Raw genomic sequence first — 130,802 nt, forward strand, 5'->3', positions numbered from 1 at the left:
TGGTTTTTCTTTTGTATTATTACATATATTTTGGTTTTCTTTTCCCTTTCCCTAATAAATTGTATTTCTGACTTGAAGCCTCTCATTGGTTTTGCTTTCAAACCAGAACAGGAGCCATCTACTCATGCTCATAGCAGAGACTCTGTCTGGAACAGAGAAAGAGCTAGGGTGTGTTGGATGTGGCCAGGAGCTGCTGAGCTGTGTCTCTCTGTATATCTGGACACAGCTGCCACACCAGTAGGTGTGGCCTCAGGAAGGCATAAAAACCAGAGCTGTGAGACAAAGAGTGGAACTTTTCACAGCTTCGTGGACAGGTTAAATGGTAGCAGCATAAGCAGGGCTGCTCCTGTTCTTACTTGGAGGGCACACTGTAGGATTCCAGTGTGTGCATGGTTCTCATTAAGCTCTGTAACTTTTCATAGATGATTTTTATGACAGCACCGTGAGTTATTTATTAAGTAGTTTGTATTTGTGGACTATGGGATTTTTACTTGTGCTTTAATGTTACGATTTTTTAAAAAACCAAGTTGGCAACTATGCTTTTATAAAAATTTCATTATCAAATGATGCTGTGGGTAAATGTGGGTTATTTTGTGACTGAATCATGGATTACCTCACAGTGAAGCTCAGAGATGTGGGCTGTGCTGTCATTTCAGAGGACTTATTTCACCCTGTATATCTTGCTCATGCTTTTTAACCTTGAAAAACTTGCCAAGTATATCAAATGTATGAATCTTGTCAACAGTCTTTGCAAAGGTGTGAACAAGCAGGCTAGTTAGATTTTGTAGGAAACAAAGACCAGGAATGAGGTGAAATGAGTAGAACAAAAAATTGTGATTTCAAATCAATGTGACAATGGAAGGTGGACAGCAGGAAGTTACCACTGCACGAAGCTTTTTGCCCTGGCTTTTTCTGTCCAGTCCTAGTTCTATTTTCTGGAGAGGAGTGAAAGCCTCCCGTGCTTTCAGCTGAAGGGCTCACAAGTCAGCCATGAACTTTAGTTTTCAATAGCCTGCAGGGAGAAAGGCTGACTGGACAGCCTTGGAGATAAACCACTGTCCACAAAATGAAGGAGCTTGGGGGATCTTGGCAGACCAGGATTATCACTCCTTGTTTGTTGGTGGTTAGGGCTCTTGGAGTTTTATTCTCTTGGGGTGGGGTGGTGATGATGATGATGATGTTTTCCTAGCCAGTTGCTGGTACTGGTTCCTCAGAGCTCAGAGTCTGTTCAGAATTGTTTGCCCTGGTGGTTTTCTGGGAGGTTTTATGGAGCTCTGCTGGTTTGCATATGCCTGTGGTGGGCTGGCAAGCGGGGCTCTGAGGCTCACGGGGTGAAGCTAATCCGTGCTTCTGCACTCTTGGCAGAAATCCTGGCAGGACTTTAGGCCATGAGGGAAGTTGGATGGAGGACAAGGGTCGGGGGGAGGTTGGAAATTGCATTTAAGACTCTGCTGGGAGTCTTAATACTGGTAATGTGTTCACTGAGATAAAGTAGGAAAAGTGCTGGTTGGGAAAGCTGACAAGAGCCCAGCCAGATCCATTTTGGAGCTAGGGATCAGAAGGCTCCTTCCTGACACTTTGCTTGGCTGGACAGGCTTAGTTTACTATTTTAGAGCAAACAACAAAGCAGCTCTGCATTGTGGTGCCAGAGTAGTAATAGAGCACTTCCTGGACTTGAAATTCAATTTTACATTCCCTGCAGAAATACACATGGTTTTCACTGAACTAAATAGAGTTTAGCATGTTTGGTATTAATATTACTGGCTCCTTGCTGTTTGTATGCATTTTTGTGCCAGAATGCTTTTATATGAGAAAAATATGTCCTGAAAGCTTTTGTAGGGATGAAACACCATACTTTGTACTTGGAAAATGCCTCCAGAAGGTCTCATGTGGTGTTGTGTATTAATCTGTAATAGGATGGAGTGATTTGAACTGACCTTCACAAAGTGTTTAGCTGAGTGAACACTTTCTGTGGCAGGGTTTTCATTTGTAAATCCAGGATGCTGGAGGGAATAAGGGATGAGAAAAAGAACTTCCAGAGTAGCAAACTCTGAAGCAGAACCAATATGAAGGAATGAGATAAGGGAGTTGTTGAGTAAAAGGTACAAGTGAATTAAGTGGGTTTTTCTGCCAGGCCTTCACTGCTCGCCACAGAATATATGAGTGAGGAGCTGTGACACTAAGGGCAGGGAGCTTGGAAAGAGAAGGTGACAGTTCCTGACAGGCTGAGTGATGCTTGGGTTGGTCAGGAGCAGCTGACTGGAGATACACAGGGCAAGCGTTATTTTTTTCAGGTGCACCGTGAGTGAAGTGTAAAGCTGATGGTGTACAGCCACAAGATCTCAATTGCAGGTCTGCATCTTTGGCTGTGCACAGGAGTTGAGCGCTGGCAGATAAAAGGGCTGAGAGATTTGTTATCAGGACCCACTCCAGCACTTGCTGCCCCTCAGGGCTCAGCCATCCCTTGCATAAGGCTCTTTGAGTCTAATGCCACTCCTGTGAGCACAAAGGACATCGAGGCTCCAAGGGACACAGCAGATCCCAGAGCAAGGGCTGCTGAGGAGGCAGGCTGGGTGGCAAAGCACCAGGAGGAGTGCAAAGCACAGCTCTGTGGCACGGCTATCGAAGGCAGTGCCAGCTCACTGCCCCTCAAACGCCACTTTGTACAGAGCAGCTGTGTGACATCGTGCCACTCACTGCCTGCATCCTACGGCTTCACATCGTTTCGATCTGCAGGAACCGAGCTCAGTACAATTCATTTGTTCCATTCCCCTATGTGGGCACACCCTGGAACAGAAGCAACTCTTTGATTTTTCAAATCAGCAGTTCTCTTATGAGATTTTATACATTACACTTTCAGAATTTCTCATATGCTGTTCCTCTTATACTTTTTCAGTGTCAGGGAAATTTTATTTTAATGTGCTTTTGCCTTTTCTGCTCATAATGTGGCATGTCATAAAAAATCTTGTTTATTTCTGAAACCCTTCTTTACCTGCAATTATTTCTGAGGATTTTTTCCCCATTTTCATCCTTTGAATCAAAGCCTTTTTATGTTGGTCTTTACTGCAAACCAGCAGTGTTATTTTTGGTAAGATTTGGTAGACTTTTTTATTGCTTTGAGGAGGTGGGCATTTCAATTACGTAGTCTTAGGATTAGCCAAAATTACAGAGAGGTTTGGAAGGAGCAAGGCCTCTTTGGATCCACATCAGCCTAATAAAAAAAATCTGTAGAAATACCATTTCCAACTTTCTGGGCCTCATTTGTAGGAAAAAGTACTAAGTTTAATTCCTAATTTTAATTTTAGTCACTCTCAAGCTGTCTACTGCTATGCATACATTTATATATAAAAATCCTCACGGGGGCACTCTTGGTTTAAGCACAATGTAGAGGAGGTGCAGTTTCATCTTGATTTTCCTTTGTAGTAGACTGACAAAAAAAAGCTTAAGGAGCTCCTAGGATGACTTTCAAGTCACTGTTAAAAATAAGCTAAAATAAATGTTACATAAGGCAAAGGAGCTTCAATTCTGTAATTCTGGTATAAAGCAAATCTAGTTATATAATCTCTACTGCCAGAATTTTGACTTTCACTTAAAATAGGGTCACAGTAGGAATGAAAGGTCATTATTTAGAAATTTGGGATTTTGTTGACTTACCTGTCTCATTGTTTTTCTTATTTCTTTTGCAACCATTACTTTTTTTTTTTTTTTTTTTGTATGTAAAAGAAGGGGGGAAATAAACTGTCCCTGTATGTGATGTTGTGGCTTTCCTGCTGTTACAGGTTATGATTGGTTCATATATTTTAATATAATGTATAACCCACAGTGACAGGGAAATCCAAGATATCTATGGGAAGAACTTATTTGGTCATTTGGAGGAAGCTTCCTGCTTGTGTCCATTTCTCAAGCCCACAATAATTGAACTGAAATTATTTCTGAATTTGTATACTGTTAAGCTTCTTGACCAGCTGGAGTTCTCTTTGTTATCATTATTAATAAGCAAAATTATTAGTTGTTCAAAGAGGAGATGGATCAATATATTATTGATCATAACAATGCCCTCACCAAACAGCCCAAGAAAAATCAGGGGAAAGGGAAGAAAATGACATTAAACACCTATTTTTGCTTTTTTTGTCTTGCTGCAAGAACATTGAGTAGGTACAACTGAACTGTGTCATGGGCTCTTGAGTGAGGAATTCCTTGGAAGAAACAAGCCTTGTGTTCTTCACAAGAAGGATTAGCAGTCCCTAAATGCCTGACTAATTTCTTAAACACAGTCCCATGTCTGCTGGTACAAAGGGAACTCCCAATACTTCACTGCTCCCCGCTTCCACTTAACTGCATCGGGACAGAAGCAGGAAAAGGAAGAACTAGACAGGGCAGAAGATCTGGGCTCAGAGCAGTCATGCAGTCAAGTCAGTCTGAATCATTTGCAATGTGTATTTCCACTCAGTGCAAGGGGATCAGCTCTGAAACGTTACAAAAAAGCCTCACAAGCTGGAAGCATGTCAGTCATCTTTGTAAAGGAAGTGTGGATGAGCTGGGGAAGTCTGCAGGGAGCAGAGAGGGATCATCTGAGTCAGAGGTTACTGGTGGGCTGTTCCACTGTTAGTACACAGACCCTCTGCAGCAGCCTCTGCTTTCCTGCAGCAGCTCCTGCAGGGAGCTCAGCAGAGGCAGGAGACCTCTCTGTGCTTTGGGATAATCATTATTATTATTATTACTGCCAACACCCCTTTTGGGTGACTGTCAGCTTCAGCTAGAGCACAAAATTGGCTGTCCTCGTTCGTTAATGAATTTTGTTTGTAAAATACTCCTCGGAGGGAGAGGGAATAAATGTTACCATTAAGGACTTAAATAGGCTTTCAGATGAAATGCCATAACCAGCTGCAGGTCAGCAACAAACCATTCTTTGTTAAGGTGTTTTCCTTTTGCAGAGATACAGCCTGAATAAGCTGAATAATCTCATCCTTTTAAGGCAGACTGTTAAGGTGGACTAATTCTATGATGAAAAATATTCTATAGATCATTATAGCAGGAAGAAATAAATTTAAAACTATTCATTATTTTAGTAGAGCGTTTTCTGTGTGAAAACAGCTACAATCTTCTGCTTTGTGTATTAAATATATCTATTATATTTTAATACTTTATATATTTTTGACCTGGTACTAATATCTAAAAGTAATAAACTTAAGAGGAATTAAACCTTTTCTGGCCCACACAAGAATTATCAAGCGCTGAAATCAAGACTGGTATATATAAAAATCAGAATTCTAATCTCACCCAGGTTATTTTAAAAAAAAATCAAACACATCATAGACTCTTTTAGATTGAAAAAGGTCTTTGAGTCCAACCATTCCCCCAGCTCTGCCAATGCCACCACTACACCACATCCTCAAGTGCCACATCTGCAGGGCTTAAATCCCTCCAGGGATGGGGACTCCACCACTCCCCCAGGCACCCTCTTTCAGTAACAATTTTAGGTAACTGCTTATTAATTTTAGCATTAAAAATAAGAAGTGTGTTCAATTGCTTCATAATAGATTTTAGAAGGCCCAGACAACTGACATCTCAGGATAAGCCTGATATTAGAAGGAAATTTAGTATTTTGCTGAACCATCCTTTGACCTTTCAGCCACTGCATACTGTACCCTTAATTCAGAAGTTGTTTTACAGAAGGAAATATAAAAATCAGAAAGAACTTCAATATTGTATGACCACCTTAGGGAAAAATAGAGCATTCTGTAGAGACATAAAGCTGGCAAGAAGAATCCACAGAGGGAGATATTTAGGCATTGGACAGGGATAGGCAGGAAATAGCTGTTGATGACAGTATTTTGCAGAAGCCTAAATAAAATGATCAAATGTATCACTGTGGGTTTTTGCAGAAGAAATTAGCTGTTGTAGAAAAATGCTTCAATAAGAAATTTTAAAGGGTGGTAGATTTGGATTTAAAAATGGCATATGAGATGAACATAGGTAAGAATTCCAATTTTGTGTTCATCTTGGTTGTCATCTACTCTAATTAAATTCACAGTTCAGCTGGTGTCACAGTGAACTGAACCCTCTAGATTCATGCAAACAAAGGCGTCATGCAGTTAACAGTGGTGTCTGAAAGAGGTGTGTGTGAGAAGGCTGTTCCCAGTTCCAGGTAACCCAGGAATCCACCCTCTTTCAAGAAGCTTCATCAGGAATGCTATCTACTAAGTCTAATTACTATTTTTTTAATCCAGCATCAATTACTATTTAATGACCTATAGTTTTTTCTGTTAATTAGTTCATATATTTTAATATCCATCTTTTTAATGCTGTAAATAACTTGTGTTTTCTTGTTCTATAAGCTTGTCAAATTCTTTTCCCAAAGGCAAAATAGGGATATCTTAAAAGCTTTTAATTGTTTCACCAGTATATCATGGAGAGAAAAGCTGTTTTCAGACGTAAATAATTGGACAAATAACCAGGGGTAAAATCAGCCATGAAAATGAACAGGGTAATCCTGAGGGAGGGAGCTCAGAAGAGCAGAGGCTTGGACAGCAGTGACTCTACTATAGCTGCATTCTTTGTGCTGTGCATTTTTTCACAACTAAGTCCACTTACACAAATGGAAATGTCAAGGACAGAAATGTTCTCCACCCTATTCATTATCTCCTGACCTTGGGGAGAGCCACCTCCAGCTGGTGAGGAATGCCTCTCTAATGAGACATGCTAACATCAAAGGTGATGCAGGGCTCTGGAACTTAACAACCTCTCCTGAGCTCAGAAATCTGGGTCTGATGGCAGCACTGCCCAAGCTCCTGGCGTCAAGTGACATCCAGAGTGCAAAACGTGGGTGAAAGTAGGGAGGCACCAGTCCATGGCAAAGGACAGGGAGCCAATCACCTGGAATGTGGTGTTGTGTGAAGGAAAGTAAACTTAATGCCATAAGACAGCAAAACTGGGGCAAATGGAGTTTTAAGAGGTACAAAAGTCTTTCCCAGGCATAAAAAACCTCTTCTGTTTGTGAAGCTGAATGGGGAGAGGGAGGAAAACACCAGAGAAGAAATCCAGCTCAACATCTCTGTCCATCAGGGATCTGAGATGATGACCACAGGCCTAGTGCTGTAGCTACAGTTCCAGGGTCTTGCTTTCCCCAGGCACAGATCCACGGGCAGCTGTGTCTGCTACAATGAGCAGCCTGGGCTGCACTTTGCTCCTCAGCAGAGGAAATGCAGAGCGTGCTCTGTAATTCATCTTTCTGACCCAGTTCATACGAAACGCTGCTCGCGTTGGCAGGGTCTCCTCTGACAGAAGGCATGTCAGCAAGAGCTTTTGCTCAGTCTCACTCCACTGGCCACAGCAGAAGTGAGTACCAAAGCTATTGTCCTGGTGACTGCTGCTCTTGCTGTAATGCTCAACGCTTGCTTTTAGGAAAAGAACAATCTATTTCCGTTATGTGCAGCAAATAACAAGGGGGAATTCACAAACAGCGTTATTAGACAGTCTTGTAGTTCACAGATGACAGCTGGAAACAGATAAATGTTTTGTTAGCTAAACAGGAAAAGGAGCTGAATTGTAATACTAAGTTCAAATTTTCTTTGAAAGGGAGTACTGCACTGACACCCTTTTAAGAGTTTAAACATATGGAAAATCTTAGGAATGGCTATTAAATGTAAAAATCAAGATAAATACTTGGTTTATTTCTGATCACATCAGTTGGCCTGCCACAGTAACATTCTTCCTGCCTGTCCTACTGATTGAAGAGTAACAAGAAGCTGTAGGCTAGTCCCTCCTCAGGTGGATCCCAGTATTAAATGGGACACTTTCACCAAATGTTTCACCTTTTAAGTACTGTCTATGCAGTCCTTGAAGGGAAGTGTTTGGTAGGCATGGCTAGAAATGGTCAATAGCTGTTCTTGCAATGAACATTGTGCCTGACAGGAAATTCTGATGCATTTGACACTGGTACCCATACAGGATATTCTTTGTCTGCTGTCTCTGTACTAATTTCTTGCTATTTGCCACAATGTCTGGGATCTGTAAAAATATCTTAAATGGACAACACCAACTTTCCCCAAGTTCCTACTGTTTTCTTCTTAATTTTTCACTCAAAATACCCTAATTTTGAGGTTACTTACCATTTTCTCAGGAAGTTCCCTTAAAGTTGATGGGGAATTTTGGTCATGTCAGAGCAGACACTGTAGCAGGGAAGAAATCTTGAGAATTGTTGTGGAATTTTCAGTTCTTTATTAATGTTACAGAGGGATTTCCCCTTCTTTCCACTCTTGTGGAACAAAAAGTAACTTTTAGTCCGCTGTATTAGTGGCACCTTTAGGAATTCATAGCCATACTTAAAAAGGCTCAGTGCCCTTTCTCTTTATTGCCCCATCTTGATAGGGAATAGGGTTTGATAGGGAAATGGGATCCTCTGGGAGCAAACAGGACAAGGAAGGTGGCTGTCCTTGTCATGGGCTTGCAGTTTCCACCAGACATTGTCCTGTCAAGCCAGCCCATAATCAGAGCATTCCAGTTTTGGCTGTGGTTTCATAACCCTGCTGTGGATCCCAAGCATCCACGCTTGGTCCCTGTTTTTCCCTGTTCTGAGGTCCCATCAGGCAAAGGCTGTTAACCCAGCAGTGCTGCCTGGGAGGCAGAGCCAGCTGCGTCACCTCTTCCTCTGCTCGTGGGTGAGAGGAAGAGAAAACCACTGTGTCTTGCATCAGCCAGAAAGGGAAGCTTGGTTGTCATCTACTCCCCAAACTGTCCCCTCCCTTGGCTCGCTGCGGGCAGGGCTGACCAGAAATGATTTGACAAACCCTGACAAGGTAAGTGGGGCTCTACATGGTCACACTGTCCTGCTGTCTGCAGATTCAAGGCATCAGGCTTTTTCTGGCCGTTCTTTTTCAATTTTTATTTTGCAATAGCAGGTACAGGAAATGATGCCACGAGCAAAAAAAAGTTCACGGAGAAGATGAAGTAACTCTGTAATTTGTGGATCTGGGATCTAGGCACAGATCATTTATAATTTCCATGTATTCTGTGTAGAGTCTTTGTGGCACATGGAAGATGCTAAAGAAAGGAGATGGGGGTGCTTTACCTGTACAAGAACAAACATGGCTCTTCTAACAACAAGGTAATCTCTAAATCTGTTTGTCCAGAAGCAGTAGGTCACACCCTGTATTAAATACTGACAGTGCTCTTCCAGAAAATGAGATGTGAAGGAGCATTATTGTCCTCTATGCATTTTTTCAAATTATAAAAAGAATATTTTTTTAGTTCCAAAATATTCCTGAATGTACATTCTTAGAATAGTTAGAATTCAGTTTTATAATAATGTTTCTTATCTGTTTCTGGGTCAGCTAACTTCAGTTCTCAACTTCTTCAGCTTCTGGGATTGACCACTGTAAGTGCAGTCATCAAACTTTCTTTTAGGAGCCTTCCCAGGTAAGAAGTGCTAAAACAATGCAGCCAAATATATGGCTACAGGTTACAGTAATGCAGTCCTGTAGAGCTGTGACTTCTAAGTGTTTCCTAGAACAATACTCCTGGGACTCCTGACAGCTATGCTGAAAATGAAAGCCTTCCGTATTCAGTTCAGGATCAGAGAAATAACTCGGAAGACAAACATTTAAATTCATTTTAAGGATTGTCTGTCAAACAAGGGCTGAGCAATCAAAGGCTGACAGTTTCCTGTCCTAGGGCGAGCTGTCTCACCTCGCTGAGGTGGCTGCAGTCCAGGTTCTTCTGGCTCTGACTCCAGTGCAAACATCTGCCCTGGCAGCGGTTCATCCTGCCCGGTGTCTGTGTGTACCTGAACAGAGGTAAATGTTCTCACACTGGGTGCAACAAAGTGGGAGCTGCTTGGAAGAAGCTTCAGAGTTTCTTCACAGGTTTTCAGGGTTCTTAGTCTTGGGAGGGGAAAAAAAAAAGAAAACAAAACCCAACCCAAACCAAAACCGAAAACAAAACTCCTCTGACTGCGTCTGGATACCGTCTCTGAAATTTTATCTTGTACCAATCTCCAGTTCAAATAGGGAACTGTAAATCATTTGATGTAAACCAGCTGACAGTACATTTCATAGCTAAAATGTAGCACTCTTTGTGCAGGAGCAGTGATCAACAGCAATGCTGAGCACACAAGCCAACTGCATGATGTGGATGGAAGCAAAAACATCTAAAACCATTTAATTCAATTTTTAATGCTAGGGAATCTCAGTATAAAATGGTTTCTGTGAGCCAGCTGCTGTTACTACTACATGGGCTATCAACTTCTACTGGCTGGGCTCTAATTCCTAGAAATTGCTTGATGCCAAAGTCATTACTGCCTAATTAGAGCCCAGGAGAAACAAGGGGATGAGCCAGGGAAGTTCCGTGGCACTGTGGGCACAGTCGCATGTTTACAGACTGCTGCCAGCCCGGGGAGCGCAGCGGTTGGCTGGGCAGGCTTGTACAAAAATGCTTTTGTGGCTGCCTTTAAGGGCTGGGAATTTATTGGCAGTTATTTCACCCATGGATCACCAGGTTCTTATTCAGAACCAAGACTGCAGAGTTTTCCTTTGCCCTTCCTTATTTCTTTTGTTTCACAGGAGGGCTGAGTTCACTCTAGGGATCTGTGAGAAGCAAAGTCATTTAACTATGCAATACTGTCTAAATTTAAAAAAAAATCCTTAGAATGCAAAAGACAGACTAATATTACAAGGTCCATAATTTATATTTTTCTAATCTGTTACTTAGGCATTCTGGGAAACAAGTCATGATGGGAATTGGGGTTTTTCCCAATGTTGGACATTAGGGAAAATGTATATCTGGTATTGGGGTTAAGGAAAACCTTATCTGTTTAGCTGTTACTTGATTTTTTTTTTCAAAAGCACTTAATTTCAGTCACTTCTATTGCAATGTTTTGCAGGATTTGTTTTTTGTTTTGTTTTGGTTTTTTAATTAGGTATGCAAAATGAAAGATATGCTGCTGCAATTTAATTTCTACCACACAGAAGAGAAGCTGGATTTAGTTTGAGATTTTGTAAAATGCTTTGCCAATGAAGCACATAATGTATTAAGCAGATATATCCATGCTTATTAATGCAGGACTGAATACTGAAAGCACAAGAAGCAGGAGAAGGCTCAGGGAAGGGACAATGATCAGGCCAGCACCCTGCTTGTCATCCTCTGATTCCCCACAAAACCTTTCCAGAAAGTTGGATTTTACCTTAACATGGCTGTGTCTGGATTCCACCTTCTGAGGAGAGAACCTGCCCTGCTTCTGGATTCCACTTCCTGAGGGTAAGTTTTTCTCCTCACAGGCACCTTTATTCTTAAAAAGGGAAATGGAAGAACATCTCAGTCCTGCACTGAGTTTTTCTCTCATGGGCCCCTTTTTTTTCCCCAAAGGAGAATGAAAGAGCATCTTTTCCTCCCACACTTTTCCCCTCATGGATACCTTTACTCCCTAAACGGGCAATGGAAAGTCATCTCTCTCCCACACCGAGCTTTTCCCTCACGGCTTTATTCCCTGAGAGGGGAATGGAAGAGCATCTCCTTCCCACCCTTCTCCCCTCATGGGCATCTTTATTCCACATGAAGGGAATGCAAGAGGATCTTCCTCCCTCCCGTGCTGAGTTTTCCCCTTATGGGCACCTTTATTCCCCCAGGGGGAATGGAAGAGCCTCTCCCTTTCTCCCTCTCTCCCTCCAGTGCTTTTTTCCTCACGGGCACCTTTATTCTCCTAAAGGAAATGGAGAATATCCCTCCCGTGCCAAATTTTTTCCCTCACCGGCACCTTTATTCCCTAAGGGGGGAATGGAAGAGCATTTCCCTCCCTCACACGCTTTGCCCTCACGGGTACCTTCATTTCCTAAAGGGGAAAGGAAGAGCATCTCCTTCCTGCCCTTCTCCCCTCATGGGCACCTTCATTCCCCAAGAGGTGACTGGAAGAGTCTCTCCCTCCCGTGCTTTTTCCTTCCCTCACGCGCACCTTTATTGCCCCAAAAGGGTAATGGGAGAGCATCTCCCTCTCTCCCTCCTTCACGTGCTTTTTCCCTTTACGGGCCAGTTTATTCTCCTAAGGGAAAAGGAGAATATCCCTCCTGCGCTGAATTTTCCCCTCACGGGCAGCTTTATTCCCTAGGGGAGGAATGGAAGAGTATCTGCCTCCCTCACACGCTTTTCCCCTCACAGGCACCCTCACCACAGGGAAGAGCATCTCGTTCCCGCCCTTTTCCCCTCACAGGCACCTTCAGTGATTGGAAGAGCCTCTCTCTCCCTCTCTCACGCGCTTTTTCCCTTACGGGCACTTTTATTCTTCTGGGCTGAGATTTCCCCTCGCGGGCATCTTTATTCCTCAAAGGAGAATGAAAGAGCATCTTTCCCTCCTACACTTTTTGCCTCACGGGCACCTTTATTCTCCTAAGGGAAATGGAGAATATCCCTCCCGCGCTGAGTTTTCCCCTCACAGGCATCTTTATTCCACAAGAGGGGAATGGAAGAGCATCTCTCTCACGGGCACCTCTATTTCCCCAAAAGGGGGAATGAAAGAGCATTATCATGCCTCAGGGGCACCTTTATTCCCGGAGCAGGGAAGGGACGAGGCTCTCTCCCCCTCGCCGCACCGAAGGCTGAGCGGAGCCCGCAGCCGCATCGCGCGCGCGCACGCCGGGCGCGAGTCCTGCAGCGGTTTGGCCGCGGCCCCGCCCCTTTCTAATCGCGCCGCCATCCCCGAGCGGCGGCGGAGGGATATACCCCGGCTCAGGGCGGAGGGATCCGCACGCCGGGGCCGGCGGCCGAGCAGGGAGGGCGGGAGGCAGGCAGGGAGGGAAGGAGGACGAGGCGAGCGATGCGGCGCGGCCGCGCTGGCTGAGGCGAGGTGGCCCCGCAGTTCGGGAGGACGGGGGGTGGGGAGCGGAGCGCAGCTGGTGCCGCGGGAGAGGTGGCGGAGCGGCCGGAGAACAGCTGGGGAGGGGTCGGGGGGCGCTCCCGGAGCGGCGAGGGAAGAGCAGAGCCTGAGGGGAGCGGCCAGCGCGGGGGAAGGGCGAGGCTGCGGGGCCGGGCGGCGTGTGCCGGTCCTGCCGCTCTCTGGCGCCGTAGTTGAGTGGAAAAGGGAAGGGATAGAAAAGGGAACTGATTTAAAATAGCCCCCGATCCCTCCGGGGGCCGGTTCCCTGTCGGTGCCATTGCGGGGGGGCAGCGGGGCTCTGGTGCAGCCGCAGCCCGGGGGGCTTGGCTGCGAGAGGGGCGGGGGTCGCTGCCCTCGCTGCTCCGCTCGCCCGGGCTCGGGGCTTTTTTTGTGGGGAAGGGGCAGGATGAGCTCGCGGAGTTTCGTTGGAATTTCTCCTTCCTTTCTGAGGCGCTGCCGCTGCTGAAGCAGATTTTTCCTTCCTCTCTTTTTTTTGTCTGATGCAGAATCCCAGTAGCTAGGCAGCCTCCCTCTTTTCTTTCCTTCCTTCCTTCCACCTCTTCGCTATGTAGGAAGGGAGAGGCATCAATGGAAAGGCTGAAATACGCGTAGATGGACTTTCGGATGCATTTTTTCTTGAAAGAAGAAGATAAATCCCTCTTGCCAGTGCACTGACTTTTGTTGGTGTTGCATCGCTTGGTAAAAATGGGGTTCACTCACTCCAGCTGAATGCTTGGAGCATTCCAGAGAGTTGCTGCAGTGAAGGACTTATCTTGATTTTTTGCATCGGAGGAGCTGCATTGATGTTAACCATTTTTTGGTAAAATGGAGAACGAGATCTTCACACCCCTTCTGGAGCAGTTCATGTCGAGCCCTCTTGTCACCTGGGTAAGCGTTCATTTTCCCCTCGCACGTTCCTGGTTTGATTTGCTCATTGTTTGAGAAGAGCCTTGCGGCAGGGGAGCGAGGTGGACTCGGTGTCACGGTGCTGCTTCTGTTCCAGGTGAAGACGTTCGGACCGCTGGCTGGAGGAAATGGGACCAACCTGGAGGAATATGTGGCGCTGGTGGATGGAGTGTATCTGAACGAAGTCATGCTGCAAATGTGAGTGTGGGCAAGCGCTGCCTTGGGGTAATTTTTTGCTGGTTTGTTTCTCTTGTATTTTTTTGCCGCCTCATGAAAAATCCTTTCCCCCTCTCCCCTTATTGACCTTGGTAAATTACTTTCATTTGTGCTTGACCCGGTCATGTGGTGAGTTAAGAGGAGACTTGGGATCGTGGCAGATCCCAGCTCCACACCGCTGAATGTCCGAGCAATGGATTTGCAGGATGTATAGTGTGATACAGGCTGAATCATCATTGTAGAACTTACTGGAAAATGGGATGACTGTAAATAGTTTCCCAGATTTCCACTGAGAGGCATAAAAAAGGTTCATCCTGCTGTAAGTCAGGCTCATAAAGAAGATTTTGAATAAATTTGCTTGGCTAATAAGGTCCTAATCCATATCTTGGTGCACGTGACATGCAACTTAAGGATGGCATGCAACTCACACAGGGCTGTTCACGAGCAAAAGGACTGCCCTTAAACTCCTTCATTTTCCACGCTTCCTAATTAGACTAGATCACAGTTGAGCAGTAAAGCTGATGCTTTAATTGTGAGTGTAGAGTGTTTTCTGGCTACAGCCAACAGAAGAAATGTTTTTACTTGGGGTTGTAAGCTGTTTATTGAAAACTCTGCTTGTCAGAAAAAATCCTTTACAGTGGCTCTCTGTTAATCATAATTTTGACTGGAATGTTGCCCACTACTGTCATGCTGGAGAGTAACACTTGTCAGGTGTCTAGTGATATAATCATAAAAGTGTTACTAGTGCAAAAATTTCTGCATACTTTTTTTTTTTTTTTTTGATATTTCGAGTCTCTGCAGAGAAATCCATCCATTTTCTGTATAGGTATGAAAAGCTGTGGGTTATGGCCGGCTGGGTACATCCATCAGTGTGTGAGCAGCTTGTGTTGGCAGCTGTTCCTCAGGAACACTGCTCAGGGATGGGTATCCTCCTGCTCTGTTCATAGCTTTTATTCATGTTTAGTGCTTTAAAAGTTATTCCCCTTGGCGTTCAGCTTGTGTAACTAGTCTGTGTCAAAAGAGCAACACTTTACCACATTTAAGTGTGAATTCACAGCCTTTTGAAACCATTATTTCCTTTGTCACCTACTTCTGTACAACTAAGACACCCCAGTATTCACTTCTAGTATTCACTCTAATGTTGAAAAACATGGAAGACTTGGTGGAATGGAACTCTTTGAGAAAAAAAATAAATCTTGAGTGCAATCTGGCACACTTTAATAAGGATTTTAAGTGCTGCATTTCACTGAAGAACAGTATTTTTATTTTATGACTACTTTATTTTTTTCCTTGGGTTGCATAAAGTAAGTAGATTGTCAGCTGTGGCCATACATTTGATATGTAGAACTTGTATGGGATAAAAAAGTTTGGCAGCTGGAAGGCAAATTTAGCACTGGAACAATGTGATTTTGAAGAATATAGTCTTAAACTTTTTCCATTCAGTTTTTTAATACTGAGTATAAATCAATGCATGTATGTAAAATGGAAAACTGGAGAAGGAACATTCCCATGCCTAAGGCACTGTGTGTTGGATTTGGCTGTGACTTTGTGCATCCTTCACCCCATGCCATGATTACTGTGCTTAGGGAGCATTGGGTGTGTATGTGTAAAAAATACACATTGGAGATGTAAATTAAAAAAACAAAACATTAGTTTGCTATTGAGGACAGTGAAAACAGTGACATGTGGAAAAGCATTGATGTACAAATGAAATTAATTTTAGAAATATGTCACGACACTGGAAGGTCTTGTGGGAGCTGAGATGTAGTATGGCTGGTTACTGCTTAGAATTGCCTCTTAGAACTCTGCTCATATTTTGGGAAAGTTCAGTTTGTTTTGGGTTTTCTGCCAGGATTGAAATAGGGGAAAAACTGTTTCATGTTTTGCACTGTGGTCCTGTCTGTGGTGAAGTCACTGTGGAAACCAGTGTTAACTTTTAGCCCTGTTCATTTTGAATATCCACCTATTAAGCAAACGTCTTCATTTGCAAAAACACTTCCAAGATGCAGCTCTAACTAATCATCAATACAGATTATTAACAGTGTTTTCTGGTTTTATTTCTCTTTTATTTTCCTTTTATTCTTTACTAACATATATTGAGGAAATGTGGCAGAAAAATTTGTGTCATGTGACTTCAAAAGAAGGGTGGTTTTCGTCAGAATGTTGGGCTTGGGGAAGTTTTTTTGGTTGTTTGGTTTGTTGTTTTTTTTTTTTTTTAAAGCTCAGTGACTTCACTTGAGAACTAAAGGTCTGTGGTTAGGAACTATGGCAGTGGGGGCTGTTAGAGGTCCTGTGGTCCTGCTGTATATATACTTTAATTCTTACTTTTTTCTTGCCAGATGTTGAAAAAACAAATTCTGTGACCATAAAAGTGAGTGTTAATATTGGATTAGGCATGGATTGTAAACAGTTACACAGTTAAAAAAAAAAAGTGGCTTTGTTAGTTAGAGAATGTTTTGTGTTCAGTTAGAAAAGAGTTAATCCTGCCCTTCATCATCTGCAAGTGAGGGTCCAGCATTTGGTTCTGCTTGTGCTTGTCTGGATCAACTTTATTTTCAACAATTGAAATGATTCCGACAGGGGAGAGAGGTGTCAGTGTTGGAATCATTGCAGGATGCTGATGGTGCTGAGATTTATCAGCACTGAGTTTATTAATACCTCATCCACGAGAGAATTCACTGCATTCCTTGTATGATTTTTACCTTGGGGTGTTTTGGGACATGGGAAGAATCGCCCAGATTCTGTTTAGTGACCAGTTACATCTGAAGGGCTCTTCCTTGCTGGAGATGCTACAGACCAATTGATATTATTTTTTTTGAATTTTGTTTTTAATTAAGGAGATTGCCAGTGTTTATAATATTAGCTCCTAACTTGAGAGAATGTCTCTAATTTCCTGTTTAAATTTAGGTCCCGTGCTTCAGAAGTATCGGGTTACTTACCTTCTGCTGGGATCACTCAGTATCTGATTCCTGTGCATAGAAACCCATCTGTCTTTCTAAATCTGAGCCTTTATCTTTGTGCTCTTTGATACAAAAAAGGGGGTCATGCATCTTGGAAATAAATCAGAGCACCAGAGATCGCTGCACTGGTGTCCTGCCATGGCAGGGAGGTGGAGGAGCATGCCAGGAATGCTTCATACCTTCACTGTACCTCTGTCCTAGTGCTTCTAATTTATATTTATGAAGTGCTCCTAGGCTGGAGGGGAGTCTGTTGTGTGTGGTACCGAAATCAGGGAACCAGTATCGTTCAGTGGATTAGTCACCTGTTGCACACCCAATTACAATTGCAGTAAAATAATCCTCAGTTGTCCTGGAGATATTTTTCCAGATCCTGATTAACATCACCTCAGGTTTTTTTTAATAGTCTTAGCTCTGTACTGTTTATAAACTCCTCTGTTCCAACAAACCCCACAGTATTTTTACAGAAACACTCATTTTCTGTGTGGTGTTTATTTCCATTTTTGATAGCTCTTGTTCTCTGATACTTGCTCACTGAATTCCAATAGGATTGGGTAAGAAACGATGAAAGTCTTTGAGTATGAGCTGTGGTTCCCCAACTGACAAGAGTCTTGCTGGGTCCTTTGAATAAAAAGAGACAGCTGCAAGTACTTAGAAGATTGGGGCTTTCATTACATTTACCACCACCATTAATATTTGGTCAAGCAACAAAGGCTTGAAGCAGGCTTTTAGCTTTAATTGTTTTATATTACTGTGCTTTGTATTTGTGGAAATAAATCTGGTTTAGAGGAAGTATTGGACCCAGACTGTATGCAGGGTTGGTAATGTACAGAACCAAACTCTGGAACTGAGTTAATTTAATCCTCTGTCTGGAAAACCTGACAGCTTTCATCCCAGTGTGCCTTTTGTAACTTTGGTCTTCATTACATAAATTAAGTGATACTTTCCATATCAGTCTTTGCTTCCAGACGTGCTGAAAACTACTTCAAAGATGCAGTCTTTCATTCTTCTCCTGGATTTTTCCCCTTTTACCATTCTCCCACTGTTTTTTGGTGACTAAATCCACTTGCAGGCCTTTCACACCATCAGATTTTCCAGGTGGACTGGCTGCCTGGTGGTGTGTGCCTAGAATGTGGACAGCTTCCTTGGCTGCTGTTTGCAGCTCTCAGCCCTCACTTGTGTGCTTTTTTCCAAGCACTTCAGCTTGCCAGCCCATGCTCCTGGCTTGCCTATATCTTCCCCTGAAAACTGGACTCTGTCTCCAGTGCTGGAGCCAGCTGCCAGGCTCTGTGAAAGAGTGCAGCCACTCAATCCATTAACTCCTTCTTGGGAAAGAGCAGCTTCAGCCAGGCCCTGCCTGGCTGGGGGAATGGAAAAGAGCTTTGAGGAAAAGGAAATCAGTGACTTTGGCAGAAGAAGTAGGAGTGTGTATTTTAGAAAAAGGTCAGATATTATTTACAGATAATATTATTATCCACACCTTTATCACTTCATGGTGTAGATTCACGCTTCCCAGATGTGCTCTGTCAGGTTTTCCACAGGTGCAAGGTGTCCCTTGGACTTTGTCAGAGTTGTTGCTCCCAAGGGTAGTTCTGCAGCAGCAGGGCTGAGATTTTTCTTCAGGAAAGCTGAATTTGTAACAGTCCCTTTTTTTGTACAGAAGCAAATTCTTTAATAAGTGGTGCAGCACAATGTGCACCAGGACTGTTGAAATTAAACCCTTTTGGTTAGAAAAGGGGAAATGCAGTTCTTAGTGTAATGATGAATAATTTCAGATGGGACCATCAGCCTGCAGTGAGCTCTGAATTGGGCAGGTGAGGTGGGCACAGGCTGATCCCTGCACCTGTGGGGTGCTTGGGTTTTTGATAGATAGAGGGGAAAATGCATGGCTTGAACATGGCATGCTTGAAGTGCTTGATCTTGGCCTGTCTCTGTTTTACTAATTTTTGTTATGCTTTTGTACCCTCTTCCACAGCTGATGTCCACTTTCCTTCATCCTGGCTACCCTGATTTATTTCTGAGCAGGAAACTACTCTGTGGTTTGCTCTTGTGCTGTGCAAAGTTTTCAATATTAGGAATTAAATCATCTTACTTTCCTTTACACATCCACTTCTGTCCTCTCCCTTCATGTGCCATCTTGGTTATCTTTCTTGGACTCTGTCTCCTTATTTCTTTTGGTAGCCTGCTACTGACCCCATCCTTACTCCAGCCTAGTACCTTGGGCAGGGAATAAAAACTGAATTTAAAACTATTTTTTAATACATACAGAGAATTCTGTTAAGCCTGTCAACCTATTCCATAAATAGCCATCTTAGATGTAATATCAAAATAACTTGTCTCAGCATTGAAAGCATTCTGGCAAGGAAAGAACATACATTCACTATGGCTTTGCAGTTCCTTTTTCAGAGAATTTTGCATTTTGCATTCTACACGCTGTTTCAGAGCACTCCATGACAATAAGAGCAGCAGTAAAATCCAGTTTTAAGCTAGCTACAGCCACATGATCAGCTTGTACCCTTTGGTGGCCAGGCTGTGCTGCTTCAGCTTTCATGGGGATGCTGGTTTCATGCTCTGGGGATCTCTCCACCACCACAAACCTTTGCCAAGTATTGCTCTGCTCTGATCTTCCTTTTGAAAACAAACCTAGTTAACTGAATTTGGGTGCTAAATCAAGCTCATCTTATCTTCCACCAAATTTGAGATTTACTTCTAGATTTTCCTCATTTGTTTCTTCTGTTAAGAAGGGACTTTTGAGTTTTGTGTTTGTTCAAATGCTCTTATTTTTGTTTCCTCCTTTTTCCCTAAGCTAAATAGCAATTTGTTGCCTTCCTTGTCTTTTGTAATGCACCACTTTTCCCTAGGTAGTAATTATTTAGGGATCAAGACATTTTTCCAAGATGCTGCTTTGTTAGAGCACGTGACTCCAGTGGTCAAAGATTATTTGGGAATGACTGTGGGAGAGTGTCTGTGTTTGTTTGCTTTGTTTGAGAGTCCAGCCTTTATCCTGAAGATGCTGCAGAGGCAGTTGTTGTTGAGCACTGTTTGCAATATGCCTCCCTTTTGTTTAATGGGGTTCGTTGAAGCAAGGCTACTGCTTTGACAAAAATGGCTTGATGTTGTATTTTGGGATGGGAAAGTGTAAGGGATGAACCCATAAATGGTGTCTGTTGTATTGCTGGCCACTGGGTGAATCTCTGTGTTGCACATTTAGAGACACTCCACTACTTGCTTTCTCTCCTACAGTGACAGAAGACAGTCCACTTGGGTTTATTACAGAATTTTATCTTGGTTTAAGCTTCAGGGAAATATTTGCTCTAGTTTTTCTCTGTGTGGTATCTTTGTTTTTCTTAAATAAGCCCCTAAGCAAAAAGTGTCTGCTGGAATTTTCTGGTAGCTTGGGAATACACTTGCTGTACATTTGGAGTATTGTGTGTGCTGGGCAAAACCAGGATACAGAGACTGGGAGATGCATGAGAGAATGCAGGCAAATGGCACATTGTCACTAGTCTAACAGTGGGTGTAGAGAAAGATGAAAATATGTATTTTATTATTAATCAAAATCTGTGTTTTATTATGAACCAGTTACTTACAGAGGGTTTATTTCCCTTCATAAGAAAGGAAGTTATCTACAGTCATGGCGTTCCAACAAAAAGTATTTCATGGAAATCTGTGTGGTGCTGTTTTTACAACTGGAGATCTTTCTAGTCCCTAAAACTGCAATATTTGTGTAGCTTTGGTGCCATCAGTACACATCAGTATTTCCTGTAGTTGTTAATGCTGAGTACTGAGGTGTTTACCTGTGGTCAGACTATTTGTGACACTGAAGTGAGAACTAATTTTTTTGAGATTTTGTAGCTTCAGCCAAGTTTAAAGTCAAGAGCAAAGTGAGTGAACATTTTTCCAAGTCTTTCAAAGGAGAAATAATTTTTGCTAGTGCTGTGATTATCAAATAAAGCAAAGTACATACTGCTGTGCTGCTGTTAGTTAGGATACAAGAAAATAAACTTGTCCTTACAAACTCTTCTTAAAAGTTTTTTTTCAGCTTAAATAAAAAAAAAAAACCTGCATAAATGTGTATTGCTTTTAAATCCTACATAGGAATTTTCCCTAATGTTAACATTTTAAATGTGGCAGTGGCTGTGTGTGAAGCTGGGGGTGGCCATGTTTGGATGTTCGCACAGTGCCCGTGGTCAGTTGCTTTGAGGTGTTAATCACAAAGCCAAGCAGTTCTCATCTGCTCTGGTTTTTGGTACTGAACTGAATAGGTCTTGTAAATTTGGACTCATTTCAGAAGTAAAAAAATGTTGGCTCTGAGAGGGAAAATAACAGGCAGTGCTTGAAGCAGAAGTCAGAACTTCAGACTTCAATATCCTCAGTATTTTGCTTCTGGGGCATGTCAGTCTTGTTGCCTGCCTGACCTTTGTGTGGTGCAAGTACTACAGCAGTTTAATTCTCCCTTTTCAAATGATATTTCCTGCTAAACCTTCTGTAGTTAAAAAAAAAACCTTCAAAACCAACCAAGCAAACCAACAAAGATGTTCCTTGAAAGATATTTAGATTTGTGGGGTAGAGCGTGTTTGTCAGACTTTCTGACAAAGTATGTTTTTCCTCACTAAAAATATTTTGTTTGTTGATGTTTCTTCTGGGAATTCTCCAATTTTTAATACCTAGGTGTGTTTATTTTGTGTTAAGTGCTCTGTGCTGCTCTGAATCCTGTGGATTTTCCTTCCTGTGAGTGACACTTGTTAATTTGGTGGCAGCCAGATTACCTTTTGCCAGCTGTGTCATTCATTGATTTGTTGTGAGGAGCTCACCCAGGTTACTTGGTGTGGTCAGCAGTGACTCACTAGGTTCAACTTCTGGCAGAAAGTTTATTTTTACATACTACCTTTTAGTGTGATAGGAAAAGAATAGTCAAGGTGAAACAATGGTAATGGAGTTATTTCATACTATTTGATGAAATATCTCATAAAAGGAGCAGTTCAGAGCATGGATGGCCTTAAAGACAGTGGTTGCTGTATGAAGTTGGAACTGAGGGTCTGTCACAGACATCTTTTATGAAAAATCCTTTCCTTAAAATTTTTCCTCCTGAGAAGCTGGGAAGCCTCAAAAACAAACTGTAAGCAATGGTTATCTGCTGCTGTGGAATGCAACAGGTGCATCTGGGATTGGTCTCATGTGGTTGTTTCTAATTAATGGCAAATCACAGCCCAGCTGGCTCAGACAGAGTCCCAGCCACAAACCTTTGTTATCATTCTTTCTTTTTCTGTTCTTAGGATTTCATCAGAAGGCTGGCTTTCTTCTATTCTTTTAGTATAGTTTTAATATAATATATTATCATAAAAAAATAAATCAGCCTTCTGAAACATGGAGTCAGATCCTCATCTCTTCCCTCATCCCAGACTCCTGTGAACACGGTCACAAGGGTCCAAGGTTTTGGTCTTTTCCACAAGAGTTTGTTTAGTCACAGATGTGTTTAGTCAATGCCAGGTGAACTGTTCTACCTCCTTCCTTGTTTTCTCACACATTTTAGTCACCTGCATACATCATCTTCACTGCAGTTAGGGAAAAGAGAACAAAAATAAATCTGGGCTGTGCTGGCCTTTGTTTAAACCCTGGGAAGAAGAAATGAAAGCTCAGTCAGCAGACCTGTTGAATGCCCTGTGGTACAGCCTGGCTGTTGGCACATTGCCATGTCCCTGGCAGTGTGGGGCTGTCAGGGGATGTCCCCTCACGCTGATGGGGACCAGGCAGTGGCTGTGATGTGCAGCAGGTGCCCATCCCTGGGGCAGGGAGACACAGGCAGGACACAGCTGCAGCTTTCCCAGCACCCTGCAGCCTTGAGGAGCCGTACAGCTTGAGCAGTTGAGCTGCTCAGAGGCTGAGGCTGGCAGAGGGAAGCTGTGTGCATGTGCTCAGCATGCACAGATATGTTCTTGGCAGCGCTCCCTGTGATCCCACCAGCCACTCTGTTTGGCTCAGGCCAGTTGGTCATGGTTTGGTTGGTTTTTATTTTTCAGTAGGCACAGGGCTTCAGCCTCCTACCAGTCTATGATGTTGGACATAATCCTAGGAAGTGGGGTTTTGTGCAAGGGCCAAAAGACGTTTGATGTTAGGCCTGCTTCCCAAAGCTCACAGGATCATGAGGCAGAAAACGTTGGATACAGCTGTTGGACTTCTGGCACTCAGTCCTTGCTAAGTGCAGAGTTAGCACAGAGCCCTTGAATGGAGGTATTAATGCTGATCCTGTGGCAAAGTGCATCTCAGTGTTTGGGGTATCTTCAGATGTTGGGGCAGGTGACCATTTCAACACTGCACTGGTTGCTGCTCTAGCAGTATCGTCTCAAGGATAGAAATGCAGTGTTTTATAACTAAAAGGTAGATTGTAAAATGTGAAGCAATTTGAAGATTATCCATTATTCTCTAGTGAAAGCCCCATGGTTATTTTTACTTTTTTATTGTTTTGTCAGTAAAAAGCCACTTCTGTATTAAGTCTCTTTGTAAAACACGTTTTGAGCGTGCTTATTATTTTTGTGCCAGTAGTAAATAATGAAGATGCTGCTTTATTAGTTGAAGGCTATCCCAAAATAACTGAAATATTTGACAGATACCTCAGCATTCCAGTTAAAAGGACTTTGCAGAAAACAAACACTATTAGGCGTGCAGCGTTTATTTGCACAAGTGAATGCTGTGCTGCTGTAAGCTGAACCACAGGGTAGCATTTCACTGAACTCACCCAATACATTCAAACAATGGTATATTTCAAATTAGGGAGCGTTATGATACCAGACTTAATCATTAAGTACCATCAAGGAACAGATGGCAAGGGAGGACACAACTGGTTTGCAGTCTGCATAGATTTAAGCATGAGGCCATTAAGCTATCACATTGCCATTTCTGATAGATTTTGGTCAATGAAAAATTAAAGACACATAATCCCCGATTATATGAAGTCTCAATCTGTGATTCATGACACTGGTAGTATTTCAAAAATCACTGAAGTTCCCTGTGTAATCAGGAGTTTTAAACTAATGCATGATTGGGATAGATGCTCCTGTCTGCTTTTATTGCTATTGAAATTAATGTATCTTGTCATAAGTAGGTTGCTCTTAAATGTAAAATTGCTTCAGGGCATCTTTTACCGCTCTGCTTCCTATCGACTTCTAGACAGATTTGCCCTATTTTGCTGGGCTGTTTGCCACTGAAGCAGCTCAGTATCCCCACCTCATAAAAGGAGCAGTTCAGAGCAGGGATGGCCTTAAAAATGTTTCTGGTAGCCACCAGAATCTGAGGGTTTTAAAAACACAGTTTTAAGACACTGCTTTTTAAAGCTGTGTCTTAAACTGGCAATTTGGATCTTTTGATCTTCAAAATTATTTAATTTGCATCCTGTATTTCCATCAGTTTATTTCAGTGTCACTGGACCTATTTACTAATATATGCTATACCATTACTGTTATATACTATACTATATACTAATATACTATTATATACTATTCTAGTAAACAGAATTGTTTTGCACTAATAAAAATAGAAACATTATACTGGTTATAGAAATTCAACAGTTCAACTGATAGGTATAAGTAAAGTACTTCATTAAAATCTTTAATAAATAATAATCTTAAATAAATAAATTCGTTTTCCAGAAGTGTAAATAAGTTTAGAGTGGCTCTTAGAAGGTTCTGGCAGTTCATGTTTAGAATTTCATCTTCCTGTATGAAAAATAGTTGCACATAGAGACTTCATGCTTAGTAAAAAGTATTAGTATGCCATGACTTGGGCTAGCCTGAAAAAATTTCTATGAACCACATAAAATGGAAATATAGCATCCTGCTATATTATTTCCTCTTCAAGAGGGACAAATTAAGATATCAATACTTGAGATGATGAACTATATTGGCTAAATAAATAATATTTAAAATGCTGTTTAATGGATTAATGAGCATTCAGGTTGGAGTCTTTGAGAAAATGAGACCTGGTTATCAGTATTGGAAGGGAAGGTGGGTTTAGTTGTTTAGGTTTTTTTTTAAATAAGGAATTTCCTGTTCAAAGACCTAATCATGGTCCTTTCATAGCACTGGTGTGAGGAGGGACCTGTCAGGTCTGTGCTTGGCTGTTCCATACACAAACCTGACAGTTCTAACACAATGTGAAAGGTAGAAATAAATCAGTGCCTGAAGATTGGGGAGCTCTGCTGAACACCAGCACAGAGGCTGCTTGGTGGGAATCCCTCACTTTTCAACATTGACTTTTCAGCACAGGGCCATTTTAGTAGGTAGCCTAGAAACAGTCTGTGTTTATCATCATTTCATGGCATAATGTGGTTAGAAAAACCTCAATCACTGCAGCACAGAGGTGAAGTCCTGTTTGCACTGGAAGGTGCTGAGAGCAGGATTGCACTCTGGCAAGCATGGGAAACAATTTCTTGTCCAAGTCACTCATCCTAGTCATGTACTAATTGAGAGTGTCAAAAACAACTGAGCTCCCGTGGTTGAAGAATAATGAGCCAAGAGGACAGAAGTTACCAGAAAACCAGAAAAAGAAATCTACTACCAATAGTGAGTTATTGAGGGTACATGTTTAATGAAATGTAAAATGATTGGTAGAGAGTAGTACTGATATCTCACTACCTTGCTTTTATTGAACCTTAAAACCAGTGGGTTAAACTTCTTGTTCCCACTATCTACTTTTAAGTTCTGCTGAAAAATGTTAAGGGAACTTGGAGTTTAGGGTTTCTGTTGGACCCTTTGCCATAATCATCTTTTGGAAAAGTTTAAAATTACTAAAGTAATGTTTTTCTGTGCATCAGGTTGTCCCAAGGCTGACATTCTGATTTTAGCTGCTGGTCATTTGCACTAGCAGAGCATCTTGAAACTGGAGTTTTTCCCAGTGGTAAAAATCCAGCTCCAGAGCACATCTGCAGCCCAAGTTTTCCCAGCAAAAATTCACAATCTCGGTAAACTGCTTCCTGCAATTTAAGCCAACAACAAAAAGCCAAACCAAAACAAAAACCCCTCCAAATTCTGTTTTAAGCTACAGGAATGAATCATTTTGGCACTAAGCTTGTCGTGGAGGGAGGTGAGGTTGTTAGAGCAGCTCTTCCCTGCTGGCTGGGCTGATCCTGTGGTGTCATGAAGATCCAGTGCTATGCAAATATTGAAGTTTTTGTTCATCCAGGATCAATCTCAATATCCTAATGCAGCTTTGGAAATGAGAAAATGGAAAGCCTGAGCTTTTATGACGTTTGTGTTTTGAGTTCTTGTGGTTGCACACTAATTTTGGTGTTGATGCTAAAATAAGAGCTGGCACAACATCCTGGCACAACAGGAAACCCCTGTGCCCTGCTCTAAAGGGACAGGCATCTGAAATGTGTGGCTGTAGAAATGCTGCTGAAGATGATGAAAAAGCCCAGAGATAATCCCGTGGTCATTAAGATTAAAGATGAAGATTAAGGGCCCAAATCGGCCTTTTGGAGATATGCGTGTAGAAATAGGAGACTTCAGCTGATCTCTGGAGGTCAGCAGGATTTATTGTGGATTTTCTCTTCTGATTTTAACAAATTTGCATGAATTCAGTGTGGAAAGGAGTCCAGTTCTGTCCATCTGCAAAGCATAATTATTTTTAGCCCATTTAGTTGCTTTTACAGCTACAGGTTGGCTGATCTAATAATAATAAACCCAAGGTCACATCTTAGTCACATGGTTTGGCTAATATGTTCTAAAATTTATTTTAATTGTTTCAAATATTTTTAGGAACATGCTGATGAGGCAATTACCCATGTCCTAATTTTCCTAGATTTATAATAATAAATACAGAAAAAAGATCCTTGGTCTGCTGCTTTTCTTTTAGAAATATCTATGTGTTGGAGGTGCATTTTTTATATGACCTGACTTCCTTTCCCAGCAGTGGTTTTTCTATTATTTCTATTTGTGTTTATAAGCCAGGAAATGCTGATAGCAATAAACTGAAGAAAAGACATAAATATTTATTTTTTAAAAAAATCTAATATTCTAAATTTAAGCTAGCTGTAAAAGGCAAATAAAGTTTGTGTAGGTAACTTATATATAAATGAAAAATATGTAATTTTTGTGCAGAGAGTATGTGAAACTACCAATCAAAGGAATAAATTGCATCAGAGTACGTCATGATACCATAATATTCAGGTCATTTTTGTTTTATAGCAAATAACTCCTCTTTCTGCATTTGGTTCTGACTCTAATCCTCTGCCTGTGACTGAGTTATTGAATTCCATTACTTTTGCACATTACCAGGATCATTCTCCATTGCCATAGTATTTTTTGAAGGCTGTTCTTTGGGATTTTTTTTCTCCTAAAGTTTGCCAGTGGCTGTTCTGGAAAGTGTATTCTATATTCCATTGTTTAAATCATTAATGACAATGTTGAATAAAACCAGAGCCAGCAGACACACATTCCTGCTGGGAGCCCTGGTTTGACAAGGAGAAATTGGTAGTTTGTTTTTGAGTGCAGCATCCCAGCCAGCTCTCATTTATCTGACAATAATAATATCATCAAACAATACAATAATGCCATTAAATAGCAAAAGTTGCATCATCAAGAATCTGTAAAAGTGAGAAACTTCACACTGGCCATCCCTTAGGAATTCTTTAAACATTTCAGGGAGTGTTATGGGGTGTGCTTCGATTCTGCATGGTTTTCCATGGGAAATCCCAGTGAATGGTTGTCCTGCTGTCCTCTGTGTGTTACAAGGTATTGGAAAGGGGTGACTCATCTGCCTTTCCTCAGATCCTTTCTGCTTTGTGGAGGAAAAAGTGATTGATTTCCTCCCTGCAGCCAAGACAGACCAGAGAAAAATCTGGTAGTATACGATAGTACATGACAAAAACTCCAATTAATAATCCCTTTGTTGTCACATTCCAGCAACCTGTAAATACATCTAAAACAGCTTAGTGTGTGTGTAGCACGATGTGTTTCATATCCATCATCATGCTGCAAGTTAAAATTACGTTTTGTTCCTAGTGAATAGCATCATACAGCCACAGAAACTTTCCTGTCAGAGCCATTCCCTGGGAGTTGTGGTGGCTGCTCCCGGTTTCAGGCTGCGTTGGCAGCAAACAGCAATGTGAGGCTGGCTGGCTGTGTCAGAGACACATTTCAGGCTCTTTGCATCTTCCACAAGTCCTTATTGATTTGTGGAGGGAGAAACAAGGCATGGTTATCAAGACAAGGAATGGCTGTGCTGGCACATGAACTATACCATTTGTTTTATAGACAAAGCTTTAAAGATTAATGTTCAGTGTGTTTAATGTGTTCTTTTTTTCTGTTCTTTTTGCAGCAATCCAAAGTCTGCTAATCAGAGGATAAACAAAAAAGTAAACAATGATGCATCATTAAGGATTCAAAATTTGTCTATTTTGGTGAAACAAATAAAAACTTACTATCAGGTCAGTAATTGTTTGTTGTGCTATGTTTTGCCTGGAATTATTTCTAAATTTTCTTCTGTAGTTGTGGCTTGAAGGGTAACAGGAGTAAGATGAATAAGATTGTTTAGATATCTGGTCAAATTTCTTATCACTGTTTACAGGTATAAAGGTGGTGTTAATGCACTTTTGTATGAATAATGATCTGTTTACAGAATAGATACTCTATGTGTGCAGTTACTCCTGTGGTTGGTATTTACTGAGTTGGACCAAGTTTTGTGCCAGTGAGAGACATTATTACACGTGCGTTTAGTCTTGTAAATGGAATTTTTGTTAGAAGAACATGATGAAATTTACTGCAGTGAGGATTCCCAGCAGTCACTGCTTCCCAAAATTCTGAGTGCAGTGAGGATCCCAGCTGTCACTGCTTCCCAAATTTCTGAGTGCAGTGAGGATTCCCAGCTGTCACTGCTTCCCAAAATTCTGAGTGCAGTGAGGATCCCAGCTGTCACTGCTTCCCAAAATTCTGAGTGCAGTGAGGATTCCCAGCAGTCACTGCTTCCCAAAATTCTGAGTGCAGTGAGGATCCCAGCTGTCACTGCTTCCCAAAATTCTGAGTGCAGTGAGGATTCCCAGCTGTCACTGCCCTGACCAGCCATGGACCATCTTCCCAGCACTTCCCACCCTTTTCTCCTGCACATGGATTTATGTGCTGCCTGCTAAGGCCCATATGCTTTTCCTTTTCCCAAAGGAAGTCATTTTTCCACCAGGCATTAGTGTTCCACAACTGGTGCAACAGGAGGCACAAACACTGACAGGATTGATCTTTTTTGGAACACAAAGCATTCCCTATCCTGCTCTGGCCTCATGGTATCACCAGTCCAGGTGCTCCAGGACCAGGCAGAATTGCTGGCATTTAGGTACCTTTGGATGGTTCAGGATTGCAAACCTTTGTGATGGAAACAGGTTTATTAGAGCTTTTTTAAAATAAAAAAATATTCTTTTTTAAGAAATGGTAAAACCAGTCACCATGTCTTTAGTGGTCCAAGCTATATTGAGCTGCCCTTTTTTAACTGTTTTATACACTTTTCCCCTCTTTCCCTCCCCAGTCTTTCAGGGTTTTGGTCACCATGCAAACATGTGCTGGTGTTTCTGGCAGGAGTGAAGGCTGGAGAGCTCCTTGGAGTCTAAAATTGCTTTTTGCATGTGTAGATATTCACTCCCTACAGTGCCTGCAGGGAGGTTTGTGCTCTGTGGTAGCTGAAGAGTTAAAGGATGGGCTGTTTCACAGAGGGGTCACTTGAGTTCCTGTCACCTGTGAAATCCCCCAAGGCAGGAAAGCTGAGGCTTGATGGATGCCTTGGAATCAAACTGAGAGGCCTCCCTTAGCCTGGGCTGGGGCAGGAGCCTCACAGCCCAGTGCTCCTGAAAGCTGAGAGTGCAGGAGCCTGCCTGGGGCTGTTCCTGGGGGTGTTCCTGGGAGCCCAGGCAGGGGACAGGACACCATTCCCTGCACTGACACAGGATCTTCCTGAGGGTTGGCATCACACACTGATGAATGTGGGAATTGGGGATTTTTAGCACTATGTTAACCTAACTCTTAACGCTTCTCATTCGGAGCTTGTCCATGCTGGTTCGTTCCATGTGGTTTTATAACATGTGTGGAAAACCTTCCCTCAGTGCAGTGAAAAATTACATCAGTGCTGTGGAGGTATTGTCAAAAAACTTGTGGATGTGCTTGTCAAAAAAACCTGCACTGGTAAAATGTAACATTCAAAATTAAGGTGTTATGTTAGATTAGTCAATTTGTTATGTTAGATTAGTCAATTTGTTATGTTAGATTAGTCAATTTTTTTTTTTTTTGTCCCTATATAATCTTTGTTATTCTCTGGAATTGCAGTTCTGCTCCTGAAGCAGTAATTGGAGTGTGTACATTTCTTGGCAGTGTGAGAGCACGGAACTGTTCTCAGCAGTTAGTTCAAGGCAAATGATTCTAAATTTTTTGGTGGGCTCCAGAGGTTTAATTCAGTGATTGTCCATGACTCTCAGCAGATTTGAGTGAGGAGGTGAAAATCTTCAGTAAAATAAATGCTAGTGAGCTGTGAAAGTTTGTACAAGCAAAGCCAGTGCTGAGGGTAACACCGAGAGACAGAAAAGGCGTCAGACATCTCTGGGGCAAGGCAGAGGTGTTGTAAGGAAACAGGTGATCGTGTCTGTTCAGGACACAGGTTTTGGTTACTCTGCTGTGATACAGCTTCATGATAGCACCATGGAATTATTTGAGATACAACCAAAAAAACCACCCCTAGAAAACAACAAAAGCAAACAACAAAAAGCCACTTTAAAAATATGTGATTTTCTTTCATAGTAGCTGTCAACACTCCTTAAATTCACTATTTTTTATCTGTTTTATATTGATTTAAAACATCCTATGGTGCACTTAATGTCTTATTTTTATTTGAAAATAGTCTTTATCAAGGTCTTGAGAAGTACAGGTGTCACAGTTGGTTAAATTTCATGATATTGGAGGAGGTCAAAGCTGTTTTCTGCCTCCTTATAATTTGTCTTAGGCTTGTCCAGAGGAAATGTATATTTTGCAGTCTGCTATTCATCAATTCAGGTATATGCTGATGTTGTATATGAACTGGTGGGAACTTTCAAGTAGAGCTGTAGCTAATAATTTCTACTGATGTTTTTCAAGAAATATTGGGGTTTTTTTTCAATTTGACCTAAGACAAGTGGACCTGTGTTAGCTTGTTGCTTGCAGTGACACCTGATGTGTGCCTTGGGCTCTTCTGGAATGTGTTGCTTTAGAGCAGGAACATTTTATATAATAATGGATCTGTCATTGTGGAAAAACAAAAAGCCTGACTATAGGATGGCATCTGCTGGGCATAAATATCTGGGAACAGGAGAAAGACTCTTCTGCTTCAGGAGAATTAGGCTCTGTCTAGACTGGGGATTTGACCCGATTACAGCCATTACAGGAGCTCCATTGATGGAATCCATGGCACAGATAGGCAGAGCTGCTGCCTGCTGTGTGGCACTTCCAGCTAAAACTCCATGGGATTGTGCACACAGGGGTCTGTACCTTTATATTCACAGCTGGCCCAGTGTCACTGCAGCAAAAACCCCTGGGATTTTCACATCCACCTTTTGGTGAGGCCAAAGAAACCGTGAAATAAAGGAAATAGAGTTTTTTGCAGTAGAAATGCACCTTAGAGCCAATAAAACAAATATGTATCAATAGGTTAGTCAGGGAAACGTGAACATAATAAATTTAAAGGGTTTTGCTGCATTCTGAGACTGGGGATCTCGTTGGCTTAAGATCCCTAAGCCAGCTCATTGCCACGAGAGGATTTTGCTGTGTGAGATGATTGTGCAAACCAGTAAAACAAAGCTTCTGTACAAGTAACTCATATTTGTTAGTAGTTGTTTTTTTAATTAGAATGCAAATAATTAAGTATTGTATGAATTGTATGCATGAAGTCCTGAAAAATATTAAAACTGTTTAATAAATACTGATTTCTCTTTAATGGCTGTTGGCATTTGATGTTTGTGTTCATTCAGTACATATGATGTAAATAATGTTTTAATTAACTTTTATAGGAGACTTTGCAGCAGTTGATCATGATGTCTTTGCCAAATGTGCTAATAATTGGCAAAAATCCTTTTTCTGGTAAGTTTATTTTTTGACTAAGATAAAAATGTATACTGGTGTGATCATTTATATTCTTTCACTGGAAATAAAATTCCTGTAGGGTTGAGCTTCTCAACAGAAGATTGTTGAAATACTTTATCAACTAAGTGGTTTAACAATGATGAGTAATGATTTAATAATGATTTTCTTTGTCCACACAAAGGGTCCACACTCTAAAAAATGTGTTCTGTCACAGCCTCAGCCCTGGCTTTCACTAGGATTTATACTGAGCCCAGTGCATTTCCCTGCAACCAGTGAACCACTGATGGCACAGAGCTAAAGTTCCGTGTACTCCCAGCTACTGCACCTTCAACTTTCTTTACCTGTGTCACTGCTGAGGGAATTGGCAGTTCAGTGCATCTCACTTGATCCAGCTCCTGATCCTTGTTTCTCCTTCCCCCAAACTCTCCTGCTTCTCTTGCATCCATACCTGAAAAATATTGCAATTACCTTCTTGTTTTCTCCCTGAACTGACACTGTCTTCTCCATGCTCCCACCTTCTCTGCTTCCAGCTCTGAGAGTTGCAATTTTCAGACCAAGAAAATTAGCCAGTGTGGATCCAGCTGACTGTCCACAGCCACTTGGGGATCTCTGCACCATGCTCTCAATTCCAGCAGCACGGAGCAGACCCACCTGGCCTGCATGGAGCCACTGTGGATTGGGCAGAATTTATTTCCCTAGGTGTAATGTGCCCCAGGTGTTGTCCTGCTGACGTTCTGCCACCTCAGCAGAGAGGTCAGGAACTGCTCTACCAGGCTGTGTGGCTTCCCCTGGCTGCTTTGATTTCTTTGGGATGTCTTCTCTGCTGCTGTGTCTGTGGGCCAGGGGGTTCCTCATGAGCCAGAAGAACCATCTGTGTTTCCTCACTTCCCAGTCCCAGGGCTCATAACATTGGTATTTTCCATATCCCATCTGCACTATCCCATCTCTGTAGGTATCTTGCTTTAATTCTTTTGGGTTTTACTTTCTGCTTTTGAGCATTGCTGCTTTTGCTTCCGAGGTCACAGCTTTTTCAGTTTTTATATGTGCAGCTGCTGTCATATGCACCAAGAAGTGTGAATGTGGTCCCTTCCTTTCCAAAAGAACAGAATGCATCATGCTTTTATAATTTTGATTCCAGACTTTTTTAAGGTTTTTGAAAGACTCCATGGATTTGCCTAGAAAGCAGATTTACTGGAAAAACAGATTTAAAAAACCCCAGCTCCTAGTATTGTTTTGTAGTGACATTTTTTATTCTGTTCAAGATACTGAGAGAAAATGTTTTAATAACATTGTGTAGTGTAAGATGACATTTCATTGAAAATGCACTATCAAACCCCACAGAGATAAATAATACTGCATTCAGCTGTATACATTCAGTTTTATGGTTTGGTCATTTTTAAGGAGTTGTCTTTGTGTTTTGGGATCTGTGGTTTGGCAGCTCTGCTGGTGTGTGCTTTGCTCTTCTGTGGGGATTTTGTTGGATTTGTGAGAAAATTTGGACTTTTCTGTCGTGTAGCACTCACATTTTTAAAAAATGGTTATGCTTGGACAACATTCTTGAAGGTGTTTCAGCTCCCTGCTGGAGTTCTGCCACAGAGTTTGGTCTGAACTAAAATACAGACCTGTTCTTCTGGGTTCTGCCCAGAACCTTTCCCCTTTGAAAGTTAGGGCTGCTCTTGCTGTGTCACTTGCAAGAGGATCTCATCACTACATGGATTTTTTAAGGTTGTTTGGGCAGGTGTAGGGAAATGAACCCTCAGAGATCTTTGGAGACACTTGCTGTGTCAATCTGGTTCCATTGAGGCAAGCCTGAGAGTAAAAGTCAATTCCCTGATAACAACTTGGATTTGGTCCACTAAAACTTAGGCTGGAGAGGTGATTTTTCTCAGGGATGTTGCCCAGTTTTTCCCCTTTGCACTTAGGGAATTATTTATCAGTAGAGAAATCCCAGGAGATGCCAAAGTGCAGATGGCAGGAGCAGCTACCAGAGGCAGTTGGCTCGTGGAGGAAAATGCAGGGAGAAGGCTGGAGTTGAGGTTGGGTAAAACAGGTCAGCAGGGATTTTATCAGGAAATATTTCCTGAGCTGATTGGCAGGGAGGCACTTGGAGGAGAAAACTGGAGGAGAGCTACAGCCTGGGACTGTAAATGTTAAATTAAATTAGAGGGATAATGATGAGGCCAAGGGGAAGGGGAAAGATGAAAGTTCATATTCCTGAGGGGGCAGGGGAGGATGGAAGCCTGCAGAGGGTGTGAAAGTCAGGAATTCCTTAGGGTGAGCACAGGGAAGATCAAACAGTGACACAGGGTAAGGACAAAGTTCAGCAGCAGGTTGAAGAGAGTAAGACAGAATCATGTATTTCTGTGTTTCTGATGGAGGAAAAGGAAGAAAAACAGAAGATGAGGGAAGCTGAGATGGTTCAGTATTTTGCTCTGTTCCTTCAGGGAATGTGGGGGAGAGACAAGGAATCAATATTCAGGCAGGTGTTTGAAAGGCAGTCAGGAGATGAAGAGTGAAGAGGAGCTTAGGGATTGCTTAAAAATTAAGAAAATAGGATTAATTTATTGGGGTAAGTGAATGCAGGCTTTGAGCTGTTGGATTCTCCTGTTGCACTGTTCCTGTTAACCTTTATTGATAAGACAGAAAGCCAGGTTGAATTCCCCTTCTTCCCCTGAAGCAGCTTCTGGTGAAACACTTTCCTTGATGGTTTTTCTATTTCTCCATAAAAGACTTCACAGCTTGAGCCTTTGGGATACAAGAAGCCTGAATAAATGACTGAAATAGCCCATCTGAGTCTATGTTTTTTGTAATGTATTTATCTACCTGAGAAACCTCTTGAAAAATTGCAATATTTCATGATCATTGGGATTATGCACATTATGTAGCTCCCTCCAAAAGCAGCAGCTTGAGTCAATGCCTAAACTATTTTGTCATCCTTGTAGCATTTGCTTCATGGCATTTATGTTCTAGATTTAGAATATATTTCTATATTTAGTAGCAAGATGAGGACATTGTCAACGTAAAAAGTAAGAAACATTTTTATTAATCTGTAAACAGAGTTCTTTAAGCTTCTTTAGGAGATTAAGATGCTTAAGGCCAGATTTGGAAATACATTTTGATTTTTTGGATGTGCAGATGAATATCTAATACAGCTTTGTAAGGAATTTAAAGGAACTTGTCACCTAAACTCTTCCAATTTGGGAGTGACAGATAATTTAAGCACTTTTGTAACTATCTTGAGAGACCTGAGATTACCTTTGAAAACTTGATTGTAGGTCTCCAAAGCACTTCTAAAAATGTCACTCTGAAGTTTTGCTTTTTGAAGGGCTGAATTATTTTTCCATTTGAAATTGTTATGGGTGTTCAGGTGTTTGGTTACTCTGGAAGTCAGCAGTTAAATGGCAAAAAGGACTGAGCTGAAAGCTCCTCTGGTTCTTCTCTAAACTAGGTTAACATAAATTCTATGGAAATAACAAGAAAACCTCCTGTTTTCTGAGGGATAGGGGAGTAAGCTCTAATTACAATTTTACAGTTACCATTTTTTCTTGTTTTCTTCTCAGAGCCAGGTACTGAAGAAGTAAAAAAGCTCCTCCTGCTTTTGCTTGGTTGTGCAGTTCAGGTGAGTTTAATTGTGTTTGTCCCTGTGAAACTTTTGAATTACTGATCTCTTTTCTTACTATTTCAATACTTGGGGTGGTGTAAAACTTCTTCCTTTGGTGGTACAACTGCATTCCTTGGAAAATGGGAATATTCAGATTTTTGATTAAATGACTACAACTCTACACCTGTTATTGTACAAATACCTCTGATACCACCATCATGGGTTATTAATTTCAGTAGTGTTAATTTACCTGATACTGTAAAGAAAGGGTGGAAATGGTAAAGTGCTGAAAATTAACTCACTGTACTACTGTTTCATGTTTTTAATGAACTATCACAGAATTTGAATAAGTAGCAATTTTAAGAAACCTCTTTCTTGTACCATTTCAATTTGATTTTCCTTGTATCATTTAATTAGTGTTGAAAGTTATAATTACTGTAAAATGGCATGAACTAGGGATTTAATGGTCACCAGAATTATTGGATAATAATTTAGTCATGTGGCCATTGCAATGTCAGCTTTAGAAGTTTTAGCTCTTAAGAAATGCAAAAGAGGAATGAAAATACTTGCAATTATACATATAAATGTGTATAAAATAGATGTCTCTATTTTTAGTGTCAGAAAAAAGAAGAATTTATTGAAAGAATCCAAAGTCTGGATTTTGATACCAGAGCAGCTGTTGCAGCCCATATTCAGGAGGTATTTTGGGGGGTTTTTGCTTTTAATTTTGGGGATCTTTTGAGATGGAATATTGCATTGCAGGAGGGGGAGTTGCACGTGTTCAATGGCAAGTAAATCACATATGTGATTTGCATATTGAGTGGTTGTAGTAAGCAAAAAGGCTTTATTTTTTCACTTGATTCACAAAAAGATTTAATGATTGAGCATTTTTGGGTTTTATTTTTAGAGCAGTACCAGAAAGCAAATTTGTTGCTTCAAGGATTTCTTAGTTACATACAGCAAATTTAGTTTAGTGAAATCTTTATATGCAGATTTCTTTATAAAATATAATTCCAATCAAATGTATGTGGTAGGTAATTTATAATGTTACTGTCACCAGAAGGACAAGGTGCTGCTTCCAGGCAGACAAAAAATTCTTTCTTTACATACAATTAAATATATTTAAAATGTTTTTTCATACCTTATCCAGAAAACTTAACCTGTAGAGTTGCAGCTTTATTTTTCCTTTCTACTCTTAAAATTCCAAGAGGATGTTTTTTCCCTTTCATTTCACCCCATGTAGGTAACTCATAATCAGGAAAATGTGTTTGACCTGCAGTGGATGGATGTCATTGTGCTGACACAAGAGTATGTTGAGCCTCTCCTGAAAAATATGGCCTTGCATTTAAAAAGGCTTATAGATGAAAGAGATGAGCACTCAGAGGTATGCATGTGGCTTAAGAGAAATACAAGAAATCTTCTTTTTCTGAGATAATTCAGCTCAGGATTTTTATAACTAACAGTTTAATTTTCTGCTGACATGTTAAAGCAAGGATTCCTGGCTGCCAGAACTTTGTTTCAGGGAGTTCTTCTGTGCATATTTGTTTAATAATGTAGGAAAGATAAAGTAGGAATGATAAGAGGTGATCTTTTCCACATAGCCAGAGTGGGAAACAACTTCAGCATTGATCAGCAGCTGAAAGCAGAGACTCCAAAGCTGTATCAGCTGCATTCACCAGGAATCAATAACCCATCAATTTGCAAGGCAGTCACTGAAAGCTGTTCTGTTCCCATGTCCTGTTGTCCAGGTTTGAGGGGGATAAAGCAGATCCATACCAGCAGAGGAGGTTTTGCAGGCTTATCTTGAGGCACAGTTGTTGTACCATGTTAGAATCAAGGAACAGAACTATATTTACTACAAAGTTGTGAATCATCTTGGTGGTCCCAGATTTGCCCCTCAGTAGAGTGGGTGTGTCAATGGTGCAATTATTCCAGATATTCCTTTGACAGTTCTTCCAGATCACAGCCTTGGTAGGAATGAAACAGAGGGGAGAGGATGGGGGTGATGCCTTTGTGCAAAGCAAAGGAAAAATACTTCAAACGGTGAGAGATGCTCATATTTGGCCAACACCTTTATTTGTAGGGGGAAATAGGAATATTCCTGTAGGGAATAGGGAAATAGGAATATTCCTGGTGCTTTATTCAGTTGTCAAGGATGAAGAACACAACTTTGTTTAGAGATACATGTTTATCTTTATTTTTAAGAGGTGGTGGTTTTCAAGGAATTTGCACCTTTGATTACCCAGTCCGTTCTGAGCACTGGTCATTTTGTGGGCTTAAAAGTGTGAAGTGAAAAATAAAATTTAAAATAGCAGAAAAATAAAATCTAAACCAGTGGAAGGTCCTCTACAAAAGCTGTGGGTCTTTGCTTTAGGCGTAGAGCTGCAGACAGCGCTTTGGACTTCCTCGATGGCCAAAACCTTTCCATGGTTGTGGTGCCATTGCAGTGTTTGCTATGAACGACACCCAGGTGTCTCTGTGAGGGCCCCTCTGGACTCTTCCCTGTTCTCTGCCCCTCAGACCATCATTGAGCTGTCGGAGGAGCGGGACTGCCTGCGCTTCCTGCCGCACGCCTCGGCCGCGCAGTCCCCGTGCGGCTCCCCCGGCATGAAGCGCACCGAGAGCCGGCAGCACCTGAGCGTGGAGCTCGCCGACGCCAAGGCCAAGATCAGGAGGCTCCGGCAGGAGCTGTGAGTACAATTCCCACTCAGACCCTTTCCACACATCCAGTCCTCTTCAGAGCAGTTCACAGAATCACAGAATGATGAGGCTGGAAGAGACCTCTGAGATCACTGAGTCCAACCTTTGCCCTAACACCTCAACCAGACTATAGCACCAGCTGCCATGTCCAGTCTTTTTTTAAACACATCCAGAGATGGTGATTCTACCACCTCCCTGGGAAGAGCATTCCAGTACTTTGTTATTCTTTTGGTAGAAGTTTTTTTCCTAATATCCAACCTGTACCTTCCCTGACATAGCTTGAGACTGTGTCCTCTTCTTGTGTCAGAGACTGACCCCCACCTGCCTACAACCTCCCTTCAGGAAGGTGTAGAGAGCAATAAGGTCACCTCTAAGCCTCCTCTTCTCCGGGCTAAACAGCCCCAGCTGCCCAGCTCTCATAGGGTTTGTGTTCCAAGCCCCTCACCAGCCTCGTTGCCCTCCTCATCCTGCAACCCACAGGGAATTTCCCCAGGATCTGGAACAAGTTGTTCCTGGCTTCAGCATTCACAAGACACAGTTGTTTCTGTTTATTGGTATGGCCTGACAGTGCAGACCTTCAAAAAGCTTTTGAAAGTTTGAAGTTTTGAAAGTCTACATGGGACATGCTCAATCATGTCACCATCCTTCCCAAACTGAGGGCCCAGAACTGGACACAGCACTCAAGGTGTGGCCTCACCAGCACCGAGTACAGGGGCAGAATGACCTCCCTGCTCCTGCTGGCCACACAATTCCTAAAGCAGGAAGCCATTGGCCTTCCAGGAGCCACTGGCCTTCTTGGCCACCAAGGCACTTTACTGGCTCATATTCAACCAGCTGTCAACCAGCACCCCCAGGTCCCTTTCTGCCTGGACACTGTCCAGCCACACTGTCCCCAGCCTGTAATTCTTGTCCTTTCAAATGGTTTTTTTTAGTTACTGCTCCCCAGGAGGGGTATTTTTGTAATGCAAGATCTGTGGACCCATGGGACAAATACAGCATTTCATCTGTGTTTGTCTCTGTTTGTATTCATAATGATGTTTTGACCTAAATTTTATTCTCTGATGTCCCTGAAATCATGGATTAAAGGTGGAAGCCTCACAAATCTCAGCATTTTGTTCTCAAACCAGGTGATCATTAAAAGGAGATGAGGCAGGAGGGATTCCTTCTCAGCAGCATGATTTGATGACCTGTTTCCAACAAGAAATACTCACCTATGGTTAATTCCTGGTTCAAAATCATTGCAGATAGGACAAAACAATTTCCATTAGAATGCTTTCCTATCTCCCACCTCTTTGTTCCTGTGTAAAAGATTTCTTGTCTGCACAACACTTGCTTCCTCCTGAAAACTGCTCCTGATTCTGTAGGTTTCTGTGGGCTCTTTGTCTTCATAGTCAAGGAGCAGGTCTGAGCAGAGTGAGGAGTTATTTAAAGAGAAGATCAATAACAGACCTGTGGAGAATCTAGCAGTGTGTCAGTTGTTTTAGCAGAGTGAAGTGTGTGTGTGTGTTCTGAATTAAAATGCTCCATCTGAAGAGATTCAATATGTGTAGAAACAGCATAAATAAAGATTTATTTTATTTTTTTTAATTCAGCACTGGGGAGAGGAGACAGGTAAACTAAATCACAAGCTGAAGGTAGCATAAGTCACAATTCAGAGTTTGTTGATCAGATGATTTCTAGCTGGCTGGATTAAGGATCTTGTTGATTTACTCTGAGGATCCCCTTCCCCCACTACAGCATGGTCTTCATGAGGAACAGAGGACAAAAGCTGGGGCTCTTTTCCCCTGATGTCTGTATTATTATGTGTCTCCTGCAATGAGCCCGCCCAGGATATTCTATAAACAGCTGCACCAAGAAAATTAGTGAAAAAATTGCTGTTATTAGTTTGATTGACAGTTAATAGATAGCCTAAACAGTGAACACTGGTATGTTCTGTATAATTTAGTCCAATCCTCTCCAGTCTGGAGCTGAAGCGTGCAATTAGGGCAACACTGATGGCTCAGAACAGTCCACATTTTGCACTCTTATTTGAATTCAGTTGGTAAATAATTTCCCTTTACATGTAGCAGCATCTTAAAATACCAGACTTGGATGAATTAACTTCTGTCTGCAGCATTTAGTGTTAAATGCTGCATCTATTTGATAAATTTTAAATTACATTAATTCCAGACTTGGAAATACTCAGCATAAAATTTATTTATAATCTGGTTTTGGCAGTGAACCTTCATACCTGGTTTAATATGCAGTGTAGCTGATGTAATTTCCTATAAAAGGTCTTGTAAAGATTATTTTTCAGTTGGATAGAAACCAGGGAATACAGAAACTCCAAAGAAGGAATTTGCACACCTCATTTTCTGAGGGTTGAGTTCTGTGTGTTCCCATGTAGAACAATTACAGGAATATGGATGCTGATGGAAAAGTTAGAGAAATCAGGAATAAATTTGTGTTTGTGCCTGGGTTCTGAGCACCTCTGGAGGGGGAGAGCTGTGACAGGGATGTTGCACTGAGCTGTGCAGAGCTGAGCCTCCTGTGCTTGTAGGCTCAGTGACCTTTTCCAAACAATCCTTTTCCAAAGGGATCATTCATGGTGAAATTGGCTCATTTTTAAAAACAACTGCTCTAGTTTTGTTTAAAACATACCTGATTTTTGTTGGTATGATTGCTTTGAGATAGCATTATACATTTCAGTGCATTACATTTTCTTATTCCCCCCTTTTCTGCTTTAGTTTCTTACTTCCATTCCAGAATGTGGAATAATACAGTAACACATTTGAATATGCAATAAATTTTTTAAGAATATTCAATATTGGCAGGGTTTCTCCAGCAAATACTGGAGTTTGTTCTGAGGTGCAGTTGAATTTTTAACATCAGGTGTTCTTTGTCTGTCAGAGAATTAAATATTTCCTTTGCACTTAGTCATGGTTTAAGAAACTCATTTTTAAGGATTGGGAAATGAGTTGGAAGTTAAGAATGAATCATGTAAGAACTGTAGCATTCTATGTCAAATTGTTTTTATCACAGATTTTTGAGTAGACTAAAACAGACACTGTGTTGTCTCCATAGAGTTGAAATTCATTGTGTGTTTCATGAAATTGCTGAGTTCACTAAGCAGTATCTTCTTCAGTTGAGTCAAGACACCTAAAACCCTTAATTCTGCTCTGCAAGAAAAGGAAAAATTACAGAGCTGTAAAAGTGCTCTTAAAATCTGCTTTACTTGATTGTGACAAGGGGTCAGTGTCTGGTTCTCCTGGAAAGAATTTGGACCTTTTGAATGTGTAATTAGAAATTATTCTGAGTTGATTTTTGGATGTGGATCTCCTGGTACACACTCATGTGTGATATCTGTGGTTTCTTACACAAAATCCCTTATTGCAAAAATTCCTTCTTACACCCTGTTTTCTGCCCTGTGTGAGTAGGAAACAACAATTTAAAGCACTATGAAAAGCCCAACAAATTTAAAATATTAGATAAAGACTAAAGCCAAAAAAATAACGAAATCTTAATGGCAGCCCTAAATTTTACACTCTGCTGTCCCTGAAATTGTGGGTTAAAGGTGGAAGCCTTACAAATCTCAGCATTTTATTCTCAAACCTGGTGATCATTAGCAGGTTTTGTGGCCATGTTTAACTGGTTTGTGTTTTCCTCTTCAAGTGAGGAAAAGACTGAGCAGCTGCTTGACTGTAAACAAGAGCTGGAACAGATGGAAGCTGAACTGAAGAGACTTCAGCAAGAGGTGTGGATTTAATAATTTTATTATTTTTAGGAAAGTTGCAACCACCATAACAATTCACCACTCTTTTTTGATATTAAGTATGTTTTCATGTTTATTTTTTTGTTTTGCGTTCTGAACCCGACCTTGTGTAATTATTCCTTTATTTGGTGTATTATGATGGAAAAAAATGCCCTGACTTAGAGATTTCTTCTCTAATTTCTTTTGTTTCTTCATTCAAGCAATTTGCCACCAGTGCATCCTCTGAAAGGACCTTCTTAAAGTTGAAAGTGCTCCAATTCTGTCTGGTTTTTCTTAATACTTTCTGTGGTGATAATGAGGGGAAAAACCTTAAATGCATCATAAATATACAATATATGTTGTGGTGTTGTGAGGGTCCCCAGGACAAGGTGAGAGATGAGAATTTGACTCCAAGCTCTCAGAAGGCTAATTTATTATTTTATGATCTTACATTACATTAAAAGAAAAAAATTATATTAAACTAAAAACTAAAACTATACGATACTAAAGAAAGAGAAAGGAGACATCAGAAGGCTACACAAGAATGATAATAAAAACCTGTGACAGACCAGAGAGTCTGGCACAGCTGGACTGGGATTAGTCACTAAGCAAAAACAATTCACATGCTGGGATAAACAATTCTCCAAATCACATTGCAAAGCAGCAAAACAGCTTCTCAGGAGGAAAAATCCTAGCAAAGAGATTTTTCAGAAAATAAAATGGTGACACTATATATATATTTATATATTTATAGTGAATCCTTGAGAAAGCCCAGTACAGTTTCCTGGGAAATACAATCCCCTACAATCCTGTACAATATATTGGATTTTTCTTTGAATTTCTCAGAGTTACCAATACCCTTGCTGCATTTGTGTCTCTCCCTGTGTCCCAGAACATGAACCTGCTGTCGGACGCGCGCTCTGCCCGGGTGTACCGGGACGAGCTGGACGCGCTGCGGGAGAAGGCGATCCGTGTGGACAAGCTGGAGAGCGAAGTCAGCCGCTACAAAGAGAGGCTCCATGACATTGAGTTCTACAAAGCCAGGGTGGAGGTGAATAAATCCAGGGGGAAAATCACCCACAGCCACTGTAGGAGCACCGGGGGGTGGAACAGATGGAGACGAGAGATCTCTGAAGCCAGGTCGTGGAACTTGGGGTTTATTGCCGAGGGCCTGGGTGCAGGGGCCTTTGGGAACTTGGGGTTTATTGCCAAGGCCTGGGTGCAGGGGCCTTTGGGAACTTGGGGTTTATTGCAGAGGGCCTGGGTGCAGGGGCCTGCTGGGAGCTGCCAGCCACAGCTGAGAGCAGGCCCGAGAGAAGAGAGGGGTAGAGAGGATGAGAGGGTAAGAGAGTAAAAGGGTAAGAGAGTGTAAGGGAAAAAAAAAGGTGAGAGCATAAAAGGGCAAGAGAGTGAGGTTCCTGTTACAATACAATAAATCTTCTTCTGTGTTGAATGTTCTGATTCTCAGTAACCAATCTAATACAATATACAAATCCTATAGCATTTCCGTACAGCCTATAGGAATCACTACATTACCATACAGTGTTCCATTTTAAACCCTAAAAACTCCTCTTTGGACCCCTTTTGCCAAGCTAGTGGGGTCTGCTCTGACCCTTGGGCCTGTCTGCAAGCAGAGGGAATTGTTTCATCAAAAGGGGATCACCTTCAGCCAGCCACACCATTGTTTTCCTGTTGTTCAGTAACTGAGGGATCTCAAAGCTTGCTTTCATTTCAATCTCGCTTATAGTTTCTATATTCTCAAAATCTTTTGTCAGACAATCATATTTATAAGGCTTTCCTGTTTCATCTTCCCCAACAAGCCACCATTCTTTAATGTAGCCTCTGCTGGGTATTGAGGTGTCCCCAGTGAGCTGCAGTGGGACTGAATAGCGCAGTCATGCTCAGCACAGCCTGTCTGAGCTCCCAAGCATTCCCATGTCAGAATTCAGGACATCCCTCTGCCTGTCCTGGATGGCTGGAACCCCTGCCAGAGGGCACAGAGCCCAAGATGCCTGTGATTTTGATTATGACCCATAGAGCAAATTACCAACCTTATATGAAGATCTGCAAGCCACGAAAGTCTAAGTAGAATAATAATCACTTTGTCATGGGGTGAAAAGTAGATTTTTTGGGGTTTTTAGAATGGGGGTTCAGAGGGCAAGATGGAGGAATCTGGGCATGTCCAGCTTTTCTCCTTCTTCTTCTTCTTCTTGGCCTCCATGTGCTGCTGTGATGTTGGCACTTTTGGATTGGTTTAGAGTAGAAGCTCACTGTCTAACATAGGTGATAGGTATTGGGAAGTAATTGTAAATAAAGTACACGTAGTTTTTAGTATAAAAAGATAACACCACCCCAAGGCAGTCACAAGATAACACACCCCAAGTGTGCCTCTGCCTGTCCTGCTGAGCAGACCTCAGCTGGCCAGAGAAAGAATTTTATAGATAAGAAACAATAAACAACCTTGAGACCGAGAACTGAAGAGTTCTGACTCCTCCTTCAACCACCAGGCTGGGAAAAGAGACTTTCTGATGTATCTTGGGGTCACTTTGAGCAGCTAAAGCCCCCAGACCCCCAGCCACAGGCCACCCTAGCAAGCTTAGGTGATATCAGCTCTAGTGATTATCAGGTTATCATTTTGTGATTTCAGCTCTTTGCTTGCTGGGTGCCTTAGGCAGTCCCAGGAGAAGGATGTGGGAGGTTCCACAGGGGTACAATTATTGAATCTTCTGTGAAGGTTGTCAGGGACAGCTCTTCTGCCAAGCTGGGACAACAGTAGGGGGTTTTATAGGGTACAGAGGTTTTAGGAATTGTCCAATAGTAAGGGTTGAAGGAAGGTGACCTATAGTCATACAAAGAGATGAGCCCTTTCCAAAGGTGGAAAAAGGGGCTTCTAAGGCCCAGTGTTCATGACTGGGCATTTCCTATCCTAGGCTGCTGAACATGGGGGCATTGCAGCTCCTGGGCCTGCTCTTCTGTTCTTCTCTTGGCTGGGGCTTTTCCAAATGGCATTTGGAGATTAAAGCATTGGGATGTGAGAAGGGCTTGCAGCATCTTGCTCTGTGAGATGGCAGTCATGTTTTTGTGACAAATTCCGTTGTTTTGGGGAATTGTTTCCATGTCTAATGGCATGGAAGTCAGCAGTGTTCACCAGAGCTCTAAGCTAGCAAGGCCAGTGGAAACCTCTGTGAAGGATGGATTGAGAAACTCACAGAGGAATTAATTCCAAAAATGCTATAAATTTAATCATTCCTTTCTCCTCTGTAGGTCTCCTAAGGGAAAGCAATTTTCTAAGTCAAGTGTTGAGGAAAGGAGGGCTGTTCACATGAGTACAGGACAATGGCACAAAATACACTAAAAAAAGATGTACCAACACCAGGCAAGGGAACTTTGAGTTCTGGCATGAATTAGTAATTTAGGAGGCAAATCAACATGCAGGAATTTTTTATCAGGCCATCATTCTAAATGACAAATTTGATGGGCAAGTGCCATATGGTATAAAAATCAGTAAGGGAAAACAGATTAGTAAACAGGATTTGACAACAGTGGAAGTTTCATTTTCATAGAATGTTTAAACTAATGAACCCCCTAAAAATTGTTTATGTGTTTTCATAGCTTGTAAACTATTGGATATTTCAAGCATTCTTCAATAAAGATTAATATTAATTAGTTGGGTTTGTGTCATAATAATTATGAGTTAACTTAATATTTGTGTAGGCAGGAGTATGAAGGATATTTATGTGATCCTTTTTCAGATTTTGCAGCTCTGTGCTAAAGTTTGAAAAGTTTTGTCTTTATATGACGAGGAAAACTGCCCATTATGTGTTTTACACATTACTTTCATCAGATGCTATTAAAAAAATCCTCCATGTACCAAAATCAAAGCTGCTCAGGCCCTTTGAGAGTGGCTGGCTGTATTTTAAGATTGTGGGTGCATTTTCAGCATCATGGCCTGACTTTGGGCCCAGTGGCCTATAAACCTATTTTTGGGCTGTGCATGCAGTACATCGTTCCAGATCACAGCCCAAATCACAGAGATCCTGATGGTTTGATTATAATTTGATTATTTGTTTAATGGCTTAGGGAGTATTTCATTTATGTCAAATTCTATTTTCACAGAAATTCTTAAGTTGCATTTATGTGGAATTGCTGTAAAGGTGCTTTTTATAAAAAGTCTGTTACAGCTCCCAGTTTTAGTTTCAGTTTCTGAAACTGGTTGTGATGTGTATCAAAGTTTGCATGAGCAGGGGAATGCTTCTGGTTTGGGATTTATTTGTTGTTGTTCCATTTTTGCAGGAGTTAAAGGAAGACAATCAGGTGTTGCTAGAAACCAAGACAATGCTGGAAGATCAGTTAGAGGGGACCCGAGCTCGATCAGATAAACTGCACGAGTTAGAAAAGGAGAATTTACAGCTGAAAGCTAAACTGCATGACATGGAGATGGTGAGTGGCAGGGGAGGGTGGCAAAGGCAGCTCATACACACTGAATTTAATTCCTGTTTTTAATAAAATACTTGAAAATAGCAGGGAAGGAAGAGAAAGATTGTGATGATAAATGCAGAGATTCAAGAGCAATAGGTTTGATTTTTTTGATGTGAATCAATTGTCACTTAAATATTGAGTTTACCCCATGCACTTGGCTTCCTAATATTCAGAAAGAAGTAAACTTTGGAAGAGTAGGGAGTGATTGCTGTAGGTTATGAGGAGAAGAGGTTCTTTGAAATCTTCTTTTTATTGTCCCCTTCAAAGTTCTCCCAACTTCTCCCAGTTCCTCCCCATCTCAGTGTCTAGGCAGACCAGAAAAAGCACTTTGCCCTTCCCTGTGACAACATAATAAAGATAATATAATATAGCTATCAATAGAGTATAGATAATGAAATGCTTTGCACATATTGAGACTTCTCTTTTAACCTGTGAATCATTTTCAAGGAGCGTGATATGGACAGAAAGAAGATTGAGGAGCTCATGGAGGAAAATATGACCCTGGAAATGGCTCAGAAACAGAGTATGGATGAGTCTTTGCATCTTGGCTGGGAGCTGGAGCAGATAAACAGGACTACTGAACTTTCTGAAGGTAAACATAAGTGATTGAAATTGAAATCTCAGAGACTGGGTAGCATTAGGAAATGAAATGTCCTTATTTCTGAAGTACAGAGTGTGGTGTCCTCTGGAGAAATGCTGATTCCCATGTGTCCATTGAGATACAGCCTACATGAGAAGCCTGTTCTTGTGGTACTTGTCCAGTTAAATAGTTGTGTCAGCCCCATAAATACCTGGAAATTACATTATTTGCCATTCACACTTGTGTGCTCTGCAGCGCAGATCATGAATCTTCTGGCTCTGCTGTCCTCCAAGTTAAGGAGAAGAGCTGTGGTACAAATTTGGATTCTTCTGTATAACATGCTGGGATCCAAACTGGATTCTGTGCAAAGCACTTGTGGAATTTGGAGGCACATCCTGAGCTGTGGGAAACAAATCTGTGCTGTGAATAGGAACATCAGGAGAGTAGAGCATATTTTAATTTCTAATATTTCTAATCCTAATCAGCTCTGGTCATCAAGAGGGCATTGGAAGGACCTTCAAAGGCTGTTAAATCCTCTAAAAATGCAGAATCTGAACAATTCTGGCTAATAAGTCAGCTTTTATTTGAATAATGGTGTTTTTCTCCTGCAGTGCCACAGAAATCACTGGGCCATGAGGTGAATGAGCTGACATCCAGCAGGCTGCTGAAGCTGGAAATGGAAAACCAAAGTTTGCTGAAGACTGTGGAAGAGCTGCAAAGTGCAGTGGGCTCTGTGGAAGGCAGCAGCTCAAGGATTCTGAAAATGGAAAAAGAAAACCAAAGACTTAGCAAGAAGGTAAAGGTCAGAGTGTGCCTGGATGGTGTGAGAGCTGCCTCATGTTCTCTGCTATTTTCTTCCTAAAGGGTCATTTTATGAATTGCTGTTATTTTGGGTAAGGCATTACAAGGGTCTAAGTGGAGTTACAGTGTGTGTGAGTTTATGGTAAAAAAGAAAACCACCTCCAAGAAGTTTTGCTCTTTTTATTATGTGAGAGTGTGACCAGTTGATTCAGAAAGGTCTTAGACCAGTGAGGGAAAAAATAATAATATATTGGGGATATGATGAGTAAGGAAAGTGGTTTAGATTACTGGAGAGCATTAATTTTGGTAATTATGAAGCAGAAGAAAGTGTGTGTGCAGTGGTGGAGAGTGAGTGATGAGCCTGAGCTGAAGACTTGGTCCTGTGTCCTCATTTTAGCTGAGGGAGGGAGAAGGTGGGTCAGGGAATTGATAAACAGCTCAGGAGGGGAGTTTGTCAGGTTTAACTGTGCTCAGCTGCAACACTTTCCTCCTCAAATTATGTGTATCAAATAGAATAATTTAGTCAGTGGTATTTATAGAGAATAAAAATTAGAAAAAAAATAAGCTGGGGCTAATTACAGTGGAGTGAAAATGTCTGAAGTTCCTGAAATAGCTTTGACTTCAGCAGCTATTTCAGGTGAAAGACTATCCTTAGAGTGGCTAAGAGATAATTTAAAAAAGAAAATTAAAGAAATCCCTACTGTATTCCAAGCTTCCATAAGTTTTCTGATTCCTAAGAAGCTGCTGTTTTTTGGAGCAGCCTCTGTGCTGTGCCCAAAGGAAAGCTGGGAGAGGTACAAAAGAAAGGAATAGAAACACACAAATATCATTCAGGTCAACTTGTTACCACTTAAATGTGGCAGAGAAATCATGCTTGGGTATTTTAAATTTTAAATAGCTTTGCTCTCTGCAAGTTGGAAACACTTGACAAAACAAACTCATCTATTTAATACCCAAGGAATCATCTTAATTATCTCTTGAAACAGTTAAGTAAAATCAAACAACCTTCAACCTTCCTAAGTTAAAAGGGTCTTGGAGGAGCAGTGTAAATCTCACTGAAATGGAATTTTAAGAGAAAAAAAAGGTGCTTGAGGAAATATCCAGAGCCTGAGAAAATCTGACCCTTTTTTTTTTTTTTTTTTTACACTAAAGTACTTTATAGATACAGTGTTCTGAACCCAGGAGAAAATTCTGGCAGGAGTAAACGTATTCCCAAAAGAAATTAATGTTTCAATTAAGGATTAGAAAATTCTGTTTAATTCTTTCCCTTAAGCTTCTTTATTCATTTCTATACGGGTGCCTTCAACCCAGCTAAGACTGTCATTTTTAAGTACATTTTAAAACTTTTGTTTCTCTTCCCAGCTTGAAGAGCTGGAGAATGAAATTAGCCAAGAGAAACAAAGTCTTCAGAACAGTCAAAACCAGAGTAAAGATTTGCTGAAAGAAAAAGCCCAGCTTGAAAAGACACTTGAAGCCCTTCGAGAGAACTCCGAGCGACAAGTGAGTAGCACAACCAAAAGTTTTACTGCTGCTTTGTGCTCTGCTGGTCTCCTTTTGGAGGATTTTACAGACAGAAAGGGATTGTAAATGCAGTGCATTTGCCAAAAGGAGGTTCCTGCAGGAAAACAGCTTTGCTGGGAGCTGCAGGCAGTGAGAGACATGACTCATTTCTGGCTGGGGCTTTCCTGGTGGGTGCAGAGCTTTGTTACACTCCCACGGCTTCGTGGGCATCTGCTGGAGCTGCTTGGAGGGTGTAGCTCAGCCAGGAGAGAAAATTGGGAGCTTTGGAGGGAGGCCAGACTCCTCCCAGAGGAGGAGAGCAGGTCCCAGGAGCTGGCAGTGCTTGGAGTAATGGTGGAGTATTATTGATGGGAATTCCAGCAGCCTCAGGTCCAGCTCCATCATTCTGCCCTGCCCTGGGAGGGGTTCCTGCTCTGAGCACCTGGATTGATTTGTGGCTGCCAAAAACTGACATCTGAATCTCTGTGAAAGATGTGCCTGATGGACACTGGCACCTCCTGAGGTGTCTGCAGAGCAGCCACCAGGAAAAAGAGTTCTGGAATGCCCAGATTTAGGAATTGAGTCCTTCAGAATTAGAACTGTGTGATGGTGTTCACAGGGGTCTGAGGATGAGGGAAGAGACAAGAGTGTTGACTCCATGTTTCAGAAGGCTGATTTATTATTGTATGATATTTTATATTAAAACTATACTAAAAGAATAGGAGAAAGGATTTCAGCAGAAGGCTGGCTAAGAATAGAAAAAGAAAGAATGATAACAAAGGTTTGTGTCTGACTGAGACAGTCCGAGCCAGCTGACTGTGATTGGCCATGAATTAGAAACAACCACATGAGCCCAATCCCAGATGCACCTGTTGCATTCCACAGCAGCAGATAACCATTGCTTACAGTTTGTTCCTGAGGCCTCTCAGCTTCTCAGGATGAAAAATCCTAAAGAAAAGATTTTTCAAAAAATATTGTAACTACAGAACTGCTGTTAGCTTTTATAAATTCTGTTTCTACCTCCTGATGACATGGCCATTTAGTTTAGTTTCTGGGCTCTGGAAGCTCCTGGAATTCCCAGATTTAGGAATTGAGTCCTTCAGAATTAGAACTGCCAGTAGCTTTTATAAATTCTATTTATATCTCCTGATGACATGGCCATTTAGTTTAATTTAAAGTACAGTATTCTGAAATGCAGAATATTGTATTTCAGAAAATACTGAATGTTTTTAAAGGCCATTAATCAGTAAATGGAATTCCAAAAACTGACATCTGAATCTTTGTAAAGATGCACCTGATGGACACTGGCACTTCCTGAGGTGTCTGCAGAGCAGCCACCAGGAAGAAGAGTTCTGGAATTCCCAGATTTAGGAATTGAGTCCTTCAGAATTAGAACTGCCAGTAGCTTTTATAAATTCTATTTATATCTCCTAATGACATGGTCATGTGGCTTAATTTAAAGTACAGCACTCTGAAATGCAGAATATTATACTTTCAAAAATGCTGAATATTTTTAAAGGCCATTAATCAGTAAATGGAATTCCAAAAACTGACATCTGAATCTTTGTAAAGATGCACCTGATGGACACTGGCACCTCCTGAGGTGTCTGCAGAGCAGCCACCAGGAAGAAGAGTTCTGGAATTCCCAGATTTAGGAATTGAGTCCTTCAGAATTAGAACTGCCAGTAGCTTTTATAAATTCTATTTATATCTCCTAATGACATGGTCATGTGGCTTAATTTAAAGTACAGCACTCTGAAATGCAGAATATTATACTTTCAAAAATGCTGAATATTTTTAAAGGCCATTAATCAGTAAATGGAATTCCAGAAGGAAGAAAAGAGGGAGGTGGAAAAAAAAAGCTTGGCATGGAAGGTTTACTTTCATTTAAAGATACACATCTTGTTTTAGGACTGATATTTCAGTGGGACTATTTCTGCTTAAAAATAATTTCCTTAGGGGCTGATGGGTCAACAGCAACTTCCATATTTCTTCCAAAAGCCTGTGCTGACACTTACTGGAGTTGACTGTAGGAGTTATTTGGATGAGATCAGATTGATTTGATCTCATCCAAAATCCTGGGGGCGTTTGTCAGGATTTTTTGTAGAATTGGGATTCCAGAAGCAGAATTCATGGGCAGTAATTCAGTGCCATGGCAGGTGCTCCAGAGCTGTGTTTGTAGGCCCCTGTTAAGGAGTTTCTGGTGAATATTCCAGAGCAGTTTGTCACTGCTGGGAGCAGAGCAGTGGATCTGTAATTAATAGTTCTATTCAGATTTCACTAGGGAAGAACAGCCTGTAATTTTCTCAGTCTGTTTTTCATTGCAAGCAGCACTTTTGCTTTTCTCCCAAACAATTTATTGTTGAAACATCCCTTACACTGGGTTATTAGTGTACATTTAAATATTGATCCAAACAGTTTTGCTGGATTTTGCTGTCTGGTGTTACATGCCCAAAGAATTCCAAATGATTTGGAGCAAACTAAAAAGTCAATACTGAAAATTAAGGTGTAGGTTCTGCCTTTATCCTTGATCTGGTAGATCTGGGAAAATGTTTCCTAGGAAAATAATTCCAGTATGACTTACTTTCTCTGGAGCTGGTTTGGAACAGAATATCCAAAGATTCTTTTTAACTTAAAAATCAGTGTAACTTTGGTGTGTTTCTTCTCAAATTGTTGAGTGTGATCAGGGTTCCCTCATCTCCCACCCATCACCTCTCCTTTTTCCAAGGGAAATAAAGAGAATTTTGTGGCTCCCACACCTCCCTCCATCTCAGGTGTGGCTCAGAACTTGCTGCAGTCCTGTTCTTTGTGGACACACAGCTCTGGAAATCACGGAGTGTGAGAAAAAATAATTTAACACGGGTAAACACAAATAAAAGTTAAATTTGCTAGGAAGTAGGTAAAGCTTTCTTTTGATTTGTGCTTTATTAGTTTTGGGTTTATGTTCGTCTATTAATATTCAAGAGGAAGAGATTTGAAGATTTACTTTGTTGTCAAACTTGAAATAATGATTGTGATTCTTCACATAAAAAATAGCAGAGGAAGAGATTTTCTTTGCCTTAAAATAAAAGGTGAATATGATATGATGAGTATCTTTTAGTTTATATAGGAAAGCAATTCCTTGTTGGCAAGTTGTTTATCACTTTACCATTTTTCTGCCCAAATTAGATTAAACTCTTAGAACAAGAAAATGAACACTTGAATCAAACTGTGGCTTCTCTAAGGCAGCGCTCACAAATCAGTGCTGAGGCAAGAATGAAAGAAATTGAGAAGGAAAATAAAATCCTCCACGAGTCTATCAAAGAAACCAGCAGTAAGTTAAACAAAATGGAATTTGAAAAAAAACAAGTCAGGAAAGAACTGGAACACTACAAAGAGAAAGGGGAGAGAGCAGAAGAATTAGAGAACGAGCTGCATCGTCTGGAGAAGGAAAATGAGTTATTACAGAAGAAAATCACCAACCTAAAAATCACTTGTGAGAAGATTGAGGCCTTAGAACAAGAGAACTCTGACCTGGAGACAGAGAACAGAAAGCTGAAAAAAACCTTGGATAGCCTGAAAAATCTCACTTTTCAATTGGAATCCTTAGAAAAGGAGAATTCCCAACTGGACGAAGAAAATTTAGAGTTACGGAGGACAATCGAATCCTTGAAGTGTACAAGCATTAAAGTGGCACAGTTACAGTTAGAAAATAAGGAGCTGGAGAGTGAAAAGGAGCAGCTCAAAAAAAGCCTTGAACTGATGAAAGCCTCTTTTAAAAAGACTGAACGCTTGGAAGTCAGTTACCAAGGCCTGGACACAGAAAACCAAAGGCTACAGAAAGCCCTGGAAAACAGCAATAAGAAAATTCAGCAATTAGAGAGCGAATTACAAGATTTAGAGACTGAAAATCAAACCCTGCAAAAGAACTTGGAAGAGTTAAAAATCTCCAGTAAGCGCCTGGAGCAGTTGGAAAAGGAGAATAAGTTGTTAGAACAAGAGAGTTCTCAACTGGAAAAGGATAAGAAACAGCTGGAAAAGGAAAATAAAAGGCTTCGACAGCAAGCAGAAATTAAAGATAGTACCTTAGAAGAAAATAATGTCAAAATCAGTAATCTGGAAAGGGAAAATAAATCTCTGTTTAAAGAAATAGTTGTGTATAAGGAGTCCTGTCTGCGCCTGAAAGAGCTGGAAAAGGAGAACAAGGAACTGGTGAAAAGAGCTACCATTGATAAGAAAACCCTGGTCACTTTGAGAGAGGTACACACAGAGCAGTTTCCATTCCCATCATAACTGTGTATAATGTACAGAAATTATATCTGGGGGTCTGATTTGGGGGTTTTATTCTGCATTAATCTGTGTACTATTCACACCTTTGTGCATTAGATAATCAAAATTTCTATAATCAGTCATGGAAAGGAAGAATATCATATTGCTGCAATGTTTCCCCTTCACTGGCATGTTCCAGACCAAATTTAAAGGGAAATTCTAAAGGAAGTTTTAAAGGGAAAGGAGGAGAGCACAGGGAAATCATATTCTAGTTGCTGTCTGATACAGCTGAAAGCTGGCAGCTGGAAGGAGACTTAAAGTTGAATTATTCCAGTCATGTAGGGATAAAGCACCCTTCTCTCAGCACTCTAGAACTGAGACTACATTATTTTATTTTGCTGAAATTTTTATTATTTATTTTATTTTTATTTTGCTGTAAATACTGACTGTAGTTTTTTCTGTGCAAGGACTTGGTGAATGAGAAATTGAAGACTCAACAGATGAACAATGATCTGGAAAAACTGGCCCACGAGCTTGAGAAAATTGGCTTGAACAAGGAGCGTCTCCTGCACGATGAGCAGAGCAGTGATGACAGGTGAGAATGACAAAAAGGACAAATTAGGATCTTTTTTATTCTTAAAGTGATTTGGCAGACTGGTTCTGTGCATACTCTTTAACATTTTTAAGGCACACTCATAGACCCAAAAAGGAACTTGATATTTTTGGAAATTAATTAGTTGGTGTGCTTTCACATTCAGCTGACTGTGACAGTGAGTTGCCACTTTTTGTTGCTAAGAGACTCATTGATGTCAGGAGATACAGTTAATTATAATTAAAGTGTTTTATGCTCTAGTCAGCAGCAGCAACAGCAGCAGTAAAAGATAATTGGCTCAAAGTAGGTTTTTTTCCCTTTTTGTCTGCCTGTCTGACACAAATGGTTTTTTGTAACATAGTGATTACCTTAAACTGTCTCACTCTTTCCTTGCAACCATTTCCTTCTAATTCTTCCATCCTGAAGGAGAAGCTGCATTCCCACTGTGCCTGGCTGGGAAGTACCCAGTGCTTGAGTGTCTCCAGAATTTGGTGATGGCTCCATCACTCCTCCACACCTGCACTGGAAAGCAGCTGCTGCCCTGACATCTGTCTCATCTGTCTCCTCTGCTGCATTTTTCTTTTCTGCTTTATCCTGCAGGGATTTAGGGAAAATTGGTGACAGAACAGAGCAGACAGTGTGGGCTTCCAGCCAAGCTTTGCTGTGCAGTTTTACCAGTGCAGTTCTGCTCTCATGATCTGTTATTACAGCTGATTGTCCTGAGCATGGAGATTGATCTGGGGCCTTCTGTGTGCAAAGGAGCCCAAATAGCACCTGGGGTGTGAATCCAGCTGGGGTGTGAATCCAGCTTCCCTTTCCCAGTGTTCTGTCACAGGGTCCTGTGTTACCCCCTCGTGGTTTCTGCTGGTGGCTTTCACCTGCCTTCCTCAGCTCCCACATGAGTTCAGGACAAGTTCTCAGAACTTGAACTGGTTGGATTTGTTCTGACTTAAGCATTTATGTGTCACATACAGCACTTGATAAGCATTTGGTGTGTCCTTAGGTAAATCTACCCAATAAAAAACACCAGATCTTGACCTGAGGTGAAACTTAAACTTAGCTGAAGCCCAAAGGAGCAACATTTAATCAAGTTCTAGGTTAGAAGTGGTTGGGCTCTGCTGCTGGCTTGAGCTTCTTCTCAAGCTCCATGTGGAGCTGGAGGGTCATGAAAGGACAATGTTTGTTTTCAAAGTGAGAGCTAGGATTGGTTTGAAATTTTGCTCTGCCCATAAATATCCTGCTTTTCCATATTCTCAACTTCTTCATCCCAAAGATACCTGGATTGCTTTCCTTACATAACAATACAGAGGTGAGTCATTGCCAGCTCTTCCATCAGGGCTGTGAAAAGCTGGCTTCATTATGGATGCAATCACTTCTCAGTGTAGTTTTTCATCTGCCTCTGTCAGTCTGGTAATGGAAATTAAAAATGTACCATTTTCCTCCTCCTGATGGGAAAGAGCTGCTTGTGCTTTTTAAGGAATAAATGATCTTTGGTAGCACCTCAGAGTCTTTCTATTGAGGTCTAAACTGGCCAGGTTTTGTGAGTTAACTTGGAAGTGTTTTCCATTTTCTCTTGCCTGCTGTCCTTGGACAAACAGATTTATGGATTTGACTCTGAATCCAAAATAACCCAACCTGCAGTCATATTTAAAAATGTGTACCATCTTTCATTGTTCAAAGTGTCAGTGGGTATTGCATCTCTGCTATTACTATTTTTCCTCCTTTGTTTTCTATAGAACTGTGCCATTTTTCAGTAGCAGGAATTACTTGTAGCCAAATCCGTGCTTCAGCCCAAGAAGGTGAAATACTGTATATTCCACTAGTCACAGGCTGCCTATATTCCATAAATCCTTGGGAATTAGTTGTCAGATCTGGAATTCTCAGATTCCCCTCCTGCTGCATGATGCTGCTGGACAGCTTTCTGCTTATTAATTCTCTTCCCATTGGTCTTCTGCTCCAGTTCCTGAGTGGATCTGATGCCATTGTCCATTCAGGAGTCTGCTGCACTTTACTCCCTTCACTAAACTGATGGATCCTTCAGCAGCCAGGATTAGAAAGGGGGAATATCAGTGTTGGGTTTATTTTTTCCAGCTGTAGGGAGGAGTGGGGTGTTCTCCAGATTCTGAGCCACACACAGGGACTGAACTGCTTAGGAGTGATTAATGAGCGTGGGTTTTGGTATTTCCCATAAAGGATGTGCAGTTCTAAATCAATCCAGTTTAATCTGACCCCTTCTCTCTCCAGCTGACATTCTGGGGGGTTTTAGGTGCCCTACAATATTGTGAATGGGGTTAAAAATGGAAGCTTTGCACATCAAGGGTGGCAACAGTTCTTAAAATACCAGCAGCTGGGCTGAGTGAGCAATTTGCACATTGATGCACCAAACAAGTGTGCACCTGCACGGGGCTGTGCTCCATCTCCTTCCCTGGCCTCCCCTTTGGAGCTGCAGGAAATGGGAACTGATGAAAATCTTGCTCTCCAAATACTTCACATCCTAATTGAGTTCAGGTCCCCGCTGGATTGGCTGGAGCGGAGCCAGGAGGAGTGCAGGCACCACTCTCTAATGGTGCAGAGAGACCCAGCGCCCCCCTGGTGAGCCTCACTGGGGCTTTTTCTGGGTCTCACACCTTTTAAAAGAAAGGAGGAGTCAAAAATGGTTTTGACAACTATCTTCTGGTTATTTTTGACATAGAACTTGCTGTGGATGCTGAGGTGTCTTCATACTTTTGACCACAGCACTCAGGGATTTTGGAATGTAGCTTTGAGTCTTTTCTAGACCATTTTAGAATGTAAATACCTCCAATAATTATTTAAAACACAGACTCTTTTTTTGTTGTTGGCCAGTAGGTACAAGCTTTTGGAGTCCAAATTAGAATCAACTCTCAAGAAGTCCCTGGAAATAAAAGAAGAAAAAATTGCTGCTTTGGAGGCTCGTTTGGAAGAATCAACAAATCTAAACCAGCAGCTGCGTCAGGAGCTGAAAACAGTAAGGAAAAGGGCATTTTCCTGTAATATTAAATGAGCTGGTGTTACTCCTACACTTTTTGGGTAAGACAGCAAAAATGGGCATCATTCAGGTCGTAGAAAGCAGGACAAAGGTGTGAATGCTTTTAAGACTGTGTTGAAATCACATGAGAAGTTGTTGAGCTTATTCACTGGCCATGAAAATGTCAACTGGATAAATAACCTGGAGTTGATTTGATTTGGGATGTCATTTCCAGTTACATTTTCTGGCCTGCCTTGAGCAGCCTGAGTAGACTGGTTAAAAAAAGAAATTAAATCACCTTGGTTGTAGAATTTTTGTATAAAAGTTGGGGGGTACAGTTAAAAACACTGAAATAAAATACAAAATAGAGGTCTGCTGTTTGTTTGGGTTAGACTGTCCATATCCATAAATAATTTGTACATCATCTCCCCCCCAAACATGTACAAAAACCAAATTTACAAATGCAGTAACAGCACTTCCTGTTCTTTGAGAAGGATCATGGTCAGGTAATAAAGTAATAAATTTGGATGTACAAAATGGAAAATTGTAAACCTAACCGAAGCTGTCCTAAATAATTCCAGGTGAAGAAGAACTATGAAGCTCTCAAGCAGAGACAAGAAGAGGAAAGGATGGTTCAGAACTCTCCTCCAAGAAGTGGAGAAGGAAATCAGTCTGTCAATAAGTGGGAGAAAGAAAATCAGGAGACTACTAGAGAATTGCTGAAAGTTAAAGATAGATTAATCGAGGTGGAAAGGAATGTAAGATGTGTTTTAAATATGGTTCTGATGGTAATCATTTGTGGTAAGCTGTTCCAGTAATGCAAATGAGAGTGCTGTGAAGACACTTTAATTTATCACCTTGTTTCCATCCCAAGCAGAATCTCAATTAAATGCAGTGTGTGTAGCAGCTGGATTCTGCTCTGTGGGATGCCATAAAGCACTTGTCAGGCATTTTAAAAGGAAATGTGAAAACCTGAATTTGCCCTTTGGCATGCACAGCTCTCTCTCCAATCTCTGTTATATAATCCCTATTTACACCAGTGCTGGAGGTTCCTCTCCTGTTCCTCCATAGGTGCAACATCTGTTCCCTGTTTTTCCAGTGATAAATCCCCCAAAGTGCCTTTGTTCTGCAGTTTTATCCCACCCTGTAAATCTCTGCATGGTCCTGCTGCTCTCTGTGTTCTGGAGAACGCTTCTGTTGTACCTTGGGGGGTTCCTGGAGCAGCTGGGAGCTGGGGTTTTGTGTGGTTTTCACCCCCAGAACGCGACGCTGCAGGCGGAGAAGCAGGCGCTGAAAACGCAGCTCAAGCAGCTCGAGACGCAGAACAACAACCTGCAGGCCCAGATCCTGGCCCTGCAGAGACAGACTGTGTCCCTGCAGGAGCAAAACACAACTCTGCAAACTCAGAATGCCAAGCTGCAGGTAATGCTGCCTTAGTTTGATTTCAAAAATAAAATGAAAAGGTTTTTTTTTCTCAAAGGAAAACTTAAAATGTGTTGTTATGGTTAGCTTTGAAATCACGTTTGGCTTCCTGCAGAGACATGGGAAAGAAGGTGATGTGAGAATAATCTGGACTCTGCAGTCAAAAATTGTTTGTTTGCTGATGAATAACTACATTTTTAGAAATCTGTTTGAATTCTTTGTCCAGTGTAAAATCTTGACTTTATACTTAGAAGTAGAGTAGATTCTCTTACTCAATCTTCCAAGATTCCTTGAGATTTTATTGTATTTATACATATAAATTAGATAGGGAAGTAGCATGTTCAACCATATTCTGATAAATTTTATGTATTTTTATAAATATCAGAAAAACCCCAAAGTAAGGCCATACCTAAGAGGAAAATAAAGATACTTCAATACAGAAGATTTTTAAAAAAATTTTTTAAAAATGGAAGGCTACATAAATATGTGAAGACCTGAATTTAGATAATTGCATGGCAGTAAAAAAGATAATGTGGGACCATGGAAATTATAAAAATGGTTGTCCCCAGAGTCTTGCAGTTCTTCTGGCCAAAATTCAGATGCTGGCCTTATAGTTTAATAGGGTTATTAAATATGTATCTTCTTTCTTTAAACATTAAATATTCTTGTTAATCAATCCAATGCTTTTGGTGATCTAAGAATCAAAACTACCTCATGAGGGGATGAAAACCCCACAAAGCAGCAGGAATAATAAAGAGTGTCAGAAAGGATGGAGGGCTGATGGAAATCAAGATGTCAAGGACTGTTGAAATGGAACACATGATGCTTTTGGTGGATGCCTGGAGTCTCCTCCTGGCAAGCAGAACGTTGTTGTCCCATGACTAAATGTCATTAGTGCCCAGCACTGCAGTCAAACAGGCCATTGGTGCACACCCTGTGCCAGCTCTGGTTGTTAAAACCAGTGGATGTGACATGGAAGTGTCCCATTAAACCAGTTGAGAGGGGATTGCTGGGATTCAGAGCTCTCTGAGGGCTTTGTAGTTCCCTTCATCACCAAACCCCAGGAATATCTGTATAGTTCCTTTTTTGCCTCATGCCCAGCAGCACAGGCCTCTCCTCTGGCAAAACAATTCTCTATGAACTGCAAATCCAAGTGGAAGCTGAAATACGTTCAGGAAAATCAAAGTGATGAACTGTTGGCTAAATCTGAAGTGCAGACTGAGCTGCTTTACCTGGACTGTGCCAAAATTGTTCCTCAGCAGTTAATTCTTCTCTTCCTGCTGATACCCATAAGGAGCAGCCAAGGGAAAGGATGTCTGCAAGAATTCCCAGTCTGTGACTGGGAATTCTGACCTAACCAAGCTCAGCCTTCAGCCTGGGAAGTTTCCCAGCACACCCATGCCATCAGACATGACTTCATTTCCAGTGAAAGATTCAGCTTTCTCATCTGTAACAAAGAACCCTGCAGTTGCAGCAGGAAGGGATTTGTTCCCTGGTAACAGCAGGAACTGGAGTGAGAGATGGAATTTTTTTTTCCTTAATAGATACCCCGAGGGTATTAGAGGGCTCAGTAGTTTGTGGTTTTCATCTCTTGAACAGGAAAGAGAATGAAGCTGGTAGAGGTCAAGTGACAAGCACCAGTTCTTTAAGATATCCAAGGATTTCTCCAGAGACACAAGAAGTGAAGTTGTTGGTTGATTGGGGCTTTTAAAAACTGTTTAAGGTTGAAGGCTTTAGTGTATTAATACACATGAATACTGTTCTGGGACAGTGGTTGGAGAACTGGTGCTGTTCCACAAAAGAGCACAGAACAGAACATGGGGAGTTCCTCCCAGGTGCTGTTATTTATCTCCCTCTCTCTGTTAAATGGATGTTCCTGTTGGAACTCTCATTGTGAAGGAATGTGTGGATACCATGAAGATATCATGGTGACACTACAGAATTTTTTAAAAAATAAATCTCCATGCCTGAGTGAAAGTCCATTTTATTTCAGTCATGGCACAGATTTGGCTTTTATCAGGATCACTGGTGATCCATTTCTCTAAGGGATCTCGGTGCTAGGGGAAAACAGCTCTGTCAGCAAGATAACATTTTAACAGATGTTGAAAGGTAAATAATAACTTGATCCATCCCAGTGAATTCAATCACATGCTTCAGTGCTTTCTGCTAAGAAATACTCTTGGAACATTTTGAATTGGAGCTGTCTCCTGGGATGTAAGAAAAGGTTATCTGTGGCATTCACATTCTCTGAAAAAATCCCTTCACCCAGGATTTTTCTCCTGGGAAGCTGAGAAACCTCGAAGAAAAGGAAAACAATTCTTATCTCATTTGCTTCTCCTGTGTTGTGCTCACATGTGGAATGTGTTTGGAGATTGTTTACCCACAGGTGATTGTTCCATTGATTCTGCTGTGAGTTGTTTTCACTCTTTGGCCAATCAAGGCCAAGCTGTGTCAGGACTCTGGAGAAAGTCACAAGTTTTCATTATTATCTTTTTAGCATTCACTAAGTAGCTTTTCTGTATTCTTTAATATAATATAATATTCTTTAATATAATATAATAATATAATAATAATATTCTATATTATAATATTAATATAACATATTAATATTATTAATATTGTGGTGTTATTAGAATAATATACTATAATAATGGAATATAATATAATATCAATATAATATGTTAATATTATTGATATTGTAACATTATTATAGTATGATAATATAGTATGATAATAATATATATTATATATATTATATAAATTTTATATATAATTATATATAATTATATATATAATAATATATCATATGTATCCTTCTGAGAACATGGAGTCAGACGCATCATTCCTGCCTTCATCAGGGCATTCCCTACCAGTACACCAGTTGCCAGTGGAACAGCCAGAAGGTCGAGAAGGGTTAAACCCGAGAAGTCTTTGGGAGGTGGGGGATGGAATAACTGCGAGCGCTCCCCGTTTGTGGCTGCAGGTTGAGAACTCCACGCTGAACTCACAGAGCACGTCGCTGATGAACCAGAACGCGCAGCTGCTGATCCAGCAGTCGGCCCTGGAGAACGAGAACGAGGCGGTGCTGAAGGAGCGCGAGGACCTGAAGGGGCTCTACGAGGCGCTGCTCAAGGACCACGAGCGCCTGGAGCAGCTGCACGAGCGCCAGGCCGCCGAGTACGAGTCCCTGATCGCCAAGCACGGCAGCCTCAAGGCTGCCCACAAGAACCTGGAGGTGGAGCACAAGGACTTGGAGGATAGGTGAGTACTCAGGAAAAGCACGCTGCCATTCATAGGAATGGCTCTCTGTAGGGGCATCACTTGTTGGTTTCTCTGGGTCTGCATTGAAGGCACTTGAGGCAGTAATTCATGTTCAGACTCAGGTGTTTATTATTTCTTATCAGTAAAACAAAATTTCTTGCCTCACTGCTGTGAGTTCTGCAACTTTTCATTAGAGGGCACAAAGTGGCCAACAATCTCTTGTTACAAGGCCTTTTAAGACTGAACTATCCAATTAAGAGCTGACACTAGATTATTTTCACTCTTAACCCAATAACTGATCCCACAGAGTGCACAATGCAGACTTTTCTGCCCAATTACAAAATGTCACCCAAACCCATGAAGAAGGAGGAAGAAGAAACCCAGGATGACACCCTGTGCCCTCCATCTTGCTTCCATCCACAACATACTAAAAATCCCAAAACCTCAATTTCTCACCAAGTGATGCACCTACACTACTCTCTATAATCTATTTCCACAACATACTAAAAATCCCAAAACCTCAATTTCTCACCAAGTGATGCACCTACACTACTCTCTATAATCTATTTCCACAACATACTAAAAATCCCAAAACCTCAATTTCTCACCAAGTGATACACCTACTCTACTCTGTATAATCTATTTCACACTTTTGTGGATTCCAGTCTATCTTGAAGTCTGGGAAACTTTCTCCATGAATGAGGGTCAGAGTCAGTGCTCCCCTGGGGGTCAGGGCACCCCAGAGCAGACAGAGAAATATTCCCAGTCCCCTGGGCTTCCACAGTTGTCTGATAAAATTATAGAATTAATAAAATCACTCAATCACTAGATTATTACTTTAACAGAGGCCATTTCATCAAAATCCCTTTTTTTTTGATCATTCCACAAAAGGAATTGTCTTTGCAGGTACCACCAGTTGTATTGTCTTTGCAGGTACAATCAGTTGCTGAAACAGAAAGTGCAGCTGGAAGAGCTGGAGAAGGTTCTCAAGACAGAGCAGGACAAAATGCTGCAGCAAAGTGAGAAACATGAAACTGTGGCAGCAGAATATAAAAAACTTCGGGATGAAAATGAAAGGTAAAGAGAATTCTGGCACCTGAGCACACAGCCTAAACAAGTGGTGTGTTCTTCACATTTCTTTGACACCTGACACTGCTATTCCAAATATTCATGATCCCACAAAAATAATCATTATATCCTGAGGGGATGTGTGGGACAAAGGGGCATGGCAGGGCCCAGGAGGGACAAAGGGAGCCCAGGAAATGTGTAACCTCTGTGATTGCCAGAGTTTGGGTCATTCCTGTTTTGTGTTGGCTGTTTGTAAGATTCTTTTATTCTGAAAAGTGGCATCTTAAAACAAGTTGTGACATAGAGATGCTCCTTTGTATTTAAATGTACAGAGAACAGTGCTTGGCTCAAAGGCAGAACACATTCCTAGGAAAATCAGGCTGGGATACCTTACAGTATGTGGCAGTGAGGAATTTGTGTGTCTATTTTATGGAGTAGTTGGAAATGTCATGCTTCAGAGGGAGTGTGGGTAACAAATTCATTTCCAGCATTCTTTGATAGAGTCTTTGCATCCCAGGCTCACTCACACGTACACTCAGCTCCTGAGGGAGAATGAAGTGCTACAGACTGACCACAAGAATCTGAAAACATTGTTGAACAATTCCAAACTGGAGCAAACACGGTTGGAAGCTGAGTTTTCCAAACTCAAAGAACAGTACCAGCAACTGGATATTACATCAACAAAGCTAAATAACCAGTGTGAGGTATGTGGGAATTCTGCTGCTTGTAATGGCTGGAATCACTGGAATATTTTTATAACTGTATTTATGGGTTCATAAAATCATATGAAGTGCTGGAGTATCAGTCATTTATAGATAATGAAGTGGATCCAAAGACTAATTAATTTGTCTGCTGTACAGGCAATACACAATCTCAGGCTCATATTAGGGAAACTGGTTTAAATTATTTAAGGCATCAAAGAGGCTTTTATCAGTTGATTCATGATTTCATTTTGAGTTTGATTTAAGAACCCCTGTGTAGACCTAAATTTACTTGATAATCTCATTATCTGTGTGTAAAATACACTCACATATAAATGCATGGGCAATTTCCTCTGTTGAAACAGCTGCTCAGCCAACTGAAAGGAAACCTGGAGGAGGAAAACAGACACCTGCTGGATCAAATCCAGACCTTAATGCTGCAGAACAGAACATTACTGGAGCAGAACATGGAAAGCAAGGATCTGTTCCATGTAGAGCAAAGGCAGTACATGTGAGTTGTGAAAACAAGGAAGTCACAGGGATTAGGGCAGTGACACCAATACCTGCATTTTTCTAAAAAAGCTTCTGTTAAATATAGAATTTAAGACACGTGCTACTTCTGAAATGTTTCTCTTTAAAATAAGAATTTCAATGATAAATATAAAACAGATAACTCAAAATATCAACATATTTGTAGTTCTAAAGGATCAGTGCAATTGTGTTCATTACTGATGATGCAAATAAGGAATAAAACTGATATTTATTCCTCATTCTACTACTGGCAAAGTTTAGATTTGTAAACACTGTATTTGTAGATTGATAATCTTCATACATGAGTCTATATACATTGTAGATTAATTTGTAGATTTCTAATCTAAGTTTCTTCTTTAGTGGACTCAAGCACTTTTTCTCTCCTCTTATCTAAATGATAGAGCACTTTATATGAAAAGGAGGAATATGTAAAAAAGGCAAGTGGAATTTTATTCCATTTTATATCATGAAGTTAAGCCTAAGGGTGATTGTTTGCTGTATCTCTTGCTTTTTCAATAAGAACCAAGGGTTATGTATGAATTCCTCACAGAAGGTGACAATTGTCAGATAACAGATTCCCTGAGGAATGTGCTGCCCACGCATCCTGTGTACGTTTTTGAAGCATAAATTGTCATTAATTTCTGTTTGCAGTGACAAACTAAACGAATTGAGGCGGCAGAAGGAGAAGCTGGAGGAGAAGATCATGGATCAGTATAAATTTTATGAGCCATCCCCACCAAGAAGGTACTGGTGAACAAACATGATGTAAAATAAACCAGCTCTAAAGCACGGCAGGCCTGTTCCGTTCCCGCTGAAAATGGAGATTCCATTACAATTGTGGGAGCAGAATCACGTCTGCCTTGCATAAAAACCAGTTGGCTCTGCAGGCCTAAGCAATGTGTTGTAAATGCAGTGAATGTGCTGTGGTTTTGATGACAGAAGGGGCAACTGGATCACCCTGAAGATGAGGAAGCTGATCAAGTCCAAGAAGGACGGGAACCGCGAGCGCCTCAAGTCGGCGACGCTGACGCCCACGCGCTCCGAGTCCAGCGAGGGATTCCTGCAGCTGCCCCACCAGGACAGCCAGGACAGCTCCTCCGTGGGCTCCAACTCCCTGGAGGATGGGCAGACCCTGGGCACCAAAAAGAGTAGCAGTGAGTACTGCAAACCGCTTCGTTCCCTGAATAAACCTTGGCTAAATGTTGGAAACGACTGCGTGTTGTGGAGGATTTGTAAAGATCGTTTCTAAGTCTGTAGGAATGAAGCCTGGATTAATTTATTAAGGGCAGAACTTCTTGCAAACTCCCTGAAGTGTTTGAGCAGAGCTAGTTTTGAGCATTTCTGTATCTCAAAATTCAAGTGTTAAAATACACTCACAGTGCCTGGGTAAGATGAAGCAGGCGCTGGTACTGGGTCAGGTGAGCAGGAATTGGGATAGAATGTCAAGTGTCACCACAAGGGCCCTTTTTGTTTCTCCCTCTTGTCCCAGCATGACTCTTTCCCCTTGTCTTGGAAGTGTTTTCCAAGCTGTGGCTGTGCTAACATCCTTGAGTTGCTAAAAACACCTTCTGTCTGAAGGTGTTCCCCCAGCATCTCACAAAACCAACGATGAAATTTGGACATGCGACAGGAAGTGTTACTGTAGAAACACAGCCTGTTAAAAATACAGGAATTGTTTCTGATCCTGAAATTGGAGTGAAGTGGTTGAGAGGGAGAATGAGGACCTACAGAAGTGTGATTAGATGGAATATTCCAGATTTGCTGACCTTGAAAGATTTGATAGCCATCCCATTAGGGTGCCCCCATTAGGATCTATAAGGCCAGATTCTGTTTATTATTATTTATTATCTGTGTCTTTTGTTCTTCACTTTTGGCATGAATCATAAACTGCCCAGTTTCTCACAACTTGAGAGGTAGTTACAGCCAAGTTATCAGGATGTAATGGTTCTGCTTAATAGCTATGCACCAAAAGCATTTTGGCTGTGCATGTAAAAGCATCAGAATCCATGTGCATTAACAGTCACTTCCAATGTTTGCACTACTACTTTTAAATTTAATGTATTGGGTTTCAAAAGACAGCAGGTCTGGGGTTAGTGCCAGCTGTGAATTATTACAGCCATTATGATGTGGTTTTTTTTTTCTTCTGTGCTTCTTGCAGAAGCTTAGTCAAAGTTAAAAACATCCCAAAAAATGCTATTTCAGGAAAAGTTAAAATCAGATCTGTATTTTTTAATAACCGAAGAAAATATAGTTCAAGGGTACATTTTAGCACTTTTGTTACTAACTTGCCCCTTTGGGGAGATCAGCCTTTTTCAGTGTAAGCATCAAACCGGGTACTTTTAAACTTTTTTAAAAAGCAACTGTTGCTTTTACATCCAAACCGTGAGTGGTGTGGAACTGGGGAGTGACTGGAGCTGTCCTGGATGTGTGTCAGGGGGAGCTGGGAGTGTGCACGCTGTGGTTCAGCCCATCTGCATCTGTGTCAGCAATGTCATGTTCTGGAAGGGCTTTTCTGTGACAGTTTTCTTTGCACGATTCTTGGGACCTTGTAGTGTGCAGTTACCCTCCTGGGGAGCCACGGCTGCACTTGCGGTGGCTGAGCCTCAAAAGAGGTTTGAAGCTGTTCAGACCTCATTAATTTTCTACTCCATGGACCTTGCTCATGTTTCCCTTAATCCCAGTGTATTTATCCACAAACTGGAAGGGCTGATCTAATTCCGGATCCTGACCTTCCTCCATTACACATGTCGCCATGGAAACCAGAGTTTTGGAGAGAATTCGGATGCATTTTGTGCCAGCTCAGCTCTGAGGCAGAGATCTGAGACAATTTGTGCCTCACAAAGCAGAGAGAATATCTCAGTGTGACGAGTGCTGGTGATGGTGCACATTTTGCAGTCTTCTTCTTCTGCTCCTAGAGTGACTGTAAGTCCTAAATCCCAGGATTTGGGTCCTTTCTTTTCCATGGGAAGCAGTTTGGCAGTAGCAGCTTCCACTGAAGGAGCTACAGCAGGGAGCAAACAGTGAGTGCAGCCTGTCTGTGCCAGTGCTCAGGTGCTGGCTGAAGGCAGCTCTGGCTCTGAAGAGTTCTGTGCCACCCTGACCTCCAGCAGCTGGCAAGGAGCTGGTTCCAGTGAGGTGAAATGTCCTGAGTGTCCTTGAGGAGGCAGGAGAAGGCAGCTCACCTTCCCTGGCACAAACCAGCAATGTTCTGAGCTGGAGGAATGAGTATCTGACACAGAGATCTCCAGGATCCACAGGGCTCACACACCCCCCATTCCCTGTCAGAGATACTGATTTCAAAAGTGTTTGCTGTGTGTGACATCTGTAGTTTTTCCTCTTCTGTGGGTGGTGATGGAGATTGTGTTTTTCCAACACAGGCCACTTTCTCATGCAAATGTTTCCAGGTGAGCTGTTATCTCCCTGGGAAAGGTGATCTTGGCACAAAAATCAGGTTACCCTGTTCTCAGAGAACACCACCTGAGGTCTCACGGCGTGGCCACAGCCTGTGTCTGATCCCTGTGGGAAGGAGGGGATGTCTGGAGGGCTTTTGCTGTCCCAGCACAGGTTAATCCTGCAGGAAGGGTGTGTGCTCCTGACTGCAGGGTTTCACCTTGGCTTTCCATGCCTCCTTGTTCCCAGGTACTGCCCACAAATTATCATTGATCACCCTCAGGATCAGGTGAGTGCCATGGACCTGACACCTGCTCTGTGCAGGGCTTTTCCTCTGGACTGGGCCATTCTGAGCTTTTCCAGACAAAACCCAAGGCAGGCAGAGGGGATTTTAGTTTTCTGTGGAGAAATACAGATATCCTTTGCGGGCTTCCACTTTAGCCATTTTAGGAAATGAACAAGTTCCCAAGGAGTCAGGGCTGTTAGTAAACTCTCATCTCTACTAGAACACCAGTAGCAGGTCTGCTGTGTCACAGAGGGAATAAAAGGAGTGTTCTGGGCTCCCAAAACCGAGGCCTTTTGAAGATTTCTGCCTCATAAATTCTTCTGTGCATGAACAAAAACATGTCAGGATTTTAATACAGAATTCCCCAGAGGATCTCAGGCAAGCAGGAGAGTTACAAAATGGAACGTCTCCTGCTCACTTGAGGAATTCTGCAATCATCATCATTCATTCTCAGGTCAGAAAGCAAGAAAGTATTGATGGGATACTGAAAAGAAAAAGAGCAGTTGGATTTTTGCTGTAGCTCTGCCATCCCAGGATTACTTATTAGAATTACTATTCCAGGACATTTTCTGAGGTGAATTCTGTGCAGATATTACTGACACAGTTTCCCTTCCAAGCATTTTGCCTTTTTGATGCAGGGTTTGCAGGACATCAGTGATTGCAGGGGAGTTTCCTGGGGGGCACAGTTGCTGAGAGCCATAAATCAGCCCTATTGCAGGGGATCTGTGTTAATGGACAGGAAGGACAGATGACTCAAACAGTCCTTGAGCATCCTCTGGTTACTTTTTCATAAGATTAAGGAGTTTTTAGTGAAGAGGAGTCAGTTATCTTTCATAAAGGATCACAGAGGGATGAGTTATTTTGTCTGTAAAGGCTGACAGAAGTTACAGAGGAAGTTTTTTTTCTCCTGTGTTGCCTTGATGACAAAGAGTAGAGATAGAGCAGAATGACCTCTGTGGTTGGATTGGTTTGGGAACCTGTTCCTGTGGGTGCAGGCATGGGAAGAGCTGATGGAGAGGCAGGAATAGGGAATATTTCCCTGCCAGGGTAGCTCATGTGCACTTGTAAATGGTATCTATGATATATATGCACTGCTCTGTACACAGAACTGCTGTGTGCCAGGCTGGGGGAGCAGGGCACACCTCCCAAAAGGGGCTGCAGAGGCAAAGCAGGCAGAGCAGGGTCTGACAGACCTCTGCACAAACCAGAGCTGCTGCCATCTCTGCAGAAATCACCACTCTGGGGAATTCCATCCCGTGTCCCCTTCTGGATCTTTCCATGGTGGCTCCTGTGCCTGGCATCAGCGCCCAGACTTACCCCAGGCAGGTCAGCAGTTCCTAATGCAGAGTTCCTGACTCCAAGGACAAGATTAACTCGTGACTTCCCCCTCCTCCCTCTTTTAATACTATTTGTAATTTTAACTCTGTAATTCTCCTGGTAGAATTTAACTCGATTTTCCTTGGGCCCTCCCAAAACGTTACAGCAACACTCACATTTGGATTTTCTTTTGCTGTTTTGTTTTTTTTTCCTTTGGTGTTTTTTTCAGCTAAAATACTTGCACATTTGAAGCAGATTGATTTTAGTATTTTACCAAAATAATGCCCACGAATTATATTGATGAGAAGGCCCTTGCAGGTTTTCTATGAGACAGTAGATGACCAAAGTTATTACTGAGCACAGAATGGAAGAACTGAAGACTGATAATAGACTGTGTCCTCTTAGATTTGCAGGCAAAGCATTACAGAAGTTATTAACCCCCAAAAATAACAATGTGAACATATTTTATCATAGAAATTGTACTTAGAGTTGCTTTCATTTTCAGCTATTTTTGCTTCACATTTTTCTTTATGTTCAAAAAAAATGCTGTTTTTCACAGTAAAAGTTACATAGTGGTCAATTCCTGTAATCACCTGCAAAGAAGTTACATTTATTTTTTCAAGAGCTTCAAACTGTATTACCCTCTGCACTGTAATTTTCAGTGCATTTCTGAGTGATCTATGGAAGTTCTCCTGTTTCAGTGGACTTTCAATATTTCATTATCACCCAGAAGCAGGAGAATGATAGCTTTTAGCATAAGCATACCTAGCTTAAACTCAGACATTCATTTCTCTCCTTAGTTTCAACATTTAACTTCCATCTGTTCTTCTCCCTTTTTTTCTTTCATTTCCCTGTTTCCGTTTTTCCTCATGCTATGACATAAAAGTGGGTGCACTGAAAAGACTGCCCTTTTTGAGGAACAGACCGAAGGAAAAAGACAAAATGAAGGCCTTCTACCGTCGCTCCATGTGTAAGACTTTATGACAGTTCAGCTTCTTCTCAATGGCTACACTGGCTTCCGTTACTAATTTTTCACTAACCTCTCCCTGGACTGCGCTCTATTTTTCCTCCTCTTTTGCAATGTGCAAGTCCTGCTACAGTACAAGGAGCTGGAGCTTTTTTCTTTTTACTTTTTCTCCCCCACCCCCCTTTTTTTTTTAAAAAAAAAAAACTTCGGCACTGAATACTTTATGTCTGTGCAGCTGTGCACACACACGTAGCCACACGTTGCCATGCACATGCATATAATCTATTCAGTGCCTTGTGACTGCATATATTTGTATACATAGCTGTCTATATACACATGGCCCCATGTGTATATGAATTTACAGTGCACTGTGTTAACGGAAATACTTTGAAATGACACGTTTCATAAGCCTTTTGTTCAGAAGTCACTGTAATTTTTTTATTTTTTTTTTTGTTTAAAGCAAGTGTAGGAGATTGTGCAAGGCTCTCTGGTGGTCTGTCACTCTGCGAGCGTTCATCAGTTCTCGTTGCCAGAATGCTGCATTGATTTCTTTTGTTTTGTTTTGTTTTCTAATGAGGGGTGGACAGTTTTCTCGAGTTTGGGGAAGTAAAGGTGAATATCATCAGCTGTGGTATTTTTCAGATCCTCTCTCTGTTGCTCTGTAAACCCCAGTGTGCCTGCAGTAACCTGCACTGTACAAGGATCCCGTGGCAGCGCCGGCACTCCGTTGGCTGAGCACCCGTGCCCGTTTTGTCCCCGCTCATCCCATTTTCTCACGGCAAGCGGCTGGCAGAGCCTCTAACAGCACCTGGCGCATGGCGATCCCTGCCAATCCCGTTTTGAGCACCTCCCTGGGCTCAGGAGCCCGAATCCCGTCCCTCCCTCCCTTCCCGCCGAGCCTGTTGCATGCGGTACCCGGGGTGTGGTTTGCTCCTGCCGGCTGCTGCTGCTGCTGCGGGCGCTTTAATGCTTAGAAAACTGTCCGACCTTTGCAATGCAAATTAACAAGCGGAGCAGGTACATTGCCCACGCTGATCATTTGCTTTCATTTGCATCCCAGCCATGAATGACCTGGTGCAGTCCATGGTCCTGGCAGGAGGACAATGGACAGGTAGTTCTGAGCATCTGGAGGGTCCTGATGATATATCCACGGGTAAAAGGAGGAAGGAATTGGGAGCTATGGCCTTCTCTACTACAGCTATCAACTTTGCCACTGTCAACTCCTCCACAGGCTTCAGATCCAAGCAGTTGCTAAATAATAAAGGTATAGGTAGAAGCTTTTTGCACCCTGATGTAACTATGTAAATATTGGTTTGACTTAATGTTTTAAGTTTTTCAATCTTAATGATTGAGTTGCAGTGCTAAGATAATGAACCGGTTTAATAACTGCAATTATAAAATGTTTCAAGGTTTTTCCTACAGAATGTTTCCTAAGTAAAAATTGATTGCTTTGAAAAATACTTTCATTTTTACCATTTTACCAATGATAAGTATTTTAATAATCTTTCCACTTTATTTTATTTTACATCTTCCTTTATGTCTCTGTGTGTAGATACTACATCCTTTGAAGATGTAAGTCCACAAGGTATTAGTGATGATTCTAGTACAGGATCAAGAGTTCATGGTAAGATGTGAGCTTTCATTAAATGAATTAAGGATATATGATGTGAATGTTAATGAATTTGTGAAAATACAGTGAATGGCATCATTGCAATGAGCATGCTCTCTCTGATTTTCATATCTCTCTAATGTATCATTTCTTCAGATTCTCCTTTCTCTCTTAACTACTACATCAGACAGATGTTCTGTATCTCTGGTAGAAAGTATTTGTGAAGTGCATCTGAACAGGATCAAAACATTTTCCCTTTTAGTGGGAAAATGTTTTCACTTCCATTTAGAGTTAATAGTAAATAAAGGAAGTTAGCATTTCAATCTTAAAAAATCAAGTCCAAATCTGGCCTGAGTTTTCAATGTTTATTGTTCAGTGAACCCCAAATTTGCCATGGGCTGTAGTTTATAAAATCCTTACATGTTCCTTCAAGCACAGCTTTGAAGTGAAAAATAGGCTATTAATAGAAGTGGAGTTTTAACTGTACTATAAACATTTACAATGAGTACAAGCAGCAAACATTTTGGAGGCTACTAACAGTGCATTTCCCTTGTATTGGCTTAGGAGTACAGGACTTTATCTGTGCAGATGCTCTTGCTCCTCCTGTCCGTGGCATTCCAGCTCTGTGCAGGGTTCCCTGTCAGATCTGTTGTAAGTGCCCTGACCACAGCAGCCCCTGCATGCCCCTGTCTGATCCCTGCTTCCCCACTCAGTGTCAATTCTAAACTAGACTCTTTCTCTTTTCCTCTCCTCTGTACCTCGCTATTCCTGTAGTGCCCTTTTCCAAAGTGTCCTCTTGGACCGCCTGGAAATTCCTTCGCTTTCTGATCTGTAAGAAACCACTTTGTTCCCATGGGCATGTTCAGCCTGGGAGGTCGTGCATGATCCTCTGAGCATTCTGGCAGCAGAATGTGAAGGTGCAGTGTCCTCTGCTAAAATGTTGTTCATCATGGTGTCTCCTAATTTTCCATTCAGCTTCCAGACCAGCCAGCCTTGATAGTGGCAGGACATCCACTAGCAATAGCAATAACAATGCTTCACTCCATGAAGTCAAAGGTATGCTGGGGGTGAATTCACATCCGTGCTTCATTTCCATTCTTTTCTCTGTAAGATCGTCTGTAGAGGTTCAAAAACCCCCACAACCAAAAACCTCCCACTGCACAGCACAGCCTGTGCTTCCTTGAGTGTTTCACAGCCTTCTTTCCCCAGATTAGAAGCACAGGTATTATATGGTTTTAGTAAATATTACAAAGGTGATGTTAGTTTTTAAGTTACCAACTATTTTAAATCAAACCTAACCTGAATAACATTGTTATAATAAGAAAAATAAGAATTCCCCCCCAAATTACTTTAAAAGCTTTTTAAGCTGAGAAGTTGCTCCTTTTTTTTTCTCCAAGCATCCTCCTGCACTGCACTGCTGCTGTGAGCTGTGTGCTGTACAACTGCACAAAATGGTACATGTGATTCATGCTAGAAGCCTTTATATTTTGGTTTTAATAGATTATTAACATCCCTGGATTTATCAGTATTCTCTAAATTTCATGTACTAAGAACCCTGATGTATTTTTGTATCTCATGGCTTTTTTAGCTGGAGACTGTTGTACAGACTAGGCTAGAGCACTGCCAGCTCAAGACTCCATTTTATATTCATGGCTTGCACCTCTTAAATGGTGTCTGTTTGTCTGGAAATTTAGGAATGAATGCTAGCTGAATATTTGTAATAGTTTATTTTATATCTGCTGGATTGCTCCCTTCTGTAAAAGATCCCTTGAGGTCCTCCTTGCCCCAGTGTCTGTACAGGATTAGGCATTTCCACCGTAAACAATTTATCTTGGTTCAAACTTCATTTCATTTCTTAGGAGTGACATGAAGCTGGAAATACTTGATTATCCATCAGTATTTTTGAAGCAATTCATAGTTCCTGACAAATAAAATGAACTGGTGTTGTGGAATTTATTTTGTATCTAACACCATGTGCTTCCTGCAGGTGCCAGTTGTAACAAACTAGGAGTAACAGCAGGAATTGTTGGAGAAGCAGCATTCCTGAGTAGTTCTGGTTGGAGACAACATTTTCTTTCCACTCAATCCTTTGTATTTACTTTAACATTTAATTACCCTGTGCCTCTCAGTGATGCTGAATAAGAGTGGAGATGTCTCTTTAACCTCTTGGAATATGTTATTATGTAGGTGGAGGCCCAGATTATAAGTGAAAGGTAGTTTTTATTAAAAAAAAAAAATCATGTCATGTCTGAAGAGCTGCAAAAGGTAAGTCAGGGCAATGTAATTTTAGAGTAAAAAATAACAACTGGGCTTTTTTTTAGTCTTTTAAATAGAATGAATGCTAACTAAACCTGGTAACATTCCAGGCTTCAGTGGGGTTATACAGGTTTACAGCTTCTCGGTGTGTTTCTAATGGGAATCCTTCCTGCCTTCCCCCAAAGCAGGTGCAGTGACCAGCCAGAGCAGGCCCCAGAGCCACAGCAGTGGGGAGTTCAGCCTGCTCCAGGAGCACGAGGCCTGGTCCAGCAGCAGCAGCAGCCCCATCCAGTACCTGAAGGGCCACGCCAGGTCCAGCCCTGTGCTCCAGCACAGGACACCCGAGAGTCACGGCAAACCCCCCCAGACGGGCTCCCCTGGCAGTGAAGTGGTCACCCTGCAGCAGTTCCTGGAGGAAAGCAACAAGAGTAACTCCAGTGAGGTCAGTGTGAGAGGATTTAGCTACACAGTGCCCCGTCTGGGGCTCAGAATTAATGCAAGGCACAGTGAGTAGAATTCCTGAAAGATTTCTTGGAGCTGTCGGTCACACCTGCACTGAGAGGTCACAGGCTCTGTCTCCTGATGCACTGTCTGGTTTCTCCAGCAGGAAATCTGGGCAGTTTTGCAGTTTGACCCTCTGTGATCCCTGGGTCGGGTAGGAAGGTCAGCCTGTACTGACAAAGCTGTCCAGTGCATGGGACACCAGAGCTCAGAGTGGGTTCACTCTTCTTCTTCCAGTCCAGCAGCAGCTGCTGTCACATCTGTCCTGTATCAAGCACAAGGAAGATGTTTGACCTCATTCCCTGAGGAGACTCCTGTCTGCTTCAGTTTCATCTTCTTAACAGTACTGGAAAACCAAGAGTGACCTTGGAGCTTACTGAAATCTGACAGGAGTAAGATGAAGGCAATGTTTCTGTAAATCAGTGACAGTTTCTAAGAAGCCCTAGATCACCTCGTCTCTGCTGGAATTCCAGGTTCTGCATCCCTGGTTCTTGAGCAGATCTGCCCAAACTCCTGTAGGATATCATGCTGTAGGATAAAGCCAGCCAGTCACTGTGACTGGGGCCTCTCAGTGGTGAGGATCCAGGGTTGCCTGGGGCAGGTGACACAGATCTGGAGAAAATTCTGCATTTTTTGTTTAGATACTTAACATGGCTCTCACTTCTGGTCTCCCTGAGGATTTTTGGGGTTTAAGCACTAGACAATACTCTTCTGGCAATATGAAATAAAAAACCCACCTAAGTCATCAAGCCAGGTCTGCTGCTGTTCACAGATCCCAGAACCCCTTTTATAGCCTCACAGACCCATTCTGGGTGAAGGGTATTCAAGCTTTCCAGTCTTCTGCCAGAGCATTTCTCTAATGCCTTTAGCTTAATTCTTCCCCAGTTGTGTCTGGTACCATTTTGAAAACAACTGCTGTCTTACTTGACTGAGCCTGAATATTATTCACCTAAACTCTTTTTTTGTAAACTGCACAGAAGATGCCTAAGTATGTATCATAAATGTTTAATTCTGCTTTTAGAGATGAGAAATTTCAAAAAACCCAAATCTTTGTAGAATTGTTAATATATATATATATCTACAAAAAATGCTTAAGAAAAGGTAACAATTGCAATTTAGAAACTTCTGTTTGCTGTTTTGACAGATGAAGTCTGCAAGTGAGGAGAACCTTTTAGATGAAGTGATGAGGAGCTTGTCTGAGTCTTCGGAGCTGGCAGGCAGGGAGAAGCTGCGGAAGCAGCCGGCAGCTGGCTGTGGGATCGTGAGATCCCTGAGTGTCAGAAACACGGGGGATTTCTCAGATGGACGAGCCCTCAAACCAGAGCAGCTGGTGAGGCCCAGCCTCAGGAAGGCTGAGGATCTCTACTTCAGTAGCTCTCCCATCAAATTCACCCCCGGCGCCCAGGGGAAGCCCCGCTCCGTGAAGGAAAAGATCCAAGCGACTGTGAGCCAGCGACAATCCAGGGACTGCAACCCCTACGCCACCTTACCTCGTGCCAGCAGCGTCATTTCCACGGCAGAAGGAAGCACCCGAAGGACAAGCATCCATGATTTTTTGTCTAAGGACAGTAGGCCTCCCGTGCCCGTGGACGCAGCCCCGGCTGACAGGAGTGCTCCGCCCAGCTCCAGTGAGTACTCGGCTCTGCGGGTGTCCTCTCCTTGTGTTCACTGTGTGCCTGCCAGGGGGGAGCGTGGCCCGCAGGGAGAGGCAGCTCCCACGCTCACAGCACGCCCTGTGGGAGGTCACTCTGAGCTTGCCAAGCCTTCCAGGATGGAAAGGCCAGGTGGTCGTGAGAGGACTCTGCCGAGCGCGGGTGTGTTCTGGGATAAAGCCAGCGGGTCTGCGAGTGGCAGTGCAGGGTCCTTCACTGCGCCCCAGCCCTTCTTATCCCTCAACACCGAGTTAGTCAGCAATATCAGTGGATTGCCCCCGAGATCCACCTCCAAAGCAGCTGACCAGGCAAACGTGTCAGCGTTTAGGTCAGTGCTGAGGAGCCAGGAGCAGCCTTGTGCTGCTCCAAAGGCCCAGGGTGACCCACGGGCAGCTCTGACCGGGGACCCTGTCCCTGCCCCCGGCCCCGGCGAGGCCCAGTCCCCACTGCTGGTCTCAGAAGACAACCAGACCCTGTGGTATGAGTATGGCTGTGTATGAAAGAAAGCTGTATTATTAAATATTTATGTCTAACATGCCATAAAGGTGTTCTCCATGTCCACTGGATGACAGAGGAAGCTTCCCTCCAATGAAGGAATCATTGCTGGTTTATCCGCGGGGTGGTTGTTCCCTGTGGACTGTGGCATGTTTGAATGTGGAATTGTAACCCCACCAAAGTCTGCATGAAACATTAATTGCACTGTGTATATTTTGCATGCCTTTATAATACAAGCTCTATTTTTATTTGTCACGCATTGCAAATATTTTGGTGTTTTCCTGTTGGTTACTGCTGCATGTTAAAGCAAGCGCATGCCTGGGACGGCGCAGGGAACAGCATTCCTGGGACAAGGACAGCACTGGCAGTGGAGCTCGAGCTCTCAGGGCTACCAGTAATACACTGATTATCTACCTGGAGGGGAAAATTTTTTTTCTTCTTTCAAAAAATGAGGTATTAATGGAAAGAAACATTTAGAGATACCTCAGTGTCTTCTTACCCTTTTCATTTATGCTGTGTCATGGCATAAATGCATGAGGAACACGTGCCCAGTAATCCAAATAATTCAGTGCCTCTAGTTTGCACAGTGAATATTAATTACTGTCCATACTGAGTAATAAACACACAGACCATTCATAATCCTGAACAGAAATGATAATTCTTACAAAGAAGTGATAAATAGTTGCATGATACACCACACTTGTCATGAAAAAATGACCTTTTCCACCTTTTCCCTTTTGTCTGCTTTGTCTTTCCAGTCGTGGGTACAACTGTGGTGAAGTGTTTGATTTTATCAGGGGTCAAATAACAGGCTCCTTGTGATGCATAGGAATAAAAAACTGTCTTGAGTATGGTGGAAATTCATTTTTTCTTGTCAATGGAAGTACCACTGATGTAACAGAAAACAAATGGTGTAACAAAATAACAGAAAATGTTAAATTAATGCAGTTAAATAAAAGAAATAAAACCAAGTTGTTTGCAAGGTTATGGGAGGATACGAATACTTCAGCAAATAGCTCCTTAAATTCCAGATGAGCAGCTAAAGAGAAATGTTGAAAAGTAACTAGTTAATGTGCCACTGTCTCTGCACATGCTTGAAACTTCTCAATGGTAAATTCAAACAGAGTTTAAAATTGTATCAGATTTAAGCTATAATTACACTAGGCTTTGGACATGAGCACTTCTTTGCAAGAGGACATTGGTTATGGCAGTTATAAAAAATTGGAATGACAGTATAGCTAGAGGAAAAATAATTAAAATTGAAAATATATATTGAAAACAAGTGTCACATTCTGTTTTGTACAAATGCATTCATTCTGCCAGCAGTTTTGTGGCAGTCACAGAACCACTGTGTGGGCTGAACTTTTAATTCCTTAGTGCTTAATTAGGGAGGGGCAGCGAGTGCATAGCTCCCAAGGAAGAGCAGCAGGTATCCCATGTGGGAGTCTGGAAGGGCTCTGTTTTATTTGGGATGGGAAGCCCTGCAGTTCAGGAGCAAGGGGAGGATATTGAATGTCTGTGGAGAATAAAATGCCTGTTGGAGGATGTGACACAGTCCTTCCCCAGGTCTGTACCACTCGTTCTTACTGGGCTGATAAATCTCTCACTTCTCCCAGGACTGGGCACAGTCAGTTATTGCTGTGTTCCCTCTGGAACTATCTCAGCAGCCAAATAATGAGAAATCTCTGTAATCTCAATTTCACACATATTTACCCTCACAGAGCAAGACCAGTGTTCTGTCTTGGGTCATGCATTTGACTTCAGTTCATCTCTATTTGTGTTGGGATTAGGTTGGAGGTGAGGAGCACCAGCATCCCAAGTGATGTGTGCACGAGGCATTTTGCAAGTTGGTTAAAGAATTGCAGTCCTAGAGAGAGCCCTTAATACAAACTCATCCTGTGCTGCCAGGGGCTGGCTTTTCTTCCCTGTGCCCTGCAGAGCCACTGCTCAGAACAAGGTGTGCAGCTGCTCTAGATAACTCTGGCTGCAGAAACCTCAGGTGTGGTATTGCCTCCTCCTCTTGCTTAGGTTCTTAGACAGTCACACCTACAAAAGCTTCCAGTAGTGTCCTCAGCTTCCCTCTTAAACCCCAAGGGCTTTGGAATTGCCAGGCAGGAGTGTCCTGGAGCACCAGTGTGTCCAGCCTGCTGGAGTTGGAGACTAACCTTGTCCAGCTCAAGCCACTCCGCTCTGATTTATAAATTTGCACGGAATTGCATTTCAGGTCTGAGGAGAATAACTTGTTTCGTTCCACTAAGTTCAGCAGCAGCAGTATGTTCTGCAAGAGAGTGTTTAATAGCTCTGAATAATGTCTTATCAACATTTGTTTGTTACTTATGAAAAAAAGAAAATGTTGGCATGGACAGAAGGATCTTTTTGTTTCCTTCACTTTTTGGATGTTTGTGGATGTCTATTTATGTTCAAGTAGTGCAAGTTTCCATGAAATTCTTTCCGTTCCCAATCCCTGCTGCTCCTCAGCCTCATGTGCATGGCAGGATGGAGCCCTTGCTCATTCCTTGGTTCCTGCTGCCTTGGGCAGTGCTGAGTTAGGACTTTGCATGGTACTGATAAACACGAAATACGTGGCTGCTGCCCAGAAAGGTTTTGTTGTTCAGGCTCAGCCGTTTGCTCACAGTTGAGGTTTGCCTGGCTCAGGGTTTGCCTGGCTCAGGGTTTGCCTGATGCTTTGCTTTCAGTGCCTGGTGACTTCAGATCTGCATTTTGCATGTTGGAGCTGTTGCATGCAAAGACAGTTCTGTGCTGAATGTGAACGTTCCTGTCGGTGTGCAGCAGGTCAAAACACAATGAAAGAAGTTCTCTGCTGGGGTCAGTCAGCTGTGATTGCACCTCATCATTGCTTTTTATTTCCGTTCATGCAGAATTGTAGGGTTGGTGTAGCTAAAGGTGACCCATATCTGACTGGCTTTAGGAATAACACCTGGCTGCTGTAAATGCTGAGATGAATGTCAGTGAGTGTAGCTGAGCAGGCACTTGCAGTGAGTTTCTTCTGTCCCTCTCCTCTGTCCTTTCCTCCTAAAAACAACCAGGAAGTGTTCATGTATCCTTTTGCTCTCCTGATGAGTAGAATGTGTTTTAATGCATGAGGGGTTTTTTTTAATGTCCTGATAAGCACAATGAATAACCTGAAATGCTTTTCTCTGCAGATGTGGAAGCTATCCCAGAAAGCAGAAATTCAAAAAGCAGGTCTAGGGAGCAACAAAGCTCCTAATTCTATTACCCACTACCTGAGCTGTGGGCCAAGTGGTGAGTTTCCTGCCCAACCTGTAAATGAGATGAATTTCATTTACAACAAACTAACAGCATTCCATCCCAGCCCCAGAGCACATTGCATTAACCAGATGTAAATCCTGCTTGCTTCCTTGGCTTCTCTCGCGCGCACTCCTTAGCCCGGGGCCGGCGGCTCTCCAGAGCTTCTTCCAGAGGCAGGGAACCTCGTCCTGCTCAGCCTTTTGCCTGTAAAAATGACATTTATTTTTATTTTTCCAATCTCCTGCAGAAGAAAGTTCAAAGAAATCCCGTTAAGAAATAATACTGTAGTCAGTTTTTTGGACAGGGACAGGTAAATCTGAAAGAACAGTTGAACAAAACTCAGAGTATTCAGTACCCCATGGAATCTGTCTTTTTATAAAGCTTGGTTTTGGTGTTCTGTCCTCTTCTCGTCTTCCCTGAGCCCCTTTGGTGCATGCTGTTAGTGCTGTTAGTGACTGAACTCTGTGTGTTGTGCCTCTACACTTGAAGCTTTTTCTTACACTCTTTTCTCTTTCTGCCTTTCGACTGAACACAGAGAGAAAAGTGTCCTTCAGTATCTCAGTGTGAAGCCTTTATATCTGAAGTAACAAGACAGCGACTGTAGGAATCATTAATAAAAATTAAGGGAATTTTTTACATTCTTCGTGACTAGAGCAGGCAAGAAATAAAAACCTACCTACCTACCTTCCTTCCTTGAATCAAGGAGCTCTACTGGAGTCTACTGCCGAAAATGTGTAGATGGTCTTAGGAATTATTGCACATTGCACTGTTAAGATCTACTGAATAAAGGACAGTTCTCATCTCCCTAAGGACCAAGGATTTTAAGGTCTCAAGAATTACTCCAGGGGAAAAAAAATCAAAATAAAACTTCTTTCATCTTCTGTTTTTGAAATTAGCCACTGATTTGCTTAAGCTTCTGCTAATAATTAGCCAAAACCCCCCAAAACTAGCAGTTTCTATTTACGTCTGTAAATCTAAAGGAAATGCTGTAGAATTTTGTTGAAATGGACTGTATATACAGATACAAAAACCTCACAGCTACTGGCACTTCACTGCCTTATTTGGTTAGCATAATCTGCATGAAATTGCTCTTAAGAAAGTTTATGCTGATTTTTGTTGCATACTGCAAGAGAAAAATTTGTTTACATCCATGGAAAAGCTTGGTAACTAACAGAAGTGGGAGTCATGGGATAATGGTATTATAGAGACATTGTTTGTCCTTTGTGTTTTTCACATTCCCCAGTTACTCTGCATATGTATGTTCAGATGTTTCTGACAGGAAATTGTCGGGTATGGTTTTTCTATAACTTTTATTTTAATAGAAGGCTGTTTTCCACAAATGCCATTTCCAGGATAAGACTATCTTATGATGTTTGTGTATTGACTAATTTTTTTTTTTTACTGTTTGTCTTTTGACATGAGCTGATTGTGGCTTAGGAGGTTTCTTGATGGCAAAAAGAAATGTAAATAATATCATATGCATTTTACAATCAGTTCCCTCTAAGGTTATCTTTTACTAGATACATTTTGTTCATTATTGATTTATATTAAAGTCAACAAACATTATTGGTACATTTGGTGGTTGCATATATTTGTCTGGAAAGATTTGCAGCGAGCTCAGAGGAATTTGATGGGAACTGAGACCCAAAACGAGTTGTTCTATTTTATTAAAGCCAGTAAGCACATTCCTGTTCCTCATGTAAAGGGCTGAGTTCCCTGTGTCACCTCCGAGTGTCCAACAGACAGGTGCATAATGTCACCTGCAGCTTCCTCAGAAGGTGAGCCCCACTGCTGAAGGCAGTTCAACAGATTGAAAAGCTTGAAATCTTCTCAAAAAGGGGAAGAAAGAGGCATGCACAGTAAGCTTTAGAAGGGGAGATTTTCTGTTTGTTTTCTTGAAAATGAGTTTGTTCTGAAATTTTCTTTGTGATAAAATGGGCTAAGAGATCTCTGTACTAAGGGCATAGCGGGTATGACAGACAATTCAAAGGCCATAAAGATCAGGAAGATCTCTCCTCACTCTGAATGGCAGCAGGTTCAAGCTCCTTTCAGGACCTGGGTTCTCCTCACTCTCTGCTGACAGAGGACTGAGCAGCTCACACCCCCAGCCAGAGCCATTTGTCATGTTACTGTTACAGAAAAATGCTCTTGAAGCGGGAGATGAAACCGCAGTGCCAAATGCTGCCAGGATCCCTGCCAGGACCCTGGTGGCTGTGTCTGGGGACTGTCACTGTCACGACTCTGGCACACACTGCTGTGTGTGGGGCACTGCTGGGCAGTGTCAGTGCCCTCAGCAGAGCTGGATGTGTCCTTTCCATCACACAGGGATCCCCTCCTGCTCCACTGACCAGCTCAGCTCCTCTCAAGCCGCTGCTTTGCTTTGCAGAGAAGTTCCCTGGCACTTGAGCAGTCAGGTGGCTCTCTGTGCTCTGCCAATTCCCCTTTCCTTCTTCCTTTCTTAACCTTCCCACTCTGTGCCCTTAAAGGGAAATATAAAAAACCAAATTCAACCTGGGAGCAGCCTCTCAGTTCCTGCTGCTCCCAATGCCAGGGATGCACATGGCAGCTTTGTACCCCAGCGATCCCAACCCCAGCACTGCCAGTTCCAGCTTACAGAGGAGGTTCTCATGCCATACAATGTGTATGTTCTGTTAACTTTTCTGGTAGGCTCTGAGGATTTAGTAACATTCCCAGCACCTATTATTATTATTTCTAAATTTTGTCCAGGACATGATGCAGCCTAACAAAGGGAGCTCATGTGTGATTTTTAGGGGTAGCTGATGATGTATATGTAAATAATGCTTTGATATTAATAAAACTGCCTTAAAGGAATGTACCGAGGTGTGAAACAGAACTTAAAAAGCTCTTATTTAAAACTGTAATTTCCTTTACATATTGATTTTTTTAATGTTTGCCATTGTATACATTTATTAATGATGTTATTAAAATGCCAAACCAAATAATTTTTATTCTTATTTTGTGTGTGTATATTTATACACACTTTTTTTCTGGAAACTGATGTTACTGGAAGGGTATTGGTGTCGTGGTGATGTGTGCAGTGAGTATTTCTTCTGGAAGGAAACGGATAAAACTGTAGCAGAATTTTTCTGGACCATGTGTAGTTTGTCCTGTGTGATTTGTGTAGAGCTGGGTAGCTTTTAACTGTACACTATTTTGATACTATTATTAAAAAAAAAAAGAGACTGATTTCATAAGTAAATACAAAAAGAAATCATTCTAGATTTGCCAGGTGTAGTATTTGAAGCCTGGTAGGTATTTTTGCTGAGATATGTCTCAGGATCCCTTCTGAGGATGAAGTAAGTCACACTTTAGGCAGTGCAGATTCCAGGATTGTGTACATCCTTCAAACCATTTGTCACATTTAAAACATTCCAGATTTAAAAACCTTGGCAAGTCAAATCTAATACTCTTTTTTTTGGAAATGATAAAGGATTTAGGGGTACCACAATAAAAAATACGTGAAGGGGGAGGGAGAGTGAATGGCAGAGAGAGAGTAAGGTAAATATTACATTTAAAGACACATCCTAATGTATCAATGTGGAGCTAATTCAGTGGTGCATCTGTCAGTCCAGAGCTCATTCATCTACCCAGTGTTCCTAAATACCAGATGTTCCCTTCAGTCTATAAAATGTCATGTATCTGGACATCTCTCTAGTGCTCTTCCTACAGCTGCAGCATCTCTTGGTCACTTCTTTCCCACTGAACATGACTCCCAGGATAGATGCAGTTGGTTTGTGTGTCAGAGGTGGAGAACTGGAACTGCTGGATGGTGAAGGGTTCTATCATTCAGAGCTCCAAGAAAGGTACCAGATCCTTCCAGATGAAGGAAACATGGTAAGGCTGTGAGTGAAGGAACTTGCCTTACTGTAGATGGTGATTTTTCCTACTCGGTTAATAGTAATTGTTCATTCACCCAAGATCACAAATGCTTTTACATGTTTTTAATTTGTGCTCCTGCAGTTCTGGTTCCAGTTCATCCCAGCCTGTGCTGATGCTCTTGCCCTGGAGGCTTTGTTTGTACTGACATTTTCCTTGGGCTGCATCCTAAAGCCTTCACCCCCATCATCCTCAGATTCCATCCCTCACTCACTGCTCCCCTGGCCTTGGGTTTTGGGGGTGCTCATTGCCATGGGATGTTTACTGGACTTGAGGGAGTTGCTGCTGCTTCTGTCTTCAGCACACCGTGATTGAACAATGACAATCAAATGCATTTCCTGTAGTGTAGGTGAGTTGGTTTTTTAGGTGAAAAGAATAAAAAGAAAGCAATGTGTAGTAGGGCATAAATGGGTGCAGGGACAGTCACTCTGTCCTGGGGGTATTGACAGGTCCTACAACTTGCAATTTGTTCTTTTCTAGTGATGTCAAGTTAAAACCTTCAAGGCCAGTCCCATGCCTGGGAAATTCTAGTTTTATCCATTTACTGATAAAGACTGTAGTAGTATTTAAATAATGCCTTTTCTACTTACTAGCTACTTAGTGGTAGATTGCAAAATGTCTTTTTAAGAACACTGTTAACCTTCCAATAACTGAAAGGCAGAAATTTTTCTCACCAGACTATACAATACATAACTGAAACAAATGAAAAAGGAGTAAGCCATTTTTTTCAAGTTTTATTTGTAATGAGATTTTTCACCAGTTTTGCTCTATAAAAATCAATGAGTAGCAGTAGAAAAATGAACTTCCTCTACTTAATGTCTTCATCGAAGTGTACGATGATGGGCTCGTGGCCTGTTGATCTCACAAACTTCAGGAAGTCGTCGGGGCTTAAGCCCATGGTTGCAGAATTTGTCATTGGATGGAAATACACCTTTTCATGGCCCCCTTGGAGCAGGGCAGCGTCCAGCACCAGCCTCACATCTCCCTGGTCACAGAAGAGGGCGAGCGGCGTGGCACAGCCCTGACCCACTCGCAGCTTTTCCAGCATGGCGTTCTCGTCAGCAAATCTGAGGTTTCCGCTTCCAACGCCCAGCTTTTTACCAAGTTCGTTCAAATTGACCTGCCTGTCGTGCAGGATGGTCACCAGCCAGAACCCTTTCTTCTTTTTGTCTTTAAGAAACAGGTTTTTACTGTGAGCTCCTTTCATGTGTTGGACGTGGGGCATCATTTCCTCAACAGTGAACACCTGGAAATCAGCAGCAGTGTGGTGTCAGACTCTATATCCCATTAGACTCCCAGTCGTGTGCTGGCAGGTATCTTTTGTTAAGTATTTAGAAAATGCTGAATGTTCTACTCGGCCTAAAAGCTGTACCCTTTTACGAAGGAATTTTAACAGAACACGAATAAAATGTGACAAACTGCTCCGGCACACTCAGAATCGTTTCTGTCTCGTGTGTGCAGCAATGCCTCGCTTTAAAGGCAGCGCTGGGAGCGCTCACACGTGGAATGACGTGGCTTGTAACTGGGAGCGAGTAGAAGTTTGGAAAGCATCTTGGATGCCGCCGACTTCAGGGAAAAGAAGTGGGCGAGCCGCCCCTCAGACTACCGGGAAAAGGGGGTGGATCTGGAGGCAGAGTCAAAGCGACCAAAAAACGTCCCCAACCATTCTGCCAGGCCCTGCGAGAACTTCCTCACCGATACTTCTGCTAAAGCCGCAGGGGGTGGACCTCATCCCGCCCTGATTCCGCCGTGCTCCGCTGGCAAGGCGGGCGTTTATAGCCGGGTTTTAAGGAGGTTCCTACCTGGGGGTGCTCGGCGGTGACGGTGGCGATGCCCAGGTCCCGCAGCCGCCGCTCCAGCGCCTCCCGCAGCTCGGCCGCCATCGCGCCCCGCCCGCCCCGCTCCGGGCCCGCCCCCGGCAGCGCCCTGCCCCAAAGAACCGGCAAATCCCTCAAAATCCCGCTCGTTTGTGCTAAGGAACACCCCCTGCGGAACAGACCGTGGATGTAATATATCCCCATCCCACCCGAGCCTCCCCTCCCGCACAGTTCAATACATTTCGTGTTCCTTAGAGCCATTTCCTTCCCAAACAGCGACATTTACGCATTGTTTCGACACACGCTGTATTTGGTTCAAGTGTTGGTTTCAAGCAGATATTTAACCTATTAATCCTTTTGTTCGTGTTCTTACTCTAATTTCAGGTTCTGGCCTGCTCCTTGCCCACAGTTTTGCTGAAAACGCTGCTAGATAAGAAAGTTATGAAAAAGTCAAAGCTAAAAAGAAAATCAAAATACATCATACACCCTGTAAACAAAAACTGCATCATTTGTATTTTTTTTAATCAACCAATAATAGTCAGGAATTGCAACTAAGGGACAAAGCCAAACATTAATGGCCACACAGTTGGAAAATATTTCTACAACCCAAACCATCGTCCTGACCTATGACATCAATAATTATTTGTTTCCAGTTGGCCCTTCAGAATAACGGGCGATCTGTAATAAGCTTTAAATTAAAACAGTATGACTCTGCAGTGAAGAGACATGTGGAAGAAATACAATCCCATGCTAATTCCCAGAGCCTTACAGCAGCACACAGGAAGATTTCCAGACAGCATCCAGTGGAAGATCAACTCAAAAAGCAGATTTGCAGTAAACTCTGATGACTGTTTCGCAGGCTAAATCTATTTTTGCATTAAAACGCTTTTCAGGTCAGTCCCAAGATGTGTTGCCCTCGCAGTGGCCTTTCCTTCCCTGCATGTCTTCTGTGCTAGAACACTGACTGCTCTTAATGTTCTTTGCACAACTTTTGGTATTTAATTACTTTTTTTTTTTATTGTGATCTGTTTTTGAGAAATACACAGCTCAGATATGTGAAGGAAATTATGGTCATTACTTGTCACGCACAATTTGCAGTGTCCGGATTTACAGGGATCACCACAGCATCAGGCAGACCCCTGGGATTATCCCTGGGTTTTACAACCAGCATTAACCAGGTAACATTAAGGAGTTTTCACTTGTAGAGCTTCATCTTACATTTTTGTTTTCTCTACTCCATTATTTTAGAGAGGAGGTAAAAATCAGGGACCTTAAAGCTTTAGCTTGCATGTGAGTGGGGAGGGCTTTGCAGAGAGGAAGCTGCTGTCTCCTGGCAAGGAGGAGTAAAACAGATTTAAGTGTGTAGATAGATAAATAGATGTTTAAAAAAATAAGTTTCAAAACCCTAGAATAGGCATAAATTCATAAAGTCCCTGTCCCGTGACGGGTCCGAGTCCCGCCTCCCCTGAGGACCTTTCCCGCCTCCCGTGAGGCGAGGCCCCGCCCCCTGCCGGGCAGCCCTGGGGTCGCAGCTGCGCCTGCGCGGTTCCCTCGCACCCCCTGGGGGCGCATGCGCAGAGAGCGGCGCGCCGGGCGTGAGGCACGGAGGGGACGCGGAGCCTTTTCCCTTTCTTCCCTTCCCTCCTTCATTCCTCGGGCTGTCAGGGCCTGCACCCGGGGGCTCGGAGAAAGGCGCTGCCCCCGCGGGGAGGGCGGGCTGCAGCTGGCAGGTATTAACCAGGCAGAGCCATGGGCAGGAGAGCAGCAGGAGCGGGAATGTCGCTGCTCCGCCCCGGGAGCCGGGAAGGGTTTTCCGCAGGCAGAGCCTGGCTGGGATTCGCTGCTGTGAGCTGGGCCAGCGGGCCTTGACCTTGTGTTGTTTGTGTGTGTGTGCTGCGTCCTGTGGCAGCTCCGCGGCTCCCTCGGCTTTACCGATTCAGCCCCTCTGCGGTTCTCTTTAGGGTTAAAAACCCCACCAAAACAGCTGGGTCTGGTTGGTTAAGTTTGTCATGTGCTCGCTTGCTGCAGGAGTCAGGGTGCAAGGGAAGTTTTAAAGGGCCCGCAACCATTCTGGGAGGAAGCGAGAGCGTTCCCTGCCTTTGGGAGGGTGACACAAGGACACCTCTGAGTGGGGACAGGGAAGGAACAGAGAGTCCGTCCCCAAACAGGTCAGAATCACAGAGTGCTTTGGGTTGGAAGGGACCTTAAAGACCATCCTGTTCCACCCCCTGCCATGGGCAGCGACACCTTCCACTGCCCCAGGGAGCCCCGTCCAAGCTGGCCTTGGACACTTCCAGGGGTGTGGCAGCCACAGCTTCTCTGGGCACTCTGTGCCAGTGCAGAACAGGCAGCTCTGGCAGCAGGAGAAGCTCAGGGTGTTGTCCGGGATAATTGGCAAAAAGACTCAAACCAAAGTTAAGATGGTTAAAACAAGATGTGGGATGATCTGACAGAAGCTGAGCCAGGGCTTAGCCTCACTGGAGGTCTCTGAGCACACGTCAGCACTGGTGTCACTGCCGTGCTGTGGTCTTTCAGTGGTGCTTTTGTCTTGAAATGCTCAGGAAAAGGGCATTTTGCATTTTGAAATGCTCACCAAATGGCATTTGGTGTGTTTTGGTGGCTTGGAGAGGTTGACACTGTGTAATTCTGTGGCTGACACTTGTGTAATTCTGTCGGTATAGCATGAGGAGTGCAAATGTGGGGTTTTCGTAGGAGACGTCAAAGAACATGCAATGGGGGAATTAATGGTTTAAATCAGAGATCAGTGGAGAAAGATGAAAGATCTGTAAGCTCTTAGTAGATCCATGTTTCTGCAGTGGAGTACTGGAGAAAGGTGAAGCACAGAAAGAAATGGAAAAACTGGAACAGTCCCTAAACAGTTTAATTTTGCCAGTGTTATAAAGCCTGTTTGGAAACATAACACTGGTGTCTCGTGTTCCTGAACATTTTGTCCTGAGAAGGAGGATTTTTGAGCCTCGAGGCTGACCTCAGTGTGTGCTTTGTGTTTGCAGGGGGGAAATGAACCAAGGGTTGCTGCTGAGGTTTGAAAATCTGGTGCAGCTCCGTGGTGCCTGCCAGCAGCTGCGTGCCCTGTCCTCCAGGAAAGTGTGTGGAGCACGATGGAAGCCTCTGGAGTTGTCTGCATCTCCCATGTGGTCCCTCCCTCTGCACCCACAGCTCTGGCCAAAACACAGATTAATCAGTGCTGCCTTACCACAGTGCAGACATCTAGCTACAAAGGAGGTAATTAAGGACATCCAGTAATCCCTGGGTTTGTGTGGGAAGTACAAGAGCTCAGCTTGAACATTTGAATTAAAAAGGAAAAAAAGCGCTTTATTCATGAGTATAGAGACTTGTCATAAATCTGTAAGACGAAATGTACTTCATGCATAATTTTTTGCCATTCCCTCTCAAATATGACTTAGACCAGTAACATCATGAATTTTTGCTGACACTGGAGGAAACTATTGCAAACAAAAATGGAAATTGCTTTATTGGCTTTTGTCCTTGTTCTGAAAAATTAAAAATGCAAAAAGATTAAGAGTAGCGTGCTACACATTTGAAATGTTCATTATGATGTGTTAACTCATTCATTAATTGTAATTAATTGGTATTACTGTAAAGAAGATGTGTTTACCTCATACGGCTTGAGACCATTGTCTTTTTAATATTGTCTTTGTTATATCTTAGTTTATATTTCTGTGTTTGTGTCTAATTCCATGTAGGAGACAAAAAAGAAGAAAAAGAAGATTCCCCTGACAAAAGGTGAAGTGGAGATAAGGCAGAAGATGACTGTGGAGGAACTGGCACAAGCTATGGGCAAAGACATAGGTGAGAGCTGCTTTGGGGTCAGAAACAGCAACATTTGTCACACCCCTTCCACCAGTGACAAATGAAAAGGTGGCTTCAGTGGCCTGAGTGCTTCTGGATCCATCCCAAAGGAAATGTTGGGAGACACAGTGCAGACTAAAGAGAAAAGTTGTTGGGCCATCCAAATGACCAGCCAGCCATTTAAATGTGAAGAAGCCATGTCTGTCTGTCTGTCCTCTCCAGCAGAAAGGCCTCAGATCCAGGCAAGGCTGCTCCTTGTGGCTGTGCTTCCCAGGGGCTCAGTTATTCCAGAAGGAAAATTCTGCACCTGGTCTGTCAGAGCTGGACCCCCATGCGTTAAGAAGTTGATGCTAAAGAGCTTCAGCCCAAAATCCAGAGTAGGAGTAGGAATCTTGTGTTCAGGAGCAACTTGTGTTTCATTAGAACAGTCCTTTGATTAACTGGGAGTGGCAAGACTTGTCTGGAATTGCTCCCTCTAACAATTTTTGACTACTGTGATAGGTTCTGTGTTTCTACAACCAAAGAACGGAGCCTGTGATCGGATTTATCAAATTTCCTTCCTCCTTGAATCACTCCTTTGCTCTTTGCTTTAGATGAGTTTCAGTTGTTTTCTCTTTTGGAGTTAGTAGAAGAGTAAGCCATGAATATCTGAGTGGAAAATAAGATTCTAGCAGCTAACAGAGTAGTAATTTTCAGTAATTCTGCAAAAAGTTCTTCTCTGCAAGTATGTAGATTAATGGCAACTTCTAGATAAATCTAACTAAAGGAAAACTGCTTGGTGGATAATACTAATTAGCACAAAGAAAATATGGAAAAGTCTGATAAAGTGGGTTGGATTTTTTTGTCCCACATGTTTTTGTGGATGTAATTATTAAATGTGTTTATGTTTGCTGCAGATCATATTTATGAAGTGCTGCTGTACACAAACATTAACCTTGATTCAGTAGAACCAGATTCCGTCTTAAGTGAAGACCACATCAAGATGATTGTTCAGAAATCAGGAATGAAGTATAAATCAGCAAAGCTGAAAGAGGAAAAGGAAAGAAAAAACACAGATGCTGTCAAGAGGCAAGTTGTGAGCTGCTCTTTTTGGCTCTTTTTATTCTATTCCTTTCTGCAGGTGTTTGGGGAGGAGGCAGCCTGGATTGTGGGGCATTGAGTGCTGTGCTGGGTGTGGCCCAGTGAATTTTTTTTGGCATTCACATCTCCTGTTTTTGCTGCAATTACAGACCTCCTGCAGACCCAGCAGTGCTGACCCCACGGCCCCCAGTTGTCACCATCCTGGGACATGTGGATCATGGCAAAACAACCCTGCTGGACAGCCTGAGGAAAACCCAGGTGGCAGCCATGGAAGCAGGAGGCATCACACAACACATTGGAGCTTTTATTGGTATGATCCAAGTCCACCTGCTCAGCTGTAACACAATTTCCTCTCCATCTCAGGCTGTGTTCATTGGGGAAAGAAAGTTGCCACATAAATGGTGAGAAAGGAAACCATAACACAAAATGTCTGTTCCTGATACCTGTCATAACTCTGTACATAGAGCTTTGAGATTAATTGTCTGCACAAGTTGATATTAAATTATCTGGGGTTATGGAAGATCCCAGGACACTTTCTTGTTCCTGAGGATTTAACAGCACCTTTGACCTTCATGCCAACAATTACCTGACTTTCTAAAACATGTCTTTATTATTAAAATGCCCCGACTGCCTAAAACTTGTCATTATTATTAAAATGCCCTCAAAGGGGTGGTGCTTGATGTACAGCACATCAGATGAAGCTGGCTGAAGTGCTGATGTTGAGCTGTACCATTTGTCACAGTGCACATGCCCTCTGGGGAGAAGATCACCTTCCTTGACACCCCTGGCCACGCAGCCTTCTCAGCCATGCGGGCCAGGGGCACCAACGTCACCGACATCGTCATTCTGGTGGTGGCAGCAGAGGATGGAGTGATGCAGCAAACCATAGAGTCCATCCAGCACGCCAAAAATGCAGGAGGTACAGAGTGGGGGGGGTTGGGAACCTTGTTTTTACCTCTCAAAAAAGCCTCCTTGTGCTGGAATCCACAGAACTTGGGAAGTGACTGTCCTCGTCCCATTCATCATCCTCTGTGATGTTTGAAATGTACTGAATGTTGCAGTAATACAAAAAGATCCTAAAATATGAATATTTAACAAGACAGGGGTTCATTGTTTGGGTTTTTTTACCTTCTCTACATGGGTAACTCCTGCAGCTTCCTCCTGGTAGCTCAGATCTTGATGGCTGCTCAAGGAAGAGGCACCAAGTGAGATGAGCTGTTCTAAATGCCTATAACTTGCTCTAACCTCTTCTAGAAGCTCTGGTGGTAGCAGCAGGTTTTGGTTAGGTTGGTGCTGAGTTTGTGTGTTCTCTTTTTAGTTCCTCTTATCCTTGCCATTAATAAATGTGACAAACCTGAAGCTGATCCTGAAAGAGTAAAGAAGGAATTGCTGGCTCATGATGTGGTGTGTGAAGAGTTTGGAGGTGATGTTCAGGCTGTAAATATTTCTGCACTCAAGGTAAGATTGTGGTAGAAAAAATGATGATGTTCATGGGTGTCTAATATGTGCAGAGAAATGCATTTTTATTTGGCAGCTGGAAAATAAAATGCTTCTCTTCCTGGTATGTGATCTCTTGCCATGAGGCAAGAGCCAGAATTATTTGAAACACACTGAAATGTATTTTGAGGCTCAGACTTCCAGCAAGCAATAATATCTCATTTTTCTGCTGGTAATTCAGTCCAGCAGTTTTGTGTCTGATGTCTGGAAGTCTTGCCTGGGTGTTGAATGTCATCACATTTCAGCGGGGGAATTTGGCACCAAGGGTTGGACTTCTGATCCCACTTTGCTTGGGCACTTCCTTTATTCTCTGTGGTTTTGTGTGGCTTTATGCAGGGGGAAAACCTGATGGTTTTGGCAGAGGCAACTGTTGCTCTGGCAGAGATGTTGGAGCTGAAGGCAGATGCCACGGGGCTGGTGGAGGGAACCATCATTGAGTCTCGGAAAGACAAAGGGAAAGGGTGAGTCCAGTGCCACCTCTGCACCTTGTGACAGCACAGGCACACTGGGCAGGGACCTGTGCCTCAGTAAGGAAAGGCAGAGCACTTCCTTTGCAGTGCTCCTAGCCAAAGCCTTGAAATACTACTCTGCAGCACAAGAGGTTCTAAACTGGTGGGGCAAAACTCATCACATCCCTGAAATGAAAATCCTGTGACAGGAAATAGTTTCAAATGGTAGAACTTAAGTGGGTTTTTTAATGTCTTTTAAAAAGTAGGAATGATGACTTAACTGTCAATACATACAAAATTCATGACTAGTTTTGTGTAACATGACATTCTACCCTTAAGTATCTTGGTCCATTGGCAGGTTTATGAACAAGGTGTGTTCTGTCCTCTTTACAAATGAACTGAGTTCTACAAGGTTGTTGGGATTTGTTGTTTGGGGTTGGAGTTTTTTTGGTGGGGCTTCACTTAATATGTAAAATCACCATGTTGCTGGGTTCCCAAAAGCCAGATTTTGGATTGATCTGCAGAAATGAAGAGCACAGTACAGATTTTGGGGCTTTTTAACTCACTGAAACATTTGGTGAGTGCTCTAGTAAATCATCACAGGAATATAAATCAGGAGTTGATGGATGACGCTTGGGACTCTGCATTGTGCCAGTGATGGATCACAAATCCGTTCTGGTTGTGTTGTGCCTACACTGGCTGTGAAGACAGGGAGAAACATCACTTGAATTCTGTCTGTTATTTTTCTCCTCTGCTCTTCACTAGTCCACTCACCACAGCCATCATCCAGAGAGGAACTCTGAGGAAAGGCTGTGTTCTGGTTGCAGGGAAGACCTGGGCTAAAGTGCGTTTCCTGTTCGATGAGAATGGCAAAGCTGTGGATGCAGCCCCACCAGGCACCCCCGTGGAAATCATGGGCTGGAAGGAAAGCCCTTCAGCAGGAGATGAAATCCTTGAAGTAGAGTCTGAGGTACACAAAGAACTCACACTGCTGCAAGGATGGGAAGGAGCTGAGTGACAAAATAAGTGAGAGCTTTTAATCACCTGGATAATCCCATGGAAGGTTGAGCGTGGGGATTAAGAGACCTGAGCTGATGCTCTGGAAGAGGAATGAGGGTTTGCATTTTGCCTCTTTCTTTTCCACCTTTCCCCTGCTGGACTGTCCTCATCTCCACTGGAACAATCCAGTACTTGAGGAGATCAGTGTTTTAATTTGAGAAAGACATAACTCTTGCCTGACAAAAAGAAAATGCATAAAATACAACTTGAGATGGGTGTTGTGAGAGCTGGAAAAATCCCACATGAAAGAATGAACAATAATTTTCTTCTGCAATGCAGAGATACTATAAAAATAGGCCTTGAGTCACGTGGTAGCTCAGGGAGGAAAAGCTCTTGTCTCATTCTCTGCCATCTGTGCAGTAAAACTATAGTTAAAAGTGAAGGAAAATGAGTGAGCCTGTAGAGGGGATGTGAAAGGATGCAATTGCAGTGTTCTGAAGCAGTGCTTTCAAGGTAATGATTCTGTCTTCCTGCCCAGCAAAGGGCACAGGAAGTTGTGGCTTGGAGGACCTATGTTGAACAACAGGAGAAGATGAAGAAGGATCTGGAAGTTATTGAAGCAAAGCAAAAGGAACACAGGGTGGAATATGAGAAGCAGCAGCAGAAGCTGGCCCACTTGACCTGGAGACAGAGGAAGGCAGTGCTGTACAAGGCCAATAAGCAACTGATGTTCTCAAGGCCTAAGGAGAGGACAGAGATGGATGAAAACACACTCTCCTTAATAGTTAAAGGTGCTGTCCATGTCTGTGTGCTGCTCCTTTGGTTCTGTGCTTCTCAAATGCTCAGTCTGAGACAGAGCTCTAAACTAACCCCAGCTCCTATTACCAAAAGTTCGATCAGTTTAAAACTTATTGAACTTCTCTCCTAAGGGCAGGGCCATCAGAAAACATCCACTGGTCAGGAGGATGTGCTGCCAGCAGGGCCAGAGCAACAGGAAAACGTAACGTGCTCAATGCACTTACCCAGGGGCTCCTGAGTAAAACCCATACATAGAAACCCCAATATATATACACACACATATATAAAATCCTGTATATGTAAAAAAAGTCCCAAGCTATAACCATTTGGCACCAGCAAAATAGAGGAGAATAACAATTATGTATTGAAGTGGGACAGGAGGAAATTGGTTTAACCTCACTTAGTGATACTCAAGCAGTGACTGTAGTTGAAAACCTGCAAACTTGATGTGACAGTGAGAGCAGATGCAGAGCCTCTGGCCCTTCTGTATTTATCCAGTTTATTTCTGAAATTAACAGACATTTTGGGTGGGTTTTAACATATTACTGAAAATATAGTAAGAGTGACAGATGTCAGAAGGCTTTCTGTTGCACAGTGTGGAGTTGACATTAGTTGTGTTTTTGTGTCTTTGACTTACACAAAGCCAGCAGTATTTCCATTTATCCATGCAGGTGATGTGGATGGATCTGTTGAAGCTATTCTGAACGTTCTGGACAGCTATGACTGTGAGGATGAATGCAAACTAGATATTGTCTACTTTGGAATGGGAGACATCAGTGAAAATGATATCAGCCTTGCTGAAGCGTTTAATGGTGGGTGTTTCAAAATCATTTTACAGTTTTGAAATTACTGACTTACTGAAATGCACAGGCCTCAGCCAGGTTTTGCTTTCTCAATAATAGTTAGCAGCATCAATAAGGTAAATTTTTGTGAATGTTGAAAATGTTTCCTTGAATATCAGACCAGTGCAGAAGAGGAGGCTCAAAGTCTCACAGAAATGGAAGGACTCTGGAAAAGTTCTTGCCAGAAATTCAGTTGTTCAGGTTAAACTCTGGCTCTTCACTCAGGCTGCTTTATGATGCTCACACAGGGCAAAGCTAGAAAAGCAGGTTCAAAAATAATTTTCTCTTTGCTCAGGGAGGCATCTGGATCTAGGACCGAGTCAGTTGTTGCTGTTCATACCCCATAATTCTCAGAGAATGAGGTCACTGCACATGCCAGTGGCCACAGCTGGGCAAGAATCGTTTAGGATTCACTTCCAGCTTTGTTTGGACAACCTTGTTGGTTTTCCAGCCCAAAAAGAGAGATCTGTCTCCTTCACATGAGCTGTGTGTGTTATTTTCTGCTTTGATACCTGCAGTCTGTCATCAGGGACCTTCTGTGGGCTTTTTTGGGCCATTTATTTTGATAGGTTTGTAGCAGTCCATGAGCCATAGCAGGAGAGGCAAACGGTTCCCCATTAAAAGAGAAGCAGGAATAAAATGTACCCTGTGCTGCAGAATTTCACTCTAACTGCTCAAAGACTGATCCCTTGTAGTCAGCACTTGACAGTTGTTTCATTTTTCAGGTGTAATATTTGGATTCAGTGTGAAAGCCAATGAAAGCATCAAAAAGCTGGCTGATAAAAAGGGAATAAAAATTAAACTGCACAACATAATCTACAAACTTATAGAAGACTTGAAGGATGAGCTGAACAGCAGGCTGCCCCCAACTGTGGTGGAGACTACAGTAGGTGAGTTTTCATTGATACATTTTTGCCTCAAAACGTGGCAAATTCTACACTCCCAATAAAATGCAGCCTGCTTCTACCTCGTGCCAGTTTGTTATTCCTGTGGACTTCAACTTTACTTTTTGTATTTTAGGGGAAGCTTCTGTTCTTGACACCTTCTCTGTCACAGTAGGAAAAAACAAAATTCCAGTGGCTGGATGCAGAGTGCACAAGGGGCTGCTGGACAGAAAAATGAAGTTTAAGCTAATCCGTAACAGGGATGTTATTTGGAAAGGTGAGTGGAATTGCCACAAAACGTGGATTTGTGCTTAGTATTTTTAGATATTGCCACTTCCCTGGGAAGTCAGTGCAAAGGATCCTAGAGAAATGCTGAATTCTGTCCAGGATGGAGAGAAAAGCCACCAAATGCCAGTGTATTATTGTTCCCAGTGGGCAAGCAGGAGCATCTCAGGATGTTCCTTCCAGTAACCACAAGCACCCCCCATCCCTACATTTTCCTGCTTTCCCTGTGGAGCCACAAATTAATGGAAGGGCAAACCAATCCATTGCTCTGCTCTGCTGCTGGTGGCCTCTCTTTGATGCATTTTCTCTTCGTAGGATGTTTGTCATCACTGAAGCACCATAAAGATGATGTCCAGGTAATAAAAACAGGAATGGATTGTGGATTGAGTTTGGACAAAAATGTGGAGTTCAGTATTGGAGATGAAATTATCTGTTATGAAGAAAAAGAAGTGCAACAGACAACTTCCTGGGACCCAGGGTTTTAAAGACATTTTAACATGTGAACACTAAAGGACAATATATTATGATCCTGGCTGGCCTTTAAGTCTTAACATTAAATGAACTTTCAGAGATGCACGGGAGCTGTTCTTTACATCAGAGCACTTCAGATACATTTTATACCTGAAATGTTCTGCTCTTCCATCATGTCAAGCAACCAGCTGCCCTCACTGGAACATGGGATAAATCACTTGGGTAACACCAAGCACTTCGAGTGTGTAAAACCAGCGTGGTAAAATATTTCTGATGACAATCTTTTGGCTCCAGAGTAGCTGAGCCACCTCCTCCCTCCCCTCCCAGTGCTGCTGTACAGTATTTCAGTGTGTTGGCTGCATTTTGTCACCATGTCACCCCACTCTCTAGCACTGACCCACTGTGGACCTCTGAAGCTGCTGTTTTCCCACATCAGAACTGTCTCACGTTAAGACCACTTCTAAGGTTAGCTTGGCTGTTGGTTTTCTTCCTTTTACAACTGGTGCCCAATATTCTTAAAATCCAACTGCTGCTTCAGTTTTCCACTCAGTATTTCACCCTAGCTGGCTGGCAGCACCGCCCAGATTTTTCTCACTGATCAGCAGAGAGGAAACGCAGCGCCACAGAAAGAAACCCTTCAGCCATACAGAAGTTCAGATTTTTATTGTCTGGTACATTTACTTGTCTTCTGGCTTATTGAAGCAGTATGTCAGACAGCACTTGCCACAGTAGTGCCTGTCAAAGTGGCTGGCCATGAAGACTCCAGCCCCACACTCCTCCGAGGGGCACTCCCGGCGCAGGCGGCTGATCTTGCCGTTCTCATCCACCTGGAAGGACAAACAGACAATGGCTCACATGCACTCTCCTCCTTTCAGCAACAATAATCATTTTGAGTATTTTTCATTGGCATAATAGGTGTTGTAATAGCAGCTACACCAGGCTTCTTGAGGTACGTGTCAGAAGTGCCCAACTGCAATAGGTCATGTGTCTTTTATTTAACACATGGGATATTTGCAAATTGAAAGAGTTTAAATATTAAATACACCAGAATCTGTGCAGACCAGCAACAGGCTCCACACCCTCCCTGGTGAGAGCTGAGTTTTTATCAAGTTCCCCCCTCCAAATTAATTCTACCTACCTTGTAGTACTTGAGCACTGCAAGCTTAACCTTCTTTCTCTTATGCTTGTTCTTCTTGGGAGTTGTGTAAGACTTCTTCTTCCTTTTCTTAGCACCACCACGAAGTCTCAGCACCAGGTGAAGGGTTGATTCCTGTTTGTAAAGCACATGAAACAGACTCAAAATGCTTTCTCAAAGCAACTACAGCATTTAAACAGGACTTTTCCATCTACCTAGAGGAAGTACATCTCAAGTGCCAAGCACATAGGAAAGCTCTAAAAGGATTATTTTTTGTTAAGGTGGCATCCTAAACTCCCAGCACCAACACTACTCCAATCCCTTAATTTGGCTGAATTAGAAACATTTCTCAATCTCAGCAGCATATCTCGGTGAGCTCTGCCCGTGCCAGCTCCTGGGCACTGCACTGCTGTGTCCTGCCTTTCCTACTCACTTTCTGAATGTTGTAGTCGGACAGTGTGCGTCCATCCTCCAGCTGCTTCCCAGCGAAGATCAGCCGCTGCTGATCCGGAGGGATGCCTGATGGTGACAGAAATCAGGGATAAACGAGGGATGTGAGCTACAGCATGCTGTAATAAAATTAAGATTGCTGCAGGAAATTATATCTGTGTAAGACACACATCAATCCACAAGAGTGCAAGACAGAATAACGTATATAACATATACTAATTGATATCAATATATAATAATCAATAAATGCCTTTAGAACTCACCCTCTTTATCCTGGATCTTCGCTTTTACATTTTCTATAGTATCAGAAGGTTCAACCTAGTACGAAACAGAACAACAGAATCAAAACGCGCTGCACGTTTTAATTATCCCAGCAAGGCCGAACAACCACGAGGTGCTCCCGGCACAGGCCCGGTGCTGCCACGGCCATTCCGGGCCCCACCGCGCGGTCCGGGCCGCCCGAGGCAGCGCATGGCCGCGATTCCCCGCACATCCCGGGCTCTGCCGGCACATCCCCGCCTTCCGGAGCACCGGCAGGCGGGGGGCTCACCTCGAGGGTGATGGTTTTCCCCGTGAGGGTCTTCACGAAGATCTGCATGGTGAGGCGGGCACGGGGGACGCCGGGGCCGGAGCGCGGGCTGCCCGCGCTGCTCGCGGAATGGCGACGGCGGCCCGAGAGAGCGCCGCGCCCGCACGCACGGGGTTTCCGTGCGCGCCGCAGAGGGGGCGGGTGGCGCGCCGGGACTACGACTCCCGGCATGCCCCGCCAGCGGCGGCCGCGGCCGAGCCTGCTGGGAGATGTAGTCCCGGCACAGGGGGAGTGGGAGGGAACTGCGGCTCCCACAGTGCACCGCGGTGGCAGTCGTTAGGGGAGGAGGAGCCGCCATGAGGGGAAGAGGAGGAGCCGCCGTGACGAGTGAGGCGGGGCCGCCGTGAGGGGAAGAGGAGGAGCTGCCGTGACGAGTGAGGCGGGGCCGCCATGAGGGGTGGAGGAGGAGGAGCCGCCACGGCCGGTGAGGCGGGGCTGTCGTGAGGGGAGGAGGAGGAGCCGCCATGAGGGCGGGGTTCTCCGGCTGTGTGACTCGGTTTTTCTGTGCTTTGTGGTAGCTGTTGGTGGAATTGTTGTTCTACGGCTAGCAGGTTTTTGATTTACCTGTGTCTCTGTCAAGGCCGGGTTGGACATGACTTGGAGCAACCTGGTCTAGTGGGAGGTGTCCCTGTCCATAGCGGGGGAGCTTTGAGGTCCTTTTCCATCCAAACCATTCTGGGGTTCTGTGATTCTCTGCAGCCTAAATCCCAGAATTCGATGTCCTGGTTCTCGAGGAAGCAGTTTAAAGACGCCTCACAGCCACTTTGCCACCTGCAGATTCCTCCAGATCAATTCCAGGTTTATATCTGGGCAAAGATTTTTAAAACTAGAAAAGCTGTAGGTAAATTGGGAATAAAGGAGCCCTGAGTCACGATTTGGAAATTATTTGTTAGGTGGTTTTATGCTTGTGAGTTGAATACGAGAAAAGCTAAAGCAGAATCGGGATCTGCTTGAATAAATCAGCTGAGGCCATTTAAACAATTTCAACCCTTCTGTGTTTTGGTGAGAAAATAAGAAAGTGGGCTGCTTTGGGTACGGGCTATCTGAGGAGTATTACATTGTATACAATAATGCATTTTGTAAGATAACAAATAATTGTCAAGTGAATGAGCACTTGACAGTATGTAAAAAGTGGTTTGCTGGGTTGTTGTCTCCAGTTGGTGTAAGCAGACTGGTTGTGACCCCTGTGTTGTGACAGAAATCAAGGGTTGATACATTTTCAGCTGGGTTTTGTGCTCCTGTAAACACCGCAGTAGAGTGAGGGTCACTACAATGAATTCCTAATCCCAGGAATAACAGTAGGGTTCATGCTTGAAAACAGCTTTTTGTAACTTTATGGGAGTTTTAAAATGATAAAGCTGTCCTAAACCAGGAGAAAATCAACAATACTGAAAAGACCCATGACATTTATCTCACATGCCCTGTGCTGGCATTACCAGCCCTTCTGTGCAAAGGTTATTGCTGAAATTTCTGAAATTCCTGAGGGACTCCTGCCTGCCTGCCCATGTCTGCCTTCTTCAGACACAGATGGGAAAGGCCTAGACTAAATAAAAATCCCAGGTTTTGGGAATGGATAGGAAAAAGGGATGCTGGCTCTGCTTTTAAACCTTGAGTTGGATGGGTATTTAAAGATACTAAAATGCACAGCCCCTGCTCCCTGCTTCTCCACAGCTGTAAGTGCAAAGGACATTCAGTGCCCACCCAGAGAAAACAGATGCTGTTCCAGCTGTCCAAATAAGTGCTGGTTACCTTAGTTTTAAATCATATTGGTGATTAAATAATCTCAGGTGAATTTAGAGACTGCCTCATAATGAAAACTTCTACATTTTCATCATCTTGAATGACATTGCTTTGCTTTTGGGGCTGTTTTTCGTTATCTTAGAGCAGCACCATGAAGCTGCTCCATTATTTTCTCTATTAATTTTATTTTCCTCATGCCATACTTATTAGAGTGTTCCAGAAAGTTCTTTTCCTGTTCATTCTCTCTCTATAAATGTCATATCCAAAAATACATCAGTGGATCATGCAGTATGTTACTGTATGCAAGGATAGCCTCACTTCAGCCAAGTGGGAATGTGAGGTGTTTATTGCCAGAATCAAGAGTGGTTAAAGGAATGCAGTTTTTTCTTACAGGAGATTAAAAGTTCTGGAATCTGAGCCCTCAGCTCTGTTATACTATAGGAAAATATCATTAATTAATATTAATTTTTAAAAAATAATTTTATTTTTAAAATAGAATTTATTTTCATTTAAAATTTTAGAATTAATATTTAAAATATGTGCAAATTAAGACATTTGATAATTTGTCTTTGGCTTCTTTCATTTGTATTTTTAAACGTTTCCATTCTTCTTTTATTTTCATTTAAAATTTAATTATTAATATTTAAAATATGTATTAATGTTTAAAATATGTACAAAACATGTTAATTAAGGCATTGATAATTTGTCTTTGGCTTCTTTCATTTGTATTTTGAAATGTTTCCATTCTTCTTTTATTTGCATATGGCAGCTTCTAATGCTCATGTATTGCTGACTTGAAAACATGAATTTCACTAATGCTGCAAAAGGTGTTTCATAAAAATTATCTGCCTGAGGGGATTTTTTTCAGTTCTTAAAAAAATATCCTCAGTTTTAGAAAATATTTTTTCATATGAATATACTAGTTGATAAAGTTTGTGATTGTTTGGTTTGGGGTTTTTTTAATTGCTATTTTTCAAAGGCTTTAATGGTTTTGAGTCTGAATTGATGAAATGGTACTGTGGTTATCCTGCCCTGCCATGTTTTGGATTTGGTGATGTCCCTGGTGAAACAGCTGAAGAGTCACTTGGGTTTTTGGAAAGGAAAGCAGTTTGTGTGCTGTAGCAATTTGGGATATCCCAGTTCACACATGACACTGAATGCAGCCCTTCCAGGACACGTTTTTTGGAGACCCTTTTGCTGTGACAGCCATGCACGTGGAGTCCTTTTGTATCCATTTTCACAGGTTCTTCCTTGGCCCTTTCTCTAAACGAACTGAAATTGCAGAGCTCAGCTGTTCTGTGTGTTGTGAGAGCTGACAAGCAAATTTTCAATCAGTCTCTGTGTGCACAGATCAAAAAGTCCAGCTGGAGGCTTTTCCAAAAGAATCCAAGTCCTGGAAGGACCTGGGCATTAAATGCTGTTGAAAACCCCAATAGTGCACAGGTCTCTTTCTGGGTGCTGAGATCTCACTGCTGATGGAATCCCTGGGTATCAGACCCACAAATTAGTTCATTAACTCATCTCCTATGGCCTGCTGAGTAGCTGCTGCTCAAAAATAGCTCCCTCCTGTTTCCAGCCATTGATTAATTAGATCAGTCCCTCCCAAATCACAGTTGCTATATTTTCTGTAATTTCACTTGAAAAGCAATAGATTCTAAGGACTTCCAGCCCCCTGGGATTTACCTGCCAGTGCTGAAATGTGGCCTTTTCTTTCTTCTACATGTTCTCTTCCTTAGACTGCTGTTGCTTAGTTATGGCACCATTTTTAATTCTTATTTTATTTCCTGGCCATATTTCTGACCATTTTATGGGAGAATTTTCAGGTTATCTTCTCTTCTAGTGTTTCTTAATATTGTCATTCTAGGACATTTCTATGTACAGGAAAAAAATGTTCTTTGTATCCATATTTTCAAGGAAAAGGTTGGATATTATACATGGATACATCTTTGTATCCATGGTTGGATATTATACACGGATACATATTTATATCCATATTTTCAAGGAAAAGGTTGGATATTATACATGGATACATCTTTGTATCCATGGTTGGATATTATACATGGATACACATTTATATCCATGTTTTCAAGGAAAAGGTTGGATATTATACATGGATGCATCTTTGTATCCGTGTTTTCAAGGAAAAGGTTGGATATTAAACATGGATACATCTTTATATCCATGTTTCCAAGGAAAAGGTTGGATATTATACATGGATCCATCTTTGTATCCGTGTTTCCAAGGAAAAGGTTGGATATTATACATGGATCCATCTTTGTATCCATGTTTTCAAGGAAAAGGTTGGATATTAAACATGGATACATCTTTGTATCCATGTTTCCAAGGAAAAGGTTGGATATTATACATGGATCCACCTTTGTATCCATGTTTTCAAGGAAAAGGTTGGATATTAATATCACCTCCAGCCTGCCCACAGTGTTCAGGGAAATCAGTCAAGATCATTGTGTGGCTTTATGGCAGGGAAAGGGAGAGGTAACTATACAGAAATACAGAATAATCTTCCTAGCTGGTTTTCCACATGATTGCTTCTTTCTGCATTAATTCACTGTCTCAGTAAACTGTGGATTAGAAAATTACAATTTTCATTTATGAGAGCTGGTTTTAACCTCAAAAAAGACTTTTTTACCCAAAAGGTGGGTTTGGGCTGTTGGAAGAAATGAGCAAAAAAAGAAAACACAAGAAAATTTTAATAACAAACTTCGAAACGTGAAATTTTAACTTAGCTCTGATTCCAGCCTACAAATGACTTTGGATTCAGCCTTCCCTTGGGCAGCTTTCCATGGAGAGAACCCTGCAGGCACTTGGCTTTCAGGGGAGCCTCTGTGAGCTGGCTCTTGGACAAGCTGCAACTGCAGCACTTGGTGCTCAGGACACAGAAATGAACAGAGTCCTGCTTGGCTCCAAGGCCTGCAAGTTTTCACAGGGGCTTTTCCTTGCACTGCCAGCCCCAGGGGCAGAAACTCTCCAGGCAGCAGGAGCCAAGGGCAGGCAGCTGCAGCAAGGGCCAGGAAACCACTCTGCAGGCAAGCTGGCACATGGCTGCCTGGACTGAGCCAAAGTGCTCGAATTTAAAGACAAAATTTCTGAAAATTAGTTTTTCTGCATCCACACATAGTCTTTTGCATCCAATGTGCTTTTTGTGTCTTGCTCCAATGAACTGCCCTTGACTCTGTGCCTGCAGCTCCTCTGTCATCCTGTTGATGTTATGGGTTTTGAGTGCAAGCAGGGATTTTGGCCTTTAAACCTTTTAAACTAAAATACATGCTCTTTCTCTTCTGTGACATTAATTTCATCACCTTTATTTATTTCTTTTTCAACTCAGTCTTTGGATTTCTAATCCACGTTGCAATCAGCGAGTGAGTTCTGCAGTATGCTCAATATGAATAGTAAAAAGCTTTTCAGGGCAAATGGGGTTTACTTTTCCTTAGATGCATTGTTATTCTGAATGATACCAGCAGTACTTTGTAAGGCTGGGCTAAGACAGAAGTTGCCTGGGGAGAAAATCAGCATGAGAAGTTATCTCAGGATGGAATTCTTGAAGATGAGAAAGGTGCCAGGCTGATGGAACGTGTTTGCTGGTCACTCCTCTGCACAACAACAGAGGGAGCACTCAGAGCAGGCAAGTGAAGAATCCTCCTGGCTCTGGGTGAGCTGTAGGAACCTCTGAGCACCACAAACAATGCTCAGAGTGCTTCTACCAGCAAGTATCAAACAAGTTGTTTGTCCATGTAATGTGTCTGTGTGAGAATGTGTGCATGTCTGCATTTTTACTTTCTTCTGTGGAGAAGGAAGCTCTGCAGTGGGCTGGAAATGGAAAGGAAATGGTTTGTGCACCTGTGTTGCCAGCCTCAGTACATCAGGTCTGTCCTTGCTGTAGTTGCACAAGGGTTTGGAGTCAGTGTGAGTGAGCTGCCTCTGAGTGCTCCCTCCCAAAGAGGTGCAGGCCTGTCCCAGTGCTTGGATTTTTTGGTTTGTTCCCTGCTGGGTCATTGCTGCAGTCATGGCACAAATGAGATATCCAGAGAATTAATAAATCCTGTCAAAACAACAAACACCTGCCTAGAACAAATGTGGGCTTTGGGCACGTGCACCTACCTGCTCCTTGGGCTGCTGTGGGAATGGTCTGGCCTGTAAGAGCCAGTGTGAGAGCTTGGCCTGGCTGGTCCTTAAGAAATGGATCATTCAGCCTTCAGGAAGGAAAGATGGCCAGCTGCAGATTGCCTGGGGGCCTGTTGGCAGAGCCTCTTTGAGCTCAGCCCACAGCCACTATCAACAGGAAGAATACTGAATGTCATTTGCTCTTGTAAGTGGGATACGTGTTCCCAAATAACATTTATCTCAGTAATTAGGCTCCATGGAGCTACTGCTGGCTTGTTTCAGTTTTAATACATTTTGGCACTCTTTAAAAGTGTATTTATTGGATGGCTAAATCTGCAGAGTTAGGGTTCACAAGAGAACTGTAGTTAAAGGAAGAATTACTATTTTAGAACTATTGTGTGGATGAGGAATAGGGAAAGGTATGGAAGTTCACTCTGCAACATGTAGAGTGATATGCCCTCAAGTATGTAACCCCTAAGAATGGAACTCAATATAAATCAGATTTTGACCAAAAGAGTGAAAGCTGTGAATGAAAAGGTCACTCACTGACTTTGTCACTGCACAGAGCTGACCATGCAAGAAAGCAGTGCAGATGTAAGTGCCACACTCCCCAGAGTGATTTCATGGTTCTTGTTTAATGTTTGCAGCAGCTGAGAAGTGACAGTGCTTGTTAAATCAAACGAGACAGTGGTGGACCAAACCACAAAGTTTTATTCTTCTTGTTTTTTCCCCCCTTTGTAGCCATTTTCTCAGTGCAGCAGGGATTTCTAGCAGGGATGCATGACCAAATGGCAACCTTAGTTAGGTGCTTCTGTTGTTGAGCTATTCACTTGTTGGTTGGTTTTTATTCAGCATGCTCTGGAAGTTTTAGAAATCAAGCTCCCTAGGAAAGTGCAGGTGCAGTGTCCAGTGAATACTCTGTAAAGCAAACTGAGAGGGATTGTACTGGTGTGGCCTTGTGTGCCTCTCTTTCCTTCAGAAGAGCTTGGTGTCTCCCAATCCAACACTCAGTTGCTAATCATCCATTGACATTTAAACCAATTTAGATGCATGATTTATTCAGTAAGCTCAAGAATTTTCAGTGACTTCATCTTGAAAAAAAAAACCTCTCTAAAAAATTCTCTAGCAAGATAGCAATATACTTTTATCCACATACTTTTACTGTCCATGAAAGCCAAGCAGTATTTTAGCAATATTCCAACAGCCTAAGTTACAAATAGAGGAGAAATGGGGTTTCATTAAAGCCAGAGACATCTGTAAATGCCCAAACAAGCTTAAGGATCCAAGCCTTGCAAAACTTTACCTTCAGTCTCAGATATTATTTTGGAGGAGAGGTGGGTGGGTTCACACCAGGAGGAGCATGAGAGCTGTCTTGTCACCTCAGTGGTAAGAGAGGTTCTGAAACATTTTGGATACATTTATTTATTCTTTTGTATTATTCAAACTTAGATTTTATCATTTTCTCAGGGCCTGACTGACTTGGATAAAACTGTCTGGTCAAAATATGATAAAGGAGTTGTGAGTTTCTAAAATACTTGGAGAATGACCAGAGTATACAGGTGCACAGCATCATGGTCCAATGCAATTCATTACTGCCAACCTGTGAGAAGCTGAATTGCTCCCTGTCTGTGCTTGACTGGTGTGCTGCAGTCACTCCCAAAGGTCAGCCCCAGCATTAGACCTTGATTTATGCAGAAATTGGGCTGTTAACTAACAAGATCTTACTGACTGGGACACTAAAGCTGTGGGAATGAGAGGAAATGGGAGGTTACTTCCATAGCCTCATGCCCAGGACACTTCCCTGAAGGAGGAAGTCATAAGCTGTTCTTCCTGCTTCATGGAATTCCTCTGATTTAAAATTAATTCATTGCTCATCTTCTGTCTTTAATTCATTATTCACTGGAAAAGTACAAAGCCCATCCAAGATCTGCTTCCAGCTGAGTGCCCTTACCACAGGAAGATGGGTTTCCTCCCCCTCACTAAGAAATTTCATTAGAGCCTGAGGAAGTGATAATATTATTTTTATTCAAGTCTTGTCTTTGTGAGGTTTTTTTTTAATATTACTCTGACAAGTTTTGTGGAGTGGAGATGGGCATAACTATGCTTTTTGCATGCTTTAAGCACAAATCTCTTATGTGATCTGAGAGTTAGGTTTTCTGAAGTCATCCAAACCAAATAAAATTTTGTGTTCCAGCTTTTACCAAATGAAAATCATGGAGGTTATCTGTATAAAAGAGTTTGTGTTGACAAACAGATAAATGATAAATGTATTGATGAGGGTTTATACTGATAAGAATCTATATGTGATATTCAGGAGGACTTTTTAAGGGAAATCAGGATATTAATTTTTTTAATGTTTTTTCTTCAAGCTCTTACCATTATTTCACTTTTTTCCTTCTACCTTCCCCTTGTACCCCCATGGGCAAATTATCCTTCTACTTGAAATCTCAGCATGGGAGGAGCAGTCCTTCCCTGAGAGATTAATGATATTAACCTGGTGACCTAATGGGGTAAATTTGGTTTATTTCCATCCCTCTGCAATCCCATGGAAATCCATGAGTCACACTAAGGGTGCTTGGCCTTAGTCCCTTTCCTTCAATGAACTCCATGACTTTTTCTGCTCTCAAAGCTGGATACAAACCCCTGATTTGTTGAAGCCATTGGTCAGAGCCATGGAAAAGGCACCCCTGGCCAAGGATCCAGGCTCTCCCAAGCCTAGAGACAGGAACACTTTGGACACTTGCAGAGAAATCCTGGAAGTTTTCATCCAAATTCATGGATGGAATCTGCTGTCTAGTCCCAGTGCTCAAGGCTTCATTAATTAAAGCTTCCCCCTGAATTTAGCAAGCCATAAATCCTGGCCTGTGCTTTGCTGCAGTGATACTCAGTCTGGCTATCCTGCTGGATAGCTGAAAATGGAAGTAGGTTATCTCTGGAGAAAGCAGAGCAGAAAAGGAAGGATTATCTTCTGAGGGTTTTGTGGTTGGGCTCTCAGCCTTGAACTCCAGTTGTTCTCTATTTTATCCTTTGCAAAAATAAGCATAGTCTAAAAAAACTTTTTTAAAGTTCTATAAATACAGTGCAGGGGACAGGATTAGTGAGCATGCAGCTGCTGAGGGCACTTGGGTAGGATGGAGTAAATTAATTTTGAATGAAGCTCACATTGAAATTTTAAAGGCCAAATGGTTTCCCAGTAACTGATGCCACTGGTTTCCCTGCCTGATGCAACTGGGGCATCTAGCTAACTGTGCTTCTCCTTCAGGAGTAAAAATTAAATTATAGTAAAAAGAGACTGAAGTGTCATTTAAGACGTGTCAGCACAGACTATTCCATGCTTGATGTTGCAAGTGAGAGCTGCTCAGAAGCAGGAAAACCTGCAGAACCCTCCCTCCTGGAATCACCAGAGCAGCAAGGGGTCAATTACCAGCACTTTGATCATAAATATCAAGGGAGGGGGAGGTAGCTCATGGAGTTTCATAAACTGTAGGAACACAAAACCATGTAAGAAGAATGTTATTAAAAAAAATCCTTCCAATAAAACAATATTAGAAAAGAAATCTCTGCTGGATATCTTGCAGAGATTATTATTTCTTACAGAGCTATAGCACCAAGACTACATTCTCATTTCACCAGATATTGCTCAAATACCAAGAGACAGACAGCAAAGATGAAAAGAAAGCACACTACAAATATTGAAGTAGATCTGGAAAGGTCACTGATAGACACTTTAGTTCTGGTTACTTTTCTGAATTCTAAAATGCACAATGAAAAGAGCAGAGGGGGAAAGAGTATAATAATTTGAATTTTATAAATAGAGGTCTGATTCTAGAGATTTATTGCTGGTTAATTTGTAATCTGAGTTCTACTTGGACCAAAATTAAAGAGTAACAAATGTGGTTGCATGATGAATATAATCTGGGTGTCGTAGATAAGTAAACAATGCTTGTGTGACAGCCTTGAGTGTTAGGTTATTTTATTCATAATTGCACAAAAATTGCAGATGGTTGCAGAACGCCCTGCACCTGCTAAGGAGGTTGCACCTCACTCAGCCGAGCTGCTCCTTTCCTGAGGCTGCTGCTGCCGCACCACAGCGGGGCCAGGCCCCTCTCCCCGCTCCCCTCCTCGGCTGCCGTTGCTCCGGCAACGCGATCATTCAGCAGCACAGCAACAACAGCGGGAGGCTGCAAGGGGGGAGGAGAGAGATTCCCAAGGGCTGTGGGAAGCGTGGAGCAAAGGGAGGGAGAATATTAGTACGTGTCTCAGGGAAGGTACTTGCCCTTGTTGTACAGAACGGTGCCAGGGGCTCCTCCAAAGCACTGCAGCTCTGCTGCTTTGCAAGTTCCCCGTTTGGAGCAGCTTCTTCCCCTCCCTTGGCTTTTGCAAGGGGTGAGCAGATGGAACGAGGTGCCAGCTGCTGGAGCGTTGGTGTCCTCCTGGAAGGCCGTGCTGGAGGGTTCATGCAGTGACTTTGCCTGGTAGCCTCGGCATGAGGCATGTCACCTGCTGTGCTGGGCCAGGAGCAAAGCTCTGACACACAGGGACCTCGAGGAGCCACTGCCACTGTGACCGTGTTCACAGGGGCTGAGGATGAGGGAAGAGACGAGGATCTGACTCCATGCTTCAGAAGGCTGATTTATTATTGTATGATATATATTACATTAACTATACTATACTATACTAAACTATACTAAAAGAATAGGAGAAAGGATTTCATCAGAAGGCCGGCTAAGAATAGAAAGAGAAAAGAATGATAAGAAGGGTTTGTGGCTGGGACTCTCTGTCTGAGCCAGCTGGGCTGTGATTGGTCATTAATTAGAAACAACCACATGAGACCAATCCCAGATGCACCTGTTGCATTCCACAGCAGCAGATAACCATTGGTTACAGTTTGTTCCTGAGGCCTCTCAGCTTCTCAGGAGGACAAATCCTAAGGAAAGGATTTTCCATAAAAGGTGTCTGTGACAGCCAGCACTCAGGGCTTTCCTCCCCTTGGCTCGCAGGAGACCTTGCTCTGTGTCTTGGGGCCTCGAGCATCACAATCAGAAAGCTTCTGGGAGCTGCTTTACTGTCACCCTTGAGCCAGAAATGACACAAATTCACTCAAAGGCTGGTCTGCAGGAGTAGAGAGTTTAATACAAAAAATCCTCTCTTTTATAGACAGATTCAACACTTGATTGGCTAACTAACAAAAGCATCTTTCTCACAAACAGTCCTTGAGAAGAACAGAAAAACAGAGTAGGAAAACACCACCTGCAGGCTGTTTGTACTAACAAGCTCTCATAGTTTTTCTACAGCTCCCTAAAAAGTCTCACAAGTCCACTGTGACAAAACAAAGGCCGTTTTCTCATTTCTGACCAGGCTGTTGCATCCACAGTTTACCAAGTAGGGAAGATGGTGTCTGTAACCATCCTCTTATAGGAGTGAGAAATTATTAGAAAGGAAAAAAGCACAACCCCACACACTTCCTCACATTTCTGCTTTTGGGGTATTGATCCCTTTATCAAAGCTGGTCAAAGTAAGACCTTGTTACTGAAATTCCTTCGAATTAACGCTGATGAAAAAGAACTATTTCTTAGATCTTAACATTACCCCCTCATTATAATTTGATTTAATTGCTATTACTTTCATTACATCAGTACCAGAACATGAACACTCTGTAGGCTTAATGCAGTCTGTCCTTGCAATTCTGATTTCCAATTAATTAAAATTGATTGGCTGACCTGACATTTATATTTATCACAACATATGAAGGATCCAGGTTTTCCTTCACATAAATTTTACTGCTGTTCTCTGTTAGGTGTTTTGTGCAAAAAAGCTTTACATAATGTCAGATACAGTAAAAAAAGCATCTTCATCTTTTGAAGTTGCATTGTACTCAAAGCTACTATAAACAACAAGATTTCTCCCCTTAATTGCAAAGAATTACATTGTTTGGATCAAACTGTTTCTTTTCCTGGTCATTTTTTGAAAGTTTTGAAATGAATTCTTACAGCAATGCTGACAAAAATCTTGGTTATAATTGTATGATTAGCACTGCTCATGTTGGCCAATACTATTATCTCATTACTTCCCTTGTAGAAAATGTACATGTGTTGTGTCTCATCTCTGACAGTAAATTCCTTGGAGCCCTGATTGCCTTTTGTTCTATATATAGTTGTCCTGCAAATGAAGTCTTGCTGGTGAGCAGGGCTCTTGTGCAGGGTGCTGACAGAATCAGAGCTTCCTCCTGTACATTTCCCCATTAAAATGGGCAGCGAAGGCAGCAGCAGAGCAGTGACATTGCCAGGCTTGTTCATGCTGGGGACTGCTCCCAAAGGCTGCAGGGGCTGCTGGAAGTGCTTTTGCCACTGCTGCAGAACAAATACTCTTTCAAGGTTTTACACTTGGCCTCCAAGTTTGAAGTTCATTTCTGGAGAAGAACAGTTGGCTACTGTGACCGTGTTCACAGGGGCTGAGGATGAGGGAAGAGACGAGGATCTGACTCCATGCTTCAGAAGGCTGATTTATTATTGTATGATATATATTATATTAAAACTATACTAAAAGAATAGGAGAAAGGATTTCATCAGAAGGCTGACTAAGAATAGAAAGAGAAAAGAATGATAACAAGGGTTTGTGGCTGGGACTCTCTGTCTGAACCAGCTGACTGTGATTGGCCATTAATTAGAAACAACCACATGAGACCAATCCCAGATGCACCTGTTGCATTCCACAGCAGCAGACAACCATTGTTGACATTTTGTTCCTGAGGCCTCTCAGCTTCTCAGGAGAAAAAAATCCTAAGGAAAGGATTTTCCATAAAAGATGGCTGTGACAGGCTACATTTGTATCAGTCCCCACAGAGGGAATTATTTGGAATGAGATGTAGAATTTAGAGCCAATAAGGGAAATAAATAGAATTTATTAGATCAGGGTAGGGAGTAGTAAGGCAAGTGGAAAGGTGTCAAAAAGGGAAGAAAAGTTATTAGGAGTCATATCCAAGGCAATGAAAGAACAGGAGATAGGAGCTGGCAGAAGGGATGGTGATTCTGTGCTGCAGTCTCAGGCACTTTCTGGGTATTTCATGTTTTGGGGCACAGCATCCAGGGTGTCACATTGATGGGAAGCTGTGACTTTGTACCGTGGATGTGTGATATTATTCCATTACAATGTACCTGTCACATCACCAGGTACAGAAATAGTTGGGTTTGTGTGGTTACCCTTCTCATCTGTGAAAGGATTGATGGCTCCAGAACAGAGATGGGCACTGTAGTGCTGCACAGAAGGGAAAGCTGAAAGAGGAGACCTGGATGCAAGTGAGGGAGGAGGAGAGGAAAGTTTAATATTATTGATGAACTTTGAGATGGGAGAAAAACAAAACAGGAGAAAACTGTAGGAGATACAGAGATTTAAGGGAGCATAGGCACTCCTTGAGCTGTGAAAATCAAATAATGCAAATGTTTCTTGGTGAACAGCAAGGAATGCTCAAGAAAACAACCACGAATTCATAAAGGAGATTGAAGGAATGTCAGAAGACAAGTATAGCTTTATTTGTCAGGTAGAAAGGACTGTCATCCAGTGGCCCTTCAGCTGGTGGCTGTATAGCTCGTATGCCTTTCCTTTTTAATTCCTCTAGGGGAGTTGGTTTGGGTTTTTTTATTATGATACAAAAAGCTCCTTTTCTTTGAGCTCTTCAGTAGAAGGAGACATAGAAGCCCAAAAAATGAATGGAATTGTTTACAGTCATATCAGTACTGCACCGAAAACTCCAAAAAGTGAAATTATTCTGGTTCAGAAGGAGTATTTCTTTACAATGTGGCTATTATAATCTCAGGGGAGAGGATAGTTTCTCCTTTGGGGTATTTGAAACTGCATTGGAGAGAAGAGCAGGGGTGAGTGGTGGGTGCTGAACGTTGTGTGTGAGCACAGCAGCAGTGCAGGGTCAGTGCCCTGTGAGCTGAGCCAGCACTGCTTTGCCATTTGCAGCAGGTCTGCATCTTTAATTAGACTCACAGACAAGTAATGCTGCGTGAATTTGCATCCCAACAGTTGCAATCCAGGCTGGGATTTGAAGTGCAAACAGGAACTGGCAGCTGCTCATGGAATATTTGAATACAAGGTTATATTCAGGATTTTCCTTCAGCACTGAGTATGGGTATAAATATTCTTATGCATCAGGATTAATACATCCCTCATTAGTTGCCCATGTCTAAATCCTCTTTGCACTGAGATACTTACAGGGTGGGTTTAGTTATTCTTAGGGTTGATCCTTTGGCAAAAAAATGTATGACAGGGTTTAATAGTTGTACACTTGCTTCTGCTAAGCCCTGCTATTAAATATACTCTAATTTCCATTTGGTGAGTATATGCAATTTGTCTTCATAGCTGTGGTTGTAGGAACAGGTTTGTATTTTTCTTTAGCTGATGTTTCCAATTTGAGTTTTGTGTCATCAGCAGAGAATTTTGGAGCTGAATTTCTTCCTCATTCTACAGCCTACTTGTGGCAGGAGGTTTTTTTGAAGAGGAGCAGCTCAATGGTCTTCTCATTCCAAAATGCTTTGGGAAATTCCCTGGTTGATTCATACACTTGTAAATTTAGATTATGTTTGTCACACACAAATAATGCCAAATTCTCTTGTGCCTCATGGGAGTATCTGACTCTCAGAGGTATTTATTCTGCTGGCTTTGGAATGACAGAGATCTGTACAAACAGCAGTTTGTCCTTCTCAGAACAGTGCTGTGATGCCTTTGTCTGCAGAGAGTCTGGGCCAGGAATAGGCATGAACTGGAGTCTTACATCCTGTGTTTGGGAGCTGCAGGGAAATAGGGATTCATGGTCTTAAGGGATTCATGGCTTTGAGCCCAGATCCTGGCACAAACCCCACTTTTATCTCTTAGCAAGGCAAGGGGTGAATCAGCCTCGCTGCGGCTCAGCATGGCCACAAGGCTTGGAGTCATGTAGCCAAGACCTGCATTCTGGAGCTTGGGATCAGCTGCTGAGACACGGGGGGGTGCTGGCAGCAGCAGAACAGGACAGGTTATAGCAGGTTTGGGAGCTCTGCTGGGCGTTTGGGAGCTCTGCTGGGCGTTTTTGTAGCGCGCTCCCACCTCGGAAGGGAAAATGCTCCTGGCAGCGCAGAGGCGGGCGCGATCACTGAGTGGCCGGCAGGTGGCGCCCGAGAACACCGAGTGCCGCAGCCGCTCTGGGCCCGGGGTCACCGGGGCAGCTCCCGAGGAGCCCCACGTGCGATGCCTCCCGGAATTGAATCCTACAGCGGCAAGTGCTGCACCAAAGGGACACCCACCCATCGCTCCGTGTGAGAACCGAAGCTGTGTGGGGCTGCTTGCAGTGCTGCTGACAGGGACACACAAGAACTGCAGCATCCAGAGGGTAATGCCCATGGCAGGAGGGGGAAAAATAAATTCCCTCCTTCCAGATGTGGCTTCATTGAGTAGTGAGTTATCTGAAACAAATTCATGTGGCAGATAAACCCCTTATAAAGCCTTGCAGAAGGCCAGGCCATTGCAAATAAATAATTGCTTGGGTGGGTGTAATAGGGATGGCATGTCAGGAATGATTTTTTTTCTTAGTCATGCTTTGCAACATGTGTTCAAATATTTCTTTGCTCTCATAACTGTTGGAGAGAATAAGATGGGAGCCTAGATGGTGGAGCTTTCTTCTCTTGCTCAGCACTCAGGTGAAAACACAGAGGGATTGAAGATGGATTAGATAAGCATTCTGAGGGAGTAGAGAACTCTGGGAACAGTACTCTGGCCTATTAATTGTGAAGGATGCAAAAAGCTGCCTGGCCCTTTTCTGGTTGGAAAAGCACAATGTTTATGTTGGGTTTTATCTGATGTACAGCTTCAGTTGGTTTTGTTGGATTGGATGATAATTTTTTCCCCTGCATATCTTTCTTTTTAACTCTTTCAGGGTACCCAAAGTGTCTGCACAGTTCTGTTCAGGTGTCCTTTCCTTGGTGTGTCCCATGTGCCTTAAAATGCCAGCAGGACTGAAAATAAAACTGTGACCCATAATTGAATACTAAAACTGTCATGTAATGCCATCTTGTCAAGATACAAAATTTACTGTTAGTGATGCAATTTATTCTCTGCAGAGTTCTCTGCCTGATTATTTCAGAACTTTTTTGTTGACTTCAATGGGAAGGAAGCGAGGCTATGCCATGAATATACTTTTTGTGCCTATTTTGATTTAATCTTGTATATTTGCTAGATGATGGGTGTGGAGGAGAGTCAGAGCATGTAATTATTATGTGTTAATTAGTGCCCTAAAGCTATATTTAATTAAACCTTTAATAGCAACAGATTACAAATATTCTTGGGAAATAAATTGCTCTTTGTGAAGCAGGGCCATTGCAGTGCAGCTGAGCTACAACCCTACAGCCTGACAGCTTGCACCATCCAATGCTGATTTTTCTGTGGGGAAAGATAAGAACACGGGAACGAAGGGCAAAGTGTCAGTGTCACCATTTTAACAGCTGAATCCATTCTGTCTGTCTCCTGCCAAACAGCCTATTAAACCTTTTAGCATGATGCTGTCTGTGACAGTGGGAGTTGTCCCATTTATACTCCCAGCTTTACTGAGAGAGTAGCAGGAATACCCTTCAATAGTCCTACAGATAAAAGCCCACAGAGAACAGGCAACAGAAGCTGCTTTAAATGTGTTGTTTTCAGTGCATGGTAGCACGTGTTGCCTACCCAAGGATGTTTAACACACAGCCTAAATGGCATGGCACTGAGGTTCTACATAGGGCTGAAAGTATGAAACTGTCTCTATAATTTCCATTTATTCTATGGCTTCTGTTGAACTGTTTGACCCTTTACAAGCCCCTTTGTCTCTTTTCTTCCATGTGTCCCCTTTGTAATTCTCAGTATAGTTCAGGATGGCACAAAGGAAATGTGCCAAGCTGAGCAGAAGTCCATTCCTAAGACCTGTCAAAAACATTTTCTCAGCCTTGCTGCACTTCAAAGCAGCAATGTTATCCTTTCCTAAGGTTTGCTTCCTTGCTTAGCAGTAGTTCAGAAATTCAATATGCCATTTGCTTGTGCACTGTGATTTGTTTCACAGAAAAAGCTACTTTTTTTTTTGTGGTGATGCTAGTTAAGAACCCAAATTTGGTTTGGTTTCCCAAAGTACAAATATTGTTAGAGGTTTCTGAGTTATGGTACTGCTTAGAAACAGATCTCAATGACTTTCATCCCACTCAGCTGGGACTCTGAGTTCTGTGAAATTGCAATGTGCAAGGTACTGAAGGAATGGGCAGAGCTTGAACTCTTCTTGTTCATGGTGAGATGTCACACTGTGCTGATCCAAAATCCTAATCAAACAAAAAGAAGGCAAAGGTAGATGTGTAGCCAGTGAATATTTAGGCAGAATTAAAAATAGAACCGTGTCAGTAAAACCCCTCAGATCCTATGGAAAGTGCTGCTGCTCACTGAGCACACTGGGGAGAAGAAGCTTCTGAGACTTTCGGAGCCGCTGGCAGAGCTCTGCCAATCACTGCTGGAGACTGTTAGAGCACATTATGAACAAAGAGAGCCCTCAGCCTCAGCAAGACAACCTGTGCTCCAGATCAACAGAACCATCAAATAGACAATTAATGATTGGCAGGGAGCTGAGCACAGAGGGAAAACTGCCCTGATTTGCCTATGCAAATGCTGCACCTCCCTGCTGTGTACCTGCACTGTGGGAAAGAGCAAACCCACACTGGGGTTTCTCCTGTCCACACTTGTGCTGCCACGCTATGCAAATCTTTACATTCCCACATGTTTACTCTGTGCATTTCCCTTCTCTTTAGTTACCTCCCCAAATAATTAAATCGTTAAACAGCTTGTTTCCTGTGAAGATCTGTTAGCCAGTAAGTTTATTTCCAACTCTGCTATTGACCAGGATTGTAATTGCTGCAATTTGTGTTCCTATTTCTATTGGTGTTCTTACTCAGTGTTTACAAAGGTACTGCTGCTGAATACCCATTTTTTGGTATCTTTCTGGTTAAATGAAGTTTTCCTCTGTCAGACTTTCAAGTCAACAGATGCTAGCAAGGCAGGCTGAGTGGTCTAAGCTAAAAGAAGATTTTGTCCCCAAAGCTGCAGTCTGGGGAAACCTCCAGTAAATTCCTGGTCCCCATATGCTGTTATCCAGAACAACATGTGGTGTCCTGCTGTCCTTTCCAGGGAAGCAGTGTTTGGGAGGGTGAGCTCTGTCTGCCACCAAGATGGATAAATCCATTTTTGCAGGGTTTTGTACACAGCTATTACTGGTATTACTTCCAGGCTCTGGTTTTTGTGTAGAATGAACTGATCTTGAGACTTCCAGGGGGAAAAAAGCATCAGAAGAGAGAAAATCAGTCTTTCTTCCCTTAGATGCTCTTTAAGGGAAGAAGATATGCAAATGCCTTTGGATTTCTTTCTGGCAGCCTGCAGTCAGAGCACACAGACACAGCCCATTGCTCCTTGATGGGCACTGCAGTAAAACCTCAGAATATTTACAGTGCTGCCATAGTGCTTGTGTCTCACACATGCTGCACATTTGGCCTTCCTTTTCAGAATTTCCTTATCCACTGAAGGTTGGTTCATCTGGATTTACTGAGCAGAGATCTCCCAGCTCCTCCTTAAAGCCTCTCTGCTGAGGCCCCACCATTTTCTGTTAGGTAATTGGGGTTATTGTAACACATTACTTGAGGGGCATCAAGAAGAAAGACTTCATCTGATATTCCAAAATAAATGCTGACACAGTTTTTCAGTTAAAAAAAGTTTGTCAGAATATTTTAGAAACTAACAATTAGATGCTAATATTTCTAGACTAACAGGAATAGAAATCAGAATTAATGAGTTCTCTGCAGGTACATCTGTCACATATTTAATGATGTGAGGCATATTTCATGCTCACAGCACTCTGCCAACATTATCCAACCCTTGTAATGCTCTCTGCAGTAAATACCAATCTTGCTTTGCTGCGAGGGTAAATGAAACTCAGTTCCAGCCTTTAGAGTGTCTCCCCCTGAAGTCAGTGGGTACGGACATCCCTCGGGCTGGCTGTGGGCTTGGGGGATTATTCATGAGTGCACACTCCTTGTCTGAGCCCTGTGCACAGCCTGGGGCTCTGCAGGGCCTGCATCTCTCGGGATCTTTTGCTGCTCACTGTGACCCCCAGAGATGTTAAATCTCCTTTCCCAGCCTGGTGCTTGAAGAAGGACTCAGGGCTCTTCAGTTCTCAGTCTCAAGGTTGTTCATTGTTCCTTATCTATAAAACATTTTCTCCTGCCCTGCCGAGCTCTGTCCAGCAGGCAGTTCCAGGCACTCTGCCTGCCCCTGGGGCAGGGTTATGTCTTTATACTAAAAACTACCTGTACAATGTTTACAATTCCTTCCCAATACCTATCACCTGTGTTAGACAGTGAGCTTCTACTCTAGACCAAGCTAAAAGTGCCAACATCCCAGCAGAAGATGGAGGCCAAGAAGAAGAAGGAGAAAGGCTGGACACACCCAGATCCCTCCATCCTGCCTCCTGAACTCCCATTCCAGAAACTCCAAAATCTACCTTTTCACCCTGTGATAACTTCACTATTATTCTACCTAAACTGTTGTGGCTTGCTGATCTTCATGTGAGGTTGGTGATTTGCTCCACAGGTCACAATCAAACCCCCAGGTGTTCTGGGCTCTGTGCCAGGGTCCCTGAGCCCCTGGCAGGGGTCCTGGCCCTCCTGGACAGCCAGAGGGATGTCCTGGGTTCCCACATGCATCACTTGGGTGCAGCAGCTGCTGAAGCCCCAGACACAGAGGCAGCTGTTCCCAAACATATCTGTTGAGCTGCTCAAGGCTTCTGAGACAGAGATAAATGCTGAATAAATACATTTGCTTGCAGAACAAAGTTTAACCTGGAACAACACTGTCAGGTTTCCAGTGGGTGGGAATTAAGGGACTGATTTGTCTCTGTTACCATTCTGCCCTGTGTAAAATGACAATAATAACTGCTCCTATCTTAGAAGAAACTGGAAGGGGAAATATTTCCCTGGTGCTGAGAGAGGGTTGATCTAATAGAAATATGCCTTAATCTTTCTTATGGTAGAATAAGAGTGCCAAGCTAACATGCACTGCTGTCCTAGAGAGTGCACATTCACTGACAGAGGCATCCTCTTCTTTTGGCAAACTCTGTTCATTCCAAATAAACTGGGAGACACTGGAAACACTTCCAGTCTTTCCATCATTTACAATATGGCCACAAACAAATTGCATTCAATCTGAAGTTTCTAAAAGAGTTGACTCATAATTGGAAATTTGTTTCAAATTCGCTGCTTTTTTCTCATTTGGCTCACTCTCATTTTTAGTCCCAAGTAGTACAACTGTTATGGCCATTAGTAGTTTTTGAGGTAAGAGTTGAATAAAAGGAACACAGGCATTATAGTTTCAACAGCTGCTGTAGTTCTACCTGAGATATTGGTGTTGGCAAGCATTGAATTCACTCCCCCAAAGCAGAAAAGCCACTCCCAATTGCTTTGAGCATGGTCCTGGGAGATGTGCATGTGTCTTTTTGAACTACCTTATTTCAGGACAGACATTTTCAGGCACAGAGGGGGACCAAAGAGAGAAGCTTTAATTTGAATTTTAACTTCTCTCTTATCTAGGGGCTGTTTGAAGGTCTGTGGGAATCCCATTAAAAGCTTAATTTCTAAAGTTCAGTTCTAATTCTGAATTTTCCCTGGGCTAAAGACAAGGAGGATTTTTTCCACCTGGATCTCTGGTATATATTGTGTCTTTGACATCACTCTTGGTGCCATTGGCATAACAGAGAACCTTTCATTTTGTCCATTAAGGAAATCTCCATTTACCCTGTGTGATAAAAACTTTTCTCATGAACACAGACTGTGCCTTATAATTTTGTTCTTGAACTGTAGATGAGAAATTATTCTTTGTCCTGGGAAACGGAGACGGCACTACATGGAAATATTTGGGTTTCCAGAAGCATCTCCTGGTGCACAGGAGTTCTGAGGTTCACAGTGCTAACACACCTCTGTGTTACCTCTGTGCTGATGCTATTTTCCCTTCCTTGCTGGTGCAGCAGAGCATCTGTTGTTTTGTGCCTGGACTTTCAGATTGGTCTCTTCCTGCAGACCAGCAGCCAGCCCAAAGGATCTCTTTGCACGTGGATCATCTTGGCCACTGCCCAGGAGCTTCCCAAGAACATATTAGTGACAGAATCACCCAGCAGCACCCATTACTGGTTCCCTCACAAGGGCTTCTCAAGAATATCCTCTTTTTAAGGATGTAGAAATAAGAGCTGCTGATAAGAACTGTTGATGCCTCACCACTGTTAGTGTCCCTGGACTAAAGAAACCAGTGCACTTCTGTTGATGTTCTTTTGCTTTATTATTGAGCTGTAGCATCTGGAAGGACTGCTTAAAAAAGAAAAGGTAAATGCAGGGTGATGGAATCCTGACAGGACAGTCCTGGTGACTGCAGGCTGAATGCATGGGCTTTGACAAGTGCCAGTCTGCACTGGAAATTGCACTGTGGCCTCCAGTGATCCAAGCTGACCCTGAACTGGACTGTCCAGAAACAGGGAAAATGACTCTCCCCAGGATTGCTGCAGCCAGGGAACTTCCAGGTCTCAGTCAAACAAGCTGGGCTTGCTTAAAACTAGTTTTTGTTTCTATGAATTGTGTCTCAGGCTTTAGTAAAGATCCATCCAGTTCTGGTTTTCCTACTTCAATCTAGGGAAAACACTCTGTGTGCTACAGGAAAAGCTTTATCAGTTGAATAACAAGTGCTAGGTGGGGGCAGGAATTTTTGCAGAATGTCTGTAAGGGCTGCACAAGCATCAGCAACTAGGCAAGAAAGGATGCTGAAGTGGAAGGGAATCATGTCTTGGGTCCATTCTCCATCTAAAAGGGATGTTCAAACTGCATCAAATACCAGTAACTCTGCTCTGATACTACTAAACCAGATTCCTGAGAATGATGTGTGAGAAAAAAGGATGGGTTTAATTGTTTTGATGTAATCTGTGAAGTTGAATTAGGTATCCAGTTTTAAATCCAGTTGTGTTTGCATGTGGCTTTAGTACCTCCTCTTAATTCAAGAGGCCATGTGATCATGTTATTCTCTCACAGATTGCCCTGCAAAAGGCCTGTAAAGTTGAAATGCCCATCAGAAATATTCATTATTTTTCTCTGTGACCTTCTTTATTTTATTTCTGAGAATTTGTTTACTAACAATCTACAAAATGTGAGTCAGCTTCAATTAAAAATAAACCCAGAAAAATAGACAAACTTGAGTCAGCCAAACTGACTGTTCCTTCCTTTTTGTCAGAACTGAACCTCAGGGAGCTCTCAGAAGAGGCCTCTCCTGCCTTCTTACTTTACTGAAGAAATGTTGTACCTTGCATATAATTCCAATTTGTGAGGATTTAAATAGTAGAGAGAGTGAACTAAACTGTCCAGTGTAATTCCAATTTGTGAGGATTTAAATGGTAGAGAGAGTGAACTAAACTGTCCAGTGTAATTCCAATTTGTGAGGATTTAAATGGTAGAGAGAGTGAACGAAACTGTCCAGTGCTCAGCCCCCTGTGCTGTTCCTGGTCCCAGCTTGTCCTTTTGGGCCTCTCTGGGTCACTTGCACGCTGCTCATTGCCTCAGCTTCTCCTTGCAGTGCAGTGTGGATCACAGTGAGCTGGGATCCTGGCCATCCATGGTGAAATCCCAGAGCAGGGGCTGTGTTTTCCTGCCCTGCAGTTCACGTTTCACTCTGAGTCACGCTTCAGCAGGCTCAGCAGCTGTGCATGGTAAGGGCTTCTGCAGGCCTGTGCTTTTCATGCAAAGGGAGATGGAAAGGCAGAGTCTGAGAGAAATCCAGGTTGATCAATACCAGCTGTGCTACTTTTAGCTGGAATTCAAGGTTTGCAGCCTGGGCATGGCTTGGGAGCACCATGGACAGTTGTTTCTCCAGTTCTTTTGTATGCCCACCTTTTGGTTGAAAGGAATGGGTCCCTTCCCAATTGGCAAGGACCACGTGTGGATGTGTGGGCATGGCCACCTCTGTTTACCTGCTTTGGCATGGATGTTTGTGACAGCCCCAGCTATAACCAAACTCCCACCCACCTTTTTGATTCCACTAGGATTTGATTCTGGGATTCACATCTGCATATCTGTACTACCAGCCCTCTGTGGCAGCCAGGTACACAAATTAATAGTGCATCAGTGTTCAAGTGCAGCTTTCTCCTCTGAATTCCTCTGTCTCCTATTGACACTTCTCTGTATTATATATTTCATCATTGGGCAGCTCATGCATAAAAGATCCTTATTGATCAGCCATGATGTGAAGAAGTGCTGTTCAGACTTGGCATGGAGTTAAGCAGAAGTCAAATCAAGGACAGGGCTGGCAAGTGTTCAGGCTCAGGCACCACAATGCTGAAATCTGCATTTATTCTAATCTGTTCAGATACGATTTCTGCAATGCAGCCAGTGGCTAAGGCTGACCTTAAATCCAAAGAATCCTTGGCTGTTGGGCTGTTTCCAAAGGCTTAATCCCTTTTGGTCTTGAATTTCTTTTGTTCCTCCTTGTGCCTCCACAGAGTTTAATGGTATTTCTATGGCTGTGTTAGTTTTCCTGAAGCAGTCCTGCAAATTACTTATGGATTGTTGGTATTTTTGCCCTTTCTTTTTGAAGTAATAATTTCCCTTAATCCTACTTCCACAGCAGTGTTTCAGCTGACATGCAAGCACACTTGGAATTGCATCAGGGCTGCTCTGTGAGTCCAGAGGCAGGACCCAGTGTGGTACAAGGCACTCCTCCAAAGAGCCTGAGCTGAGCACTCAGCCACTGCTTTCCTGCCTGTGGTTGAACTCCAGCCCTGCCACAGCACAGCTCAGCAGCTCAGTGAGGGTGGTGTGTTACAAGTGTTATGATGGGAACTGAGAGGGACAAGTAAGAAACAAGCTGTGCTGCCCCAAGTCCCCATCTGTGATCTCTCTAGGTAACCTGGCAGTGCTTTATTTTATTGTAATAGCAGAAATCTTGAATAGGCAGAATCAGCTCTCTGTGAGTAAACAGGCAAGTCATTTTATCCCTTTTTGCTCACTTCCTGCACAACGTCCTTGGGTCAATCTGGAGAGAGCAGCTGCCTTCTGCTCTGGGGAGGAGGTTACCATGGGCAGGTTCCTGGCCTCATCTTCGAGCCCCTGGTTCCAACAGTTGGGGATCAAAGTACTGCGGGTGGGTAATGCTTGCACTGTCTGATTACACACAGAGCTGTAAAAGATGTTTGGATCTCTAGAAATTTAGGGGCTTCAAATTCAAGAAACTCTACAAGGTATATCTGAGTTAGAATTCTTCTGAGGGAGGTGATGCTCCCCTTCTACTCTGTTCTTGTGAAAGCCCACCTGGAATATTGTGTACAGTTCTGGTGCCCCCAACATGAGAAGGACATGGAACTGCTGGAGAAATCCCAAAGGAGGCTGAGAAGTTGATAAGGGGACTGGAGCACCTCACCTGTAGAGACCTCCTAGCACCTTCCAGGATCTGCAGGGGCCTACAAGGAAACTAGAGTGGGACTCTTCACCAGGATCTGGAGTGGCAGCATGAGGGGGAATTGCTTCAAACTGCAAGAGGGGAAATTTCACACAGAAGGGATTCTTCTCTGGGAGGGTGCAGAGGCCCTGGCACAGGTTGCCAGAGAAGCTGTGGCTGCCCCACCCCTGGCAGTGTCAAACGCCTTGGTGGCCAGGGCTTGGAGCAGCCTGGGATGCTGGAATGTGTCCCTGCCCATGGCAGGGAGTAGAACAAGATGATCACCAAGATCCCTTCCAAAGCAAACCATTCTGTGATTCTCTATTATTCTAATATTTATATATTTATTTCAGGGACAACAAGATGCACCTTACCAGTTACACGCCCTTCCAGATAAAAATCAAAACAACCCGAAACCCAACCCTCTACATACTCTAGGAATTTATTTTTTATTATCACCATGACAGTGTGTTTTTCCCTTTGACTTATTTCCTGGAAACAGCTGAATCATTTCTTGCTCAAAAGCTTGCCAAAATTTGCAGCCAGTGGCATGGAAAATTTTGACCCAGAGGTTTGTAAAAAGCTCAAGTCAGATTGTTTTAATGGGGAGTGGCAGGAATGTTCACAGTGTGGAAATCTGGGAGCCCAGAGTGCAATCCACATATATGTAAACAGAGCTGTAATGTTAGATCTCCCAGGGGAATAGAAGAGGAAAAGCTTTTCTTCTGTTTAAGGAATGCAAAAGATTTTAAAGCAATTTTTAAAGCAATTTTTTCACTACTAGTGATTGTGTTCCTGTGGGTAAGCAAGGCCAGGACATTAGATCTGCAAGTGTTCCAGTGGAAATCTGGGAGCCCAGAGTGCAATCCACATATATGTAAACAGAGCTGTAATGTTAGATCTCCCAGGGGAATAGAAGAGGAAAAGCTTTTCTTCTGTTTAAGGAATGCAAAAGACTTTAAAGCAATCATTTTTCACTACTAGTGATCGTGTTCCCAGTGATTCACTACTAGTGATTGTGGGTAAGCAAGGCCGGCGCATTAGATGTGCAAGTGTTCGGAAATGTGACCTTTCCTGTAGATGTGAGCGAGATGACTGCCTTTGGTTTCAGCCCAAGTGCAGATGTGTATCTTAGCACGGCGGCTGGAAGCTTTTCTGCCTGTGGCAGGCACTGTTTAGCACAAGCCGAGGTTCCCTATCGCATGCTCAGTGAGATTCCGCAGGACAAAGGCTGTGTAAATTGAATTACACGAACACCACCTATGGATTCGGGGCTGCCGCATTTGCATCACAAACGCCCCTACAGTGTGCATGCCCCGCACTCACCAATTAGGCTTTCTTCCCAACCCTATTGGTCCTTCATAAAAAAAGGGAAGGTTTTTTTCTTTGCTGATGGAGTTGCAAAGAAAAGCTGCTGATGAAGGGCTGATGAATGGTCTGATTGTGTTGCTGTTTGTATAGTTTCACCTTCATTTGCATCAGTACCAGGCACAGATCCCAAGACTCATTTTTCACTTTTCAGTGCTCCTCTTCTTTGGCCCCTGCCTGCAATAGGACCGACCAAACAAGCGCATTTATCTTTGCCTCCTGGAACACGGACTCGGAATATTTCCCTTCGTGCATCCCCGGGGCCTACACGTGGTGGGATGGGACCTCTCCCCAGCACATCTGGCTTCTGTTGCAGGTTGATTTGGGAACCTGACACCAGCTGGAGTGACACAAAATGTACTGGGAGCCGTCACTGCTTTCCCTCGGGAGCGCTTAATGCATCATCTCGAAGTGCGTCTCCATTTCCTGCTTCAAGGATTGGATCTCCTATTTAGTATTTTTTCCCAGCAGTTCCCACAGCGTGTTTGACACTGTAAAATCAGTCCCCACACCTCCAGGACCAGAGAAAGCACACAAACAGCGTGTCAAATTGTTTACACAGAGCACCCCTAAATGGTCCAATCAGAACGGAGTCAATTCTGCAAACAGCAGAGCAATCCCTCTCTTCCTGTAGGAGCAAACGAGCACACACAAGCCACGTTCTACTAGTGTCTCTTCAGTTCTGCAGCTCTTTGGTTCTTCCTATTTTTCCTGTCATTTTGAAAACATAGCAACTGCCAAAAAATAATGATTTTCTTTTTAAAGAAGGAAAAAAAGAGAATGAAAGAATGTGGCCCTTTGTATTCCATATCTGTTCAGGGAACAAGCTGCATTGATTGAATGCCAGGAAGGGGATAATGCAATCTCCCATTCGGCCTGTTTGCATCTTTTTCCAGGCTGACAGTTCAAGTCTGCTGGCTACAGATGGCCTTTGACAACTGACAACACTCACTGTTGTGCCAGTGCATGACTTCATCTGTGTGACACTGCATGTGACTGCAGCTTTCTTCCTCTTTGCTTGCAGGAACTATTCTCCATTTCAGGAGCACCAGAAGAACAGAGGAAGTTTCCCTTGCCAGAACCAGAAGCCTAAAAATGCCTTCCAGGCAGTGGAAAAACAGGATTGTTGGAATATTGTTGTTTGCTTGGGGCTTTAACTGCCAAGTCTGAAGTTCAGAGGCCAAATTTGGTAAAGCTTCAATGCTTTTTTGAATGGACATTTTTCAATACTGGTAAGGCCCACATGGGCATTTCAGAGTGTCCCAGACTCCAGAGTGCTTCCCAAAGGGACACCAAGCTTTGCAGCTTGTGCTGGAGGTGCACAGGCTGCAGAGCTGTGCTGGAATTTGGAGGAGTTTTTGTCTTCTGTGAATCTTGGCAAGCTCAGGGGATGCTGCAAGTTGAATGAATGAACTCATCCATCATCTAGCAGTAACTGGAGTAGGTTGAACTCATTCCCATTCTTCTTTTGCTTCAGAAGCAGGAAAAAATTAAGGCTTGTATTCTAGACTTTTCTTTTTGTCACTTTTAAACACAGGTCACAATTTGAATTATGGTTAGTAGCTATTACCTTGTCCTAATTTTTATTATAACCATTTGATCTAAACTTGGTTCTCAGGCCTGTTCTAACACATGTAATTTACTACTGGCTTTTTTGGAGAAAAAAAAAAAAAGGGGAAATACTTTTGTATTTTCTGCAACATTTTTTTTCTGTTTATTGCTCTAGGCAAGTAGAGAGCTGAGATAACAGAGTGGTGTGGTTCACATAGAGGTGCTGTCAAAGTAGTCCATCATGAACTGGGGATGAAATTTAGCAACTTCTGGGCTTCATATCAGAAGATGGCAGCCAAAGAGTTAAATAGAGACAGAAATACTGGACGTCATATTTTTCATCCTTTTTTAGTTGTAGTGGAACTCAGGAAGCCTCCTCTGAGCTATATGGCACAAGCATTTCAGAGTCTTCATGTTATTAACTCAGTTTAGCAAACAAAGTGTTTTTCAATATCTGGGGAACAATGAAGAGTGCATATAATGACCTCTATTTCTTTGAAGATCACATTTCAATGGTGCTGTCTTCACCATGGAGCCACATTCCTGTGAAAATGCCACTGCCATGAGGCTGTGAACCATGCTAACAAATAGGGAAATGAATGTGCTTAGCTGAAAATGTATTTCCTTTGAGTGATTGTGTTGTTGAGTCTGTCAAAAACTGTGGGCAGCCTGGGAGGGAAAGAAAAGCTGACATCCCAAAAGTTGTTTGGTATTAGTGAGGAGAGCCCAGCATCTGCAGAGCATGAGTGAATTCCATAACAGTTTCAAAAGGCAGTTTATTACAATAAAATTTGACTGTCCTGGATAAAATATCTTAATTAGAGGAGAGTTTAGGAAACAAACCAACATTCTGAGAAGCTGATTCTCTCTCTGTCTTGCAAGCAGGCCAAACAAGGCCTTGTGTGTTGAATAAGTGACAGAATAGGTCTGTGACTCTTCAGAGGATCCCTTCTCCAAGCACCACTGGTAAAATAATGTGTTCCCCACATCCTGCTAAGAATGAGTGGGACAGATGCTGCAGATGTCACTTTGACACGTATCCCATCTGGTCAGATGGCAATCTAAGGGATGACAAAACAGAGGAATGACACTGACAAAAGGAATTTCTATCCTAGTTCCTTTAGTCATGTGCTGGACATGCTGGATGAACAGTCAGGGTCACAGCCAGCGTGTTGGGAGTGCTGAGTTTTAGTTCCTGTTCTGTGCTGAAATCCATCACCTCTGCTATCAGGCACGGATTGATCTCTTCAGGCTGGCAGGCACATGGCCAGCTAAATGTCACCTCTGCTGTGATGCTCCAGCCAGCCTCTTCACACACTTAGCTACCAAAATATTCATCTTATTCTTACAGAGTCTCCTGGTGCAACACAGCTTCTAAAAGATCTTGGATCAAACAAATCGATTGCTCCTTCTGCCCTTGGTTCTTGGGACAGTGGATGAATCTGCTTTCTTGTTTTGGCATTTCAGAATATGTGACTTTTCCCCTTGTTCAGGCTGATCTTTCTCTATGTGATGACGTGAAGTTGAGCCCTTGGAAAGGACAGGGAAGAACAGCAGCAGCTTGGCTCTGGAGCAATCACTTTGGCTGCCACTCTGGGACAGAACACAGGCTGGTGACTGGCAGTGATATAAATATTCAGGGCTGGATTGACAGTATGCAGGACATGAGCCTGCTGGGAACAGTGAAATTGAGACATGTCTTCTTTCCTTCTTTTGTGCTCCTTTGTGAAGGCATCAAAGGTGTCCAGCAACAAGTTTCTTTCCTTCCCCAGAATAAGCTGTTAGAGGACAAGTGGAGCTCAGCAGCAAGGAGTTGTTGGTATTGTTTTCCACTTGGCTGCAAGTCCTGCAGACAAAGCTAGAGCTGGTAAGTGAATATTGCTTAGCCTGGGTGCCTGGACCTTCCCAAAAGTGCTGAGTCTCAAGGCTGTTCTTGCTCCTCCTCAGCTCAAGAGGGGCTGTGGGAATGGCAGAGAACTTCGGTGTTGGCTACACGGGGCTGTTTTATTGCTGTAGGTCACCCCATTACCTGTCAGTTTGAGGCTTGATGTAAAGATAATGAGTTTTGGTGACAGTGAAGACACAGCTCTCAGTGGTAGTTAGGGGGTTGCATTTAACATCTGATTCATGTGGTGACATCAGTACTGAGGAATGTTATTTGTGGTCAAAAGTGCCAAAGAGATCAATGGTTCTACTCCAAGACTAACCATTAAGAAAAAAGAAGCTTTAAATGGCTTTCTAGTATGCCTGTTTCCTGAATGTTAAACTGCTCATTAGAGCCCTTTTTAACTTGTTCACTCATGGATCAGGTCAAACCAGTATGATTATTCAGAAGCACTCATCCTATCCAGGTGGGATGAATGTGAGTGCTAAGCTCAAGAGCAGCAATCCTGCTAATCAACAGACCTAAAACTGCAGCAGCTCTGGGATTTTTCCCAATAATGGAGCTAGGACCTTGAATATTTAACTGTATTGTGGAGTTGCATGTGAAGCAGAACCATTTCATTTCTGTACTGACATTTATGCCCTTTATTTCCTCTCTTCCTTTGGGGCATTTCCATGTACACCGCAGGAGCACACCTGAGATGGGCTCTGAAAATTGTTGTGTAATCTGTAGGCAAAGAGCATAGCAGGGGAAAGGCATGAAAGGAAAACTACCAGATTGTGAAAGGGGACCAAGACTGACTTTCTGCATTGTTCTTATTGGCACATGCTGTTTGTGCTTCACATTCTTAGGTTGCTGAGAAACCCTGTCATCTGCAAACAAAACCAGCTCCTGCAGGATGGAGTGTGTGCAGAATGTAAAGAGGGAGGTGTCTGTAGGCAGCCTACAGAAGTTTGCCACGTTGCTGCCATGCACACAAAAAGTTCCTGACTTTTGGTACCAGACTCACCACCCTGACAGGCAACCTGGCTGCACTTAAGGTATTTTATGTCAGGAAGTTTTTCTGAAGACTTGACTCACATATTCTTAAGTAGTAAATACAGAGCTGGTATTAAGTTATGCATTATGATCCAAAGCATTGGTCAATGTTGTATTGAAATGACAGCATGTGGAATTTATAGCATATAATTTTCACCAGGAACACTCATCTCAGGGCTTGTGGCTATTTCTCCATGCCCTTGAAAACACTGGTAGTTTTAGTACTAGATTTGGTAAATTCTTGCACAGTATCTCTGGTTCCTATTTTATTGATGACAGAATTTGATCCTGGAGTATATTTTATATTTGGTCTCTGTCCATTTTTGTGTGTCCTGCCATCCCTTTATCTCAGAATGAAAAAAAAAAAAGACTCAGTTGTGAATTCCTTTCTGACCTGTTCCCCATCATTTACCCACTGAGGGCCAAACCTGTCCTTGGATATTTAGAAGCATAGCTCTAACTAGGAAATGCTGAAATAAATAAAATAAAAATAAAATAAAATGTATTCCCAGTGGTGAAACAATTGAACATTTTCTCAGGCAAAAGCTGCCTAGGCAGACAGCCTGAGAGCAAAGGCCTGGCTGCATTCAGGATCCCCACAGGAAGACACTCCTGGTAATGAAGCTTGTCACCAGGAAGCTGGTGGCAGCAGATGGCAGTGCACAGCCTGGGCCAGGGGTCTCCTCACATTCCAGTTCCCCATTATATCTGCACGGGGCTTCTCTCCTTAATGGGGGACTCGGAGCTGGGCTTAATGGGCTCTGACTAATGACTAAAAAGGGGAAAAGATGAAGAATTGGCTCCTTTGTGATCTTCCTTTCTTTCTTTCACCCATCTTTGACAGGCTGTAAATGGATTTTCTGTAGCTGCTGCATGTCACTGGGGAAATGAGCAGGGTGTGTTTTAGATGATTAGTCATTATCTGGAGGGTTTGCACTCAGCCCTTGCACTGCATCCCTGTGAGACCAAGGAGGCCTTTAAGTTTCCAAGTGGGAATTCCTACTGGGATGTTGATGGGGAAAAAAAATTGCCTAAATTCTGTTCATGCCCAAGGCAGTAACAAGACCTGTCTGACTTCATGGCTCGTGACTGAAGCAGGCTCTGGGCCAGCATGTGACTGCCTGGCTCCTCTTTAGGAGCTGCCTCGGTGCCACTAAACGTGTGTCAGCCCCGTGGGGAGAGAAAACACTCCATTGTCTCCATTGCCTCAGCCCACCCTCCTGCCTTGCAGAAGGCTTCAGATTTCCAGATAATTCTGTGTATGTTCAACAGACAGATTTTGGTGATAAGGTTAAGAAATGTAAATGTTTATCCTTCAAGTTTAGCATGTAATTCCAACTTGCAGGAAAACTCAGTGGAGTAAATTCCCTGATGGCCCATGTTTGTGCTGTGCTTGCAGAGAGCTTGGCCTGTGCCATGTCACAGTGTTTGTAGGAAGTGTGTGGGATCAGTATTTCACTGGTGCAGTCTTGAAAAAGGATGAGGGTGATTCATGAACTGAGAAAAACACAGTCTTCTTAGGGAAAAACCAAAACCAAACCTTTGTAATCAATCTATAATCCAACAGAAAAAAGTGCTGTCTGTATTGGAATGTCTTAGGTGAGGCTGTAAG

At 42.6% G+C, this 130,802-nt stretch overlaps 4 protein-coding genes across 5 annotated transcripts; 2 read left to right on the plus strand and 2 right to left on the minus strand.

Annotated features, from left to right (window-relative positions):
- The first annotated feature begins 13,231 nt into the window (after positions 1–13,231).
- On the plus strand, positions 13,232–77,665 carry CCDC88A (coiled-coil domain containing 88A). 2 transcript variants are annotated; one of them, XM_066546054.1, is made up of 33 exons: positions 13,232–13,750; positions 13,866–13,966; positions 28,255–28,363; positions 31,949–32,018; positions 35,582–35,640; positions 36,238–36,321; positions 36,866–37,006; positions 38,143–38,312; positions 41,974–42,055; positions 42,945–43,103; positions 46,346–46,492; positions 46,979–47,123; positions 47,723–47,907; positions 49,275–49,412; positions 52,581–53,651; positions 54,128–54,255; positions 57,100–57,238; positions 57,820–57,996; positions 58,499–58,660; positions 61,644–61,921; positions 62,855–62,998; positions 63,507–63,693; positions 64,056–64,201; positions 64,873–64,965; positions 65,161–65,375; positions 70,101–70,184; positions 71,242–71,445; positions 71,734–71,805; positions 72,355–72,441; positions 72,565–72,621; positions 72,766–72,846; positions 74,232–74,488; positions 75,692–77,665. In XM_066546054.1, the coding sequence occupies exons 1-33, from the start codon at positions 13,688–13,690 to the stop codon at positions 76,697–76,699; spliced, it is 6,243 nt and encodes a 2,080-aa protein (XP_066402151.1). In that variant the 5' UTR covers positions 13,232–13,687; the 3' UTR covers positions 76,700–77,665. The 2 variants fall into 2 exon arrangements, with proteins under 2 accessions (XP_066402151.1, XP_066402152.1); XM_066546055.1 differs by lacking the exons at positions 72,355–72,441; positions 72,565–72,621.
- A 6,904-nt stretch (positions 77,666–84,569) lies between these two features.
- On the minus strand, positions 84,570–85,767 carry LOC136554223 (prolyl-tRNA synthetase associated domain-containing protein 1-like). Its single transcript, XM_066546056.1, has 2 exons — positions 85,664–85,767; positions 84,570–85,107 (listed from the first exon to the last, which is right to left on the minus strand). The coding sequence occupies exons 1-2, from the start codon at positions 85,742–85,744 to the stop codon at positions 84,670–84,672; spliced, it is 519 nt and encodes a 172-aa protein (XP_066402153.1). The 5' UTR covers positions 85,745–85,767; the 3' UTR covers positions 84,570–84,669.
- Positions 85,768–87,368: 1,601 nt separating this feature from the next.
- On the plus strand, positions 87,369–96,915 carry MTIF2 (mitochondrial translational initiation factor 2). Its single transcript, XM_066546057.1, has 14 exons — positions 87,369–87,408; positions 88,690–88,921; positions 89,404–89,509; positions 90,406–90,577; positions 90,739–90,899; positions 91,332–91,508; positions 91,908–92,047; positions 92,423–92,547; positions 93,301–93,505; positions 94,073–94,325; positions 95,004–95,144; positions 95,900–96,064; positions 96,195–96,335; positions 96,659–96,915. Exons 2-14 carry the CDS (start codon positions 88,697–88,699, stop codon positions 96,826–96,828), a joined length of 2,181 nt encoding a protein of 726 aa, XP_066402154.1. The 5' UTR covers positions 87,369–87,408; positions 88,690–88,696; the 3' UTR covers positions 96,829–96,915.
- Positions 96,916–97,458: 543 nt separating this feature from the next.
- RPS27A (ribosomal protein S27a) lies at positions 97,459–99,090 on the minus strand. Its single transcript, XM_066546058.1, has 5 exons — positions 98,950–99,090; positions 98,663–98,717; positions 98,383–98,468; positions 97,953–98,084; positions 97,459–97,641 (listed from the first exon to the last, which is right to left on the minus strand). Exons 1-5 carry the CDS (start codon positions 98,995–98,997, stop codon positions 97,492–97,494), a joined length of 471 nt encoding a protein of 156 aa, XP_066402155.1. The 5' UTR covers positions 98,998–99,090; the 3' UTR covers positions 97,459–97,491.
- Positions 99,091–130,802: the final 31,712 nt, after the last annotated feature.

This window comes from Molothrus aeneus, chromosome 3 (genome assembly GCF_037042795.1).
Source record: "Molothrus aeneus isolate 106 chromosome 3, BPBGC_Maene_1.0, whole genome shotgun sequence".
Taxonomy (NCBI): Eukaryota; Metazoa; Chordata; class Aves; order Passeriformes; family Icteridae; genus Molothrus; species Molothrus aeneus.

What these genes read in the sequence shown, in the direction of transcription:
- CCDC88A (XM_066546054.1), top strand. Translation starts at nt 13,688, where the DNA reads ATGGAGAACGAGATCTTCACACCCCTTCTGGAGCAGTTCATGTCGAGC. An exon ending in ACCAAAGACTTAGCAAGAAG is followed by an intron (nt 47,908 to 49,274) that starts GTAAAGGTCAGA and finishes TTCTCTTCCCAG; the next exon opens with CTTGAAGAGCTGGAGAATGA. An exon ending in TACAGGATCAAGAGTTCATG is followed by an intron (nt 71,806 to 72,354) that starts GTAAGATGTGAG and finishes GTATTGGCTTAG; the next exon opens with GAGTACAGGACTTTATCTGT.
- LOC136554223 (XM_066546056.1), bottom strand. Translation starts at nt 85,744, where the DNA reads ATGGCGGCCGAGCTGCGGGAGGCGCTGGAGCGGCGGCTGCGGGACCTG. An exon ending in TCACCGCCGAGCACCCCCAG is followed by an intron (nt 85,108 to 85,663) that starts GTAGGAACCTCC and finishes GCTGATTTCCAG; the next exon opens with GTGTTCACTGTTGAGGAAAT.
- MTIF2 (XM_066546057.1), top strand. Translation starts at nt 88,697, where the DNA reads ATGAACCAAGGGTTGCTGCTGAGGTTTGAAAATCTGGTGCAGCTCCGT. An exon ending in ACACATTGGAGCTTTTATTG is followed by an intron (nt 90,900 to 91,331) that starts GTATGATCCAAG and finishes CATTTGTCACAG; the next exon opens with TGCACATGCCCTCTGGGGAG. An exon ending in CAGGGATGTTATTTGGAAAG is followed by an intron (nt 96,336 to 96,658) that starts GTGAGTGGAATT and finishes TTCTCTTCGTAG; the next exon opens with GATGTTTGTCATCACTGAAG.
- RPS27A (XM_066546058.1), bottom strand. Translation starts at nt 98,997, where the DNA reads ATGCAGATCTTCGTGAAGACCCTCACGGGGAAAACCATCACCCTCGAG. An exon ending in CCGACTACAACATTCAGAAA is followed by an intron (nt 98,085 to 98,382) that starts GTGAGTAGGAAA and finishes CTTTACAAACAG; the next exon opens with GAATCAACCCTTCACCTGGT. An exon ending in CAGTGCTCAAGTACTACAAG is followed by an intron (nt 97,642 to 97,952) that starts GTAGGTAGAATT and finishes TTGTCCTTCCAG; the next exon opens with GTGGATGAGAACGGCAAGAT.